At 44.4% G+C, this 125,031-nt stretch overlaps 1 protein-coding gene across 5 annotated transcripts; it reads right to left on the bottom strand.

Moving 5' to 3' along the window:
- Positions 1 to 9,839: 9,839 nt before the first annotated feature.
- TTC1 (tetratricopeptide repeat domain 1) lies at positions 9,840 to 102,199 on the bottom strand. Of its 5 annotated transcripts, none has more exons than XM_025178503.3 (8): positions 101,877 to 102,040; positions 100,619 to 100,945; positions 86,999 to 87,059; positions 85,554 to 85,666; positions 83,879 to 83,915; positions 81,864 to 82,012; positions 63,923 to 63,977; positions 9,840 to 10,060 (listed from the first exon to the last, which is right to left on the bottom strand). In XM_025178503.3, the coding sequence occupies exons 2-8, from the start codon at positions 100,919 to 100,921 to the stop codon at positions 9,960 to 9,962; spliced, it is 819 nt and encodes a 272-aa protein (XP_025034288.3). In that variant the 5' UTR covers positions 100,922 to 100,945; positions 101,877 to 102,040; the 3' UTR covers positions 9,840 to 9,959. The 5 variants fall into 5 exon arrangements, with proteins under 5 accessions (XP_025034288.3, XP_025034289.3, XP_006137214.3 ...); XM_025178504.3 differs by lacking the exon at positions 9,840 to 10,060 and adding an exon at positions 35,342 to 35,870; XM_006137152.5 differs by lacking the exons at positions 9,840 to 10,060; positions 101,877 to 102,040 and adding exons at positions 40,375 to 40,600; positions 102,047 to 102,199.
- Between the last annotated feature and the right edge of the window lie 22,832 nt (positions 102,200 to 125,031).

Genomic DNA, 125,031 nt, shown 5'->3' with positions numbered 1-125,031 from the left:
ACTGTAAATACAGGCTGTTCTGTACTCTTGGTTTTCAGTACATTCACAATCTCCATCTCTATAATTTTAGATTTTTTTTAATGACCTACAAATAACTGATGGCAGGTGCATTTGGTTTTACAGTGGTAATTGGTACATCTTGTGTAATTAGGCTGTGTAACTGGTGGAATCCTAGAATGATAGATGGGATTGCAAGGATCATCTAGTCAATCCTGCCAAGAATCAGGGTTGGTTGTGTCTAAACCATGGAAGACATGGCCATCTAGCCTCCTTTTCAAAACCTCCAGCAAAAGAGCTTCCTCTACCTCTAAGTAGTCTTTACTTTGTCCTACTGCTAGATTTAAGCTAAATCTGCTATGCTGTATTTAAACCCATTGCCTCTTGTCCCGTGACGAGAGAACAACTTTGCTCCATCTTTGTCAGCCTTTCAAGTATTTGAAGAGACCACTATCCTGCCTCCTCCTTCAGTCTCCTCTTTTCCAAAGTAAACACATCCAGTTCCTTCAGCCTTTACTAGTGTGTCTTGCATTCTGTCCCTTTGATCATTTTTGTTGCTGATGTATGGATCCTTTCCAATATCTCCACATCCTTTCTATGCATTGGTGACCAAAACTGGACACAGTACTCCAGCTGAGGCCTAACTAGGTGAAAATGTACTATTTGATAAATTATGAAGGAAAGAATTATGCTGCTGTAAAGGGCAGTGATGATTTGACTAACTCACTGCCATCCTAAGAGAATGCATCATAATCAGTGGATTATGGAGTTGCAGCTCTTCCATTCTTTTTCAGTACATCTGTTTTCTCACTTAAAATAATTTGGGTAGATAATAGGTGGTTGTGAGCCATGAGTGTGGATACAAAACATAACTGTACTTTGAGTAAAGTCCTCTAAAGTTAAGCAAGAAGCATCAGATGTGAAGGGGAGAAAATATAATCCCAATAAATCCCTGTATATACCATTTTCTGAGAGGTTTTAAGTAAAATTATGGTAATTTCTCTAAAGATGAAATCAAATGTGAATATTGTTTGCATTTTTTGTGGAGCAGACTTCCCCAGAAAATTATAAACAAATGTGTAAGAACTACTTTAATTTAATCTCTTTGAGGTATAACTGTCAATACATAAATCAACATTTAAACTGGATCATGAGATTTGCCTCTCCACAGATATTATTTAGAAGACATCACTTGGTGCTTTTTAGCTTCTAATACAGGCAGTCCCCGAGTTACGCGGATCCGACTTACGTTGGATCCGCAGTTACGAACGGGGCACTTCCTCTCCCTGGTCTCGAGCAGACCAGGGAGAGGAAGCAAAGTGGCGGCGGAACGCGCGGCCAGCTGACAGCCCAGACGCGTCTGGGCTGTCAGCTGGCCGCGCGCTCCGCTCTGCTCCCCCCCCCCCTGCAGACCAGGGGGAGCGGAGCGGAGCAGAGCAGAGCAGAGCGGCGCGGCGGAACGCGCAGCCAGCTGACAGCCCAGACGTGTCTGGGCTGTCAGCTGGCCGCGCGTTCTGCCGCTCTGCTCTGCTCTGCTCCGCTCCGCTCCGCTCTGCTCTGCTCCCCCTCCCCCTGGTCTGTAACTTTAAAAAGGAATAGTCCTGTGGTATCTTAGAGACTAACTAAAATATATAGTATGAGTTTTGGTGTGTAAGACCTACTTCAGATGAATTGGAGTGGAAATAACAGAACCCAAGATATACATGATAAAGTGGGTCTTACCCACCAAAGCTCATACTGTGTATTTTTGAAAGTCTCTAAGGGCATGTCAAGTAGGAAATTATTTTGAAATAATTATTTCAAAATAAGTTCCCAAAATAACTATTTCAAAGTAGCGTCCACACTATGGGGAAGCCACAAAATTAGTCTGAGGCAGGCTCCCTCAATATGGATGAGCTACTTTGACTTAGAAGCACTGAGAGTAATTACTTTGAATGATTCTGGGGAGTAGTTATTTTGAAATAGCAGCAGTGAAGCGTCCACACTAATGCTATTTTGAAATAACTATTTCAAAATTAGTTATTCCTTGTGGAAAGCAGGAGTTATTTTTCAATAACCAGCCCATTATTTTGAAATAATGGCTTGGTAATGTGGATGCTCTGCTTGTGTAGATTAGGGCTAAGGTGCCATAGGACTACTTCTTGGAAGGAGTGGTTTCTTTGGAAATAGTTTGTTACATCACCATAAGTGCTACTGTGCACATTGCTGGCAGCAGGAGAGCTTCTCACCAACATAGCTTATACTGCTCTTGGATTTGTTTTTTTTGTTTGTTTGTTTGTTTTTTAATGCCAACAGAAGAACTCCTTTTGACACAAAACATCTTCACCAGATGAACTGCAGCAGTAGCAGTACAGGTGCAATTCTGTATGTGTAGACATGGCCTATGGTAACAAACACCTTATTCATCTATATAGGCTACCCATGTCATTGGTTGGTGTGTGCTGGGGGAGAGATGATACTGCAGGGTTGAAACTTCCCATTCTGTGCAGGTGGAATCTGGATGTTGATTTTTCTCCTTCAACCCCCTAGTCTGAAGATTATGGTCCCTAATGAGCTCTTGGGGTAGCCCAGTTCTTGTAGGTTGATCTAGCTCTTAGGGAGCAAAGTCAAGTCCTGCTCCTGCATTATCAGTAACAGATTCTGCAACTGGAATGTAGTTGGTGACACGTGAACTAAAATCCATCTTACTATCCCACCTTTATTTGCTTTGCAGATGTGTAAAACAGAGAAGACTGATTTATTCTGATACAGCACAAATCTATTGAGTAAGAAGCTGCCATTTTACAGTGGTGCTAGAACAGTTTTTAGGGTGGAGTGCTGAGCCTTCCCTAAGCTCTTTTATCCCTGTCTGTGCCTCTGGCAAGAAGCAGTTGGCAGGACCCTTGCTAATGGGGGCTCCCAGGCAGAGCTTGTGGCTGGGAGTCTGGTGCAGAGCTATGCTAGGCACAATGCCAGGGGGTGCTGCAGCACCTTCCCCACACACCCTACTTCCCACGCTTATGCAATTTTATGTTATACCTTTTTTGACTCTAATCCTACGTCTACACTGCAGGCTTTTGCTGGCACAAAGTATGCTAATGAAGTGCTCATTAGCATTTGTCTCTCTGTCACTTGCATATTTCTGCCAATGCTTTTTGAGCAAAAACAAGCAGTGTAGATGGGCCCATTTTGCACAAAAAACCCACCTTTTGTGCTAGATCCCTTATGCCTCAAAAAAGCAAGCATACAGGATCTTGCGCAAAAGGTTTGGGGTTTTTTTGTGCAGAACAGACCGATCTACACTGCTTGTTTTTGCACAAAAACCTCTTGTGCAAAAAGCATAGGAAGAGGTATGCAAATGACAATGTGACAAATGCTAGTGAGCGCTTCATTAGCATACTTTCTGCTGGCAAAAGCCTGCAGTGTAAACATAGCCTCATTGGGCCTAAAGCTTTTGCTGGGCTCTAGAAAAGATATTTATACTTTATAGCTGGGATTTGATTACGGCCTTTCCACATTTCAAAATTGTAGATGAGTCAGTCATCTTCAGAGGAACTAAACTGAAGGTGTCTAAAGTGTTAGCTTGAGACTAAGCTAAGGGGTAATGATAGCTTTGCTTAGGTATGATCAAACTGCAGCTTCCAAGCCACATTTCACAATTAAAGTGTAGCTCATGAAGCCTGTCATATCCCTCCCACCATTCTCCACATACCACAGTTGGGAATGGGGCGGAAGCATCAAGCCCCAGCAGGTGTCTCCTGTAGGACTGAAGTCCCAAGACCCAGTTACTGCAGAGCAGAAGCCTGGTCAAGCGCGTCCAGCTCTAGAATTTCTGAAGATTATCATATGCAACTCATAAGGTCAATAAATTTGGCCTCTCCTGCAGACTTAGCTGCTTTGTGCTTCTGTCAAAAATTGAAGAAATACTTTTTAAAAACCAGTAGAAAGTAAAGCAGAAACTGTATCTTCAGCTTGTACTGGCATCTATGGCTAAGTCTACACAGCAGCACAATTTTGGATACCAGAGGTATCCCAAAATAGCTGTCCCATATCTTAACAGTGCGCCCGTTATTTCAAAATATAAAGAGCTTGCTATTCCAACATCCCTGTAAACCTCGTTCCACAAGGAGTAAGGGACGTTTTGGAATAGTAGGTTATTTCAAAATTTAGCACTCTGTAGACAGCGTCAAATGACAAAATAAGCTATTTCAAAATTGACTTGAAATAAGTTATGCAATTTGCATAGCTCAAATTACATAGTTTATTTTGAGCTATGGATGCAGTGTGGACGCACCTTATGGGAATAAGCACTTCAAGGAACATTAAATAATATGCAATTCTTTATGCTCTTTTTGAGGCTAAAACTCATTTCAGCATTGATATTAATAAGATAGGACATGTTTTTCTAAAACACCCAGCACTAAAATTAACCTTACGTTTTAATTCATTTTAATCAATGAATGAATACAAACTAGTAACATAATTTGTCTTAGTGATCTCTCTGACTGACTAGGATCCTGGGTTTAATACCTTCCAGAGATTTAGATTTGGTTGGTTTAGAATGTATAACTTTTCAAATAATTACTTTTCACAGGAAGATAAATGTGTGCAGCAATTTTCATTCTTCCAGAGCTAGACCTTTTGCTGATGTATTGAAACAATCTGATCCATCAGGGATATCCATGAAACCTTAATTTACAGGAGACTGGCAAATTAAAGAAAAAAATCATTTTACTGTTTTTATGCACTAAGGAGATTCCTACTTTGTCTCCTGTGGGAAAAGTTATTTTCTCTCCTTTTTTATTAGAAATTATAGGGCATATTTTTGCTTGAGGATTTCTTGGTAGGTTTTGAATTCTAACATCAGAATAGTCTGAAGCATAAACAATTGTAAGGAGAAGATATTTTCCTTCAAATTGATTGGTGGGGTTGATAACTTTCATTTAACTGTGATCGCTGGAACAGGGGAGGAAAGCTTAGTAACCAAGGGCTGAGGAACCTCCCACTTCAGTCCTGTAGTTCTCCACTAAGTCAACAAGAAAACAAGAGAGACAAAACTTGATATGAAAAACTACAGCAATAAAAAGTTTCATGCCATTTTGTACACAAAAAGGAGGGGCAAAGGGCACAAACACATTTACTTTCTTTGGAGGCTACCTTTAAGAATGAAAATAAAAAAGGCTGGGCTAGTGCTTCCTTGTAGGCTGCAATATTATGCTAGTGATATTTCACTAGGATTTTCAAAGATGTTAAAGGGAATTGTGTCTACATCTGGTTAAAATACAATGAAAGTTGGTCATCTAACTTTGACTCCCTGGAAAATCCAGGTTTATATTTTTAATTGTTAGTTAGTTTCAGATGATGTCACAGAGCCAGCTTTACTATGTATTAGAAATTCTTCCTTCCCTGTGTTGTGTATGCCAACTGATGTAAAATAAGAAAAATAATCTGTTGGTTGGTTAGCTGACAATTTAGTTAAAATCACATTTTTTAAGATTGGCTATTGCATTCCTCTCCCCTCCCCCTTACCCCGCCCCAGCCTGAGTCTTTTTTTATAGTACATTAATTGGAGAATAAAGTCTAATTCCAAAAGCTAGTTAAAAGGTACCAGTAGGTGCTTACAAACTAGTAACAGCGATACAGAGTGTACTCCTTCTCCTGGGCTGTGGTTTTATGTGTAGCAAAACTTTATAATTTGATCTCTGGGGATGTTTACACTAGGGATGTTACATTTAGTTTAATCAACTAATCGACTAGTCAATGGATTTTCCATTGATAAGTGGGAGGAGCCACAGGGGGGTTAACTCCTGCCCAGGAGCTAACCCCCTGCCTCTCTGCCTCCTGCTAAAGCGCAGCAGGAGGGACCCAGCATGAGCTGGGACAGCTGATTCCTGGCTTGTGCAGATGCCTCTATCAGAGGTAGCAAGGGGAGGGGAACAGGAGCTGGTGCTGGGGAGAGCAGGCTTAAAAGCCAGTTCCCCCCCCAGCACTGTCTCTGCAAGGGGGGGGCAGGGGATAGCAGGGACCTGGCTGGTGCGCAATGGGGGCGGACCCTGCACGAGTTGGGAATCAGCTGTCCTGGCTTGTGCTGGGTCCCTCCTGCTGCATTTTAGCCTTTTAAATGTATTAAGAGCCTGTCAATTCTTAATACAGCCACTCCCCGAGTTGCGAACGGTCGAGTTACGACCGTTCTCACTTACAACCAAAGCTCCCATGGAACGGTCGTAAAGGCGGTCCCCGAGTTACGAACGTGACCCGCGCTTACGAACAGCGCGGTCGCGTGTAACTCAATGGGGTCCGAGTTCTGAACAGTTTGAGTTACGGACCAAGTGTTGGTCCGTAACTTGTTCGTAACGCGAAGAGTGGCTGTACATTTTAAAGGCTAAAGAGCAGGGGTGGGGGGGGGGACTCAGTGTGAGCCAGGAATCAGCTTCTGATTTTTAAATGTATTATGAGCCGATAAGCTGATAGAGGCAGCAAGGTAGGGAGGGAAGCTTATTGGATAATTGACTAGTTGCTTACATCCCTAGTCTACACGGAGAGCTGTTTCAGAATAACTCTCTTTATTTTGAAATAACAAGGTGAGTGTCCACACTACCAAACCTGGTATTTCAAAATAATGGGATTGTTATTTTGAAATAACTCCTGCTTGTGACGAGGAATAAGCTTATTTCAAAATAACCTGATAGTGTAGGCATAGCCTCCATTCAGAAACAGGCTATTTGGTAATTGTAAGTGCTGTTTTAAATTTTGGGGCTTCCACTTGAGAACCAGGGCTCCTTCCTTTTTTCAGATCCTCCCTCCCTAATGCAGGCTCCTTAGGAGGGATATTGAGGTTTTAACTTGCCTTATTATTCTGAGCTGCTTTTTCTTGTTCTACCTCTTCCCTTTGCGAACTGCCATTGTTTCTGCTACAGCTTGGATGGACAGAATAGTGTGCCCTTGTTGGATCAGGTGGAGTAGTTTACATGATACAATGGTAAAAGTGCAGAAGACCAGTCTATGCTAGTACTGCATCTTGCTTGATAATTATACTAATTTTTCTGGTGTGGACAAGGTTAAAGGCTCTTAAACTTGTTTTTATCTATAGCTCCAATAGTCCACATAAATTGTCCCACTGTACTCTCTAGCCGCCTACATGGCAGTCAAGTGCTCCCCTGTCAGAATGTCTGCTATCAGAAATTCTCAAATCACTGATTATCTGATGCAGTGAACCCCCCAGAATGAAATAACTGATATTACAAACAGCTGCATTCACAGGTCCCATGGCGTTTGACACAGACTTTGTATCAAAACAGGTAGCTTAGAAAAGTAGATGCAACTCTAGTTTTTAGCCATTCTTTGTGCCTTTCATCCCTTACATCAGTAGTCAGCATTTTGCTAACTCTCAAAGGATTCCTCAGCCTAAAAAAATGTTCCTCCCTGGTATGTGTTTTGCAGGACTTGGAAGCAGAGTAGGAAATGTGTGACAGCATATATGTGGTTTCATTTTGTAGGTAGTACATTTTAAAAACTGTTTTTCTACTCAGGCCTTGTCCACAAACAAAAGTACCGATTTAAGTAATTTAGTAAATTGGGGCAGTCCCTCTGACTAGACCGTCTGAAGTCCTTATATCATTTTAATTCCTCAATGTGAGGCGCACACAGACCAATTTAAGAGTACCTCACAAAGTTGCCCTGATTTGACTACAACAGTTTCTTAAATCAGTTTAGTTAAATCATGTTATGTATAGACAGGATCTCAAGAGCTGAATGAAGTTCTTTTTTTTTTTTTTTTTTTTTAACCCCACTCCACTGTTTTCTCTTTAGCAGGAGCTTCTATTAAACCTGTTTGCTGGAGCATAAGGAACTGTTCACTGAGTGATCTAGAAAATGAATGAAGTGATTTTTGATGTTGGTTCTAAGCTATTTTTTCCACTAATGCGGGTGGTAGTGCAACTAATACATCTGTTATGCCCTTCTGATGGCTTTGAATAAGAATTTGAGGCAGCAAGAATAGAAATTTTGCAATTATAAGAACTTATTTTGATATAACTGGTTTGTTAGGAGTGGACTCAGTGAGTCTTTGTACAACATCTGGCACAGTAGTACCCAACTTGATTCTGACCTTTAGTCATTACAGCAATATACATGTTTATTAATAATAATAATAATAATAATAATAATCAGTAATAGCTTTATTAAGCAGAGGTTGATAAAATGCTGATTCAGACCTTTGGCTGGAACAATAATCACTTCATAGAAAACTGAAAAATATTTTCATTAATCACTGGGAGATGCATTGAAAATTCATGAACTCTGCAAATTAGTAAATGAACAAACCCAAGGAAACAGGCACTGTATCACAAAATGTACCTTATTCACTGTCAGTTGCAGTTTAATTTTAATTTTTTTATAGTACATCATGTTACTGTAATATTAATATGGGAGCTCAATACAATCCATACTATTAAATTATTAGTGGGAGTGAAGGGAAACCATAAGTTATTGGGTAAGGTTTTGCACTACAGCCGGTCCCCGACTTACGAACGGGTTACTTACCAAACACTAGGCCATAACTCGATCTGTTCGTAAGTCGGATTACATTCACTTACGTACGGCCGCACTGTTCATAAGTGCAGATTTTGTTCAGAATTCGGGTTCCAGCTGTATAGGAGGTTGGTCATAAATACGAACAGTCGTAAGTCGATGTGTTTGTAACTCAGGGACCAGCTGTATTAAGAAGCATTATTATTATTTCTTGTCTATATGTTTTTCTGGGTTTTCCTTGTCTTTTTTACTAAAGATATTTGCCTGAAATCAGGACCTTTGTTTCCTAAGAGCAACTGCCTGTTTGCTTTTTCGCCATGTGTGATCATAATTTTCGGTCATCTCATATTCATTTCAGCAGATACTGATATCCTAGGCCTCTGGTCTCCAACCTTGTAAAGCACAAGATCACTTTTTGAATGTAAGTGCAATCCAGGATCTAACTCAAACCCAAATACCCTTGCCCCGCCTCCTTCATGCCTCGTCTCTGAGGCCCCGCCCCTGCTCACTTAGTCCTCCCTCCCCCTTTCTCGTTCTTTCACCAGGTAGGGGCAGAGGGTTGGAACACAGGCTGTAGTCTTGGGCTAAGGGATTTGGAGTGGTAGCGGGGCTCTGAGCTAAGCCTGGGGCAGGGAGTTGGGATGTAGGATGGGGTACAGGCTCTGTAAGGGAGTTTGGATCCAGGGGGCTCAGGGCTGGGGCAGGAGCTTGGGGTGTAGGAGGGGGTTCATGACTGGGGCAGGGGTTTGGAGCTGGCTCCAGCTGGACACTGCTTACCTCTGGTGGCTCCTGGGTGGTGGTGCTTTGGGGCTAAGGCAAACTCACCCCTGTCCTGACTCTGCACCACTCAGTGGTGCAGCCAGCAAACTCCATTCCAAGTTCTGTTGTGCCCCCCTTTCATTCTGTGGAGATAGAATATAGGAAGGGAGGGGAGCACCCTGACATCAGTGCTGCCCCCCTTCCCTGCTCTGTGCAGCAAGCAGAGGGCTCCCAGGGTGGGGTAGCTCTAAGGCAAAGGGTGCAGCAGTGGGGGGAGGTGCAGCTGAAGTGCTAGCACTTGATAGCCTCTTGGCCAAACCAGTCAGGATCACCTGTCAGAGGCTCCAAAATCTACCAGTAGAGCCCAATCTACTTTTTGGTGACCACTGTCCTAGGCAGAACATTTTTTACCTCAACTGAAGAATCGTTTGAAGGACCATACACTTGCTTAAAAAAATAAAGATTTTTTACCCCACTCCACTCCACATTTTTATGTAATTGCTCTTAATAAAGAACGAGAAGCAAAGTACAGAAACTGATGACTTTATTTACAATCTGTTGTTTTTAAAAGCAAATTACCACAATTAAGAATGCAAGTTTTGGTGGCTTGTACAAATACAGCGCACAGTATCATGAAGCATTTTTCACTAGGTAAGACACAATCTCAGCTGCCTTCCTTTTTAAAGATAGGATTTTCAAGCTCTGAAAAAGAGTTTAGTGTCCTTTCTGTGGACCTTCTGGCAGGGGAGGTCAGCAGATGCTTTTGTGATGTCCTTTCTTAGGAAGGATGAAAAATCTAGGAGAGTGAGCATGGTGATAGTTAACCACAGATGTACATTAACAGTCACTCTGCCAGTGTGGCAAGTCAGCTGTTTAAATGTCACACTCTGCAATATGGTGAAAACCAAAATAAATGGAGCTGATTAACTTCTGTCTTGCTCCTTATGTTGACTTTTACACCAATTCAAAGTGGCCCAGTCTAAAGGTGGTGCTTTAGGCTCCTTTGACAGCTAAATGACAGCACAAGGTGCAGGTCCACAGTGAAGCAAGCACTGTGACATTCAGTTATTCTAGATAATTATTTCAACTAATAAAATATTTTAAAGGGTCGCATTGTATCTAATGCAAAGTCCTTCTATATGTATGATATATAATTGCTAGAATCTAGTTCTGTTTGCTAAATGTTACTGCTATGGGAAAGACTTGAGCTCTGCAGGCCTAGTCTAGTTTAAGCTCTTAAAAGGTTGATGATGCCTCCTTATTTTCCATTTTATTTCAGTTCTTTTTCCATGCAGTTTCATGCTTTCTGTAAAGCTAAAGAAATCTACTCAGAAGGAATTCAGGAAGATAGGCAAGCCCTCCCCTCTACCCCTGCAAGGAAACCCCAACCATTGTGAATGAATGCTCTGTTTTTGTTAACTTGGCTTTTTCTATCATAGGTCTCAACAAATGGCAGCATATTACATCAGACAGTGAGGAGTCCTGCTGCTTCCTTACAGTATCTGATAGACCACTGTGGATTCAGATTGGGGGCATTGAAGTTAACAGTGAAGTTAGCAGGTCTGTCTGTTTTAAGCCCTGACTAAAGTGATGGGGGTATTATGTCATCAGTTGTCCCCCAAAACAAGTTAGGTTAGAACTGATGAGTTCATCACTTAATTTTCTACTTCCATTTGAACTTGGTGCACCTGTTCCTCATGTACAGACAGTGCATTTCAGCTATTTCCACTGACAGGTACTTGGTGATAAGGTCAATGTGTATTAACTTCAATTTATTCAAGAAAATTTCCTTTTCAGATTGGCTTACAAGATTTGCTTTATACTTAATATGATCATATTGAAATAACAACAGAGCTCTGGTTAAAGTTAAAAATGTTTTTTAACAAAATGAGTACTGTATTTGTCTTTTAAGATGAGGATATTAAACTTTTTCATAGTGTCATCCATATCTTCATAGAGACAGTCTTGTGGACACCAGCTTTCCAATTGTGATTGTGGACCGCGTCTTCCTACCATTGCAGATACATAACTTACTGGTGGCTATCATAGCAATAGCTTACCTGGACAACTAAAATTAGGAAAGTATTCAATGTTGTTGAAGTTACACTTAATGTTATTTAGCAGTTGGAAACGAGGAGAATTAAAACCAATTTGGGATTCGCTGTTCAAAGAACATGTTTGTTACTTAAAAGACTGGCATTTTATTTTGTTCCTAAGGTCTTGATCCAAGAGAGTATCCATATTCAGGATAGCACTTAACTTTAAACATGTGCCTTAATTTGATTGAAGTCAATTAAATTTAAAGCACATGCTGAAAATTAAGCAGATGTTTAAGGGCTTTCCTGACCTGAGGTCCAAATTAGTATTTATTACTTTGGAAGGTATTTATGTTTTATATGCATATTTTTGTAAATTTTTCTGGAAGGTTTTTAACAGCAATGAGTATTTGAGTATCATAAAAGAGTTTATTTTTTATGGTTTATGGACTTGGAGGAATTTGATCCAATATTATTTTATTTTGTTAGACCTAGTAAACCAGATATGGTTTAGAACAACAATGGGTTGTTCTAAAAATAATAAAAAAAATGTGGTCTGCTGTTATAGAACAGCTTGTCTTAAAGGACATAAAGCTAAACTAATGCTTTTTTTGTCACTGAAGATGACACGTAAACTCTGACAAGAGAGGCTGCTTTGAAATGTCCATTTGTAAGCACTCAGGATTTACGAAGGCGCTTCTGTACGCTGACTTTTGCAGTAGCACAAGCTCCATGTATTTTTGATTTAACTCATTCTACTAACTGAAGATTAGGATATTATGAAAATGTCACTTGGGATATTGGGAGGCCAGGTGTTTTAAAAAAAAGGCAACACTGTATACTCATTCGATGCAAAAAAGCTGCATTTAAAGGAAGCATTTGGTCTTAAATTAGAACTGTTACTAAATTTCTGTAGCACTGTTGAAGGTGAGTAGAAAACCGCATGGTTTGTAAATGCCTCTGCCCAATACTTATTTCAAACAACCAAATGTTAGTTTACAGCTTAGAATCCTTGGGCTGAATTCTGCCCTCATTTACTCCCGTGAAAAGCCACGGAAGTTAGTTGACTGAGTGTGAGTGAATTGTTGAAGGGTAAATAAAAACTGAATTTGTAGTACGGCTTATTGGCTGTGCATCTACTGACTTTTAAAATACAGGGTGGTTCTTCTATATGTGCTTGTGCTGCTGGGTTGAGTGGAGGCAATTTAAACACATTGAGAAAAACTGTAATAATCTTACATGTTTGTAGTATTGTTGTCATTTCTGTCAAGAATTTGTTTCTATAATACTTATGGAGGTTTCCATCAGAGAGATTTTCTGAGTGCAGTAATGCTAATTAATACAATGCTTTTCTAATCCTAGGCTGCTTCTACAGGCCTTTTTGCTGCCCTGGGCCTGCCAGCCACGGAAGTGCAAGACCAGTACTGTGGGTTAGGCACCCTGTCATATTTTTGAGATTAGACAGTCTATTTTAACATATTTGGAAAGCAAATGTAAGTTTTTCTTAGTACTTTGTGCACGGTGGTTATCCTAGTAACAATAAATGTCATTTGATTTCAATTGCAAAATACACTTGCAAAAATCAGCACTTGCTCCCTATGTGACAGGGTAAGGTTAGCATCCTTTTCTTTGTAGAAGCTCTGCTTGCTTCATTCATTTATCTCTGAAGGGCATGTGGACTTTTCTTGCAAAGATAGAACAAAGTACCCAAGTGGAGGACATACCTGAAATTAAAACCAATGCAACGGATGTTTGGCCAAAAGGCCAAGATGCAGCAGTTGGATGTATCTGACCTTGGAAACACAAATCTCCTCCCTTCCTCCCTTTTGCACCCAAACGCTCCCAGATTCTCACTCCAGCTCACTTTCTTTTACTGCAGGGCAGAGCTATTTAAATGAGCTATTTTTGAAGCTTTCATGCCGCCATTCCAGCCAACTTTCTAGTCACATTGGACATCTTCACACTGAGAAGTTCCTAAATATACATCTCTTGCCCACTCCTGTGTCACATCATTGCCCTTCTGTTTTCCATCCCTTTCTTCTCATCCCACCCCGTCTGATTTCTCAAGTTCCCCTTCTCCTCTCTTCTCTGAAGTTTCAGCAACAGCCTCAGGTCTTAGGCCACCTTTGGTCTTTTCGGTGAATCTGGACATATTGCTTAAGTCATAGTGTTGGAGGGAATGGAAAATGTATGTCTAATGTCTAAAACAATTCTAGTCTTAGAAAGCTCCAACAGGATTGTAAAAAGAGTCAGCACAATTGGGCAGAGGTTTCGCTGGAACCTCCTTCACTTTCCTAACCCTAATGAAATGGCAAATACACCTATAACACTGAATCTTTGTAATACTGTACTTGTTAGCTACTGGTGATGGTGTTGTAGAAAAACTGTTTATTACTTGGACTGCTCCCATTCAGTTGCCATTTTCATCTGTATCATGGGGCAATTGCTGACCATGAACCAAGTGGTTGCTGAAAGGCACCATTATTCAGTAGTTCTATTTTTGCTGCTCTGTTGCATGCTTTTAGTTCTCTGTAGTCAAATGTTGGCATTGACTTATTTATCAATGAGTTCTACATGGTCCCACAGGCATTGTATATTAATCATTCCCTTTTGATTACCCTTAAGCTTCTCTGACATTTTAAATTAATGCTTGATGTTGAAAGTGTGTGATATTTAAAATGGTCTGGGACGGTGATTTGGGCTTTAACTCCAAACAGAAGAGGAGTCTGTTCACTTGCATATTTTTATAACAATTTTAAGATCTCTTCTCAACTCCTGTTCCCCACTTCTCTTACTGAGGAATGCACAAAATGTAACAGATTAAAAAATAATTGTTCTGACAACTTCAGATTCTGCTTGCCACATATGCAATATCCAGGAAGAAGTTTAACCATTTCCTCTCTTTCTTCCCTTTTCAGCTCAGAGACACTAGGCACCTGCTGTTTTTATGGAACCTCACTACACTGCCATGAGGAACACCAGCTCATCAGGAATGACAAAAATTTGAGACTGAATTGTCATACGTTTCTTCTGAAATCCTCACCAAGGAGTAAAGAGAAGGAAGAGAGTGTGGGGGGTGAAGGTATAACAAACAAAACCACCCCTACCAACCGTACTGGGGCACCTGTATCTATTGTACATTTTCTCTGGAATTTGAAAAGATGTTAGGAAATATTTTATAGAACTTTATTGCAATAAGTGACACATGAGATGGGGAGAGACTATACAAAGTGTATGTGCAAAGAACCACTTGAATTATTAGTATGAAGAATCACTGCAAATATTTTTTTTAACATGAAAGTCTAATCAGTGTTTGACAGGCTCTAGTGATGGAGCCAATTGCCTGGAAAGATGACTAACATTTGAACTTTTGTTTTGATTTTTAATTTTAGCACTGCATTTTCCATTCTACAAGGGTTAGTTACTAGTTAGTCTGGATTTTAGCAAAGCTGCAACCTGTGATCTAAAGCATTTGCTAAACCATCTGTATTACAAAATATGAAGAGTCTTGTTAAATGAGACCAATGTTTCTAAGAGAGGTGATAGCAGTATGACAACAGCAACTCCACGTATTTCTAATATATGGGGAAAATCCTCCCCTGTGAAAATGGTTGTTTTTTACTTATGCTGATGTAACACTATGGGAACTGAGGATTGTATGAAATATTCACCAAGAAGGGATACATCTCTGACAGTATAGCTGTTCTGATTTGCTTGTGATGCTGTAGAATGTACAGGATTCAGGAATGGATACTGAGAAGATAGGATTACAGTAGTTTGCCAGGTCATTGTTTTTCCTCCTTCCAGAACAGACTAGATCTCATGCAGGCAGCTAGCACAACAAGTTTTTCCATTAGTGTTTCTAATGGTAGTTGATTTAATAAAATCACAGAACTGTAGGGCTGGGAGAGTCCAGCCATCTGCTTGATTTGCATTGCATCAACTTGTTTGAATAACAGTACATCAACATTAGAATGTCAAATCTTTTATCTTCTTTCTTCCTTTTTCCAAATGATGTTTAGTGATACAGGCAGTCCCCGACTTACGCGGATCCAACTTATGTCGGATCTGCACTTACGAACAGGGCTTTCTCGCCCCGGAGGTCGAGGTAGCGGATTGCTACCTGCGAGCTCCGGGGCGAGAAAGCCCCGTTCGTAAGCTGCTCCGGAGACCGTCTCCAGCAGACCAGGGGCACCGGGACTGAAGCCGCAGCTGCGGGGGGGTCCCACGCCTCTGAGGCTTTGCCAGAGCAAAGCCTCAGAGGCGCGGCATCCCGCTGCCGCTGCGGCTCTGCTCCCCGTGTCCCTGGTCTGCTGGGGGGGGGGGGGGGGGGGCACAGCTAGTGTGCCCCCCCCAGCAGACCAGGCTTTTGTTTTGGACCCTGGAGCTGAGCAGCTGGGGCGCTGCCGATTGGTCCTGCAGCGCCGCTCTGGGCACTACTGGACCAACCCGGCAGCACCCCAGCTGCTCTGCCCCAGGTCCTGATTCAGCCGCTGCTGGTCAGTTTTAGCAGCTGAATCAGGATGCCTGGGGCAGAGCAGAAGGGGTGCTGCTGGGTTGGTCCAGTAGCGCCGAGGAGCAGTGCTACTGGAGCAACCCAGCAGCACCCCAGCTGCTCTGCCCCAGGCGTCCCCAAGTCAGCCGCTGCTGAAACTGACCAGCGCTGACTACAGGAAGCCCGAGGCAGAGTTGCTCTGCCCCAGGCTTCCTGGAATCAGCCGCTGATCAGTTTCAGCAGCAGCTGACTTGGGGAAGCTTGGGGTTCTTAAGTTGAATCTGTATGTAAGTCAGAACTGGCGGTCAGTTTCATCAGCGGCTGAATCTGGACGCTAGTTCCGACTTACATACAGATTCAACTTAAGAACAAACCTACAGTCCCTATCTTGTACGTAACCCGGGGACTGCCTGTAGTTATTTCAGCTAAAATTAGTGAATGTTGTGCATATTGCTAGAATATAGGCTTCTTAATTTATTTACCACTGATAGTTTTTAACATTGTGTGCACATTTTCTTGTAAAATAAATCATATTTTCTATTGTTGATGATAGAAGGGGATTCACTGGATGCCTGACTTGGGAGAGTAAATATTTATTTTGGAGAAATGAAGATGTGCACATAATCTAAAGATCTAATAAAGTACAAGTTCCAAATGCAAAGGCTTGTACTAAACTCTTTTCCTACTTATTATGGTCTGGTCTCATCAGGGAATGTAAGATATCTTTGTACAGAATATTTGAAGAGAGAGCACCTTTTCCAAGGGGCTCTGGTTTCCAAAGGCACAAATATGGTTTCATTACCTCTGTGCATGGATCATGATTTAAATAGCCTTTAATTTCAAATCATGGTGATTATAGCTGTATAGTTGCCTCCTTTTGCTTTGGTATTTGGTAACAAATCCATATGTTTAGCAGAGTGGGGGAAACAATAAGCCAAATCCAGGAAAGATATATTGATGGCACATACAAAGGCAGTTCTATATTAGAGATGTAGTACCTATATTAGTTTGGTTATTGGTAACTTCATAGTTTATTTATAAACCCAGAAACTGAAACCATAGCACCTATATCTTTCAAAAATAATTTTAGCTGTACATTGTTGCTGTACAGTAAATTTAAATTGTACTACTTTTCATAATAAACTACAGATTTTTTAAAACAGAGTAGTAACTATTGTTCCCTTGCTAATGTAGTCAAAGCAGAGGGCAACAGTCTGGTCCTGCTCCACTGCCCAACATTTGACTAGGCTTTGTTATAAATTAAGGCATCTTAGGCTACGTCTGCACTACAAGCTAGGTGTATGATTCCCAGTTTGCATACATGTCATGCTAATTTTCATTGAGCTTAGCATGAGTATAAATAGCAGTGGAGCTGCAGTAACATGAATAGCAGCTGCAGAGGCTTAGCTTAGTGGGGCCTAGTATGAACCCACCAGTTTCAAGCAGGTTTGACCCATGCTACCACACCTATACTGCTATGTATACTGGTGCAATTAGGTGTAGGCAATTTGGGAATCATACCTCTAGCTCATAGTGTAGATATGGCCTTGAAGAGGATGAGACAGGGTGGAGTGAGTTAATGTGCTAGCCTTTTACCTCTGATTATATTACAGATATAAACCCTGATTATATTACAAATAGATGAGGGTCTCATCCCTCTTGGGGAGTCACTTTTATCCACATGAAAACAAAACATAAAACCACACCAGACAACACAGCACAAAACAGTTTCTGCTCAGGAAAAAGGCCCAGGACAGTAATAGCAGGGTTATTCCAGATGTAGTGGAAGCCAGTAGTGCCTGCCTATATGACATCTGACTCCTAAACTGGTGCTTTTACTGCCTCTCCTTCATGAGCATTAGCACACATCAGTTGGAGTATATAGAACATTTTGTGAGAGAAATGCAGGTCTCTGTGCTGTATAATATGGGTAAATTAAGCAAATAGCTTAAAAATAGAAAAGGTAGCCAGCTATATGTGCACATAAAAATTACTTTGTTTTCATGGGAAGTGGTGCAGCCATTTTATTTGAAACCAGATTTTCATTTGGAAATGAAACTGTCAGGGATATTTTACTGATTGAGAAGTATAGTAATGTATTGCTTTTCACTTTTTGGCTTTAGTTGCTTAATATTTAAGCTTTGCTCCATGCTACCCTTTTTGTCTGCTATTGAATGGTCACTATGCCTCCTTCATTTTGTAGACTTGAATGGGGGGCAGGGAAATGATTCACATTTAAGGTTTGCTCAGAGGTAAATGTTAAGACTGTTGTGTAACATTTATTCAAATAAAGCCTTGATTTTTTTTCAGTACTTATTGAAAGGAAATGTAAAACAACATTTCTATGCTAATTTTCCTTTATTCCAGAGCTCCTAAACCAATAGGTTTTGATTACATCTTATGTCTTTAATTTGGGAAATGTAACAGTGAGGATACTGATTTGCTCTTGAGAATGCATCCTCCAGACTGAATTCCCACTCGACTCACACTGTCTGACCTTGAGTTTGGCCTATAGCAGCTGATGCATGTTAAATCTTCCTTGATCAGGAGGATACTTTCTGCCAGAAATAGTAAAAGCCCCTGTGTAGACAATGAGAAAAGATTGCACCACGAAGAGGCAGAGACAAAGAAAAATTATGACTGGGATCCATGGCTGCAGTTGAGGATCTTGGGGTGCTCAAGATGGAGCTGCACCATGGCTGAGGGGGATTGCTGCAGCAGAGAGTCACAAAGGCTATATATACACCCACTGCATTGGCCACAGCAATAGGGAGTGGCATAAAAGCTCTTTGTCATCCATGAATCCCCCTAGGAGTGGGAATAGTCTGGTGACCAGCAAAAGTGGATTTTCGTGCCACTTCGTGCTGATGGTGTTGCAGAAAGCTGCTGGAATGCAAGAAAGAGCTGAAGTCTTTGAAGAACAAACTCTGCATGCTGCTATTAGCACAAGTAGTCCTCACTAAAGTAGCACTGTAATGAAGATTCATCCATCTGTTGCAGGTAAGGTTAATAGAATCTCTGTTTAGGTAGGAAACTCCCCACGTTGAGTTGTATTATCATATAATTTTCCCTGAAGGAGGTGAATTGGTTATGCCATGATGGGTAATTCACTGATAAAAAGCACAACATTACAGCATGGGGGTCAAAGCAGGATCAAGTTGTTGCACATCTCCACAAATGCCAGAATTTATAGGAGCTCTACTGTCTGGCAAAGTACAAAAATGCTCTCAATTCCTGCAAATTCACTCTTCCATACTTGGGAGAAATTAGCACATCTTTTATTTGTGTTTAGGTTAATCAAATACAAAACAAGCTGTACAATAAGAATTCTATTTGGAAGTGTATATTAAGCATGTTACTGATAAAGCATTTTCCTCTTTCAGTGGTATATAATTTGTCTGATGTGATAGGCCTGCTATGCATATGGTGTAACTGGTTACTTGTTAGTAATAGTCAGATATCTTTTCAAAGTATTAAAACGAACCTGTTGAAGTTAAATGATTGTGCAGAAGCACCCAATCTATTGTGACAGCTACCCTGAATCTATCCTCCATGCTATTCAGACATTTTGGTGCCAGCGTAACTGTGAAATGCATCATATCTTCTCCCTTCCAGTGTCTTGTGTGTAGAGCCTTGTGAGTATACACAATTTTGTATCTGCATCAGCAGAAATGAGCTGTAGATATCCGCATCCACATCTGCGGATATACATGGATAAAAAATAGATTTAAAGGATCCTACTTGTGTGGAGCAGAAATAGAGCATTTCTGTTTTATAAATACTCTATTTTTTACTCTTACTTTGATTACAGGAACTCTCGTTTTTCTTATTTGTTCTTTCGGCAGTATCTGCTATCTTGGTTTTCTCTCTTTAGGCTAATGGTAGAGAGAGGAAATCTGCTAAAATGTAATTGGTCACTAATAATTTCGTAACAGTGGCTTTATAGCACCTCACTGTTGGAATTCTATGCTTATCATCTTCCGCATATCGCCACCAACCTTCTTGTTGAAAACAAAAACAAAGAAGTCATTAAACACCTATCCCATTTCCAAGTTTCCTGTTACTGTTTCTCCCTCTTCATTGAGCAATGAGCCTACCCTGTTCTTGGTCTTCCTCTTGCTTCTAATATATTTGTAGAATGTCTTCTTGTTATCTTTTATGACTCTAGCTAGATTGAGCTTGTTTTGTGCCTTCGCCTTTCTAATCTTGTCCCTACATACTTGTGTCATTCCTTATATTCATCATCCTTGTTTTTTTATTTCCTAACCCAGAGAGACTCAACAAGTCTGTTTCCTATGTCCATCTCAATCTCAGCCCAAGGCTGTGTCTACATTGACACCCTTTTCCGGAAAAGGGATGCTAATGAGACAAGTCGGAATTGCAAATGCCGCGGCGGATTTAAATATCCCCCGCGGCATTTGCATGAACATGGCTGCCGCTTTTTTCCGGCTCGGGGCTTTGCCGGAGAAAAGTGCCAGTCTAGACGGGATCTTTCAGAAAATAAAGCCTTTTCCGGAAGATCCCTTATTCCTCTTAAAATCAGGAATAAGGGATCTTCCGGAAAAGGCTTTATTTTCCAAAAGATCCCGTCTAGACTGGCGCTTTTCTCCAGCAAAGCCCCGAGCCGGAAAAAAGAGGCAGCCATGTTCATGCAAATGCCGCGGGGGATATTTAAATCCCCCGCGGCATTTGCAATTCCGACTTGTCTCATTAGCATCCCTTTTCCGGAAAAGGGTGCCAATGTAGACCCAGCCCATGTGTATACATTTTTAATATATAAAGCAACACCTCCTTTTTTAGCTACCTGTCCTTCCTGAGCAAGCTGTACCCTTCTATACCAACATTCCAGTTGTGTGTATTATCCCACCAAGTCTCTGTGATACCAACTTTGTCATAGTTGTGTTTATTTACTAGCATTTTGAGTTCTTCCTTCTTATTCCCCAGACTTCTTACATTTGTATGCAGACAAGTAAGATATTGATTAGATTTTGCTCCCCCCCCCAGTCTTGTCTCTTCTTTAACTCTGCTATTATAGCCCATACTCCCTCACATTTTTGACTCATCTCCCAGATCTCTGTTTTTCACTTAGCTGTGTGCTTTGGTCACCTGCCCCTGTCAAACCTAGTTTAAAGCCCTCCTCACTAGGTTACCAATTTGTATATAAATACTCTCTCCCCCTTCCTCAATATGTGAATCCCCATCTGTGCTTAGCTATCCTTCCTGAAACAGCATCCCATGATAAAGTCCTGGCGACAGTTAGGCATTCACTCCCAGGACGCATCTGTCTCTGCCTCTACCTTTGATTGGAAGAACTGAAGAGAACACCACTTGCAATCCAAACTCCTTCACCGGTACTCCCAAAGCCCTGAATCATAGAATCATAGAGCTGGAAGAGACCTCAGAAGGTCATCAAGTCCAGCCCCCTGCCCAAGGCAGGACCAATTCCAACTAAATAAACCTAGCCAGGGCTTTGTCAAGCCGAGACTTAAAAACCTCTAGGGATGGAGATTACACCACCTCCCTAAGTAACCCATTCCTGCGCTTCACCACCCTCCTAGTGAAATAGGTTTTCCTAATGTCCAACCTCGATTTCTCCCACAGTAACTTGAGACCATTGCTCCTTGTTCTGCCATCCATCACAGCAGTGAACAGCCTTTCTTCATCCTCTTTGGAACCTCCCTTCAGGAAGTTGAAGGCTGCCATCAAATCCCCCCCTCACTCTTCTCTTCTGCTGACTAAACAAACCCAAATCTCTCAGTCTCTCCTCATAGGTCATGCGCTCCAGCCTGCTAATCATTTTGGTCGCCATCCACTGGACCCTCTCCAATGCGTCCACATTTTTTCTATAGTTGGGGGCCCAGAACTGGACACAATACTCCAGATGTGGCCTCACCCGAGCCAAAAAAGGGGAATAATCACTTCTTCAGATCTGCTGGCAGTGCTCCTCTTAATGCACCCTAATATGCCATTAGCCTTCTTGGCTACAAGGGCACACAGTTAACTCATATCCAGCATCTCATCCACTGTAATCCCCAGGTCTTTTTCTGCAGAACTGCTACTTAGCCATTTGGTCCTCAGTCTGTAACTCTGCTTGGGATTCTTCCATCCCAAGTGCAGGAATCTACACTTGTCCTTGTAGAACCTCATCAAATATTTTTTGGTCCAATCCTCTCATCTGTCTAGGTCTGTCTAGGTCACTCAGGACCTGATCCCTGCACTCCAGAGTATCTACCTCTACCCCTAGCTTAGTGTCATCTGCAAACTTGCTGATGGTGCAATCCATCCCCTCATCGAGATCATTAATAAACATGTTAAACAAAACCAGTCCTAGAACAGATCCTTGCTGTACTCCTCTAGAAACCGACCGCCAACCTGACATCGAGCCATTGATCACGATCCGTTGGGCCCGACAGTCTAGCCAGCTTTCTATCCATCTTACAGTCCATTTATCCAATCCATACTCCCTTAACTTGCAGGCAAGAATATTGTGGGAGACCGTATCAAAAGCTTTGCTAAATTCAAGGTATATCACATCCACTGACTTTCCCATGTCCACAGAGCCAGTTACCTCATCATAGAAGCTAATCAGATTGGTCAGGCACGACTTGCCCTTCGTGTATCCATGTTGACTATTCCTGATCACTTTCCCCTCTTCCAAGTCAAAATGGATTCCTTGAAGATCCCCTCCATGATCTTTTCAGGGACTGAGGTAAGGCTGACTGATCTGTAGTTCCCTGGATTGTCCTCCTTCCCTTTTTTAAAGATGGGCACTACATTTGCCTTTTTTCAATCATCCGGGATCTCTCCTGATCGCCACAAGTTTTCAGAGATAATGGCCAAAGGCTCTGCAATGATGTTGCCAACTCCCTCAGTACCCTCGGATGAATTAAAACTGGACCCATGGATTTGTGTATGTCTAGCTTTTCTAAATAGTTCCTAACTTGTTCTTTCCCCACCAAGGGCTGTCCACCTTCTTCCCCTACTGCATTGTCTAGTGCATTAGTCTGGGAGCTGACCTTGTCCGTAAAGACAGAGGCAAAGGAAACATTGAGTACTTCAGCTTTTCCCACATCATCTGTCACTACGTTACCTCCCTCATCCAGTAAAGGCCCCACACCCTCTCTGATCACCCTCTTATTGCTAACATGCCTGCAGAAACCTTTCTTGTTCCCCTTCACATTCCTTGCTAGCTGGAATTCCAATTGCGCTTTCATCTTCCTGATAACTCCCCTTCATTCTCGAGCAATATATTTATACTCCTCCCTAATCATTTGTCCAAATTTCCACTTCTTGTAATCTTCCTTTTTGTGCTTAAGCTCCCCAAAGATTTCACTGTTAAGCCAATCTGGTCAACTACCATATTTGCTTTTCTTGCTGCGCATCAGGATGGTTTCTTCCTGTGCCTTTAATAAGGCTTCTTCAAAATACTGCTAGCTCTGCTGGACTCCTTTCCCCTTCATGTAAGCATCCCAGGGTATCCGGCGTGTCAGTTCTCTGAGGGAGTCAAGGTCTGCTTTTCTGAAGTCCAGGGTTTGTATTTTACTACTCTCCTTTCTTCCTTTGGTCAGGATCCTGAAATCTACCATCTCATGATCACTGCTTCCCAGGTTGTCACCCACTTCTGCTTCCCCTATTAGTTCCTCCCTGTTTGTGAGCAGCAGGTCAAGCTGCGCATGGCTCCTGGTCGATTCCTTCAGCACTTGTACCAAGAAGTTATCTCCAACATTCCCTGGATTGTCCCTGTACTGCTATATTAGTCTCTCAACAGATTTCAGGGTGATTAAAGTCCCTCATGAGCAAGGCTCGATGATCGCGGTGAAAACCACTTGCCAGCCCTGCACGGCACATGCGCAAGACCCGCACTGCACATGTGCGAACCGCCAGTGAACGGGGCAACCGGCTGAAATCTACTCGCCCCAGATGAGTAGTTAAGCGGATTTGTCGAGCCCTGCTCATGAGAACCAGGGTCTGTGATCTGGAAGCTTCTCTTATTTGTCTGAAGAAAGCCTTGTCTACCTCATCCACCTGATCCCTGTAGTCACTCTTGATCTGCTCATGGTCACACCTTGCAGTAGCATTAGTGCGACATGGATGAGTAGCATGGGGTAGTAGTTAGAGGGCCAGATAATCCTTGACGATCTCTCTGTAATGTCTCGGTTACCAGCCCCTGGCAGGCAGCATACCTCCCGGGATGCATGTCAGGGCAACGATGTCATCTAGATTTCTATTTACTGCTCCCTGCAAGCATCAGGAAGGCAATGCGTGATGAGGGCAGAGTACTGTCTGTGACAGCTGCTTAATTAACTTCAATGATGCAGGAAGATTTTATAAGCACTTGCCAGCTAAGTAGTGGAAAGCCGGTATAATTTCCTTGGAGGGAAATGGATTCCATGAAGCCCAGCCTTCAGTCATGCAGGAGCAGTTACAGAAAGAGAGGGACTATAGTAAAAGTTAGAGAATATTGGACCTCCATACACCCAATTAGAGATCATGTGGTAAAACAACGCAATGCCAGAATTACATTATACAGATCTTCATCCAAATCCTCAGATGCAGCTAAGGAACTCGCAGGAGGAGGAAGAGGTACAAACGTGGCTTTACTTCATTTTTGTGCTCCTTGATCTTGGGCAGGGCTAGATCCCCAGATGTAGGCTAGCAGCAGGCTGGCTCCTGGTGACCCCATGGTGTGGGCAGCCTGGTGACTGAGATATGTTAAAGTTATGTCCATGCCCCCTTTTCCACAGTTGTACTCTTCTGTCCAGCAGCAGGGCATAGTAGCTATTCTCCTGTTCCTTATTTCTGGAGAACTCCCTTTCCTGTGACAGGTGACTGTAGCCTATGGTTGGTTAGGGCAGTTTAGGGCTGCTTTGCAAGGAAGAATTTGGGCCATTGTTTCCAGAAACCATCTTTCTTCCTCCTCAGTGGAGTGGCAGAGAAATACACTTGTTAGCAAATGCTGTGTGTGTGTTTGCAACGGACAATGTCAGTAGAATTACAGGGCAGTGGCAGCAGCCCTGCAAGCTGCTGTGGGCATATCAACAAGCCACCATGACCTTGCATGTTGACTGCCACTCCCTCTTTTTCTTCTTGCTCACTGGTCCTCCCTAAATTAGTTTTCAAATGCATTTGTGAGGCACTTTCTTCCCACTTCCATGCGTAATAACAGCTCTGAAATGGAGTGGACATAGAACGGCAGCATGCTGTATGTTACAAGGAAATGGAACAAATTGATTTCCTCTTTTAGACAGAGCCACTGCTGACTGCATGCCAGTTTACAACTCTTTTCGGTGTGCCTATAACTCCTGTTCCTGTAGCTCAGGGCTTTTGGTCTTTGCTTCTGCCACAGCCTGTCTTGAAACACAGGCAGCAGAAATTGCAAAAGGAGCACTTTGAATTTGTAGCATGGACCACAGATGATGATGGTGATTCTGAAATTAGGATGAATTTTCAAAACCAATGATTCATGGTGGCACTTCTGAAATCTTACATATCACAATGTCTCTGACTCCAGCTGAGGGTTTGATTTTTAAAATGCAGCTGTCTGTGTAATTACTGATACCTCGCTGTGGATGTGCCCACTTTGTGGTAAATGCCAAGGCTCTGAGCTCTAGGCAATGAGCAGGGAAACAGGCAGGGACTGTGTGGAATCCAATGTGTAATTGTAGCCTTGGCCTAGTGACTTTGATATTACCCCAGCAGGCACAATCCTACAGACATAGGAACAAGTTCTGGTCCATAAGCTGCATTAGTGGTGGGAGGGGATGGGATGCTTGTATTAGCTAATTCTGTGAAGTGTTTTGTGCTGGGGTATACATTTGTTTTGTGTAGAATGAACACTGTAGTTATATTGAACTAGCAACCTCCCTTCTGTGGCTAACAACCCATGCTGAGAGAAATGCCAGAATCTAACATTCCCACACATGAAATGTGACTGGCTGAACATTTCTACGCCATGCCTTTAGCCTAAAACAATGGTCTCCAACCTTTTTAACCACAAGATCACTTTTTCAATTTAAGTGCAAGGTAAGATCTGCCTCCAACCCAAATACCCTTGCCCAGTTTCCTTTCCCCGCCTTCTCTGAGACCCAACCCCTGTTCTACCCCTTCTCCGAGGCCTCACCCTGCTCACTCCATCCCCCTTCTTCCCTGAATCTCATTCACTTTCATGAGGCTGGGGTAGGGGGTTGCAGTGGAGTACCCCACAGCCCCCACTCAGGCAGGGGCCTGGCAGCCAACACTAGTTGTGCCCCAAGGATGGAGCTGACTTCTGCATTAGGAAGGAAGGATAAGGGATGCCCTGGTGGCAGTGGTTTCTGGATTGGACTAGGCAATAGTGCATTCCCTTGGGGAGCGTAGATTCAAGTCCTCTCCCTGTCCATCCTGGGAATGACCAGACAGCCGACCCACCAAAGGCAGTGCAGGGTCCTGGAATGGACTAGAGGATACAGTATTCCTGTGGGGGAGCACCGGGTGGCAGATTCAAGTCCCATCCACCCTAGAAGCATCAGGACAGACAACCAACACAGGACAAGGGAACCTCTGAAGGCAGGGAGGCAGTGTGGGTCCTTGAGTGGACTAGGGGATAGAGCAGTTGCCCCAGGGATAGAGCAGCCTCCTGCATTAGAAAAGCAGGCTAAGGAACCCTCAGCAGGTAGGGAGGTGGAGTGGCCTGGAGGAGGGTAGGACTGTGGGCTCAAGTCCTACCCACCCCATGATCAGCTGGACAGCTGACAGCTGCCCCAGGGATGCAGGAGCAGAGCTAAGGCAGGCTTACTCCTGCACCACTCCCCAAAGCAATTGGCATGTACAGCAGTGGCTCCATGTGCTGCCCCTCATATACAGGCTCTGAACCCACAGGCTTCTGCTGGACACAGTTCTCCATTATAGTTTAATGGGAGCTGCAGGACTGGCGTCTGCAGACAAGGACAGGACAGCATATGGAGGTATGGAGGCCCCCTGCTCTGATTTTCTTAGGGACATCCCAGCCACTTTCAGGAGCACAATTGCCATGACAAGTTAGGTGTTTGAGAACTCACTACTCAAAGAATTACATTTAAGCCTAAGAGTAAAATGAAAGTTATGAAATGCACAGACCAGTCACAAACTAAAACTAACCCACTTTGCAAGCAGTAAAAGTAGTAACAACCCCCCATGTACATGCTGGGTCAGGAGATGAGCGGGAAGGACAGAGGGTATGTCTACACTACAAAGTTAATTCGAACTAACAGACGTTAGTTCGAATTAACTTTGATAGGCGCTACACACGCGAACCGCTAGTTCGAACTTAATTCGAACTAGCAGGGCGCTTAATTTGAACTACGTAAACCTCATTCTACGAGGACTAACGCCTAGTTCGAATTAACTAGTTTGAATTAAGGGCTGTGTAGCCACTTAATTCGAACTAGTGGAAGGCTAGCCCTCCCCAGCTTTCCCTGGTGGCCACTCTGGGCACGACCAGGGAAACTCTTCTGTCCCCCTCCCAGCCCCGGAGCACTTAAAGGGGCACGGGCTGGCTACGGTGCCCGTGCCAGGTGCAAGCCTGCCAGCACCCAGCCAGCAGACCCTGCACCTGGCACGGCTTGAGCCAGCCACCTGCTGCCACCCAGCCCTCCACCTCTTCCCAGGACTAGGCTGGCGGCTCCCGGGAGCCTGCCCAGGTCCGCAAGAGGCAGGCGCCCACCTGGTCTAGTGCAGACATCGTGGACCTCATCCATGACCTCTGCACCAGACACAGGAAAGTGGCCATCTAGGGCAGGATAGCTGCCAGCCTGGCCACCCAGGAGCAGGTTTGCATGAAAATCAAGGTGGTCCACTGAGACCTCTGACCCTGAGCCCTGAGCTTAGAATGGCCGTACTGGGTCAGACCAAAGGTCCATCTAGCCCAGTAGCCTGTCTGCCGACAGCGGCCAACACTAGGTACCCTTGAGGGGATGGACCGAAGACAATGACCAAGCCATTTGTCTCATGCCATCCATCTCCAGCCTTCCACAAACAGAGGCCAGGGACACCATTTCTACCCCCTGGCTAATAGCACTCCATGGACCCAACCTCCATGACTTTATTTAACTTCTCTTTAAACTCTGTTCTAGTTCTAGCCTTCACAGCCTCCTGCAGCAAGGAGTTCCACAGGTTGACTATTTGCTTTGTGAAAAAGAACTTTCTGTTACTAGTTTGAAGCCTGCTACCCATTCATTTCATTTGGTGTCCTCTATTCCTTCTATTATGGGAACTAATGAAGAACTTTTCTGTATGCACCCTCTCCACACCACTCATGCTTTTATAGACCTCTATCATATCCCCCCTCAGTCTCCTCTTTTCTAAGCTGAAAAGTCCCAGTCTCTTTAGCCTCTCTTCATATGGGACCTGTTCCAAACCCCTGATCATTTTAGTTGCCCTCCCCTCTCCCACCCTCTCTCTTCCCCTCTCCCACCTCCTTTTCCCAGTCTCCCCCAGTTTTGTTCAATAAAGAGAGTTTCTATTTTTGGAGATGTGTCCTTTATTTTGTACACGAGGAAGGGGGGCTAGGGAGGGGTAAGTGGAAGGAGGTGAGGGAGGAATGGGGTACGAGCCCCTGATGGAGAGGACTGGGCTGGCTCTGCGGGCTCCTCGGGGTGGAAGCTCTCCTGAAGCCCCCGATTGACCCCCTCCCTCCGGATGGCAGCCTGCGGCAAGTGCAGCCAGGCTGATGGCCGAGTGCTGTGATGTGCCCAGTGTGGGTACTCCGGGCAATCCAAACCAGGGCTGCTTTGCAAGTGGGGAGCCCCTGAGAACTGTCTGTCCGGGGTGGGGGTTGGGTCCCTTTAACCGCAGCCCTCGGCTAGCCTGAGACAGCAGCTCCACACTCTAAGTCCTAATCTGATGCCCTGCCGGCACTGCTTCCGGCCATCCTTAACCCCGGTTCAGGGTCCACTCAACGTGGACATGCTAGTTCGAATTAGCAAAACGCTAATTCGAACTAGTTTTTAAGTCTACATGCGCTAATTAAAATTAGCTTAGTTCGAATTAACTAATTCGAACTAAGTTAGTTTGAATTAGTGCTGTAGTGTAGACGTACCCAGAGCGTGTCTGTGAGAATGACTGAGACACAAACACTGTGTGAAAGTGACAGAGATTTGCATTGCCGAGCTCCCTCCATCCCCTTCTCTCTGTGTGGAGACAGGGTAAAGGAGTGGGGAGAGGAGGGACACCCTGATATCAGCGCCTCCCTCGTCTCCCTCCCATAGCCTGCACAGCAATCAAGAGGTTCCCAAAGGGCAGCTCCAAGGTAGAGGGCAGGAGCAGCATGACAGTGGGTGGAGGGGCAACTGAAGTGCCAGCACTTGATAGCTTCCCAGCCAAACCAGTCAGGATCACCTGTCAGAGGCTCCAAGATCTACTGGTAGATCCTGATCTACTGGTTGGTGACCACTGGTCTAAAACATGATGCACTAGAAAATGCTGCACTCAGAAAGCTTTCAGCTAACTAGAATGCAAACCTCCCTTCCTCACCCCCTTGGGTGTGCCTGCCCACCCCTTTTAGTGGACATTTTGCCATTGGGGATCTGTCAACAGACATCTGGGATGCAATAGGCCTAATGATACCCATTTAGAAAGCTGTTCTAGCAGCTTAGGCCAAAGGCCACTGAATTGACTAGAATCTCATCTCTGGTAGGGATGTAATAGTACAACCATTTAAATGGATAACTGATAAGTATGAACTTACTGGTTATCGTAACAGCTACACACTGGCTCCCCGCCATGCTCCCATCCCAGGTTGGTGGCTATAGACCGAGAGCTGGCTTAAAAAAAGGCAGCTTCCAGCGCTCACCAGCTCCCAGAGAGCCAGCTGCCTGCTCGTGCTGTGGGCTCTGCAGTATAAAATTCATATTGCAGAGCCTGCACCACAGCCAGCTCTCTAGGAGCAGGGCCAGCAGCTGGGACTGCACTGGCTGCCGGGAAGCTTTAGACTGAAGAGCCCATGGTGTGAAACCCCTAAGATTTTCAGCGGTTACACGGTTACCTACTTAACAGTTTTTTGACATCCCTAATCCTTGCTTCCCTCTCAGCTGGATGTCAGTCTGAAGCTATTGTGTTACTCTACTAAAGCTGCTGCGGCATGTACCACACCTTTCTACAGCCAAGGTCTAGCTAAAGGACACTTAAATTCTAATAACAGAAGCTGCTTAGAGAGAGACCTTGAACAACCTGTAAACCACTATGGTTAATGCTGGGGGTCCAACAAGACTTCTTGTACTGCAGCTTCCTTCTAATAGTGATTTGTGTTCTTTATCTGCTGTACTTTGGGAACCACATTTATATGGGACTGTTTGTTAGTCAATCCAGTCACCTAAGGAAGGCTGAATGACTCACCCTGATGTAACAAGCAAGTAGTACAACATGAAATCTGTGTTTCTAGTTCTGCATAGACAGGCTACATCTACACTGGCCCCTAATTCTGGAAAAGTCATGCAAAGCAGGTAAGTCAGAATAGGGAAATCCGCAGGGGATTTAAATAAACATGTCCGCCGCTTTTTTTCCGGCTTGGGGAAAAGCCAGAAAAAAGCGTCTAGACTGGCACGATCCTCCGGAATAAAGCCCTTTTCCGGAGGATCTCTTATTCCTACTTGAAAGTATCATTCCTTGAAAGTAGGAATAAGAGATCCTCCGGAAAAGGGCTTTATTCTGGAGGATCACGCCAGTCTAGACGCTTTTTTCCGGCTTTTCCCCAAGCCGGAAAAAAAGCGGCGGACATGTTAATTTAAATCCCGCGGGGGATATTTAAATCCCCTGCGGATTTCCCTATTCTGACTTACCTGCTTTGCATGACTTTTCCGGAATTTGGGGCCAGTGTAGACGTAGCCAAGGAGCCAACTGCTAGAGACAGAAAGAAAACTGGAGTCTGGATTTCCAGTGTTGAGTCACAATTGAACATTGTCACAGATGATTTGGAAAGATTTTGGTGACAAAAACCTCCAAGCATCCACGTTACGTGACAAATACCATGACCACTGAGCATGTGCCACAGCTCATGCAGGACCAAAATGATACTCATTGAGATTGTGCTCCTCAGGATCACAGACACCATAACCAAAAGGGGCCCTGCAATGCCGGGCTCATTTCTTACTTTTGTGTGAGAGGTGGACTACTGCAGCACTCGAGAGAGTTCGGGGCAGTCACATTTTGCAGCCAGTAAATGTACCTCATCTTGCAAGACAGAGGAGTTTGACGAGGGCAGCCCCATTCGATAAAGGGCAAGAGAGGAGGTAAGAATGTCGAATGGCAGAGGGACACCAACACTCTTTGTTTACTAGAACTGTGCATAAGTGAGAGAGACCCTGCTAAATGCACTTCCCCTCCCGCATCTCTTCTCTTTTCCTTTGTCCAGACTCTGGTGGCAAGCAGGGACTAACTAGGTGAAGACTGGAGAAGAGGACTGAGCTTGCAGCCTGGAGCAGGCAAAAGGAGCAAGCAGTGAGACTATTGATCGTGCTGCAATTAAGAATTAGTCATTGGAATGAGCACATTTTGGTAAAGTTTTGTATGGCCTGGTATGAAGCAGTTTGCACAGCTGGCTCCAGCGTGTACAGCAGGCTGAATAAATGGTGCATTTCCCATTGTTGAATGGGATTACAGAGGTTTTTAAAGAATTCACATACACTTGTAAAGCCCCTCCAAAGGTTAATTATTAATTTAGAAAGCCCCATGTGCCTTCCAGTGCAGTATCAGTCCCCAGCCCCACACAGACACGGAGACTGGGGAACGGAGAGTGATCTTCCTCCAGTAACAATTAGAAATGTAACTGCAAGAGTGGACAGGATCCTGAAGTCATCTGGCAAGTTTCCACTGGTGCTGATACACATTAGAACTAACAGTACATCACAATGTAGGATTACACAAATGCTAGAGGACTGAGGGCGTGTCTACATTGGCAAGTTTAGTCAAGGAAAAGTGCCTTTTATCAACAAAACTGCAGGAGGGTTCACACTGCATCATGATTTATGTCATGAAAAACAGCCACTTCCACTGACAAAAAACTTCTAGCTCCAGAAGTTTCTCCACCCTGTGTTATTGACAAACATGCAGTGTGACTACCTGGAGGCATTTTCATCACTGATTCTGGCCTCCAGGAAGTGGTCCACAATTCACAAGCAGCCTCGCTGGTCAGCAGTTTACATTTTGTTACTCTGCAGTCAGGTAACTAGCTACCCTTCCTGCTGCCTCGGAGAAGCTGGGTGCAGTGGGATGGGAGAGGGCAGCGGAGGAGGAGTGGAGCAGGCTGCTGTACCAGCTTTCAGCCAATAGGAAGTGAGAAATTTTGCTGGGGGCAGGGTCAGTGTGTGAAGCCTCTTCCCCCCACCCACGGGCAGCAGAGCTACTTGGAGCAGCAAGCCAGCCTGGGACTGCAGCAGTCAGCCTGTCTCAGGTTCCTGTAAGGATGCTGGCTGGGTGCTGCTTAGGTAAGCACCTCCCAGCCAGAGCCTGGCTCTGGCACCCCACCCCCAAATACCTGCCCCAAGACACCACCCAAACCTTCTGTACCCCTTTGCCCCATCACAACTCCCTTCTATACCCTGCATCGCCTCCTAGAGCCCCTCCTCTAGGCCAGAATCCCCCATAACCCTCCTTGACCCTGCATCCCATTCCCCTGCCCCAGGCCCCCACCCCACCCCCCCGTACCGTTCCCCCCTTCTTCCAGGTCACAACTGTCTCCAAGACGCTGCAGCTCCTCCTACAGCCCTCCCCCAGGCCAGAATCCTCTCCTGCACCCCAGGTTCCTGCCCCATATCACAACTCTCTTTCACCCAAACTCCCTTTCAGACCCCCACACCTCCTCCATAGAAATGCAGCCCTTGACCACTTGCCAAAATCTTGGAGTGACCCCCCCATTAAAAATTATTGCCCACCCCTGAACTAACCGTTATGGCTGCGTCTAGACTGGCATGATTTTGTGCAAAAGCAATTGCTTTTGCGCAAAATCTTGCTGCCTGGCTACACTGGCCGTGAGTATTTGCACAAGAACACTGACTTTGTAATGTATGAAATCAGTGGCTCTTGCGCAACTACTCGATGCTTCCACTCAGGGATAAGCCCTCTCGTGTAAGTATTCTTGCGCAAGAGGGCCAGTGTAGACAGGAACGGTAATTTCTTGCGCAAGAAAGCCCGATGGCTAAAATGGCCATCGGAGCTTTCTTGCGCAAGAGAGCGTCTACACTGGCATGGATGCTGTTGTGCAAAAGCAAATGTTTTGCGCAAAGGCACATGCCAGTATAGACGCTCTCTTGCGCAAATTCTTTTAACTGAAAAAGTTTTCCGTTAAAAGTATTTGCGCAAAATCATGCCGGTCTAGACGCATCCTATGGGTGAGCAGGATGTTGCTGCAGGAATCCTGCAGGTAGAAGCTATTGAAACTTTGGGGGAGAGATTTGTAAATTTTCTGCTTAAGAGACCTTGGCAGAGCAGCTTTGTCCCATTACCCACTGTAGGACACTAGCCTCTGCCACTCAGTCACTTGTGCAGGATTCAAAACAGAACACGGGTGGGCTATATCTAGAGCAGCCACTAGTCTGGAGAACTTGTGCTCTCGGTTTGCTCGCTTACCCTGAGCAGGGAGATGGCTGCCAGGGGGCTGCTTGGCTGGGGAGATGTGGGGCATAACTTTTGTGCTAAAAAGGGAATTTGCTAGTTTCAGCTGCAATTCATGTTGCCCATATGCAAGGATGGCCCATGTGTATAGGCTGACTCGGCCGTCGCCTAGGGCACCGCATTAAACAGGGCGCCCAATGATGATGTCACGCCAGGGGTGCCAATCACGCATTCTGCCGGGGGGTCAGCTGCCGGGAGCCCGCCTTTGCCCATATGCACTGAGGCCACCATGCCTTTTCCTCACTCCCCATGAGTTAGGTGCTTGGCTGGATGCATTCCTGTCAGACCACTGGGACAGCGAGTGCAAATAGAGGGAAAGGGGTTTATAGGAAGTGACATGTTACAATGTAGGGCTCCATGTGAACAGATGCCTTTTTGTGCCCTGTGCTGAGTGTCAGAGTCCTTGGGGGGTCCAAGCGCTTGCAGATGAGGCAACACCCTTGCAGAAATAAGGGAGAATTTGGTTTACAAGGCACTAAATGGGTCATCAAGTAAGTATCTTGCTTGGAAGAGTGCTTGGAAAGAGAATTCAGGCCCCACAAGAAGCACTAGGCCTTGACCAGACAGGCCTCAGGAGGATAGTTACTGTCATGGAGGAAGAAACGGAGATCTTTGGGGCAGCAGCACAGTGAGCTGATGCAGGCTGCCCCCTCCTTGCCAATGGCAGAATCCAAATGCCTCATCTAGCAACCCTCCCCCGCATGGCCTCACATTCCTTGTCCTTCTCTGGGAGTACAAATTACCCAGGCACTCCACCCTTCTCCCCCTGGGGAGTATGGTGCCTGGCCCTGCCCCCACCGGTGGAGTTAGAAGCCTTTGCCAGCCCTTCCATTGCTGGGCGTGAGCGTATGCGCATGGGAAGATACAGTACTTTCAGTGTTAGAACCATTCGACACGTTACTGTTCAACAAGCTCACAGGCCAGTCACCGTGACCCCAGGTGCAGGCTTTAAAGGCATGTTCCTGGCTATGTGCTGCATTGGGAGGGGGGGGGGGAGAAGGAGGACGGAAGCAATTGTTACAGGGATTTACCTCAGTGCCCCTCATTTTAAAGTGCATCCTGATGTGCACAGCAGCTCTGAGCTCCACTGCCAGCTTGAATGTTTGATGCTCTAATTCTGCCGCCAACCACAGTGCCTCAGAGCTCCACCCCAAGCAAACACTTCCCCCCTTTCCACAAACTATACAAGTCAAAAGTAGCCTCTTTAACCATGGGAATATTGTTCTCAGTGAGGTCTGGCCAGCCACAGTGACAACTTCATCCTGCCTTCAATCTCCCCAAGATGCATTCGACTACCATGTGGCAATTTGTATGACTGTCCATGGGCCCCTTATACGGTTTCATGAACCAGGGCTGCAAGGAGTAAGTTGGGTCTTCCACAATCACAACAGGTATTTCTGCAGCCCCTCCCACCCCCCACTGTAATCTAGTGGTCTGGAAAGACAGTCCCCTCCTGAAGCTTTCAGTACAGGCCACCACTCCTGAATCATAGAATCCTAGAACTGGAAGGGACCTCAAGAGGTCATCAAGTCCAGTCCCTGCCCTCACGGCAGGACCAAGCACTGTCTAGACCATCTCTGACAGATGTCTATCCAAACAGCTCTTAGTATTCCGCAACCCCCCATAGCTACTCCTTACAGTGTTTAACCACCCTGGCAGGCAGGAAGTTTTTCCTAAACCTCCCTTGCTGCCGTTTAATGGAGATCTTTACAGACCACCCCACATTGATATCAGTGAAACGCCCCTGGTGATCCACCAACACTTGCAGCAGCATTGAGCAGTATCAATTCCAGTTGATGCACTCAGTGATAAGGTGGGTTAGTGCCAAAATCAGTCTGTATGTTTCATTTATGGCCCCTTCCCAGTTGGGAAATCCCATGTCTGAGTAACCACTAAGTCATGCAAACTTCCCAGAGTCGTGGTCCTCCATAGCAGAATGTGATTTATTGCTCTGCAGACTTGCAATAGTACAGCTCCAAACTCATTTGCAACTCAACGGAAGCAACTAGGAGTTGCCAGCTTCCACACACAGCAATGGCAGCGTGCTTCTCAAGCAAGAGGGCAGATTTCATTCTGGTGTCCCTGTGCTGTGGGTCAGACACTAGCTAAGCACACAGCTGCAGGAAGGTTGCTTTACACATGCTAAAACTCTGAAGCGAGTGAGCTTTATCCCACACCTGTATGACAATGCAATCCCACCAATCTGTGCTTGTTTCTCTAGTCCAGAAGCAACAGTCCACCCTGTAGAGATGCCCGAGTGCCCAAACCAATGACAGGGTGCACATCATCATATACACTGTCAGGCTCCTCCGAGTCTTCTTCCGCTGTCAGTAACTTCAAGCTGATCTCTGCTGCCATGTGTGAGGTCCTCACCACAGTTCACAGAGCATGGGAGAGAAGGGCAGGATCCGTTCTTTCTCCCTGCAAGTTCTGGAGTGCACAGCAGAGAATGGCTGTTGGAAGAAAGGTATGAAAGGATGCCAGAAGCTCCTGAACAAAGCTGGTCCTGATGGGACATTTTGCATGGTCCCAAGATGTCCTGCACTTTTTTCGAGGGCACACAGCTAATGCTAGGTAGTGTTGCCAGACACTGTGGAGCACATCCCCGCAGGGCATTGCTCCCACCATCAAACCATTTTTTTCAAATGCCCAGAATGAGTTTGAGATGCTTCAGTTTATATATTTATAAAAGTCTCCCCCCCCCCCAACATGGGAACAGATGATGCCTGGGGGTGTGAATGTCAGCCCCTTTGTCCTCTGCACTGCTCTACTAGGGCACAGAAGCTGTCACTCTCCTAAGCAAAGTAATCCCTGGGTGTAGAGAAAATCTCCAGGTAGGAAAACCAGTGTAACAGGTTCAGACCTCCCCCCAGACCTTGGCCAACAACTCTTTGGGAATGTTTCAACCAACTTATAGTTAAAAGCAGCCCCTTCAGAGCTCTTCCCCTTTAGCTGCATGTAACAGACACTGGGCAGAGGCTGGAGCTATGTGAGAAATAAAACCCCATTCCATTAGTGCAATTCACAAGTAAGGTCTAAACACAGGGAAAACCTAGCAGTTGTGTTCTGTTTAGTTAAGTGACATTTTAATTATGCAGAAGAACTTAAAAGAATGCATAGGCCTCAATGTGAACCAAGACCTTTTCCTTTGAGGTTAGTCCCCATGGACTTCAGATTCACTGCTGCTGTGAGGCAGTTTTCAACAGATGTGATGTATACACACCAGAACTAGCCCCTGAATCTTGCACGGCAATAGGGCATCTTTTGTGAATAGCAAAGCAAAATCCACATCCTACTGGCCACAAGGAAAACAGCCGCACTTAACTCGTGACAAAAGCTAGGAAATAGTGGTATTTTAATATTCAATATAAGAATATAAGTGTGATTATAATGGATTTGCTGTATAATGATTTACTTATCCCAGGGGTCAGCAATCTTTTCAAACCAAAGAACCAAACTTCATCAAAATTCAGAACAAGTGATCAACAAAGAGCCGCATAAGAATGCCCATTTGCATTAGCAAAAAAATACAACTTGATATTTTAGATAATTGACATGATTAACAATAGCACAAATGAAACCTTGTACTCTCAGACTTTACTTAACGGGACTTCTGCTGCTGCATCGTTTTGCACAGTTATTTGAAGTTTACATCGTAACTGGTCAAATCCAGCTTCATGCAATGCATTCAGGCTGTCTTCTGTCAATCTTATGGCAGGGGGCTGGAGATGTGGGGGTGCAGGAGTCTGGGTTGATATGTATGAGGGGCTTGAGGAAGGTGATTGGGGTGTATGATGGACTCAGGGCACAGGTTTGGGTGTGTGGGGGTGCAGGAGTGTTATAATGATGTAGCCAGATGAGGACTGATCCCCAACTGGGGGCTTGTTGACCAGGCTTCATTTTTAAATAAAGTAAAATATGATGTCCAACACAAAAGGTTTCAATATTGTATTTATGGCAGGTGTGGGGAACATTTTTTGGGTCGGGGCCATTGACCCACAAAAAAAAAAATCAGCCCCATGGGGGGGGGGGGGGGAGAGGACTGAGGTTCAAGGCCTCAGGCCAGATTTACTCTTCTGGAGTTTCAGGGTTAGTGGATTTTGTGGGTTCCCCAGGCTCTGGGTTGAAGCAAAAAAAAATGAGACATTGTGCCGGACAGGGCTCCCAGTGAATGGGATAGGGATGAGAGTAGAGAAACTGGGTGGGAGGTGGTGTGTAGGAGGGGGTGAGGGTGCAAGGTCTGACCAGCAAGCAGGAGTGGGGTCAGGGAGGAAGGAGTGGAGTGTCTGGTGGGGACAGAGGGGATTTTGGACAGAGGGTAGGCTGACTGGCTAGGAGGCTGGGGGCAAGGGTGTCTGACCAGGAGGCGGGGGGATTTTGGACAGAGGGTAGGCTGACTGGCCAGGGGGCCAGTTTTGCAGGGGGCCATAAGGCTGTACTGCCAGCACTGGCTCCCTGCTGGAGGGGAGCAAGGAGGGCTGAGCTGGGGCTCCAGAAGAGCTATATTTGGCTTGCGAACCATATGTTGCCAACCCCTGGCTACAAGTTCTATATGCTTCTATTTCACCCTGTCTCCTATGATTAGATATCTGAAGTGTGCTGTGCCCCTGAAAGCTCATGATACTATCTACATGTTTTGTTAGTCTTTAAAATGCTACTACACTATTTGTTTTTAAAGTTTTTCCTGTTACAGACTAACTCAGCTACCCATCTGAATCTCATGATTAGATATTGTTTACTGTAAGGTCTTGCTTCCTGTTAGTATTACAAATTAAGTTGTAGCCCCTGTCTGCGTAAATTACATTGTGTCTTCTAGTAACTGTGATCCTTATCTGGAATGCTCTGTAAATTGTTTGGGGTAAGTGAAGGAAGTGATCAAGAAGAAGAAACCTTGAAGACAACTAAGAAACATCCATTGTGGCTAAGGCTGAATAAATTAGCAGAACTGATGAACCCTGGAGACAGGCAGACCCCACCCCCACCCCAAGAGCAAGACATAAACAAGAGATAAGATAATGATGGAAAAAACTGACAAATAGCCATCAAAGGAGAACTCTGGAAAACCCAAATTAACATCTTTTAAGGATGAATGATTGCAGCATGACACTGCAAAACCCTTAGGGTGCGTCTACACAGTAGCATTATTTCAGAATAACTGATGTTATTTCAAAACAACAAAATGCAAGCAAGCCATTATTTTGAAATATGTCAAGATAGAGGACTTCTTACTCCAACTTCTGTAACCTTCATTTCATAAGAAAGGAAAGCTGAAGGAAGAGTGTTCTTTCTTCAACTTCCTGCTATGTAGACAGCGCCAAAAGCCAAATTAAGCTATTTCGACTTAAGCTACACAATTGACGTAGCTAAAGTTGCGTATCTTAATTCGACTTTTGCCCTGCTGCGTAGATTTACCCATAGACTCCAATGGGAACTTACATGTATAAAGTGGGGGGATTTTTTGCCATTACAATCTGGGTTCAGTCCAAGCCTCAGAGGAACCTCAACTCCTCACTCAGTCAGTCTTGCCAGCAAGATGGACTTGAGCCATGACATACTGGTAACTATGCACCATCATCAGGGGACTTGCCTTTATGAAGCATATGATAGCTGGTTTGATATTGCATTCTTAATAAGTGTAGTGTCTTGCCTTTTCCCCTAAAAAGATCCCATGTGTGTTTTATAAGCATAACAGAGGGACTGTCTCCCCCTTCTTGCATGTCACTGGAAATAGGGCTCAAGATATGCAAGTAACCTATGGTGACATGAAGCTGAAGTCAAACGTATGCTGCTAACAAGTTCTAGAAACAAGTTAAAGGAGCTATCACTCAGTTATTAATTTAATATTTTAAGTGGTATTTTCAAATCAGTAGTAAATTAGTTCTGGCCTTACTATTATAAAACTGGGTTAAGAGAGACAATTATGCTTAAATACAAGCTAGCTCCCCCTCCAAAAAAATTCCAATTCAAGCCCCACAACATTTGAATAGTCCGTCTGCAGAGATAAAACCTTTCCTAGATTCAGAGACTCCAATACAACTTGAAGACTTTTTGCAATCACTTTAATATCACTGATATTTGCATCTCATTATCTTAGCCCTAAATAGATACCTTGTGAAAGCCACAACATGTACTGAATCTGGGCAGGTGAATTTTAACTTTTACTGTCAAGTAGGATATCACACCAAAAATATTAAGGCAGTTTGCACATAGCTTACAACTAGTCTCTTGAGAGTAACAAGATGAACTAGAGAATTTCTGGTTCCAGAATGCCCAAGAAAAAAATTCAAGTCAAAATTAAAAGTCTATAACAAGACAACGTTAAGATTAAAAGCCTTGCAATTTCTTAAAAATCAGTCTCTTGCAATTTTGCTTTCTTATTTGTAGACTATATTTATATTCATTTAAAAATGCCATCATTGGAACGTCACCTCTCTTGAGAGGTCAAAATACAGGACAAAAATCACAAATCAGCCCACCAGAAACATGAAGCCTTTATTACAATGAAGATAAATTATACCACAAAGGCAGCTTGCTTCCACAGTCACAGCCGACAGGAAGCCACTTACTGGCTGAGCGCAGAGAAACATTTCTGATAGATTCACTAAAAGCATAAGACATCTTGGACACACCTGCAACTTGGGTTACACGCTTGTGAGCATTTTGATCTGACTGAATTGCTTGCTAGACTGATGTTGCTGAGAGTAAATGGGCCAGGGTAACCAACTTTCTTATTAGGAAAGACAAATAACACACTTGGGGGGGGGGGGGGGGGGGGGGGGGGGGGGGGGGGGGGGGGGGGGGGGGGGGGGGGGGGGGGAACTACTCTGGGCATAAAGCTTTCACTGCAAAACAGAAATCAAATGACTTGCTTTTCATCCACATTTTAAACATTTCACATCCATGGAAATGTATATCCCCAATTATTTTCATGTGGATAAAATGATTTTACAAGTTAAATGACTGCTGAGCCCTTTTATTGGTAGTTGCAAGCGTGGTGTCACAAATCTTGAAAGCCAGCTTTTTAATAGGAATAGGCTTAGCTCATATTATCTGTTATTATTGTTTGGATTTTGAACAAAGTTGATGGAGTATGAGCCACTTGAGGAATCCTGTTTGATCTGAAAATTATCTGTTGACAGGCCAAAGGGTCGAAGAACCAAGTTCCCAAGATCTTTCAGCTTACCTGAAATGCAAAATTTAAAAAAAATTAAACATTAACTCCACTGTGTGTGTATATATGTGGACTGAAAGACACTGAATCATCCATGGTTCCACAGGCTGGTTATACCACCTGAGGCAGGTGCTGCAGAAATCTCTGCAGCCTGTTCCAATCCAAGCCCCTGAGACCTATATTTTTTTTCAGTCATTATGATGCAGCCACTGGTCCAGTAGGAACTAAAACCAGACCAGCAAGTCAATTTCATATTGCGTCCCAAATAGCAGATTCTCAGACACTGGAGACATGAGAAGTGCCTATCGGTGGCTGTTTTCTTTTACCAACCACCTACATTTCTTAAAAAACAACAAATGGTCTGGTAGCACTTTATAGACTAACAAAATATGTAGATGGCACAGCAGCCCACGAAAGCTCATAATACCATCTACATGCTTTGTTAGTCTATAAGGTGCTATCAGACCATTTGTTGTTTTTTTCTGTAACAGACTAACTCGGCTACCCCCCCTGAAACTCCTGTTACATTTCTTAAGACAGCAACAGTGTTGGTCTGTCCCCAGCAGCTCCATGTGGCTTTAGCTCTGATAATTACTTCATTTATTGTTCCATTTATAATAATTTTGAAAATTCTCAATTCCCATCTGGTTATTAACTGAAACATCTTCAGTTTAGAAACAGACTACAAAAACATTCATTTAACTTTGTAACTAACCCCAGAGTGCACATAAATTAGTAAAGCTGTGCCAATAGACCCTTCTCAAAAACAGGTTTTGACAATTCTCTCAGCTGGCAAACAGTGCAGTTCCCTTGACTGTATTATGTTACATAGTGTTACTAGAGTTAAATTATCCTTCTGGCCAATTAAGGAGCAGCATTAAAGGACTCTGCAGAGACTTCAATCCAGTCCTATTCTAATAAAGAAATGGGCCAAAATCAGTGACCAATAAGACAATGGGAAACATAATAAAGCTCAGAAGAGTTAATAAGGATCCTCAGATTAAAAAAAAAAACCCAAAAAACAAACAAACAAACAAACAAACAAACAAACAAAAAGGAAGAGCCATAGACTTCAAACTAGGGATGTGAAAGGTTAACCAGTAAGCATCACCCTTAATGAGTGAGGCTTCCCCTCTCCGGTTAACCAGTGCGGACTGGAGCAGCCATGAGCAGGGTCAGACATGGACAGCAGATGCTCCAGGCATGCAGAGCAGCCCCTGTCCGTAGTGGACCTGGGGCAGCACAGGCAGGAGAGCTGGGGGGAGGACGCTGGCAGTTGTTGCAGCCAAGCCATGGGCGGGGGGAGGAAGGAGACCTCCAGCCCAGCTAGGCTGAAGCAGTCTCCCTTGATTGGTTAATCGATTACTGTGAAGTAAACTTCATGTTTAACCAGTTAACCAATTAAACAGGATTTTACATCCCTACTTCAAAACTCACATTTACTCTCTGTGAACCATGATAAATATGTTGTGAGATGAGTATATCCATATGTAATCAATGAATAAAGAAAATGAGCCTGATCTGTACATACAAACGGACGAGCACATGCAGACTGAGAATTTAAGTTACAGTTTATAACAGCTTGCTGACTATGTCTGCAAAAGCCTGGTTCGTATTTGTGCATGTAAGTACAGACAAGTAATTACACTTCCATTTGAAAATAAGGCCCACTGGAGCTAGTTTTAAAAACAGACAAAATTCCCTCCACAAGCTATTGTAACTGCAATGTAAGTAGTGTAACAGGTATTTGGTACCTATGTTAATGAGAACTAGAGGTTTTTCTTACTGATTTAGGCTTAATTTTTCAAGAAATAATGTTCTGATCTCAGATTATTGAAACTCTTAGGCTGTGTCTACACTGGCACCTTTTTCCGGAAATGCTTAAAACGTAACAGTTTTCCGTTATAAGTATTTCCGGAAAAAGAACGTCTACATTGGCAGGATGCTTTTCTGGAAAAGCCCTTTTTCCGGAAAAGCGTCCGTGGCCAATGTAGACACGCTTTTCTGGAAAAAAGCCCCAATCGTCATTTTCGCGATCAGGGCTTTTTTGCGGAAAAGGACTACTGTGCTGTCTACACTGGCCCTTTTCGGAACAGTTTTCCGGAAAAAGGACTTTTGCCCGAGCGGGAGCAGCATAGTTTTTCCGGAAAAGCAGCTGATTTCTTACAGTAAATCGTCACTGCTTTTCCGGAATAAGTGGCCCAGTGTAGACACAGCCTTAGTGTAACTGAAACCTCAGAAGCAAGATGATGAAAGTGTTAAAGGGCTTGATAGTATCTCCTGAAAGTTTTCTTGATAGACAACAGGTAAAATGGGGGGGTGGAGAGGGAGGAAAATAATGAAATTAGACAGAAGGGAATAATACCCAATATTGGCCTAGTAATAGCACACAGAGCCACTGGAGTGACACTGGGACAGCTGCAGGGTCAGCACTAGTCCAGACAGTTGATGCAGAAAGCAGTTTGGCTCTGAAGGAGATAAGAGGGCAAAGTCTATGCTGAATGATGGAGACTACTCCCCAGACAGCAAACAAATTAAGTTTGAAGCCAGCCCTACATTTGAAGTAACAGGCTACTTACCCTCTTTCAAAGGCTTTTCTCTAACTACAGCTAGTCTATCAGCATGGCTTTCCAAATGGAAAATGGACATTTTCAGGAAAAACAATAGTAAGAAATGGAACAAAGAAGTTGGAAAAGAATCAGTACTACTGTTCTTATTCATAACCCTGCATTTAAGAAACCTAAAAATGCTGCCCTTACCTACTGCTTGCCAGGAAGTGCATGGATTCAGACAGCTCATACCAGTCATAAGAAATATTCTGTTTCATGCTATTCAGGTTATTTTCATTCATAAAAAAAATACAGCTCATTACTATGCAGGGCAGTTTCTGAGGTCTAAAAAGCATTAAGATATGGCCAAGTATGGGATCTTGGAGTGTGATACTAGACTACTACAGACACTGTACTTTGCTTTTCTACACCAACTCTCTAGTTTTCCCAAACGCTATATCTACACTGCAAGGTTTTTGCGCAAAAATGGCCGTTTTTGTGCAAAAACCTGCGGCGCATCCACACCTCAAATGTGCTTTTGCGCAAGTAAATCAGCAGTAAAATGGCAGAACAGAGGGCTTTTGCCGGTGTAGGTAAACCTCCTTCTATGAGGCGCTACAGCTATTGCGCAAAAAGGCAAGTGTGGATGCTCCAGAGGGAAAAAGCACAGGTGGTCTGATGGCCATTCTATGAATGGCCATCAGAGCTTTCTTTCGCAAGAGCATCCATGCAGTGTGGATGCTCTCTTGCACAAAAACACATCACTTCTGCAATGCGCTTTGAGGTGTGGACGTGCTCTTGCGCAAGAAGCCTGCAGCGTAGTCATAGCCAAAGAGTATAACCTTCATCGATACCATTTACAAGGTTCCTCCCCCAAAACGTGCAGGACTTTTTCCAACAGTTAGGATGTGGTCATTGAGCCTGTTACAGTGAAGCAACATCACCACAGAGTGCAGAGTTTGGCACTTAATGCATGTAACATTTATCAAATCATCATATTATGGGAGCCTATGACAGTGAACAGTGCTTTGTCTGAGAAATGTTACTTCATCTTTGAATGACCTTGATTTTAACTTTAAATCCCATTCTTGGAAGGTAAACACACATGCTCCACAAATATGTACCTGCAACTCTAACTTCATTGTAACACAGGTGAGTATGTGTGATGGTGGGGCATTAACACATCCTTTGCATCAAGGATATATAAGCTAGTCTGAAACAAACAATTTGCGTTACAATGTGAATAAGCAGTAAAGAGAAAGTTGATAGCACTTTCAGTCAGAGCTCTCAATTGGAGTACAACCCTTGCACACTATTGCTACTGATTTCTTGAAACAAACTACAAAGATCACTAGTATACCTGCCAATGAACTTGGAGTTCTGCAGGAGAGTACTCAGAGTCATTGCTAGCAACTGTTAAGATCTTCTTTCAGTTTCAATGAAAATGCAAGTTACCACCACTGGTCTTGTCACACTAGCACACTACCAATATTTGTCAGCAACCAAAATGTTTTATCACAGTCTGTTTAAGCAGGCTTATATACATAAGTAGAGACTTCTAGATGGATTTTGTTTAACATGCTGCAAGTCAAGAGGTCAGGCCCTGGAGTTTACAAGGATGGGCACCAAAATAAGTGGAGTCTCCATCCCTAGAGGTGTTTAACAAAGGCTTGACAAAGCCCTGGCTGGGTTGATTTAGTTGGGATTGGTCCTGCCTAGAGCAGGGGACTGGACTTGACCTTCTGAGGTTTCTTCCAGAGCTATGGTTCTATGATTCTATGTCTTGCTCACAACACTCCTGTTAATACAACCTAGCATGATTTTTTTTTGCAAGAGTATCACGCTGTTAACTCATATTTAACTTGTGGCCCACTATGACAACTAGATCCCTTTCTGCAGTACCCTTTCTGCAACCTGTATTCCTCTAGTTTATTTATAAAAAGGTCATCCAAGACTGTATCAAATGCTTTACTAAAGTTAGGTATACCACCTCTAACTGCTTCCCTTATCCACAAGGCTTGTTACCCTATCAAAGAAAGCTACCTGGTTGATTTGACATGATTTGTTGGTTTTTTTGTTAAACAAAGCCATGTTGTTAATCACCTTATTATCTTCCAGATGTTTGCAAACAGATTCCTTAATTATTTGCTCATTTATCTTTCCTGACACAGAAGTTAAGTTGACTGGTCTGTAGTTTTCTTCCTAGGTTGTCCTTATTTTTCTTTTTATGCACGGGTGCTATATTTGGCTTTTTCCAGTTTTCAAGAATCTCTCCTGTTTTCCATGACTATTCCTCATACATCTCCTTGAGTATTTTAGAATAAATTTCATCTGGCCCTGGTGACTTGAAGAAATCAAACTTGTTTAAGTAATTTTCAACATACTCTTTTTCTGTTTTAATTTCTGAACCTACTTGTTCTTGCACTGTGATTTCAGAATGGCTATTGTACAAATTCATACTTTATGATGCCAGAAGGGACCATTGTGACCATCTAGCCTGAGTTTCTGTATAACACAGGCCATGGAACTTTCCTGAGTTAATTCCTGTTTGAACTAGAACATTTTTCTCAGAAAAAAAATCCAATTTTTATTTAAAAATGTTAAATTTTTATAACGCATTGTAATTTTTCCAATGGTTAATTTTTCTCATGGTTTAAGAGCTTATTTCAAATCTAAATCTGTCTATCTTCAAAATTTCCAGTCACTGAATCTTGTTACATTTTTGTCTGTTGGAGATGGAAAAGCCCTCTGATAACCAAGTTTTTGTTCTTCACATAGTACCTACATACTATGAACAAGTTGCCCATAATCTTTTTGTTAAGCTAAGCATACTGAGCTCATGGAGTCCATCATCGTAAGGCAAGTTTCCAATCCTTTAGTTTAATTAATCTTGTGACTTCTCGAATGATCACCAATTTATCAATATCCATCCTGAATTGTCAACAACAAATTTGATCCCAATAGTGCAATAGCGATCCCATAAATGCCAAATACAAAGGTATTACAACCTTCCTGCTCCTACTCAATAATCCTCTGTTTATATCATCCAGATCCCCATTACCTAGTTAAATTATTTCACCACCTCTGAAGGACGAAAGTCTCATATTTTGCATTGTGCACAGTGAAAATTATCCATCCGTTATGTAACAGTGCATAGATCTGGACAGGATCAGGGCCCCATTGTATGAGGCATTGTACAAGCATAAGATAGTACAAAGCAGCTCAAACATTAAGTACATTAGATCTCAAAGTGCTTTAAAAAGAAGGGAAGTACCTTTATTTTAAAGATGGCAAAATAGGTGGAAAGAGATGATGCAGCAAGACTGACAGGAGGAAAAGAAAATAAGACTCCTGTCTCCTGAATGCCAATCAAGTGGAACTACAAGGCCTGCTGTATGCTATGACAATTGTTTCAGAAAAAATTTAATTCTACCCACAATAAAGCCAAAATGCAGCACTGTTTCTGCTGTAATTTAATCCATCTCAGGTGGTTTAGGGTTTTAGGGCATGATGAGGAACAGAAAGGAAAGGTAAAGAGTTAGTTCATTGACTATATCTTGGTTTCATGCAGTGGTTGGTTTTTCAGAAATATAGCTGATGAAAATCATCATTACTTATACAACTAGACTCCTGTTTTCCATATAATTCAGATCTCAGTTCAAAGTGCTAATTCACTAGAGCAGGGGTTCCCAAATTTTTTGACATGGGGACCAGTAAATCCATTCACGAGCTTTTGGAGGCCCGGTAACATTCATTTGCATATTTGCATATTCATTAAGCAAATGATAAATATTCAAATAAATTGTTTCTGGTCCTCCCAAAGCCCCCAGTGCCAGCTTTAGCAAAGCTTTTGATACTGTCACCCACAATATTCTTGCCAGCAAGTTAAGGGAATATGGCTTGGATAAATGGATTATAAAATGGATAGAAAGCTAGCTTGACCAGGATTTCCCAAACTTTTTACTTTAGTTGGAACCCAGTTTTTTTCAGAACTGTTTTTTGCAGCCCAAAAATATAAATGCATATAAAAAAAGAATGAAAAAATGAATACATTTTCACTGTTTCACCTGGCTGCATCCTCCGCCCAGCCCAGGCCAGGGCTTGGGGGACCCGGTGCCACACGGGCACTCTGGGAGCCTGGAACATCCGGCTGCACCCTCCGCCCAGCCCGGGCCAGGGCTTGGGGGAGCAGGAGCAGATTGGGAGTAGGGTATCTGGCTAGAAGGGAGGGTGCAAGTAGGGAACTTGGGTAGGAATTGGACCTCCCTGACTGGTCCCAGATGAGGGATTTTTTGGACCAGGGGAGGTCATTTCAGGGTTCCTGGTTCCCCCCCTCCTCCCCACTAGGCTTCTTTTACCTCCCTCCCCTGCAACCCAACTGAGCTGCCCACCCCCGCGGGTTCCCTGCGCCTCCCCCAGAACCATCCCCCACAATCCAAGGGAGTGCAGCACCAATTCCCTGCTGCCCCTCACAGCTCAGCTGAGCTGCCCTTCTGTTCCCTATGCCTTCCCCCATCCACCTCAGCCCAGTTGAGCTCCGCACTGGTTCCCTGCATGCCTTCCCCACAGCACAGCTGAGCCCCGTTTCCCTGCACCTCCCCCCAAGCCCCACAAAACTGCTAAAACCAGCTCTGATTTCCTACCCCTCCCTCCCCTTGAGTCTTCTCCCCGCCCGCAGCCCAGCCCAGCACCCCACACCTCTTCACTCTCGCAGCCCAGCTGAGCTCCACTTCCCTGCACCTCCCCCCAAATCGTGCAGACATGCTAAGCCCAGCACTGATTCCCTGCCTTTCCCTCCCCTTGAGTCCAGCTCTGGGTTCCCCGCCCCTCCCTCCTCCTGCAGCCCAGGTTAGCCCAGCACCCCGCACCTCTCTCCCCACCCACCCGCAGCCCAGCCTGGTGCCCCCCTAGCATGGCCTCCAGGGGCAACTGTCCCCCTGCTCCTCCCTCGCTACGCCTCTGCCAGGAGCCCAGAACATCCAGCTGCATCCTCCGCCCAGTCCAGGGCTTGGGGGACCAGGCAGCCACACTGAGGCCCGGTATTTTTTTCTTGTGGACCGGTACCAGGCTGCGGCCCATAGTTTGGGAAACGCTGCACCAGAGGATATTCCTTAAAGAATCAGTGAATTTAGGCTGATCTTTGGAGGTCAACATCAACATTCTGCAGTCCTGAGAAAACTATACTTGCACAGAAACAATAACAGTGTTATCAGGCTTTCAGCTTATTTTATCCATAAAGACCTGGTCTACACCAGAGTAACTGGTTTCCAGGACAATCATTCCTTTTAATTTTCCATCTTGGTTAATTGAGACAAGAAGGTCAAGTGAATTGGCTAAAGTCACTCAATGAGAGGTTCAGCTAGATTAGCTTCTTGGTACCAGGGCCTTTGCTTTAATCCCACTAATGAATTATTAAGGCAAGTAGTTTATCATTTACATAGCATTCTGAAAGCTTTGTGGTCATAGAGCTTGGAAGTTCTTCATAGTGTCTATGTCATCAGGATAAATAGCTACTATTGTATTTGGAGACAAAGAATTGGTCATTACTTAGTTTCAGTCTTTTGGGTGAGCAGCATCTTTGTCCAGCAGTGGATGAATCTTGGCATAGTTTGGATCTCTGGCACATTCTTGGAGCCAGTTGTAAAACAAATCATCCCAGTCCTGCAGCTGGTTTAGACGCATGCAGATAAGTCCTGTGTCTGGAAACAGTGTAGGGTCTTTTCTAATCACAACTAGTGTGACAGCCTTTTTCCGGTCATATTGATGCCAATAAACAGAAATAACACACAGCATTCTTACATGCAAGCTGAGGCATTTGTTTTGGAAGGCAGATGTTTTATGATGGGGCTTGAAATATCTGATATCTCTCTAGAAATCTGCTCAATTATTTAAGCAGCAGTTGGGGGTTGCAGTCCACATTCTGATTAAGTACTTTTTTAGCCAACCATAGCTGCCAGAGTGGATAAAAATCAATTATTAAAAATCTGATTTTATTTAAATTGGATTTTTTTTAATTTAAAATCAGTTTTGATTTTTTTTAAATAAGTCAATAAAATACTAAATTTCTCATTTAAAAATAACAGCTATAATTAAATCTTATCACAAACATGCCACACATACACTTACAGCCTCATAACATGAACTAATGGCTCTAGTCTGTCCAGCCTAACAACCAGCTCTTTGCTCCTTAAAATTTTCAATTTCTGTTAGTCTGCTGAGAAACATGTGCAAAGACTAGTTAGGATTTTTTTGTTCTGTGCTTATGTGGTGGTGAACCTGGGCCAAGCCCAGCAGAGTTAGTTAAGACACTGTCTATAGACAGAGACACCATATATATAGGAAAGGATAGAGACAGCATAAAAAGGAACACCGGAGTGGACAGGAAAGGAAAAGGGAAGACATTATTCAGCACAAACACAGCTTATTCCCTACACTTTTGCCACAGAAAAACTGGCATGGCTTCTGGGTGTAAAGCAGACCCTATCTGGAAATAATTTGAAGAAATGTGTTCCCTGGGTAAAAAAGGAAAAACGTGTCGAGTATAAGCAGTGGAAGAAGAAAATGCAAGGCCTACCGGCAAGAACCAGATATTATAGGAATAACAGAAACATGGTGGAATACTAGGCATGACTGGAGTACAGGTATTGAAGGGTATGTGTTGTTTAGGAAAGACAGAAATAAGGGTAAATAAGGGACATTGTATATCAAAGATGAGGTAGATTGTAAAGAAATAAAAAGTGATGGAATGGAGAAGACAGAGTCTGTTTGGGCAAAAATCACATTGGGAAAGAAAACTATCAGATTCTCCTCTGGGATAGTGATTGGGGTGTTATAGACCACCAGGATCCAATTTGGATATGGATAGAGACCTCTTTAATGTTTTGAATGAAGTAAATACTCATGGAAACTGCGTAATCATGGGAGATTTCAACTTTCCAGATATAAACTGCAGAACAAGTGCTAGTAATAATAATAGGGCTCAGATTTTCCTAGATGTGATAGCTGATGAATTCCTTCATCAAGTAGTTGCTGAACCAACAAGGGGGGGATGCTATTTTAGATTTGGTTTTGGTGAGTAGCGAGGACCTCATAAATGAAATGGTTGTAGGGGACAACCTTGGCTCGAGTGATCATGAGCTAATTCAGTTCAAATTAAATGGAAGGATAAACAAAAATAAATCCGAGACTAGGGTTTTTGATTTCAAAAGGGCTAACTTTAATAAATTAAGGAAATTGTTAGGGAAGTTGATTGGACTAAAGAAATTATGGATCTTGAGGTGGAGGAGGCCTGGAATTACTTTAAGTTAAAGTTGCAGAAGCCTGTATCCCAAGAAAAGGGAAAAAATTTATAGGCAGGTGTGTTAGACCAAGCTGGATGAGCAAGCATCTCAGAGAGGTGATTAAGAAAAAGCAGAAAGCATATAAGGAGTGGAAAATGGGAGGGATCAGTAAAGAAAGCTACCTTATTGAGGTTAGAGCATGTAGAAACAAAGTGAGAAAGGCTAAAAGTCAGGTAGAGTTGGACCTTGCAAAGGGAATTAAAACCAATAGTAAAAGGTTTTATAGTCATATAAATAGGAAAAAAACAAAAAAAGAAGAAGTAGGACCGCTAATTACTAAGGATGGAGTGGAGGTTAAGGATAATCTAGGAATGGCCCAATATCTAAACAAATACTTTGCTTCAGTCTTTAATGAGGCTAATGAAGAACTTAGGGATAATGGTAACATAACAAATGGGACTAAGGATGTGGAGGTAGATATTACCATATCCGAGGTAAAAGCCAAACTTGAACAGCTTAATGGGAGTAAATCGGGGGGCCCAGAATATTAAAGGAACTGGCACATGAACTTGCAAGTCCATTAGCAAAATTTTTTAATAAATCTCTAAACTCAGGGGTTGTACCATTTGACTGGAGAATTGCTATTATAGTTCCGATTTTTAAGAAAGGGAAAAAAAGCGACCTGGGTAACTATAGGCCTGTTAGTTTGACATCTGTAGTATGCAGACGTCTGTAGATCTTGGAAAAAATTTTGAAGGAGAAAGTAGTTAGAGACATTGAGGCTAATGGCAATTGGGACAAATTACAACATGGTTTTACAAAAGGTAGATCGTGCCAAACCAACCTGATCTCCTTTTTTGAGAAAGTAACAGATTTTTTAGATAAAAGAAATGCAGTGGATCTAATCTACCTCGACTTTAGTAAGGCATTTGATACAGTACCACATGGGGAATTATTGGTTAAATTGGAAAAGATAGGGATTAATATGAAAGTTGAGAGGTGGATAAGCAACTGGTTAAAGGGAAGACTACAGCAGGTCATATTGAAAGGTGAACTGTCGGGTTGGAGGAAGGTTACTAGCGGAGTTCCTCAGGGATCAGTTTTGGGGCCAATTTTATTTAATCTTTTTATCGCTGACCTTAGCGCCAAAAGTGGAAGTGTCCTGATAAAATTTGCGGATGACACAAAGTTGGGAGCTATTGCCTATTCAGAAAAGGATCGGGATATCATACAGGAAGATCTGGATGATCTTGTAAATTCGAGTGATAGCAATAGGATGAAATTTAATAGTGAGAACTGTAAGGTTATGCATTTAGGTATTAATAACAAGAATTTTAGTTATAAGCTGGGGACACATCAGTTGGAAGTAACGGAGGAGGAGAAGGACCTCGGAGTCTTGGTTGATTATAGGATGACTATAAGCCGCCATTGTGACATGGCCGTGAAAAAGGCTAATACGGTCTTGGGATGTATTAGGCGAGGTATTTCCAGTAGGGATAAGTAGGTGTTAGTGCCATTATACAAGGCATTGATGAGACCCCATTTGGAATACTGTGTGCAGTTCTGGTCTCCCATGTTTAAGAAGGATGAATTCAAACTGGAACAGGTACAAAGAAGGGCCACTAGGATGATCCGAGGAATGGAAAACCTGTCTTATGAAAGGAGACTCAAGGAGCTTGGCTTGTTTACCTTAACCAAAAGAAGGCTGGGGGGGACATGATTGCACTCTTTAAATATATTAGAGGGATAAATACTAGGGAGGGAGAGCAATTATTTAAGCTTAATACCAATGTGGACACAAGAACAAATGGATATAAGCTGGCTAGTAGGAAGTTTAGACTTGAGATTAGACGAAGGTTTCTAACCATTAGAGGAGTGAAGTTCTGGAACGGCCTTCCAAGGGAAGTAGTGGGGGCAAAAGATCTATCTGGTTTCAAGATTAAACTAGATGGGTTTATGAAGGGAATGGTTTGATGAGATAACATGATCTTGGTAACTAATTGACCTTTCATTATCAGTGGGAAATAGGTCAATGGAGGGATGATAGGAGTTACTATAGAGAACTTTCTGGGTGTCTGGCTGGTGAGTCTTGCCCACATGCTCAGGGTTTAGCTGATCGCCATATTTGGGGTCAGGAAGGAATTTTCCTCCCGGGTAGATTGGCAGAGGTCCTGGAGGTTTTTCGCCTTCCTCTGTAGCATGGGGTACAGATCACAGCTGGAGGATTCTCTGCATCTTGGGGTCTTCAAAGTATTTGAAGGCTTCAATATCTGAGGTATAGGTGAGAGGATTATTCTAGGAGGGGTGGGTGAGATTCTGTGGCCTGCACTGTGCAGGGGGTCAGACTAGATGATCATAATGGTCCCTTCTGACCTTAAAGTCTATGAGTCTATGAATGAAACATGGTACGGAAAATTGCTTACTACTGGGAGAAAATGATGTGGATGAAAGTGTAGATATATGTCTGGAGAACAATATGGATCAACTTTGCAATGCATTATTCTTCTTCAAGACTCTCTCTATGACTTTTAGTGTGTGATTTGACAAATAAATTCCTAAGCTGTTTGCTATGTTGGATGTTGCTAGGAAAAAAAAAGTTTAGCTTAGCTAATCCTCATTGCTTGTTTAATTAATAGGTTTAGACTGTCACAGAAAGCTGCAGTAACAAAAATGCAGAGTTGCCACGTGTCATTTTCTTATTTTATATTACATAAGATATGATTTATTTTGTAACATCATGGTCAGAGATCATAATGGTGATGCCACAAGTCTATTCCTTATTTTACTTCAGCATAACTCAGCTTTCCAAAAGGAACCTCATCCCATCCTTGTTTTCAAAGGGGGTTACCACAAAATTAATTGCACTCTAAGCACAATCAGTCCTAGCTTTTTTAAATTGAAATCAGATCTGCATAAAAAATGAGTGGGAGCTGGGAACATGAAAGCTAGTTGTAGAAGTTTTAGGACACTGTATGTGTCTGTAAGAGTTAATAACATTTGAAAATTAAAAAAAAAACTTTAAGGGCAGCTGTCAATTTGCAACTCAGGAAACTGCTTCAATCACAAATGTGGAACATTTACATAACATTGAAGATTTAGTTTAATAAAGTACAAGTGCTATTGTGTTTGTGTGTGAGATTTAGTTCTTACCATTCCTAACGTATTGCTGCTGCATCTGCAGCACAGGTAATGAGAATTATGTACTATTTTCTAAATTAATAAAAATCAAATTATCTAAAATAATTGCAAAAAGGACACCTTCTTAGATGTTATAAAATGCTGTGCAGAGTTATAAATTAACATTTTAGTGATCAGATTTGCACCATTGTTTGAAGAAATATGTGAAGTAGTATCAGTGAGAAACTTGATTTAAATCAATCCTACCTTGAGTGCTGCCTCTTCTGTTGCTACTAATTTAAGCCCAAAATGGAGAGAAACAAAGACGTTTTCCAAGAACTCTGTCCCAAACATAGTTCCTTCTACTTACAGGACAAACTCATAATTAGAGGAGGTTTTAAACCCCTCATTTAAAGGAGGTTTTGGAACAAATTGATAAACTTAACAGTAACAAGTCACCAGGACCAGATGGCATTCACCAAAGAGCTCTGAAAGAAATCAAATGTGAAATTGCAGAACTATTCACTGTGGTTTGTCCTTTAAATCATCTTCAGCATGTAATGACTAGTAGACAGCTAATGAGATGCAATATATTTAAAAAGGGCTCTGGAGGTGATCCTGGCAATTACACAGATGAACATAATTTGTTGGGAAAAGTCAGCATGGCTTCTGTAAAGGGAAATCATGCTTTACTAATCTGCTAGAGTTCTAGGGATCAACAAACATGTGGACAAAGGGGATCCAATGGATATAGTATACTTAGATTTCAAGAAAGCCTTTGACAAGGTCTCTCACCAAAAGCTCTTAAGTAAGTTGTCATGGGATAAGAGGGAAGGCCCTTTTATGGACTGATAACTGGTAAAAGACAAGAAACAAAGGGTAGCAATGAATGGTAAATTTTCAGAATGGAGAGAGGTAACTACTGATGTCCCCCAAGGGTCTGTCCTGGGACCCATCCTATTCAACTTATTTATAAATGATCTGGAGAAAGGGGTAAACAGTGAGGTGGCAAAATTTGCAGAGGATACTAAACTGCTCAAGATAGTTAAGATCAAAGCAAACTGTGAAGAACTTCAAAAAGATCTCACCAAACTAAGTGATTATACAACAAAATGGCAAATGAAATTTAAATGTTGATAAATGTAAAGAAATGCACATTGGAAAAAATAATCCCAACTACCCATACAATATGATGGGGATTGATTTAGCTATCACTACTCAAGAGAGAGATCTTGGAGTCACTGTAGATAGTTCTCTGAAAACATCCACTCAATGTGCAGTGGCAGACAGAAAAAGCAAACAATGTTGGGAATCATTAAAAAAAGGATATAAGAGAATATCTTATTGTCTCTACATAAAACCATGGTATGCCCACATCTTGAATACTGCATACAGCTGTGGTTGCCTCATCTCAAAAAAGATGTATTGGCATTGGAAAAGGTTTAGAAAAGGGCAACAAACATGATTAGGGGTTTGGAATGGGTGCCATATGAAGAGAGATTAAAGTTGATTTGGACTTTTCAACTTAGAAAAGAGGAGACTAAGAGGGGATACAACAGAAGTCTATAAAATCATGACTGGTATGGAAAAAGTGAATATGGAAAAGTTATTTACTTGTTCCCATAACGTAAAAACTAGGGGTTACCAAATGAAATAAATATATAGCAGGTTTAAAACCAACAAAACCAAGTTTTTTTTTTCCTCCACACAGCGCATGGTCAGCCTGTGGAACTCCTTGCCAGAGGAGGTTGTGAAGTCCATGACTAACAGGGTTCAAGAAAGAACTAGATAAATTCATGGTGGTTAGGTCTATCAATGGTTATTAGCCAGGATGGGTAGGAATGGTGTCCCCAGCCGCTGACAGAGGATGGGAATGTGTGATGGGAGAGGGATTGTTTTAAGATTCTCTATTTTGTTCACTCCTTCTGGGGCATCTGGCATTGGTCACTGTTGGAAGACAGGATACTGGGCTAGACAGACCTTTGGTCTGAACCAGTATGGATGTTCTTATGTTCAGTGTAGCAGGACACTTGCCCCTCCCCACTTCCAACTTTGGATTATGGTTTGTACTTAAGTCTCTCTCACTCACACAAGTCTCTTAGGCTACGTCTACACTGCAGGCTTTTTGAGCAATAACTGTTTTGCGCAAGAGTTCTTGTGCAAAAGGTCTTCCACAAGAGTGCGTCCACACTGTCATGTGCTTTTGTGCAAGAGTGTCCATGGCAGTGTGGACACTCTCTTGCGCAAAAAAGTGCTGATGGCCATTTTAGCGATAGGGCTTTCTTGCTCAAGAAATTCATGTTGCCTATCTACACTGCCTTCTTGTGGAAGAGCTCTTGTGCAAGAGGGCTTATTCCTCGTGGAGAGAGGAATAACTCTTCCGAAAGAAGCCATGTTTTCTGACACTGTACTGTAAATTTACATGTGCAAGAACGCACATGCAGTGTAGACACTCTGCAAGTTTTTGCACAAGAACACCCGTTCTTGCGCAAAAAGCCTGCAGTGTAGATGTAGCCTTAAAGAACAACTTTGCTTGGAAACACAAGTGACTCAGCAACAAAGGGTTCTTATCTCTTAGCAGTAAATGCTTGTGTGTCCTGGAGCAATGTCAGGTTCTCTCCTTTCCTAGAGTTAGTGTTGCTCACAAGGTCATTTTGATGGATATCAGTCTTGACATTTGAAAAAGCATCACTCACACAATCACCTGTGTCCACTCTACTGTCACCATAAGCATTTATAAATTTTCCACATTAACCTCTTCAATACTGCTGAAATTAACAAATGAGGCCCAGAAGTATATGTAATCTAGTATCATTCAGCTAGATGAAATTTAATTCCCTCTGGCAATCATCAGTAGAGAGATACACAGGATTATACTTTGTTACAGTTTGTTTATAAAAAGGTCTGATATTCATCACTAAAGAGTCTTGTAATTTTTCTAATATGAATGTGCCAGTAGTACCTGTTTTGTTTAGAAATCAAAAAGATAAGCAGAATAGTGCACTAAAGTTTCTCCTGTACTACATAGGGAATATTATATTAAGTGACTGAAAAACCCCCCCAAGGGATATTAACTTGCATGATGAGTTTTCACTCCAGGGCAAACTAGTGCATTTCTAACAACGTAAGTGAACAAGTGAAAAAAAGAGCAAGGCCTCCTCCCCTAATCATGCATTAAAAATGAAGTAAAAAGCAAGATCATAACTGATTTATGTTTCGTTGCCAACTCTTTCACATGACCTCACATTCTCCATACTTGTAGTATCAGCGCTTAGCAGACCAGTCAGAACTTCCTCAGAGATTGCTATCTAGCAGAAAGGAGACATTTTCATTCTCTTAAGCACTAAACCTAATAAACATTTGCTGATCTAAGGTAACTGGCAAAAGAAGAGACGCTGAGGAAAAACTGCGAGAAAGGAGGTCAAGTGCTCTCTTTTAATAGGCTTTCTTATTGATTATTAATGTGATTACGCACTAAATAGGGATGTGAAAGTGTTAATGTGTACATGGTTAATCAAAGAGCCTGGGCTCATCGATTAACATGCATGTGCAGGCCCCTTCTTCCCCACACTCATGCCTCTGTATCAGAAGTAACAGTGTGGGGAGGGGGCAAGGTGGAAGCCAGTATGCTTTTTAGCTGGCTCACCATGTGCACTGGCTGTGGAGGAGCCACCTTCCCCATGCATGTTATATGTTTACCGCCCCCCCGCGCGCCCTCTCCTCTGACCCCGGAGTGCATGTGCGGCGTGCAGAAACGCCGTGCAACAGCTGAGAGGGGAGATGTCCGGGTGTGGCGTGAAGCAGCTGGGGCACGATCACAGATTCCAGCGCTGCAAACTGGAAGGAAGAAGGTAGGGTAGGGTAGGGTAGGGTGGGGGAGGGGGGGAAGAGGGGGAAGGTGTGGGAGAGGAAGGGGCTTGTGCTGAGGTTAAGGGGGCAGGTTAGGAGAAGAAAGGGGAAGGTACTAAGGGACAGGGTGGAGAAGAGACAAATGCCAGGCATAGGGTTGCCAGGTGTCCGGTATTCACTCGGACAGTCTGGTATTTTCACTTCCTGTCCAGTAAAAAAATGCAGAGAATACTGGACACCTGAGATGTCTGGTATCTTCTGACTTTTTCCCCCGGCCAGGAGGGAAAATGCCGGGCACCTGGCAACCCTACAAACACTCAGCGCCGAGCCTCCCTCCCCCCACGGCCCCCAACACCCCCAGCCCCCCGACCCCAGCCCCCATCTTACCTGGTTCCCCAAGGCTGCCAGCACAAAATGGCTGCCAGCCAATAAGACCTAGGGGAAGCAATGCTTCCCCTGGGTCTTAGTGCTCAACCGCTCCCCAGTTCCTATCTCTGCACTCACTCTTAAAGGGGACATGCTGTTTTAATGCTGTTTTATTTAAAAAAAAATGTTGCTGAACAACTTTGGTCCCCTCCCGCCCAGAACAGAATTTTTTCCCAGTGTTTTTTTTTTTGGGGGGGGGGGGGGGGAGGGGGTGTTCCGTATTTTTGTTTCAACCATCTGGCAACCCTAGCCAGGTGGCCAAGTGGAGACTGAGGAAAAGGGCAGGAGGGGAGGTGTCAGTGGGAGGAGGGATGGGGCGATGCTGGGAGAGGAGAGGGTAAGGGCATTGGGAGCTAGAGAGGGGAGGGGGAGGTGCTGGGAGAAGGCTTGAAAGAAGGAGTGGGCATGAGGAAGGTGGGGATGGAGCAAGTCATGTGTGAGGGCACAGGGGCATGAGGGGAACGGGGGCAGAGGGTGGTGAGGGGGTGGGCATCAGGGAAATAGAGGACAAAGGAGGCAGGGGCAGTGAGGGAAGGGGGGGCACCAGGAGGGTGCAGGGGTAAGGGGAGGTGCAGGTGCCAGGGGATTCTGGGGGTGAAGCAGAAGGGCAGATACCTGCATGGGAGGGACCAGCACCAGAGGCAAGAGGCAGGACAGGTGTGTAGAGGAAGGTTTTAGGAGAGGTGAGGAGGAGGGGTATCTCACATGATCAGAGTGCGGCTACTAGAGAGGTGGGCACAGAGGGGAGAGAAGGGCTGGTGGAGGAGGGCAGGTCTCAGGAGGGCTCAGGGCAGTGAGAAGGGCAGGAGTCCAAGACAGGACAGCAGAGGAGGGTGAGGGGTAAGGGGGCAGCAGGCACCAGGGGAGCTGATGGAGCAAGGGGAGGGAGACATGGCAGCAGAGGGAAAGGGTAGAGGTTTATGAGATATTTATTAATAATTTGGGTGCCACAGTGGCACATCCAAACAAGCCACATGAACTCAGTACTGGTGCACAACACAAAATTCATTCTGCTCATGGGAGGAAACTTAGAGGGAACACGCCTCTCTGCTCCTGAGTTAATGTCACTCACGGTGGGTTAAGGCAATTGCAAGATAGTTGCATGAGGGGGATTTGGTGGGGGCCAAACTAATTCCTATTGGTAGGAGGATGGTAGGAAAAGCCCTTAGAGAATGGACTTTACTTCTGGTCATGTGTCCATCAGAGAAAACATTAAGAACATTCCCACTTCGTCACAACAGGTACAACAAAATATAATATAATATATTTGATGCACAATGGAATCCACAATGGGTTTGTTCCATGCTTATGCTACTATGGTGTTTGTGTGGATAACCCAGGAAAAAAGGGTGCAAATAAAAAAAAAGGGTGATATATATATATATATTTCAATATATATTGAATATTCAATATAATATATTGAAGCCGGTGAGTGCTGCTTCTGACTTTCCACTTTTACATCATTTAATAAAATATATATCGGCTTACAGGGCGGGTGGGGGGGGACTAGACCCATTCTGGGCACCACCAAAATTATACAAACCTGCTGCCCCCGTGGATAAGGGTTATCAAATCAAAAGAGAAGCAGCAAATGAAAACACATTAGTCAGTACAGCTGTAGCCATGTCTGTTCTAGTGGTGAGGTAATATCTTTTATTGGACCAACTTCTGTTGGTGAGAGTTTGGCTCTCTCACCAACTGAAGTTGGTGCAATAAAAAGGCATTACCCTAACCCACTTTGTGTCTCTAATATTCATGTCCCGGAAATTTAAGTTAGGAATAAGGTGTTCACAGTGAGGAAGTGAAAAGGAAATCAAAGCTATGCAGATATACTGTATATCTGCAAAGATCTACAAAAGTTAAGCTTTTGCCATATTTGTGAAATTGAAAAATATGCAGAAATTAGTTTCAAGTGACTATTCCCAACCGGCAAGCAGCAGCAGTCACCTGCAGAGACTGATAGATGTAAGCATGAAAATAATTGAATGTAATGAATATAAGTCTTTAAGTATGAAAAGGCTTTTTTAATTGTATCCTTTGGTATATATGGTTGTGACTACTTTCTTCCACTATTTGATCTGAGGAAGTGGGTCTGGCCCACGAAAGCTCATCATCTAATAAACCATCTTGTTAGTCTTTAAAGTGCTACATTGTCCTGCATTTTGCTTCAACTACCCCAGACTAACACGGCTACATTTCTATCACAAGTCTTTAAGTAGTTCTACAATAGTTCAAAGCTTTAAGGAGAAACAGGAATACTTTGAAACTTAAGGGGTCTAACTGATCCCACTTTTATTCTGTCAGTGGTTTATTGTTGCATGCACCAACTCACTCACATGCAGTTCATAAGAAAAATCCAGGTATGAATGTGTACACTGACTTATTACATACACCTGACACTGTGGTTCTGAGCTCCTGACACAGTGCTGTAACACGCTGTAGTAGTGAAAAAAAGAGTAAGCAGGAAACACTACACAGCACTTAGAAATGGAACAACTATATGGAACAAAATTTTGAGGTCTATTTATACCTAGATATAACTTTCAAGATAAGGTGTTAATTTACTGATTTTAATCTATCCTGCGAGACAGAGTATCTTTCTAACTAAGAAGAACAAAAACCTAAGAACTTGGTGTTACTGTTTACTTTATCCAGCCAAAGTGAGAATTCATTATGGTAGATAGATTTCAAGACCAAAGAATGCTGTTAGCTATTCTCCAGTTCCTTGCCTTTGTAGAGGCTTAAGTGCATACTTTGTTTTTACAGGAAAACGGAGGCTGTTAAGTTGCCTGTGTATGGAAGAGATGCACTAAATATATTGCACTCTCTTTGGCAGCCCTTGAGAAGAGGACTGGGCTCTCATCACTAGCATCCAAGGGGACCTACTATGTATTCACTGTATATGTGCTTTTAAGAAAGGTGGTGAAAAAAGTTGAACAAGTAGCTACAAAATATGAGATTTCAATCCCTCTAATGATCAAAATTTAAATTTTTAAAATAACTTTATAAATGTATCAAAGTTCTTTTGTTTTGTTGATGTGTAACGCACATTTAATGGGCAGAGCAAAGAGTCACAAAAAAATTAATTTATGTTTTGGAGAATTGGCTGCGTATAATTTGGCACAGCTCTTAGGAACGGGTGTGTCTTGTAACAAATGAGAGTTTGAGTCTCAAGAGTGCACACAGGAGGAAGAGTCTGCAGGTCCCTCTCCAATTCATACCCTGACTTCAACTAGGTAAATGTTACTACAATTAGTGGGTATCTTGTGTACATATTTTAAGTGTGTGACTATAGCACAGCCTTCACATACTATGCCTCAAGACACCCCTTCCCAAGTGGGGCACAAGGAACTTTACCGTGAAATGACAAAGTTCAGGGGACTAGCTTGGTCACCATCAGTATTTGAAATTGTGTTTTTAATTTTCCTATTGTGCCTCTGCATTACATAGATGCTCCAAACAGAGTACTTTTCATGATACAAACAAGGAGCTCTGTGGCACCCTATTAACAGATTTATTTGGGCATAAGCTTTCATGGGCAAAGACTAATGGGGAACATGATAAAGCTCTATAAAATCATGACTGGTATGGAAAAAGTGAATAAGGAAAAGTTATTTACTTATTTCCATAATAAAAGAACCAGGGGTCACCAAATGAAATTAATAGGCAGCAGGTTTAAAACAAACAAAAGGAAGTTCTTCTTCACTCAGCGCAGTCAACCTGTGAAACTCCTTGCCAGAGGATGCGGTAAAGGCTAGAACTTAACAGGGTTCAAGAAAGACCTAAATAGATTCATGGAAGTTAGGTCCCTAGCCTCTGTTTCTCTGGAGGTGGGGGACAGGGACGGGATCACGTAAGGATTATGTCTACCACATTTGAAAGCCAAATCATACTTGGACAAAATGCATTAAATAATAGTTCTAATTTTTGTGGCCATTTTCTTATTTCTGAACATTGCATGCAAGTGTTCAGACACTGTAATCACAGTGATCCCTCCCTCTGAGGCATCGGGTATTGGCCACTGTTGGCAGACAGGATACTGGGCTAGGTGGACCTTTGATCCGACCCAGTATGGCTGTTCTTATGTTCTTAAATTTGGTGGTCCTAGCTGTTTACATTTAGGAGGAGTTTTTTAACAAATGGACCTGTAGACAGAGACTCACAGACAGATAGACACAAATCTCTAATCATACAAATATAGCTGCTGAAACTGGTGATGTTCTAGAAATCTTTGTTATGTACAACTTCACTTAACCCTACTAGAAACAGAAGTGTATAGAGCAGGAGTAGTTTAAGGATTTAACATTAGCCTCATAGCTCTGCAGAGAAGAGTTCAATTTAAGAGGACACAGACTTCAGCAGAAGCTCTTGAAACAATCCTTTCTCCCTATTTTTTTCAGGTATTACGCAGCTTCACTGTGCAAGACAGATGGAATATTTTTAGCCTGGATCTTACTAGATTAGTCAAAGAATACGGTCAACTAAAAAACGAAAGTCACACATGCGCAAGAACTTCTTGTCACACTGAGAATGACTAACCAATTTGTAAAAAAACTGTTTCTAGATTTTTCAGTTCGTTTTGTGCATTCAACAGCAGTGTATACAGTCAATTTCAGTTTGTGTCTTGTGAGATCACTTGCCCTTTTATGTGTGTATCTTCCAAAGAACAACAAAATGAATGAGAATTTTCAGTAAAGATAAAGATAGTAAAGGCACCAAAAACCACCAGAACAATTCTGGCTTTGGCAAAAATACCTGAAACTGCTACCAACTCAGTTTCAAACTTGCTAGATTTCAATTGCAATAATCTTTAAATACAAGAGAAAATGCAATATTTGGTCTGCTGAAAGTTACGTCCAACATTCAATACTTTTTTTAAAGTATTCTAAGCATCCAATTTTCATGTTTGTTTAGACAGAAAATCAGGCTTCATACAAGAAGATTACTTATGCTTATGTCTACCACATTTGAAAGCAAAACCATACTTGGACAAAATGCATTAAATAATAGTTCTAATTTTTGTGGCCATTTTCTTATTTATGAGCATTGCATGCAAGTGTTCAGACACTGTAATCACAGGGGCATATGTATACTTAAGCGTCTCCTAAATATAATCAGAATAGTAACTTAATCTTTGGCACATATTTGTCTGCAAGGCAGCATGTTCTTGTGGATAAGATATTGGGCTGGAAGTCAGGAGACCATTGCTTTTCCATAGAATTGTTGTGATGTTTTGGATTGCTTCACCTTTCTGCCTCAGTTTTCCCATGTGTAAAATGGGGGGAGAAGGGGAATGATATTTACCCTCCTATTTGAGATCCTCTGAGATCTATGGAAGTGTCATAAATAAAGCCAAGTAAGTAGGTTGACACAAACTGCCTACAAGAAAATATTATCTTTGCCAAATACATTTTTGAAATTCTGCAATTTGACAAAAGTGGAAACATTCCTGCAAAAGATTGAAATGTTTTAAATAATTTGGTTTTTTTGTATGGAAAATATTTAACATATTTTGACTTAGTTAATTTTTAAAATGATACCCTGTTAGAAATCTGGTTGTAAAAATACAGTTTTTTAGGTCTGAAGGGAACAGAAATTTGGTATTTTATTATCCTTCATCCATATGTCTTCAGAGTTTGGTATAAAAGAAAAACTGATTTTCTTTATTCAGAAGAAACTGAATCCTCTTAGAGCAGGACAGGTCAGAAGTGAGCTACATGGGCAGCCAGTCCTACAAGGTGAAAGTCTGCGTGACAGAACTACTGTAGCGTAAGCAAGAAAGTAATTCACTTTTCACAAGTACTAAAAATTTAGATTTTTCTTGATGTGCATCTCTAACATTTAATTCTCTAATGATGTTTACAGCAAGGCAATTTCTATGAGCAAAGTTTTCCATGGCTGGGGAGTAGAGAGAAACCACAAAAGCGAATTTCTCTCCTTCCAACAAACTAGTAAGATTATTTTTTTTTCTTTTAAACAAGCAGTGTTTTGGGAGGCTTACCAACTTTTGTCTATAAAAGACTTTTACTTCGTCATGGTATTTGTTATTTTCTTATTTCTATAACACTCGAGAGAGATTACGGTGCATCAAATTATATATATGAATTACTTACCTAACATTTCTGTTTTTAATTTTTCATTCCGCTCTTCAATCTGTTGAGGTAATCGCTGAAAGAGTATAAGAAGACCAGATTCAGGAGGATGATTTGGCATTCTTGTCAACTAAATGTATACATTTTTTATACATGTAACCAAGACAAACAACCACTGCTTATGATCTAAAAGAAATGCAGATGTAAAATAAGGGCTCTTCCATCATGTGTAGCGGAGCCTAAACTCTGCCCTATTATTAGATATGGGGAAATGCAGTGCTCATTTACAAGTAATTTTGCCCCTCTAAGTTAAGGCAGTCAGATGGTGCTATTTGTTTACTAGTATTTTAATTGAAAAGCAAATAGAATTTTAAAAAAAGACAGAACTGAAATATAGTTTTAGCTACATCTCCAGCATGGCATTTATTAGTCTTGATAAAGAGACTGTAAAAGAAGCAAAACTGCAAGCAGGCACTGTGTTTAAGTTACGAACACAGACTGGGGGGGGGGGGGGGGGGGGAGAAGAAGAGGAAGATAGCTGGGAATCTGGGACATTTGTATATTGTAGAAAATTTCAGATGGTGGTTTTGACAACTGTTCTTTACATTTGCTAAATATGCATCTCAGGATTCAACTTACCATTTGGTAAAGGAAAAAAGAGAAACAGTCTAATGTATATCCACAGAACTCTATCACTGAGATAGATTGTTATAACAAAATTAAAATGTAGTATGGATGACATCCATTCATGGTACATCACATACGTATTCAAAGGAATCTTTCGTGAGATTTTTCTTTGGTGCTCATCAACTTATAACTGAGCATTTGAGGGAGTAATTCTATGCACTGAAGAACTGCAGTCACAGCTCTTAATGCTAGGGGCTCTTCTTGTTGGACACAGACTTGTACAAGAGGAGAGACAAAATTGCTTCAGCAGTACCCAACAGATGCAGTAATAATGATAGCTAATTAAGATAACAGATGAGGAATTCACTCCCCACTTGCTCCTGGAATCTTAGAGATCACCTTTGTACATGTAATTCACTTTTCAGGGGTAAGGATGTTTAATTTAGATTAATCAGCTAATCGAATAGTCAATGTAATTTGCATTGACTATTCGATTAGTCGATAAGGGTGCCTCTGCCTTTGAAATGTATAAGATCCCTGGTTGGCTGTTTGAGTCCCCTGCTGGCCCCAGGCGCCCCACAGCACTTCTGCTTTTGAAATGCATCAAAAGCCCTGCTCTTGCTACATTTCAAAGGCAGAAGTGTAGCCAGTTCCCTGCTGCACCCCTGCCCCTTCTCCCCACAGAAACAGTGCTGGAGGGGCAACACTAGCTTTTAAGCTGGCTCCCATCAGCACCGTATCCTGCTCCACCCCCTTGCTGCAAGTCTCATAGTCGACTAGTGACTCGACTATCTGATGAGAAAGTTATCAGATAGTCAACTAGTCGCTTACATCCCTATTCAGGGGGGATAAGTGAAAACAGCCCCTTCCCTGCAAGTATAACCAGGACCTGAGAGGAAATGAATGAGGTATTCTGAGATAGAGGAATCTCAGTTTCCCCGAAGGCCAGAGAGGGAGGGAGATGTGACAGGGTGCGGTCACAGAAGACCCCTTGGGGAGGCTTCCCAGAATGCTGACAAGGCCATTGCCATTTGCCTTCCTGCTCTCTGGGGCTTCTCACTGCTCTGTCCTGCTGGGCCTGCCCCCTGATCTCCCCCAGCCAAGACAAGAGCTGAGATCACCGCCCACTGAGAAGCAGTACAGACACTGAAGCTCTTCAGGTACTAGGAAAATGCATTTTTGGGTCCAGCTTCCTGGGATACCACTCCCCCAAATGGGGTCACAACCCCAAATTAATTATTTAGGTAAGCCCCCTTTGACAATGAAAGGGGGACTGTACACACTGATTGCTCCCCTAGGTAACAATTACACTGGGCTTGATAGTAAATAAAAGTTATTTTATTAAGTACAAGCAGTAGGATTTAAGTGGTAATAAGTGAGAACAACCAGAGCAAAGTAGATTACAAACTTAAAATAACAGAAAATGCTTAGCTAATTCTAACACTGAAACCTCAGTACAAACTTATTACAAACTCACCCTGAAACTGTTTCTTTTCCAGCTAAACCTTCAAACCAAGGACTCTCTTTCCCTGGGGTCTTTGGTTCATTCCCTTGGATGTGCTGCACCAGTCAGCCAAAGACCAAGACCCTGCTAAGCTTCTCATTATTTTAAGGATTCCCTTTTACATGGGGAAGTTACCTAGCCAGTCCCTCCCAGTTAGGGAGGTCATATGACTTATTAAGACCAAACACTGTTAAGACTTAAATGACAAAAATTATTTGCCCAGACATTGAGGCACCCCAGTACTGGAAACATGCTTGATGGCATTTCTTTGCACATTTAAAACCATAAAGTATTCGATACGTCTTTTACACACAAGAATGATTCACACAGCAAAATAAGATAAACAGAGCCAGTGAATTATGACATGAAGATTGACAGATTACGTGAGGCAATTTGTCCAAAGCATCTTTGAATTATGCATATGTGTGTCCATAAATCCGTTTCATAAAGCATGGAGGAGGAATCCATCACAGGATATAGAGTGCTACATAGTCCTGTATTTTGCTTCAGGATATAGAGTGTTTCAGTTCCCTAGATCAAGGGTGGACAATAATTTTTAATGGGAGCCACTCCAAGATTTTGGCTGCAGTTCTATGTGGGGGAAAGGGTCTGGGATGGAGGTTGGGTGCAGAAGGGAGCATGGGCTAGGGAACTGGGGTGTAGGAAGGGGTGCTGGGTCAGAGAGGGAGTTTGGGTGAAGGAGGGGGGTTTGATCGGGGTCAGGAGCTTGGGAAGTCGTGTCCAAGAGGGGGTAAGCGTGCAGGAGAAGATTCTGGCCAGGGGGAGGGAGTATAAGAGGGGGAGAGAGTTGTGAGCTGGGATGAGGGGGGAAACAGGTACAGAGGGTTTTGGTCATGGCCTGGGGCACGCAGTTGGGTGACAGAGGAGGTGAAGTACCAGAGTCAGGCTCTGGGTGAGAGGCGCTTAACTAGGAGGCTAACAGCCAGCAGCCCTGCAGGAACCTAAGGCAGGCTCTCTTTCGCTCTCTCTGCTGAAGTCTCAGTCGGCTTGCTGCTTTGCATAGGTCTCCTCTGGGCATGGGGGAGGGGCGGGCAGGGGAGGGGCTTCATACACTGCCCCTGCTCCCAGCAAAATTTCTCCGCTCCTATTGGCAGGAAACTGGCCAATGGGAGCTGAGAGATTTTGCTAGGGGGCAGGAGCAGCATGCTTTGACCCCCTCAGAGAACTCTAGTAGATTAGTAAGGCATGATTTCCTTTTACAGAAACCATGTTGACTTTTCCCCAAATTACGTTAATCTATGTGTCTGATCATTTTATTCTTTACTATAGTTTCAAATAAGTTACCCAGAACAGATCAGTAAGTCTAATGTCAGTAATTGCCAGGATCACGTCTAGGGCCCTTTTAAAATATTGGCCTCACATTAGATATCTTGTAGTCATTAGGTATAGAAGCTGATTTAAAGGATAAAGTACAAACCAGAGCTAATAGTTCCGCAATTTTACATTTGAGTTCTTTCAGAACTCTTTGGTGAATGTCAACTGGGCCCAGAGACTTGTTACTGTTAAGTTTGTCAATTTGTTCCAAAACTTCCTGTAATTACACTTCAATTTGTCACCTAAAAAACGACCTAGGTTTGGAAATCTCCCTAACATCCTGTGGAGAAAGCTTCTTTTAAGATTTCTTTGTGGACTACAGCAGGCTGATAAAGATGTGAGATATAAAGACATTACAAATGTGAGTATTTGTTGTTCCATTTTTATTTGGTTCACTTTTAAAAGTACGTCTGAGAATTCTAGGTGTCTTCACTATCCTTTGTTAGCAACTTGGCAGGTATAGGAGGTAAAGATGCCTCTTTGGGTTTCTACCATTACGGCACATTTTGACAACAAATGGAGGATTTTGCTGTGCCAGTGCTTCAATAGTGATTGGAGGCACTTGACAGGAGGCCCGGATATGCTGGCTGCTGTGACCCTGAATGGCTGTAAACAGAGATACGCCAATTGTTGATCTTGAGGCTGTGAGAACTGCCTTGGCTGGCACCTATATTGATACGAACACACACTCATCCGGGGGGAGGAATCTCCCGCCCAGTAAAGAATGCCCAGTACTTACAATTTAGTTCTCTCTCTTGCAAGTGTAAATTAAGTTGAAACTCCCTTGTAAGAGCTGGCGTCACAAAGACGGACCAACACAATTTGGCATCTTAGATAAGAAAGAGGATACGGGCCCTTATGGGTATAAAAGTAGGTCTAGCAGCACACTTACTCTGAGCGTCCATCTACCATCTATCTGCTGGTCGGGTTAGGTGATTGGCCTCCCGAGGTTCCATGGGGACACCCACCTCGTATTCGTCTTTCCTAGGAATTGAGGGACCGGCCCTGGCCTGATACGCTGGCGTTGAGAGGCACAGAAGGGGGTAAAAATTGTACCTGGATGTGTCCTTTGTCTTAAGTGTACACATAGATTTAGAGCTCTTTAAAGATTAAGCTGTCACTTGGTACCATTATTTCTATTTTCTATCTTTATTTTCTTTGTAACCATTTTTAAGATCTATATTTGCAAGTAGTTAAGAAATAGAGCAATAGCCATTGTAACCATATGATTTATAAGCATTTTTTTTAAATAAACCTGTAACTGTTTAAGCTTTAACCTGACTCCTTCAGTTGCTGTAACAGAACCAAGCACAATTTAAAAGAACTCCAGCCAGTCATAGGGAGCAGATACAGGCAGAACTGGGCATTTGGATCGTGTCGCTTCCAGAGGACAGATCCATGGGGCATCTCTCAGCGTTCCCTATGCTGCCCGCTGCAAAGGGATCCTGTATCCTAGCAGTCAAAGTCTGAGATGTAATAAGCGCTCTCTGTAAACTCTGGGGCATCTATCAGCCTGTTGGCTGCCCGCCGCGAAGGGACCATGGTCCTAGCGGTCAAAGAAACGGACGTTAAACTTCTCGGGGCGCCCGTCAGCTTCCCTAGGCTGCCCACTGTGATGGGACCTTGTGTCCCAGCAGTTGAAGACTCGGGTGTAACACACACACACACACACACACACACACACACACACGCACTGCCCTGACCATCGGCTGACACCTTGGTAGAAGGAAGTCTGATACTGACAGTGGAGAAGGCTGGGTGTGCTGCAGAATCATGTCATCACACCCCTTGGATTTTGGTGGTGCTGGACAATTCCAGGTACTGCGAGATGGTACCTACTTCACAGGATTAGACAGAGCTGGTTCCAGATGCCCTTTTGCTGTCAGTTGAGAAGCCATGACAGATGCCAGTTTCGTCGGTACCGAAAGTTTTGATACCGACGGCACAGACAGAGTCTTCTTGTGCTTAGACACAGAGACCATAGCATAGGGCATACATCCTTAGATGAACTTGCTCCTCGGAGCTTGTCCTTAGAAGACTTCTCCAGTACCTGCATGTCCCCTGAAGCTGAAGCCCTAGATGAAGAGGGCTTATGCTAAGTGGGTTGGAGGTGGAGAGTGCTTCCCCTCTGTGATCCTTTTGGTGGGTTCATAGCTCGGTGTCATGCCTCGGTCTGACACTGCAGTTGGAGAAGTACGGGGCGGTGATGTAGTGGATTGTGGTTCCGATACCAGCCTCTCGGTCTATTCCATTGACAGGAGCTTGAGCTGGAGCTCTCTCACCTTAAGTGACCTGGTAGAGAGCTTTTTACAGTGGTGGCATGATTTGGGCGAGTGCTCTTTGCCCAGGCATTGGGTATATCCATCCAATATTGGGATGACATCCTGCAGGTCAGGCATCTCTTAAAGCCTGGTGAACCTGGCATGCCCAACACTAAGTCTATGCTACAACTAACCAACAATGAAGAAGAACAAAAGGACATTTTTCTTTAAATTAACAACTAACTAATAATGGGGGAGAAGCGTGAATAACTACCTAAAGCACTTAACACTACACTATACTGAGAACAATCTATGAATATATCTAAAGTATCACAGAGCGCTGCTCAGTTCTGACCAAACCTGGAGCAGTTGAGAAGGAACTGAGGTGACGGTTGATGCTGCATGCATGTTGACTCATTTGCTGGGGCACGAGTGGTGCCGCACATGCGTACTGGCACCCTGCTGCCAAAAAATTCTGATTAAAAGTGAAACACCAGGAGTGGAGCGCCTACAGGAACACTCCTCAAAGAAGAACCTAATCTTCCCCTTGCCCGTGATCATGATTACCCCTGAACTAGTTATTTCTGCTGAAGTGAATAGCAGTGAAAGACACAATGTTAACATTAAAGTGGTCATTACTAGGATTCAGAATCAACATCCCACTGAGATAAAGAAGGTAGCTCACATGCATCCAAGCTATGGTTTCAGGATGTCTACTCACAGACTCAGGAACACTGGAACAAATTGGGTCACATACAGAACAAGGAAGAGTGAGAATATTCAAAGACACACTAATTCTATGAAAACTGACAGCAGCACTGAGTACATATTAAATGCATTTTGAACTACTCTACATGTATCAATGCTGTGACTTTGGAAAAAAGCCACCTTTATGGCAAGGATTATGTATGAACAGGGATGGAGAGTGAGCAAGATTCATCATCTCTGTACTCTCACTAAGGTCTTTCTTTTTAGTTGTTTCTAACTGGTACTCAGTAAATTGGCCTGCTTAAATATTAAACTGGCCCCATTTTAAAAAATACTTTCAAAAAGTGAAAATACTTCCCTACTCCAAACTGATTTTCAACTGACCAATAGCAATCAGGACCAATAGCTTCTACACTGCAATTGCTACATGCTTCTTTACCAAGAGGGCAGCTCTCATTTGGGTGCCCTTGTGCCACAGTTCAGAGGCCAGCTCAGTGCACAGCTCCAGGAAGGGTGCTTTGTGCATCCTAAATTTCTGTAGCAAAATGTGATCCCACCACTCAGTGCTAGTTTCCCTAGTCCAAAAGCAACAGTATACTCTGTACAGATGTTCCATGACAGACAAATGCAACGTCAGGTTACGGTGAATGACATGGATTCTTCATCCGCCATCATTAACTTCAACAGTCACTCTGCTGCAATGCATGATATCCTCATGACACTGAACACAACAAAAGCAAGAAGCGTGGGGTCTATGGCTCTCTCACAGCAGATGCAGCAAGGTCTGGCAGTTTCACAAATGGCACAAAAGGGGCCAGAAGCTCTTGGGAAACTGATCAATGCCCAACTGGACATTTTCTGCATTCCCAAGATGAGCTGCATTCTGATCCGCACTCCCACAATGCTTAGTAAAATAAGGTGTCACCTGACATTGTGGTATATATTGCTCTTTATCAACAGAGAGGCCAAAAAGTAACCATGATGCCAACAGACGGAGACAGTGTAAACACATTTTGGCAACTTTCTTTTTGGCAACTTATGTTAACATTAATTTCATTGCCGAAACTTTGCTGTATAGACATACCATTACTAGAAAAACTAGGGAGGACTAAAGAGTGCTGCTACAAAAGAGAACACACTTCTGGGAGAAATATGAAGAGGGGATTATTTGTACATAAAACACTTATTTCAAAATGCTTTATTTTGCATTACATCTGTCAGGAGTAATTAAAATGTGTTTGGTTTTAGTGTTGAAATACTAATGCTGTACTCTGGAAATTCCCAGTGAAGCTTGTAAGGGCTGAGGCACAGAAATCCTGTGCACCAATTTTTTTTTATTTAAAAAAAGTAATTTAACGGGATTATTAAATGCACCAAAATACTTCAAGTATACAAAAGAGATAGGCTCTAAAAGCAAATCTATTACAGATATTTTGATGCTATTTTAACAAGAAAATGAAGCTACACTGAGTTTGTTTTGTTTTTTCTTAAATCAAGTCCAGAAACACCGCTTACAGCCTCTACATACTACAGCTAGGTTAAGATATAGTTAACCCTAGACAGAATACTGTCTCTCTAAATCACATTTTCATTGTAAAATTTAGTCCATCTCCCTTTCAGATGAGAGAGCAGAGAAGTTATTCCATAATTAGTGGCCAGGCAGCGGACTTTATGCAAAAATGAGTATTTGGATTTAAACGACTCCCATCATAAAGATTGCCTCTGCCTGGAAACATGACCCAGAGAAATTATCCTTTTTTGTAGTTAGGAAGTAGAAAGATTAAATGATGCTTACATTTAAAAATAAGGATAATGCCTACTGACTACAACAGAAATTAAAGAAACTCGGACCGGGTCTACCCTATAAACTTATGTTGCCATAACTACATCATACACTGGTGTGGAAAATAGAATTGATGTAAACAGCTGTAATAGGCTTCTCCTGTCGACAGTGATCACTGAGGTAGGGATATTAAATTTAGATTAATTGGCTAATCGAATAGTTGATGCAATTTGATGTTGCTACACTTCAAAGGCGAAAGTGCCACAGAGCCTGGGGCCAGCGGGGGACTCAAGCAGTCACCCTGCTGTCCCCAGGCTGCATGCGGCGCTGCTGCTTTGAAATGGCATGAGAAGCCCAGCGTCAAGCTCCATGTGGCATTTCAAAGTGGCAGTGCCACATGGAGCCCAGGGACTGCGCGGGAATCCTAAGCTGACCCTGGCCTGCATGCAGCATTTCACAGTGGCAGACTGCGGCGCTGCCGCTTTGAAATGCTGCATACAGCCCAGGCCAGCAAGGCAGGACATCCCTATAATGAGGGATCCCTACATCTTTAGTCAGTCTATGTCTACACTAGCACTGGGTTTTTTTGGTAAAACTTGTTGGCCAGCAGTTTTTTGTTTAAAACATGCACTCGTACACATCCTGATAAACATAAGTTTCAACTTATTCAAAAATGCCAGTGTGGACAGTGATATGTTAGTGAGAGATGCTACGGCTGTTCTTTGGGGGTGGTTAAATTACTCTGAAAGAGCTCACTTCCATTTGCATCATTTAATCTCTCTACTTCCTAACTACAAAAATAAGGATAACTGTCCAATATTTAAAGAACTTTTGAAAGCTACACTTAAAAAATATTACTATGTCCCTCCCTAACTAGTACAAGTTGTGAGTGTCATGTTGTACAGCTCTATCAGCATTAGGTAAATTTTCACTGGAAAAGGTCTTTTGTGATTCTGAAACTTATATTAGATTACTTTGCAGACAGTACATCAATTATCAGAGCCAATGTCTATAGCCTAGTTTACATTTAAAAGTTTTGCTGGCATAGTTATGTTGATTCGGGAGTTTTATGGTTATCTAATGTCACAGACAGCTGAATAGTCCCAGTGTAAATGCAGTGATACCAAAGAGCAGACTGCTTTTGGTAGCATAGCTTATTTCATTCAGGAAACTGGTTTTAGCAATATCAGCAAAAGAACTTTTTTACTAGTATATATTGCATCACCACTAGCTGTCAAATAAGCCGACTTTTTCTAATATGGACAAGATATATATGACCATTTAAATAAGAATTTTCAACCACTCAAAAAGCCTTCTTTTTTGATAACACTGTTAAATTCAGTACAGGCAGTCCCCGGGTTGCATGGATCCGACTTACATCGGATCCCTACTTACAAACGGGGTGAGGCAACCCCGCACTAGCTGCTTCCCCCCCAGCAGACCAGGGAGACGCGGAGCGGCTTTTCTCAGCAGACACCTCAGCTTGAGAATAAAGGACTGAGGGAAGTGAGGTGTGGGAGAATAAAACTGAGCTCTGGAGAAATGTTTGGCTAGAGTTTCCCCTACAATATGTACCAGTTCCGACTTACATACAAATTCAACTTAAGAACAAACCTACAGTCCCTATCTTGTACGTAACCCGGGGACTGCCTGTATTAATAATGGCTGTGGCTGGTCTGTGGAACACTTGGGGTGGTCTGTTGACACCTGCCTAGTCATATGGCTCGTCTGCTTTCCTCTGAGAAGCTGCATCTTGAGTAAAGGAATGTTTTTGACATAGTCTCTCTCACAGGGAAATGCAGCCTAGATGAAATTATCATCAATGTGGGTGCACAATTTTTTGAAAGCTTGTACTCAAAGAGTTTGCTGTTAAACCGTGTGGGCGTATCTAGTGGAGTTGCATACTGGTCACTCAGGTCTAGGTCATTAATGACTCAGATAATGGAGAGAGGAGTGCGTTTATAAAGTTTGTAGATAATACCAAGATGGGTGAAGTTTCAGGCACTTTGAAGGAATGGACTAGAATTCAAAATGACCTAGACAAATTGGAGAATTTGTCCGAAATAAACATGAAATTGAATAGACAAATGCAAGATACTTCACTAAGGAATGAAAAACCAAATGCAAAACTACAAAATGGGGCATCATTGGCTAGATAGTAAAACTCTCAAAAAGGATCTGGGGATTATAGAGCATTGCTAAGCCATGGTCTATATTAGGGCATTATTTTGAAATCTGTACTCCTGCTTTCCTCAAGGAATAATGCTAATTTTGAAATAGTTATTTCGAAACAGCGTTAGCATGGATGCTCCAGTGCTGCTGAAATAACTACTCCCCAGAGTAATTCGAACTAATTACTCCCCAGAGCTTCCTGGGGCTCTGTGTGAAGGCAGCGCGTACCCATTAATGGAGCCTGCATTGGACTAATTTTGAGGCATCCGGGGATACATTTAGATTTTGTAAAATTGGGAGTTAAATTGAATTTAGTTATTTCAAAATAATTTCCTAGTGTAGCCATGCGCAAAGTGAATATGAGTCAGCAATGTGTAGCAGCTGCAAAAGGCTAATATTCTGGAATGTATTTAAGAGGACCATGACACATAATACACAGGAGGAAATTGCCCTACTCTACTTAGTACCGGTCAAGCCTCCGCTGGACTACTGTGTCCAATTCTTGGTGACATACTTTAGGAAAGATGCGGACAAACTAGAGACAGCTCTGAGGAGAGCAACCAAAATTATAAAAGGTTTAGGAAAGCTAATCTATGAGGAAAGGTTAATAAAGTTGGGCATGTTTAGTCTTGAAGAAAAAAAAAGCAGGCTGGGGCTTAATCATAGTTTCAAATATGTTAAAATCTGTTATGAACAGGACTGTGATCAAGTGTTGTCCATGCCCACTGAATGCTGGACTGAAATAATAGGTTTAATCTGTAGCAAAGAAAATCTAGGTTAGAAAGTTTTTTCTAACATTTATCTATAAGGATAGTTACGCTCTGGAATAGGCTGCCAGATTGACTGTCACCAGAATTTTTAACTAAATTATTAGATTAAGTAGTCATGGCTTCAGCAAAAAGGAAACCATAAACAAGTATAATATTAATTATGTATTTATTTCTAGAACATCATAGCCCCAGAACATGTTACACATGAAAATAACACACGACAAGCTTGTAATTCTCAACACTGTTGTTAAGAGATGTGCTTAGGAAGGTATTCTGCCATCATAAAGACATAGGAAACTTAGATTAGCATTAATAGAGATTATATATATATATATATATATATATATATACACATACACACACACACACACACACACACACACACACACACACCCCTGTAGCAGAAGAGTCCAATTTAATTACCCAGTCCCCCCAAAAGTAGTTTCAGGCCAACATTCTTCTCTGGGTGTTTCCATTGCTATTCCTATAGCAGCACAATGGATTTTTAACAGAAAATATATTTTTTTTAAAGTTACACAGTGCAGAATTAGAACACTGATAAAGTAATTTTTAAAAGGTTTTTTTTTTTTTACATCGAATCAAACAATAAACCTCAAATTGCTTGCATCTCCAAATGTTGGGTATTGCTGCTCTCTGATCATGTGAGAAGGATTAGGGAAATGGAAGTGTGAAAGAATAAGCCTTCTAACAATACAGCTAACTGGGTGGTGATTTAAAAACTGCTTAAACTTTAACCTTCCCCCATGTAAATGTGTTACTGCTGAAAATTTCAACATTTATCTGTACACATTTTAACATCCCTACTATCTACCAGATCAAACTGCCTCCCATGTACAGTTTTAGAACTAAAGATGGACACAAAGCTATACCAATTCATATGAAGTGATCTTCTCCATAACAGGGAGTTAGCATTTTTTATTCAAAACTAGGATTTAAATGTTCAAAATTTTGGGTACTTGTAGGTAATTCAAGCCAGTGATTATTGAAGACCCCTTATGAGCCCTACTGTCCCTTCTCATGTGGCCTTGAAGAGAACTTCAGAAGAATGAACTAAACTTCCCCCTGAAGCGCCAGTATGTAATGTAGTGCTGGATCCACACATTACAGTAATAATCTTCGTACAAAGTAAAAGAATCGTTTGAAAGCTAATAATTTGCTGGCCAATAATTAGGGCCTTTCTAAATTCACTGCCTTCAAAAATGTGTCATGGACCATAAAATCTGGTCTAGTGTGTGCTTTTACTCTACACTATATACAGGGAAGATCAGTATTTCCCAAATTGAAGGTCCTGACCCAAAAGGAAGTTGCAAGGTTATTTTAGAGTAGGGATGTTAAGGATTAGTCAACTACCCGATAAGCAAATACTTATAGGATAGTTGACAGGATAGTCAACTCCTCCCTCTCCTTGCTGCCTCTATCAAATAGAGGGAAGAAGGGGGTACTTCAAAGCAGCAGTGCCACATGGAGCCCAGGGTCCTAGGCTCCATGTGGCACTGCTGCTTTGAAATGCCACAGTGACGTTTCAAAGGGGCAGTGCCACACAGATGATCCTGGGCTCTGTACGGTGCTGCCCCTTTGAAATGCTGCAGCAGCATTACAAAGGGGCAGTGTCGCCCTATTGACTAATCGAATAGTCAATGCAAAAATGCATCAGCTATTCAATTATTGAATTACATGATACTTAACATCCTTAATTTAGAGTGCTTGCTGTATTGCCACCTTTACTTCTGCGCTGACTTCAAAGTTAGGCAACCAGAAAGCAACAGCTGTTGGCCAAGTGCCCAGCTCTGAAGGCAGCAGCAGTGCAGAAGCAAGGGTTGCAATACCATACCCTACCACCTTTACTTCTTGTACTGCTTCTGGAAGCAGCTTTGCTGTTTATTTGGGGTCGGGAAGGAATTTCCCTCCAGGGTAGATTGGCAGAGGCCCTGGAGGTTTAATATAGTGGTAGAATTCATGTAGCCATATTATATGTAAAGTTATGAATTCTCTCTGAATGATGCTGATGGCACATGCTCAAATCTAGGTAACCTCAATTAGAACTGGTCACTCAGGTCTCAAAGAATAGTGATAGAAATGTAGCCGTGTTAGTCTGGTGTAGCTGAAACAAAATACAGGAATGTGTTTACCTCAATTTACATACAAGGTGTCAAATCCTCAGATGGGAGGGAGGGAGCAAGACAGGAGATAAGGAAAAGCCAAGTTTCAGCAAACAAGCAAAAGGAAACAGCATGAAACATTGTTCACCACCAGTCATGTTGCTTTCTTAACTGTTTTAATAATAAATGTTGCTTTGAGGGGAAACTTTCTGGAAAACACATCTTACAGGGGAACTGGACTGTAAAAGTGAAGGGTTACAAACACCCCAACTTCTCTCCCCTTCATCTCTCTCTTTTACCTCAAAGAGACAAAAGAAAACAGGCTGCTGGATCTTGGGAGTAGATTCCAACCTAAATCTTATTCAGCAATGCTACCAGAAATCTGAGGTAAGAATTTCACTTTGAACCAATAGTTATAGAAATGTAGCTGTGTTAGTCTGGTGTAGCTGAAGCAAAATACAGGACTATGTAGCACTTTAAAGATTAACAAGATGGTTTATTAGACGATGAGCTTTCGTGGGCCAGACCCACTTCCTCAGATCAAATAGTGGAAGAAAATAGCGTAGTTTGTTAAGTTTAGAAAGCATTTTATCTGCATTTCTCTTGCAATCATTTCTAACTTCAATACCTCAATATGTGTTCACACTTAAAATCTCTTGCCTTATAGTTAAATAAACATGTTTTATTCTTTAATCAAAATTAATCCAGTGTTGTCAACAGTATGGATAACTCCATTTAAAATGGTAAATTGTTGTATCTTGATTCCTTTACAAGGGCAACAAGATGTAATATCTGAACTGCTAAGGAGTGGGCAGGACAGCGCTCCACACACATTTTGGGGGGAAATGACCAGGAAGCTGTGTATTGAGGTCACCCAGCAAGTGATAAACAAGGCTGGTGAAAGTCAGAGTGTGATTGGTGTGTGCGGACAGGCTGCTGTGGTCAGAACTGCTGGACCAGGACTGGAGCTGTACACAGACATGCAAGGTGTGACCTGCATGCTGGTAGGCTGCTTGCTAGCAACCCAAGTAAGAAGATGCAGTGCTTTGCTACTGAAGGCCCCTGAACTTGCACAACAGAGGTGACAGTCCTTCCCTGGTCTGGCCTGTTCCACTGTATGTCACACAGTGGAAAACACAAGCAGCTTCTGAGAGGAGCAGACAGAGTACCTCTCCCTTCCTGCCTTCCCAGAGCATGTACAGAATGTTTCTAATCTATCAAATCCTCCACCACTTTTCACACTAATAATTAAAGTGCTAATTACCATCATAAAAGCTCTTCCTGCTGGTATTTCACACAAACAACTGCTTAAATCATGGAATCAATGGTCCATGGCAGTGACTTTAAATACCCATCAACTAGGGACTGTTTACAGGTCAGATCTGGGTTTCAGATAGTTTTAAGAGTTTAATTTTATTCTTCCAAGCTATACAGTCCAAAACGAACATTTCAACTACATATTTACACGTACGGATATGACAAAAATGTCTTCCAAGTTACCTTCAATTGGACAACAATTTGTAACATTAACTGAAGAGGACATGGGATAGGTGTACACTTAGGTGTGGAGTGTAAGTGCACACCTCATTTTGCTCACTAATGAAGAAAGCAGCTAAATCAGGAGACGCTTCTGTTTATGACCACAAGATTACATTCTATTAAAATGAGGGGACATACAAATAGCAAATTTAAACTCTTACTAGTAAAAATTCAGGATTTGAGTGAGTAGTTGACTACCCAATAAGACTAGGCTTATCAGGTAGTTAAGCGGACTACTCGCATTCCTCCCCTCTCCCACTGCCTCTGTATCAGAGGCTTAAAAGCCGGTTCCTCCCAGCACCGTTTATGTGGTGCTGCCTGCTGTGTCTAATGGGGGCGAAGGGGGGAGAAGAGCAGAGACTGTTCCGGCAGTAGCCCCTGTCTACAGGGCATCCCAGCTCTCTGCTGGGACCCCCCGCAGACAAGGGCTGCTGCCATGAAGCAGCCCGCGTTTGTGACGGCCCAGGCTGGCCACAAGCAGAGGCTATTCCAGCAGCAGCTCCTGGACGCAGGGGTACCCAGCTCCCTGCTGGGACCCACCATGGACAGGTGCTGCTAGACCCAGCACGAGCCAGGACTGATCAAGCCTGACTTAGTGCTGGGTCCAGGAGCTACTCCGGCTGCAGCTCTGCATTTTAAAATGTAGTAAATGGTGTCTTCAAAATTACATAATCAAGGTAAAACTGAAATTATTTTGAATTCCACTTATGTCCATCTCTCTCTCTCTCACACACGACAACTATCTTGTAGAAATATTTGGACAAAGAATCACCTTTCAGAAAAATAATAGCAGTTTAATAATACCTAGGTCTTATAATATAATGTTTATTAATTCCAGACCACTGAAGAATAGCAAAAGCAGTGTTACTGTGTGCCTTTTTTCCCCCTGATAATTTCTCCCACCCCAGATGCCCTTGCATATTACTTCTGCAAGAGTGCAGAGGTGGCGTGAGATGCGATTTCTTGGGTTTGGGGCTCAAGTACATGGTACACAAAACATGTACTCTGCTCCAAAATACTTGCTAGGAGCATAAATAAGCATAACTACAGTTAGAATGTGACTCAAGATTTGGTAACTATTTATTCTACAGAGGATACACTGAAGGGAATCAGATCACAGAAGCATACATGAAGATTCACTTTCAGTTTTATTTTTGACAATTAACATCAGCCTCAATGTTATCCTGCCATGGTTCCTCACAGAAACATTATAAATCACTGCTCATCTTAAGAAAAGAATAAAAATAATCAAAAAGGACAAAGATAACAACTGATGATAGCTGTGGTGACTATAGTGACTATGCTATAGGGAACTAGTCACACTCAACTGACCAAATAGCCACATGTGGCTAGTGTGTTGGACACCACAGGACTATAGAATATGAATAAGTTAGGTGGGGTAGCTGTTTAACAAGTGGGGTATTGTACAGTAAACTTCCTATAATCTGGCAACTTTAGGACCCAGGGGATGCCGGATTATCAGATATGCCGGACTATCAGAAGGGGGGGCTATGAGAGGTCTGGGGTGGATGCCACTCCAGACCCCTCATAGTCCCCCCTTCCGATAGTTCGGCTCCGCCCCAGGCGTCCGCGATTCAGCTGCTGCTGGTCAGTTTCAGCAGCGGCTGAATCGGGGACGCCTGCGGCAGAGAGGCTGGGATGCTGCTGGATTGGTCCGAGCAACCCGGTGCTCTGCCCCAGGCGTTCCCAAGTCAGCCGCTGCTGAAACTGATCAGCGGCTGACTCCAGGAAGCCCGGGGCAGAGCTGCTCTGCCCCGGGGTTCCTGGAATCAGCCGCTGGTCAGTTTCAGCAGCAGCTGAATCAGGGATGCCTGGGGCAGAGCAGCTGAGGTGCTGCCCGGTTGGTCCTGTAATGCCGCCCCTCGGCGCTGCGGGACCAACCCGGCAGCACTCCAGCTGCTCTGCCCCAGGTGTCCCCAAGAGCAGCTGGGGTGCTGCTGGGTTGGTCTCACAGCCCCGAGGGGCAGCGCTACAGGACCAACCCGGCAACACCCCAGCTGCTCTGCCCCCCGGCTTCCCTGATTCAGCTGTTGGTCAGTTTCAGCAGCGGCTGAATCGAGGAAGCCGGGCACAGAGCAGCTCCAATTGTCCGGATGCCTGGAGCACTTCCAGGTTCCCGATGGTGCCGGACCATCAGGAGTGCCGGAGCATTGGATGCTGGACCAATGGAGTTTTACTGTATATTGGCCAAACTGGACAGTCTCTATGGGAAAGAATTAACGGACAAATCAGTTATTCAAAAAGGCAATAATACACAAAAACCTGTTGGAGAACACTTTAATATTCCTGGACACTCATTAATTGATCTCCAAAGTCGCCTTTTTGTTTCAAACCAATACCACAAGCCAAATACACAAAGAAGGATTAGAACTTAATTCACAAGTTTAATTCTTATGCAAATGGGCTGAATTGGGATATAGAGTGGCTCACACACTATCTTCCACCTTTTAATGACTTATCCAATCAACGGTGGTGCTAATAGTTCTTAAGAGCCTCTTGTAACTGTCTCTTTCTTCTTGCCCTCTCCTTTTTCCTCCCTTGCCTTCCCTTATTTATCCTTGGATCTGGACTTATTACACTCTGGTCATCTGAAGAAGTGGGTTTTGCCCACGAAAGTTCATGATACTATCTGCATGTTTTGTTAGTCTTTAAGGTGCTACTGGACTATTTGTTATTTTTTAAGTTTTTCCTATTACAGACTAACTTGGCTACCCCTCTGAACCATTTATAAAGGTTAGCATAGTATGGAACTATTTAAGTAGATATAAATTGTAACAAATGTATGTTTTTTATATAATGTCATGGAAGGGGGTAGAAGGAAGGCATGAAAAGAAAGAATGAGTGAAACCCAACATTTTCAGAGTTACAAAGACAAAATTTAGTTGCAACGTTACTACAGATCAATTAATGTCAACATGATGTAAGTGAATAGTTTATACCTTGAGTGAAAAAGGATAAATATCTGGCTATCATGAATATAACATGATCTGAGAATTAAGCCTACGTGCATCACTAGTGAGAATTAAGTTAATCTCAACGAGTGAAGCAGCTTGCTAAAGTAGAATCACTACATTGCATATGTAAATGTTATGATCAATCTTAAGTATGGTGTAAATACTTACCATGCAAGCTTCTCTTGCGTGATGCACTGATGGATCCTTTTCTAGGACTGTTTTATAATCCTCCAGGGCTTCATCTAGTTTTTCTGTTTTTTCATACAGTTCTGCTCTCCTCAGCAGAGCCCTGATATAGTTAGGATCTAGTTCAATCGCTGGAAAATTAAAACAGAGTGATATGTTTTATGGAGTACTTCTATACTCCCTCAAATCAATGATCAAGTAAATACATAAAAACATCAACCATTAACTTCAAGATTTAGCATGCAGTTTTTATTTTTATTTATTAAAATCAAGTGTAGCACCAGTTTAATTTGAGATATTCTTATAGGGGGACTATTTACTACATTTGTAAGGGAAAGAATCAAAGAGGATTCTTTGCATCTGCATTGTCTATACTGGAAGTTTAATTCACACTGTTTTTGCATACTAACTGGAGAATATTAGACAGTATGCAATAATTGCATACATATGGTCAACTTCTCAGATTCATGGAAGCATGGATTTTATGCAAAGTAAGTGCGCAGAATTCTGAGCAGGTATCCCTTGGTACTCATTTCTGTGCTTTATGCATTCTGGAACTTCTCACTGCACTTATGGGATACACAGTAGAAGTCAGCTGGAAGGGACCTGGACTTGGGGTACTCTTTACATTATATATAATAATTATTCTGGAAACTTCAAATATATTGGCTTTGTAATATATTTTTCAGAGTACCATAAACACATGATCTGGAAGATAAAAGGATATCAGTTTTAGACAGAGAGAAGCCCTGAAGATGGAATTTTCTTCATCTAGTGGTATAAGTCAAATGTAACTCCACTGAAGTGTTTCTGAATCTACACTGATAACACACTAAATCTGGCTCAATTCCTATAAATGAATGGTTAGACTAACTCTAGAAACTACCAAAGAAACACTGATTCAATTTGTGCTTTTCCATCTCCTTATTCTCTTGACAGCCATGACTATGATTACAGGGGAAGCTGGGACTGAATGTTAAACAGTTTGCTTCTGTACAACAGTAACCTGCTAATAAGCATTCCCTCAAGACATTTCTCCACCCAGTTTTCAACACAGAAACAAGCAATGAAAAGCCAGGAAAAAAAATGTAATGCAAGCAATGCAGCCCAAAATATTCTCGTAAAACATAGCTGGTTTCTTCTTTTCAGTGGGACAAGGACAATGCTGCAGTCAGCAAGATGTAGAATGGTGTGAACTGCATTGCTATGCTCTAGGTGTTGCATTGCAGTTTGAGAGCCAATCCCCTAGAGACTGTCTAATGATGGTAAAGTTTAAATCTTGTAATATTACACAACTGATTGATTTCCTTTCATCCAATACAGAATTAGCCAAAGCATTAAAAAAAAAAAATGAAGAAAGCTAAGTGGTACAAATATACTTGTAACACTTATAAAAATGATTATTGTATAAGCATTCAGCCACTGAATTTGTTCTCTGATTGGTAAGACTGGACTTTTCTCTCAGCTGTCATAAAGAGACACACATCCAAGATCAGTCATCTGGGAATTTACATGTGGGTGGATGCAATAGCACACAGCTGAACAGATTTCATCAAGAGGTACCCCGATAAAACTAGGCCACACAAGAGAGCATGAGCTCAGCAATAATGTAAAAGACTTAGACAAAGGGATTTGGTAATGCCTTAATTCTAAGGGACCACATAATTCCTTGCACTTCAAGGTTAAAACTCCTAAGATTTAAAGATCTGGGTTGTGCTTACGAGAGTAGGTGAAGAAAAAAGGGCAGCTTCTAGTATAAAGATTTTGCTACTATCACACTGCAAACACTATTGTTATTTGCAATGGAGAAAGGATATTTCAGACAGTAAAAGCCTGACTTGTAAAGTTAATCTAAGATTCCTGCTCCTTTCACCATCACCTTCCTTGGAGTTATTTTAAAAAATGCTGCATTATGCAGCCCTACTGACTAGCATGATTTCTGAACCAGTGACACTGCACAAGAGCAGCATGTTCAGAATCAGGAAAAAGGATCGTACCTTTACTGCAGTCTGTCAGGGCAGCTTCTGTCTTGTCCTAAAACCAAATCAATAATGTTAATTTTGTTTACTTAATTTCTAGTGATATAACTGAATACATACTTGTAAGTGCCAGCAGGGACTCTATACATTTAGAGAGAGTAGGATACCCATTAAAACCCTTAGACTTCTCTAGCGTAAAGCTAATACCATACAAGACAGAAAGATACCAGCTTTCTGTGACAGCAGCTAGTGTCAGAGTCATCCTGTGATGTTGAGTCATGTGACTGCATACTCATCTAATTTGCACTCAGCAGCAGCTCCCACAAAGCAGTGTGTAAAAGGCTGAAACACTCTTGCAGGCCTCTATTCAACTGAAGTGTCTACTGCACTTCTCCCCACAACTGGGATCTGGTCCAGCTGCTTGGAGGGTTGAGCTGAAAGGAGAGGCCCACACTTCCCCCATACCATACTCCCAACTCAATCCCTTGCTATCTTCATTCATATACAATGATCTCCCAAAAGCAATGCAGGAGACATCTTCAAGTGAAAAGGACTATATTTTAGTGAACATTTGCTTTGCCTTAACCTGCAATGAGATATGAGAGGGTATGCAATAATGGAAGTAACAGAGACTGAGAATGAGATACAATGCAAGAGAGGATGGCTGCTCAGTGTTTTTTTCCCCCTAAGGCACCAGCTGGTCTTTCAAGAAATGTCTGATTAAAATACCTGGTGAATAAACATATCTATAGTAGGCAGAACTTAAAAAAATTACTGACCATAAGCTATTGTGCAGGTCCTTTAAAACAAGGATACTTCACATCTCTAGGCTTAGCCTAACCAAAAGCTGTAATTCTATAAGGAGTTGACACTAATTCTCTATATCCAACTAACTCTTTCCCCGATATACTTTGGCAGTTACTGGTTTAGATCCCCAGTGATGTGAATTATTAACATCTGGATTTTGAGGATATTTTTCTGTTTATATGCTCTGATAACATTCATGCTGGAGAGGATATTGCAGCAGTTGCTTAGAGAATCTCATTTCACAGAAGTAGTCTTGGTGGTTCTATTGAGCAAAACCATTCTGCTAACTTTCTGGCACTTACTATCAGCTATACGACAGAATAATCTTAATATTAGAAACTGTCACAATGTTTTCTATCCCCAAGTCTGTCCCTGTGTGGTGAACAGTCAGGCAAGTTCTCTCTCTGGTATTGTAAACAACTGATGGGGACGAGGAGAAGGAGGGAAAAATGTGTCTCTATTTAGAATACATTTAAAAAGTAACAGAAGGAGATATTGCTTTCTACTATTAAATTCTTGATTCCACTTCTTTAGCAGCCAGTTTATTAAGCAACATACCTATGGCTTGTATAGAAACGGTGTAGAAAATGTGTATGCTTTTCTATGACGCCTTAAACTAGGGATGTTAACTGATATTTAATTGAACAGTCAATGAATCTCATGAATTCTTATCAGTTACTCAACTATTCTATAGTCGCCAGAGTTGACACCGGCAGCGAGTGCGCTGCGGCCCCACTCCTGAGGAGCCCCTTGCCACTCTGCACTGCTGCCTCTGTATCAATTCAATCTGTACTGACTTCCCGAGTCTTTTCATGTAGCTTGTTGTAAAACTAGGCAAGCTTATTCACTGAGTCTTATTTTCAAAATACTTGGAAAGTACATTCACCTGTTTCATTCTTGCAGCAGCTCTGTTTGAAAACAAAACAGACCTGTCTTTCTGGTAGCAGGCTGGGCAAACTTGTACAGCTTTTGTATAGGAGTCTTCTGCTTCCCCATATTCTGAAGATTGAAGAGAGAAAAAAAAACAAAAAAAAACCATGTTCATTTAATTTGCTGGTAGAATTAGTGAGTGACATATAGCTTAACATCTCTGGAAAAACATTCCTCAATATCTGAAGCAACACCAGTTTTATACTAAAAGCAAGACTCTGTTGCTCTCAGAAAAAGTGTCTTGCTAAATTAATATATGTACCGATGGCAATAGTTTTGTCATTTTAAACCAGCAACTATTACCTAGTTAAAATGCCAAAACCTTGTCCCAATGCTATTATTTCTAGTCTTGTGCCACTTCCAAACTTTATATTTCTCTTTTTAACTTCAAAGAAAATGTAATCTCAACATAAAAACATTTTTTCTTTAAATGAAGCCTCCCCATTACTGATTTAAAAGTCACATGACATCTAGGCTGTGAGAGGTGCTGATAAGCAACTTGATATGATGAGAGATGCTAAACCTATTTAAAGAACAGTTCTTCTCTAGCTAATGCCTTGAAGACACACCTGTACCCAAGCTTAACAGAGCAAGGGGCAAGTGAAGGAAGAAGATGCTTGTTATAAATAACTGTTTACTTTTTGAAAAGTTAAGGACACAGAAGAGTAGTTTTTTTCTCCTCTCCTGTACCTTCCAGCAATACATTTTCCTTACCTATTATGTCACAAAATTTCTATCCTCCAGAATAGAAAGTTTTCTCTAGTGAGCTATGCTGGAAGCAAGCAACCATATCATTCAGCGATGGGCAACTACGTTACTGAGAGGGCCACATGAGTGCCACTGTCATCGCAATTAGACGCAAGATTGAATGCAGAGGGAGCACACGGCTCTCTCAGTCAATGTTGTGTGCAATCAGTATGCATCATTTCACATGCCCTTGCTTTACATACGTGTCATTTTAGTATTTTTTCCTACCAGTGTTACTATGTACACGGAAACCAGCAAATTCTGGCAACCTTGCGCATGGGCAATGGTAAGCCAAATGTCTCGCGGGCCACACATAGAACCCCAAAGGGCCACACACAGCCCACCATTAATCTAATTGTTGGCAAGTATCCATTTCCCTGGGATCATTTCTCTAAGTAAATTTATACTTGCGTTTGGTGTGCATTCCACTAAGTACTTTTTAGTCTCTAGTGTCTATGCTGATGGTTTTGACGGAGGGGAAACGAGATTCAGGGATGGTGAAGTATGTGTATATATAAAAATAAATACACACACAAACACACACACACACACACACACAGAGCCCCACACCTTTGTGCTTACCACAATATCTAACTGCGGACTTAAGTAATCATTAATTTCAGAATTTATTTTGTTAAAAGAACATTAACCCACCTCCTTCCTTAAACTGCTTGTTTCCTTTTTCCTTTAATGTTGTGCTCTCCTTCCTTCTTTTCTGCAAAAGATCAGAGAACTACACAGTGTCTCTCAGTATTTAACAGAAATGAATAAGTAGGTCAGCTGCAGTTCTGTATTACTACGAAATGAAGTCAAATGAAATGAAATCAAATAAGAGTGAAAAGTAACCAGGGAGAATCGGACAGCTACAAAGGTGTTTTTCCTGTATCCTGTTAATTTACTATACAGGCAGTCCCCGGGTTACATGGATCCGACTTACATCGGATCCCTACTTACAAACGGGGTGAGGCAACCCCGCACTAGCTGCTTCCCCCCAGCAGACCAGGGAGACGCGAAGCTAGCGCCCCACCCAGCAGACCAGGGAGATGGGGAGCGGCTTTTCTCAGCAGACACCTCAGCTTGAGAATAAAGGACTGAGGGAAGTGAGGTGTGGGAGAATAAAACTGAGCTTTGGAGAAATGTTTGGCTAGAGTGTCCCCTACAATATGTACCAGTTCCGACTTACATACAAATTCAACTTAAGAACAAACCTACAGTCCCTATCTTGTACGTAACCCAGGGACTACCTGTATATATGTTGGCTGTATTGTCACACTGAATAGGGGCATAAAAGGCTACGATATATAAACTAAAATATATACAAAGAACATTTGAAAAATATGTTTATAAAAGTCTGCATTTTGGTATTTACTATTTGCTGCTTCTTTGGGGGCAACAGTATTTTCAGTGCCATTTAATTTCATTCCATTCAAACTGGTGCATAAGACATGCCTAGACAGCAAAATCCTGTAAGTTATAGTTTGAGACATCTTGCCCAGGAAATTTATAATCAGATGGCTGTGAAGCCTGACGAGGAGGGTCCAATATCAAATGCATGCAGAAAGTGCATTTAAAATGTAGCAGAGATAACAGATTAGTCCAAATGTGATACTGTTGTCATGGAATAGATTTATTATGAAAAAGATTCTTTTCTTATGAGCAACTAAATGCTGAAAAACATGTCATTGATACAATTAAAGGCATTTCTTGTCCTAGTAAGCCTACCTTCTCCTTGTTGTATCTCAGTGGTCCCCAACGTTTTGGGACTGCCGGGCGCCTGGGGGCGGGGCCGCTCATGCACTGCGCGTACGGGGGCGGGGTCGCTCACAGGCCACGTGACTGGGGGCGGGGCCAAGCATGCGCCACATGCCCGAGGTCGGCACCGGCTGCCCAGGTTCCACGGGGCCGGCAAAGGCACGTGCGGTGCCCCCGGGGCCGGGGCCAAGGGTTGGCACGGGTGCACCCGGGGCCAGCCATGCACCCGGGGCTGGCACCTGCAGCATGCCTGGGGGCGGGGTCAGCCCAGATTGCTCCGCGGGCGCACGTAAAGGGCCCGGCGGGCGCCATGGCGCCCGCGGGCACTGGGTTGGGGACCACGGTTGTATCTCTTAGCACTGCTCAAGAGGACTAAACAACCATCAAACTCAAAAGCTGGGAGAAGTTTCCAGTAGATGGTGAAAATGGCAGGTGTTTTCAACCATGAATATTTTTACAGCACTGTTGACATACGTGATTGGCATGAATGCCTTTATCTATCATTGCAAATACAAAAGGATGCAACCAAACCATCTCCAAATGATCACTAAGAAATACTTCACACACAAATATAGCTCATGGAAACAAAAAACAAAATATCATAAGGTAAGGATACAAGACAACTGAGATTCAAGAGACAAAGTGCAGCTCCTTATAATCTGAGGCAAGCGATCATTTTGACCACTGATTTCTCATTCTCACGTGCATGCACACACAAATACACATAGAGTGCTCAAATTGAAAGCTTATAAACTACAACTCATTGAGTGATTTAAAAGCCAATACTGGAGAAAGGAGTAGTTTCCTTCCTTGCAGATTGTGTAAATCGAGGATTAATATATTATCAATATACTGCAGTACATATCCTTGGAAACAGCTAAATATAGTAGTTAGTGTAGAAAGCTGCATCGTTTCACAGCTGTGCCAAGAAGCAGACTCAAACCCAATAGAAAGAGAGGGGCTCTTTCTACTATCTGCTTTCCCTTGGAAAACAGTTCTCAACCACCAACACTCCAATGATAATCCAAAAGCCACACCAGTTTTCACAGAGCAGACTTAGGGGAACACCATACAGTTTTCAAATCACAAATAAGTTCACACTCATCAATGATGCGTGCTCCCCAATGTTCTACTTTGCCATTTACAAGCCCTGTGCACAGTGAGATACTAAAAGTACTGCTCATCATCCAATCACCTGCATTATCTTTCAAAGGTCCATACTGGAGAAATGCCAGGTATGCACAAGGTCTTGTGCAGCACTCAAGCATGAATGCAAGGTGAACAATTGGGCACTTAAAGTAAGTTGGCACATAACTGTATACAGTAAATCCTTTTCTACTTCAGGACTCGGCTGGCCTATTTAGACAACTACTTCTGAAGGCTGAATCCTGTCGGAAGGGAATGCTAAAGGAACAGCAGCATATGCAAGGTCTTTTCCTGATGTATGGATGCTGAATAGAAGAGAAAGATATATTCTCTACTGTTCATGCTTCTCACAGAGATTTTACAAAAGTCAACAAAGTGCAGGTTGAACTTCTCTAGTTCGGCCAACACTTCCACTACTTACTGGGCTCTTAGAACATAATATAGTGGTAAATTAGAACTAAATAACAGCACAGAACACAGAGTCAGGACTGGTGGCTGTAAACAAACTTTATGGAACAGCAGGAAACTTGGCCATACCCATGGTAAGCGGACATCCAGCTAACTATAATCATGCTGGACCATGGATGTTGCCAGACCATAGACTGCCGGACTAGAGAGGTTAAACCTGTAGTCAGGAATCAGTATATAATAAGCCAACAATATTTGGCTCTAAACTTCACAATTAGAAGGCAATGACCATGCTGGAAAACATGAAGCTGTATGCTTCCTGCTTTTTAAACTGTGCTTCCCGCTCAGATGAGTAACAACTGCAAAGTGACTAGTCATCACATCAAAACTGTTTTGAGTCCCATCAATTTTCTTTCCTTGTAAAGGGAAAAAATTGGTAGTGACTTGTCCTTGGGACACATTTTGCAGAACGTCATCCCACTGCCTTATTTTCAGAGTAAGACTCTAGCAGTTTCAGGGTAGCTTGCTTGCCTGTTCTTCAATCTGTAACAGAAGTGGGTCAGAATGGACTTTCAGAATGCTCTATTTGGGGAAGGGTGGGAAACAGAAGGAGAAAAAAAACCATATCATGACACCTTGTTTTTTCTGAGAGTTTATTAATATGATCACTAAATCAGGTATAACTGTTCTGACTTGCACTCTATTAAGTTATTCATAAAAGAGTAATCCAAAGAAAGCCTATGAACAGGGAAATTTATGAACCATATCAAATTAATTGGACTTCTCAACTTAGAAAAGAGGTGACTAAGAAGGGATATCACAGAAGCCTATAAAATCATGACTGGTGTGGAAAAAGTAAATAAGAAAAAGTTATTTACTTGTTCCTATAAGATAAGAACTAAGGGTCACCAAATGAAATTAATAGGTAACAGGTTTAAAACAAACAAAAGGAAGTTTTTCTTCAAGAAGTGCACAGTCATCCCGTGGAACTCCTTTCCAGAGGATGTTGTGAAGACTAGGACTTTAACAGGGTTCATAAAAGAGCTAGATACATTCATGGAGGTTAGGTCCATCAATGGCTATTAGCCAGAATGGGTAGGAGTGGTGTCCCTAACCTCTGTCTGGAAATGGATGATAAGAGAGGGATCACATGATGATTACCTGTTGTTTTTACTCCCTCTGGGAGTGGCATTGGCCACTGTCGACAGACAGAATACTGGGTTAGATGGACCTTTGGTCTGACCCAGTATGGTCATTCTTATGGTTTTATGTTCTAATATACCAGTGACAGGAATTTATTTTTTTGGATTCATGAACTGAGATTTAAAAGAATAAAAGCCATTAAGGATATTAAGTTACTTCTTACAAACTAATCAACTGATCCTTATGTTATGATCAAAGAAAGCCTCTCACTAAGAAAACTGAAATGGGAACTGAAAAGTAGTTATTATGGTTCAAGTTTTAAAGGCATTAGAATCACAGTCTAAACCGGTGTGGGAATCGGCAAAAGGGAGACTGAAAATTAAGACTGATCCAGAGAAATGGGAAAAAGGTAACTAGGTTTCCTGACAAAAAGAGTATAAAGTCCAAGGGAAAGGCCATCAAAGTAAAGTTGTATGAACTTCACTATTGTTTTTAAACAAAAAACAGATAGATATGCAAAGTAAGCAAGTTTGCTGTTGAAAGAAAACAACTGATGCTTCTTTAATCTATAGGGGTCAGATTTACAGCATGAGAAGCTAAATCCCTACATTTATCCTTCAACTGTCACAGTTAGTAGGCACCTGCCTTGCCAAATTACAATACTCCCCACTCAGCAATACTCTACTTCTTTCACTGAATTCCCTTTGTTTTTTCTTACATATTTTATTGGAGGGATTGCTTTCTCCTTGCTAGTGTACTATACTTGGATCCATTTTTGACAAAGGCACAAAAAGAGCATGTGTTCTGCCTCTCCTCGCTTAGAGGCTATTTATACAATATGAAAATACATCTTTGGGTCTAACGCACTCTCTGGTAAGAACATGAAGAAGTAAATTGCTAACACAGAATGAGATTCTATCAGCAAAGGATATATAAAATACATAGTTTCTCAGCCTCAAATTCTATTTCCTGATTATAAATCAGTATTTAGCAGCTGTCTGCTTCCACCTGCAGTCTTATAAAGTCATTGCTGTGTCATATCCAAGCATCTGAATTTCACCATAGATGTATGGTACACAGGTCAATCACAAGGCTTACTGCAGTTATCAGCAGTGTTCCCTCTAAGATTTTCCATCCATGAGTGAAGCAAGTTTTGTCTTGTGCGCCAATACTGATGTCATGTGAGCTTGTTTGGATGTGTGCCATCGTGGCACCCATCAGTTACTAACAATACATATATTGTTACTGCTAGCTGTGTAACAGGGCAGAAGAAGGGGCAAGAGCTAATGTATCGCACAGTAACTGCCAGCAGTTGCGGTGGCAGCCCCGTCCCTGACTCCACCTAGCACACGGCCCCAGCCATGGGAGCAGCCAACTCACCTTCTGGGTCCAGAATGTTTTGTGCATGACCTTAGAGGGAACACTGGTTATCAGTAATAAGACTTGTTAGAAAATTCTTGAGGCATGGATCTTCTGTTTATTAACAGAATAAATATATTAAGTATCTTTTTCACTGCTCATCTCCTGGATATACTGCTTACAGTCCAGGAATGAGTGGATGAGCTCAGTTCTCCATGCCCATTAAATCCTTGGGTTCTCTGACAAACAATAGGCATGCCTGTTAACGTGAAATGTAGGGGTGATGAAGCAAACCTTCAGACCGGTAAAGAAGACTTTCAAAAAGGAAGCATAATAGCCATTTCACAGCAGCATACAAAAGCTATATAATCTGTATCTTACATCTGTATGCTAAGATTTTCAACTTATTAGCAATCATACTTTCCAGAGAAGTGAAAAGAAACCCCCCTGAAAAATAAGACTAAATAAATCAACTAATCACGCTGGAAAAAAAAAAAAAAAAAAAAAACCTAAGTAGTGACAATAACTTATGAGTGGTGCGTTAATGACTTGGCACTAACAAAATAGGTATTCAATTTACATTTCTTCATCATACATATGAAGCCACATTTATAAACAAAACAAAAAAACCATGCAATTAAATGCCCTATTTTAATTTACAAAATCATGTATTTCATCTTCTGCCTTCCCAAGCCCTGTCTGCCACACTCGAGGATAGACCTTCTAAAAAACCCAAAGGTTATTTCCTTGATTGGAGCACCTGGGCTAATATATCTCCAGCACTGATCTTGGCAAGGGGCTGGCTTTTCTAAGACACATTTAGGCAGGAATACACTAGAGGATAAGTTAGAATTAAGATGTAACAAAATACAGGACTATGCAGCACTTTCAAGACTAACAAGATGGTTTATTAGGTGATGAGCTTTCGTGGGCCAGACCCACTTCCTCAGATCAAATTGCGGAAGAAAATTCCACAATTTGATCTGAGGAAGCGGGTCTGGCCCATGAAAGCTCATCACCTAATAAACCCGTGGTCCCCAACACGGTGCCCGCCAGGTGCTTGGGGCTGGCCTGGCCCCGGGCACATGGCGCACGGTGAGCACCGGCCCCGGGACGCTTGCGGGGGGGGGAGGGGGAAGGAGCGCCGGCCCCGGGCGCGCAGCCCTTGGAGGGGGCACCGCCCTGGGCACATGGCTATGGGGGGGGCCGCCCCCAGGCGCACAAGTGTCCCCGCCCCCTGGCGCCTGGCGGGCGAACGGCCACACCCCCTGGTGCCCGACAACCTCAAAAGGTTGGGGACCACTGTAATAAACCATCTTGTTAGTCTTGAAAGTGCTGCATAGTCCTGTCTTTTGTTTCAGCAAGACCAGACTAACATGGCTACATCTCTATTAGAATTAAGATGTGCAACTCCTGCTATATTAATTGTGTAGCAGGAGTGGAGTACCTTAATCAGAACTTTGGCACCATCCCCACAGCGGGAGGTCAAGAGGAGAAACACTCACATCAACTTCCCTATTTCTTGTGAGAATTAAGGAGTACCAGCATCACTGAGGGCACCCTCAGCATTCAATTTAGCAGGTCCTTACTAGACCCGCTAAATCGAACACCAGAAGATCGACTTCTGGAGCGGCAATCCCCAATATAGATGTTGCTTTAGGTACCTAATTGCCTCGTCCAGTGAAAGCTTAAAGCTGTGTTATTCGACACTCACGAGAAACAGGGTTGTCAGTTAATTGAATGTGCCATACAACAAAGCTTATTGTTCTCCCTCTGCCCCCTACTGGTGGATCTGGCTCCCAGCAGCTCAAGGCAGGCGGAGGGGAAAAAAGGTCAGCATCAGCGGTCAGAAGCCCCGCAACAGCCTGCTGACAGGTGAGAGTCAAGCGTGAGTGCCTGAAGATGCAGCAGTATTGTGGCTGGGGGCAATGCCAGTTAAAGTCCCAGATAACAAAGTTATCGTGATTTCATTTAAACTCATGGCTGTCATAAACAAAGCAAATAAGTGGCGGTTTTTATGGCATGTTGGAGGTGGGAAGGCCTCAGAAAGAAAACAATTGAGAACCCCTGCTCTGAAGAATTTATTCAGAGAGACCAATAACAAAGATAGCACAGCACTGCACATGAGTGTACATGCAAACTTCTCTCATGTTACAGCTGCAAAAAGAGGTATAGGTCCCTATCATTTGAGGAAAAAAGATTCTTCACTAAGCTATCTCCTTTGTGAGCCTGCTGCTTGACAGCAACTATGCTTACTGGGTAATAATTAACTACTATCAGGGAGCAGCCACCCCACACTCATGACCCGCCGTGAGTGGAGAGCTGCTCCAGCACCACCAGGCCCTGCACGTGAAGTGGCTGGCTCCCAGGCCTGAAAGGGGCCAGGAGCCAGCAACCACTTAACATTTAACCAGATAACTAATTAAACTGGATTTTACATCCCTGGAGAGCAATACTACTCACAAGTACTAGATTACCCTTTCACCAAGTTTCTCAAATACTACAAAAACGTGTTTAGATAATTTTTTTCCCCAGAAACCTGTGGTGCAGTAATTTGATTTCTTCCAGCTACCTCTGTGGTCTTACACAAGAGATTTAAAGACAGATATTGCAACCATTACTTATGCATAGTAGTACTCACTTATGTCATTTGTAGCACCCCTTTAAGGGACACACTGAACTCTACAGCTGGCAGCCTGGCTGTAATCACAGAAGACTATTCAAACAAGAACTAAGTAACAGAGAGCAATGCAGGTATGCTAGGAAGAAGCTCCCTGGGAGAAGCATAAAAGAACAGAGGATAGTCTGACCATCCTCAGAGACTGTGTTTGAGGGCATTAAGTTTGGGAGCTCTGAAATAGCCCTGAAGCAGGATCCTCAGGTGCGGTCCTTATTAACTGTAGAGATGTAAGAAGTTAACTGGTTACCAGGTGAGCAAGCAGCTTACTGGCTTACTTACAAAGTAACCAGTTAACCAGCCTGGTCAGCTGGATCCCGCCTGCAGCTGCAGTGGAGCCAGCTAAAGCAATCTCTCTCCCTTCCACAGCCAGACCAGAGCACACAGCAGGGCCGGAGCAGCTCCCAACCCCAAGGCTGTAGCAGGGCCAGAGCGCGCGGCGAGTCTGGGGCAACAGCGGAGGCCAGAGCAGCCCTCCCTGTTCAGCCGCAGCAGGGCAGGGCCTGGACCAACTACTACTGCCCATGGCTGGAACAGTCCCTCACCTGTGGGCATGGCTGTGCCATGGCCGTAGCAGCCCCCTGCTACTGCCTGCAGCTGAGGCAGTCCCCTGCCACTGCCTGGAGCCACATTAATAAGGAGCAATCAGTTAATTAGGGATGTTAATTAAAGGGCACATACTACTTTGTTAGTTTGTGTTGGATTCTACTTGCCCAGATCTGTTAAAGTTAATTTAATGATGCTCAATCAGGAACAAGAAGGCAGGTCTGACCCATGCTATCACACTGGCCACAAGGTGGCATAGGGAATTTTGAAAAACTATTTAAGGGCTATCAGAATTATAAAGTTCATACATGCAGTAACCCATTGTTTCAAATACCTGTTAAGAATAAAGTAATAATCTGGGTTTGAAGAATTTACCAACAATTTACAAGACTAAGCCCACTAGTCAGAAAAAACACAGATGAAAATGGGGAAAGGGTGCAGGGACTTATACCTGAATATTGGTCACGGGCCCTGCTTTTTCTTTCCATTCCAGAGGCTAGGTCTAGACTTCAGGCTTCTTTCGGAAGAACTTTTTTCTGGAAGAGATCTTCCGAAAAAACTTCTTCTGAAAGAGAGTGTCCACATACAAAGCACATTGAAAAAGCGATCTGCTTTTTCAAAAGATAGCATCCATTCACTGTGGACGCTATGCGACATTTAAGCTGTGATTATTATGGATGGAGTGGACACCAGGGCACCTGTGCTTCCTTCCTTCCTCTTCTCCAAAAGAACTCCCACTTCCCCGTCCACACACGCCTTTTTCCAAAAGAGCTCTTTCAGAAAAAGGCTTCTTCCTCATACAAAGAGGATTACCAAAGCCGGAAAAAAAAAACCCTCTGTTCTTTTGATGTACTTTCAGAAGAACACAATTGCAGTTTGGATGTAACACAGACTCTGTAGTGTAGCCATACCCAGAGCCCCCTAGCTGTTAGAAAAAGTAAGGGTCTCAGATACTCTTAGCATCACTGAGAATCTATTAGTGGCTGTCAGGAAAAAAGAATTCTCTAGAGACTTGTTGATTTAGGCCTTCCTTCTTGGGAATAACTATAGCATATATCTCTACAGCATAGCTCTACCAAACAGAAGCTGCACTACAAGGGAGGTGATTCTTATGATCACTGAAATCTGAACAGCATCAATAAAACTGATTAGAATCTTGTTAATTTCATGCTGCTGCTGAGCATAGCGGAACTACAGCTTACAGGGTTTCTAATAAGTTTGAATTTGCAGAAGCTTTGTCTTAGGCCTCCACGCTTACCAGGGATCATTTTCCACTCATTGCTAATATAAGAAGGGTTTGAGAAATCCATGTAACTACCAAGAACAATATTTTGTTACAGAAATTAAAGTCATAATTTAAAACTGTTTTCACAGAGTTTCTCTATAGAATATTAAAAAAGTTAGTGCCAGTAATGCCAAGCTTGCAATTATGGTGCCAGCATATTACATGTTCCTTCTACTTCATTAATTAAAGCTGGAAGACTAAACAATGCTAGATAAAGTCTCAATCTTTCAGCATTATACCTGTATAACAAAAGAAAGATTATGGTAGAAGCTGTCTCCACTCATACCTCTCTTCAAGGAATCTTTCTAGCTTTTAAAGACATACAGTAACTCCTCACTTAATGTTTTAGTTATGTTCCTGAAAGATTATGTTAATTGAACCCAGTTTTTTCATAAGAATTAAAGAAAAGAAAAAGGGGGATTAAGTCCGAAGGAAATTTTTTTTGCCAAACAAAAGGCATTATATACATAAACAGCATGGCTCCTTCTACACTGGCATGATTTTCTGGAAATGTTTTTAATGGAAAAGTTTCCGTTAAAAGCATTTTCGGAAAAGTGCATCTAGATTAGCAGGACGCTTTTCCGCAAAAGCACTTTTTGCGGAAAAGCATCCGTGGCCAATCTAGACGCGCTTTTCCGCAAAAAAGCCCTGATCACCATTTTTGCGATTGGGGCCTTTTTGCGGAAAAGAAATCTCTGCTGTCTACACTGGCCCTTTTGTGCAAAAGTCTTCCGGAAAAAGACTTTTGCCCGAATGGGAGCAGCATAGTATTTCCGCAAAAGCACTGACAATCTTACATGAGCTTTTGCGGAAATTCAAGCGGCCAGTGTAGACAGCTGGCAAGTTTTTCCCGCAAAAGCAGATGATTTTGTGGAAAAACTTGCCAGTCTAGACACAGCCCACAAGTATAAACAATTTAATGCAAGTTTTAAACAAAAAATATTGCAGGGCTGTGCTCCTCCCTGCTCTGTGCATGTAGGGGCAGAGATGCAGCTCATTAGTAGGTGGAACGTGGATATCCAGCTGAGGATGCTGTCCCAGGAAGGAACTTGGCCCATGAAAATTTCATAGCACCTGAACAGCCAAACACCACTGTGGGACCCTAGGAAAAGCAGCATGGAAGAGAAGGGAAGAGGTCAAAGTGCCCTACTCCTGCTGCAACTGCAGGCAGTTCTTGGGGTTGGATACAGCCAGCTGAGCCTAATGGATGACCCTGGTACCTCCTCTAAGAAAGGTGCTATGCCTTACTCCAGGGGCGGGGAACCTCAGGCCCGGATGTGGCCCTTGGCTTGCCTAGAACCAGCCCCTGACACTCAGGGCCACCCTCAGCGTTTGGGAACCTGCGTAGGTGCTCCAGTCACTCCATGGCACTGAAGCACACAAAATCTACTAGGCTGGGTCTCCCTAGGCTCTGGTATGCAAGGGGAATGTGGGGAGTGTCTTTGAGGGCCATAGCAAGGGTTTTTTTCCCCACTTCTCACTTGTGTGCAGCCCACAACTGATTTTTCTCTGGGTCAGCAGCCCCTGACTCAGAAAAGGATCCCCATCCCTGGACAGGGGAAATGCCTTCCCTGCTACGCCTCCAGCAATCACCTAGGTGTTCTGTACACAGGCTGCCCGGGGAAAGAGAACTATCCCACCCCGCAGTAGGTTGGAGCCAGGTCAGAAGTGCCTCTTTATGGCCGCTACAGCTGCAATGGGCACAACTGGGGAAGGGCTGCCTGTCCCCTGGGTGGGACAGGTTCAGGTTTGTCTACCCCCAGCACTCCCCAGCTAGAGTGAAGAGTATCACTAACAGTGCCCTTTCCCCGGCTCCTTGATGAAAGGGTACAGCCAGCAGAGTTCCCATATGAATCGGGGGGGGGGGGGGGGCGCTTCAGTTTGCATCCTCCCTTTCCTACAGGGCACATGGTGGGTGGAATGCTCACGGCTAGAGCAGTCCTGGATGAGGGGAAGGGGTACCCCCAGCCAGCCCTGATTTTGTCTCTTTTCTGTATGGTTTTATAAGAAACAGTCCCATTCCAGGCACATGACATTGTCCTGGCACAATCAAACCCTTACCTTGCTTTAAATTATGATAAGAGGAAGCAGTGTATCAAATTTGGGGGTCCTAGCTCTCACTGCTTAGGAATTCTTCAACAAACAGACTCAGAGATGGACAGGTAGGCAGATATTTCTAAATACATAGATAAATAAGAACATAAGAATGCCCATCAGACCAAAGGTCCATCTAGCCCTCGTGTCCAGTTTTTCGACAGTGGCCAATGCCAAGTGCAGGGACATAACATCTAAACAACACAAATTGGGAGGACGTTAAATGAAGAGTCACTAGTATTTTGCACTACTGTAGCACCTTTTGTTAGACAATGTCAAAGTAGATGGCAAATAATAACATTCCCAATGCTCATTCTAGAGATGGAAAAAATGGAAACAAGAAGGGTAAAGTGATTTGCCCAAATCTGGAGAGGAAATCATTTGAGGAACTCCTGAATCCCAACCCTGTTCTCCAGCCACTAGACTTAGCTTCTTCCTACTGGTTAATTTCTATTATTCATTTTTTACTAGAAATTAGGTATTCATTATAGGAACTTTCAAACAGCCTTCAAACTATATTATTAAATTATTTGTACTGTGCCTGGAAGCCTAATAATCAAATTGGATTCCGACCCCTACCACTGTGCTAGGCATTAAAAAAACAAGAATGAGAGTAAAAAATATATCACCATTGTCTCCATCAGAGGTGGGCAAAATACAACTCACTGGCTGCATCTGGCCCACTCAGCTGATTAGCAGGCAGTATATGTTCAGCTGCCCCTCCCTGCATTTTGCTCAGTCCTGTAGCTGAGCTGCTCCCAAGATCCTCCTGCTAGCTGTGCAGAGAAGGAAAAAGAGGAGTGTTGAAGTCAGGGTTTCCCCTGCCTCTGTACCCCATCTCTGCAAAGCAGGGTTTGGGGAGAGGGAAACACACTCCAGTCTGAAGTATGACGAGTGACTGAGAAGCATGTCTGTCTTAAGAGGCAGTGCTCTGTTCCTAAGATTTCTCCACCAGCCAGGTCTCTCTGGGCACATCTACACAGCAGGGCTAAAGCCGAAATATGATACGCTACTTAAGCTACACAACTGACCATCGCTCAAGATGAAATAGTGCCAAAAAGTGAAATAAGCTATCTACACAGCAGGAAGTCTGAGAAAGAGCACTCTTCCTCTGACTTCCCTTACTCCTTGTAAAATAAGAGTTACAGGAGTTGGAACAAGAAGTCCTCCAGCTCACCATTATGTCAAAATAACTGCTTGCAGTGTAGATGCAAACTATGTTATTTCGGAATAATGTCAGTTATTCTGAAATAACGCTGTTGTGTAGATGTACCCACTCACACACAAATACACTCTTTCCATCCCCCAATATTAGGGATGTTAAATTGCAGTTATCTGACTAATCAATTTGTACTGATTACACGATTAGCCAATAAGCACCATTCTGCAGAGCCACAGTGGGGGTAATCATGCTATTTTTTTTTTTTGCAGTGTTTCTTTCTACCCAGTCAGTGATTAGAGAATAGTCTTAAACAGCAAAAACAGTGAAACTGCTGTCAAATATACAAAGTAAAATGAAAAAGCAAAACAGTCTTGTAGTTATAATGGGCTTAGTTATTACTTATAGCAAAAAAAGATTAAAAAAATTCACACAGAAAGCAGAAGCAAAATGAAGGACAATGTAGCACTTAAAAAAAAAAGCACACAGAAAGCATTTTTTTTTCAGCTGACATTGTCCCTTTAGGGTATTCTTCATAATACAAAAAAAGTTAAGTGAATTAACTTGCCAGTTTCTTTTTAAAAGCATTAAAAGTAGCATTCATAAATTTAATTTGCACATTGAATTAAATGTAAAAAAAGAGAAAATGTTTAGAATTTTAAAAATTGTTAATACATTAAAACAGATAATCTCAAAAAAGGTTACCTGTTTTTCTTCCTCTGGCATGTTTTTTTCCAGTTCTAATAAGTATTCTTCATCTAAATCTGCATGCTTCTCCTGTTCCATATCTGATTCCTTTACCTCAAAGGAGTCCTTACAGTCATGAAAGCACTCCTCTGCTGCTCCAGCCTCTTTGGCAGAAGAATGCCTGTCTCCCTGGTCCAGGCTTCTTTGAAAATGTCCATCTTTGAAACCAACTGTCAAAGGACTGGTGCTCTCTGATGATTTCTGATCAGAAAGCTTTAAGCCACGGAGCAATTCTTCAGGTGGACTGGATTCTTCATTCATTTTGGGATCTCATAAAGGATTAAGCTTTTGAAAATAAAGGAGAAATAATAATCCTCAGTACGTAGAGTACACATTTTCAAAGTACTTCATGAATTACAGTTTACCCTTACACTGCCCATCTCTTGGGTACGTACAGACAAAGAACTGATACATAGCACTGAAATTACTATCACTTGCCCAAAGCAATCCTGTCAACACTTATACACTGAACAACTTTGCTTACAACAGTGCCACTTGCCTCTACTCCCATAGTTAAATTTGTGCATGGGCGGTAAGTGCTCACCACAGTGGGCCCTAGCTCATCACTGCATTGTGACAACTCCCTTGCATACGCAGCAGTTACTCACGCCTCCTCTCTCTCTTCATCACCATCCCTGGATGCCTACCGACCCTGCAGACAGGATCATCACGCCTCACCCAAGCCAGGCTTCCCTACCCATTCTCACACAGATCCACTGATGCAGCAGCCCCACACTTACCCCTGCTCCCAAGCCCCAAACACCCCCACATCAGCATGCCTCTGACCTGCCATCCCCCACAGCCCCTACATCAATTTCCTTCCCAGTCGCCCTCCACTTTCTCCAGGCAATCCCAGAACAGCATTGACCACGCTCCTCATCCTTGGGCCCCTCAGTCACCCCAGATCAGCACCCCCCCCACACACACACTTGCCAATACCCCCGACAGCCAGGCACCCCAGATCAGCACCCCCCACACACACACACTTGCCAATACCCCCGACAGCCAGGCACCCCAGATCAGCACCCCCCCCACACACACACTTGCCAATACCCCCGACAGCCAGGCACCCCAGATCAGCACCCCCCACACACACACACTTGCCAATACCCCCGACAGCCAGGCACCCCAGATCAGCACCCCCCCCACACACACACACACACTTGCCAATACCCCCGACAGCCAGGCACCCCAGATCAGCAGCCCCAACACTTGCCCCAAGTCCAGGTCCCCCGCCCCATGAGCTCAGTCCCCAGGAACGCTGCGAGGTGATGCGGGCAGCGCCCCGTGCCCATACAGCTGGCAGGGAGGGGTACCCCCAGCACAAACCGGCTTCGCTACAACCCCTACTGCCGAGTTCGACTGACGTCCCCTCTAATCACTGACCCTCCGCGCCCATCACTTCCTGCCGCGCCCGGCCAATAGATGTTCACGGGCGGGGCGGGGCTTGCTGGGACGGAAGTCCTGTGACGATACCTGTGACCTAACAATTACTTCCGTGGCAGGGAGGAAGGAGTAAGCGGGAGGGGCTCTTGCTGTCTGAAAGCGGACGAGGAAGAGGCGTAGGGGCCCGTGACGTCACCCAATGTAGCCATCCCAGTTGAGCGCGACTGGGAATTTCCGTCCGGAACGTGTCAGGGCCGCCATCTCGGATTCGCACAGGTGGCGGCCATCTTGTGTTACGGCAAACCGCGTGTTGGCGCGAAGGGCGTGTGCGGTGGTCACGAGTCTCTCTCGTGCCCGCCTGCCTTTGCTGCCACGATCCAACTGCGGGACTCGTGGCCTGCTCTGGCAACCCCCAGCCTTCGCAAAAAGGCACAACACGCCCCTAGCTCTAGCGACCGCCCAGTGTTAATTCACCTCAGGGCTAGTGTACGTGTCTTTGGGAGGCCCTCAGGGCAAGCGCAAACTTCTGCAGAACCACGTGGCCAGGGAGCGCACTTCTCCGAAAACTAACTGCCTCAGAGCTGCAGCTTTCCAGCACTGACCCTCGCGAGCAGTTAACCCCTGGGGTTGCCAGATGGTTTTAAAAAAACGGACAAGAATGTTTCAAGGAAAAATAAAAGCCAACCGGGGAAAATTTGTGGAGGGAGAAGAAGGGGAAAAAAAAACCTGTGTGGCGGTGCTGTCCCTTGGAAACACTGCCTCAGTGTTTCAAAGTGGCAGCACCACACAGACGATGCCTGGATCCAGCGCATCATTTCCCCGGAACCCGGGATCACCTAGGGAGTCTCTAGCTGCCTCCAGGTTCTGGGAAATGCTGTGCGGAACTATGGTCAGCTCAGGACTCCTAGGCTCCATGTGGCATTTCAAATTGGCAGCGGGGCATGGAGTCCGGGGTCAGCGGGGGACTCTCTGTGCTGTACTGCCACTTTGCAATACACAAGAGCTGCCCCCTGGGGACTCTTGTACATTTCAAAGCTGGCATACTGCCTGCAGCCTGGAGTCAGCTGGACTTCCTGCTGGCCCCAGGCTGCACCTGGCATTTCACATTCCTGCTGGGGCACTTGTACATTTCAAAGGAGGAAGTGCCTATTGACTAATTGAGTAGTCGATGGAAATTCTATCAACTAGTAAAATAACCAATAGTTAACATCTCTAGGACAAATGATGAAAAACAGGATCAAGGGGTGCAGGTCAAAGGTTTAAAACAAGGGAGCAGATGGGGACACTGAGCAGAGAACTTCAGACAGTGCCCACTGCTCTTTGAAGCTGTCCAAGGAAACAGTAGACGCCGCCCAGAGGAACTCTACCTGGATTCGTGAAACTAGGGAGGAACAGAAGGAGGTCCCACAGTTGCAGAGCACCCCCGCATCCAACATTCTCCTCCTGGTATTATATATAACAGATTTTGCCAGAGGCAAGAGTAGGTTGCTGAGAAGGTCTTGTGACTTTGTGGGGCCATGGATGGGGAGTACGTGAATAAAAAGGTGAGGGGAAAAGTGTAGCCAGAACCTCAGCAAGAGGTCTTGAAGGAGCCAAAAGAGGGGCTGCAACCTGATGCATTCCAGATATGCATGTGCCAGGTTTTCCCTCACACCTCAAACGTGGCAGGCATCTGGGTTGGGGGTGAACTGTGCCAGGTGCACGCCCGTGCTCACAGCTTCAAGGAGAAGCCGCCAACTGATGACTCAGTTGGGCTGTGGGATTAAGGTGGAATAAACATTGGCCCATCTAGGTTCCTCACCCTCAACAAATCTTAGATAGTCCATCCATATGGTGTCGGGGTGGGACACGAGGGTAAGAAAATGTAACGTGTGGATCACAAGCATGTACAGGTGGTCTCTGGGCGCAGTTCAGAAATAGACTGGTTGCAGATCCTGTAGCTGGCTGGGGATCCAAGGATGGCAAGGTTGGGGTGGGGGGGACACGTAACAGGGACCCGAGAAAAAGGGAGGACGTTTTTGCAGTGAGGGGGGCAGGGCGTACTCTCTCACAGGGCTTGCTGCAGAAAATCGAGAATGGGCTGCAACAAGGTCACCTTCACTTGAATCATGGGCAGGGGGGTTTAAAGGGTGGAAAGCTCCATGCACCAAGCGAGCACACGGGGATCCTCCCAATCCCCCCTGTCGTAGTCCAAGAGATCTCCGACTTTGGTGGTTTCTGCCAGAATCAACCTCAGGTGCACCGAGGGAGACTCCACCACCTGAACGCACAAGGCTGGATTGTGAAGCACAGGCTCCACGAGGAGGTCTGATCCCTCGGTGGCCACAATGAACCTGGTCGCTGCACACAGCTTCCAGGTCTGAACGAGTTCCTGGTAGAACTCTGGTAGCTCTGAGAGGTCTCCCCTGCAGAGACCCAGCGCAGTCCTGGCCAGAAGAACTCCAAGGCTATCCTCTAGAGCCGGGCCAGGCTCAGGGTGTTGAGCCAGTGTCAGAATATGGACAGGACTAGTTGGTTCAGCACCAGCACCTACCCCTGCAGGGAGAGACACTGGAGCAGTCCTGTCCATCTCCACAGCCACTCAGCCACCCTGGCCTCCAAACCCTGCCAGTTCTCCTGCGGGGAGAGATGTGTGGCGGATAGAAAAATGCCAAGATAAAGCAGTGGACCCACGCTCCATCTGACGACCTGAAGCATGGGTGGGAGGGAGCCTGCCTGCCACCCATCCCCAACCATTAGGCCAGAGCTCTTGACCCAGTTGACCTGGACGGGGGAGGCCACCAAGTAGACAGCTTGGCAGGACTCCACCTGCACCAGGTCGCCCAGGTCCTAGACCATAAGGAGTACATCATGGGCATACGCTGACAGGATGAGCCGCAGCTCTAACTCTCGGAGCACCAACCCCGTCAACCTGTGGTGGAGGAGTCAGAGGAAGGGCTTGATCGCCATAGTGTACAGCTGGCCCAACACCGGATACCCCTGGCATACTCCCCACCCGAAGCTGACCGGCTCGGTCATGGTCCAGTTGAGCCTGACCAAACACTGCAAGGAGGCGAACAGCACTGGAGAAAGCCCACAAAAGAGGGAAAGGCTGTCAGTCATCCCTGCACACACATTCCCTGAGGCCGTGCCCTCCTCTGTGAGCGGCGACCAGAACAGTCTGCGACCCACAGAAGGGGGATGTCCTGGGTGCAAGGCCATGTATAGGTTCCATAGCATGCCCTGTCTCACAGGGGCCTCGATGTGCCCAAAGGACCATGCTGCCCAATTTCACACCCTCTCCCCCACACACACACCACAGACAGGCAGGCAAGGGAAGTGTCCGTCCATAGTGGGATCCCCTCATGGGATGCAGAGGAGCCGGGAGCAGCCTGGCCCTCCCTGGGGTCTGCACACATAGCTGTGGCTCGCTGTGCTGTCTGTGGGAGTGACAACTGCCTTGCACGTGCAGGCATGCCTGTGTGTTTTGTGCAGCACTCCTGGGTGTGTTTGGGGTCGTGCCTGCATCCTTGTGGCTAGCCTGCTTCCAACCGGGAGCACCCTCTCTCTCCCCGGGGAGCAGGACGTGTGTGCCCTCCCCTGAGCCTGATATCAGGATCCCAGACGTGTTCAGGGACTGCCTGTTGTGTCTGCGTGCCACACTCTCCCGCTGCATGTGGTTGCACGTGCACAGACTGCAACACCATGTGCAGCCCGAGCAACACTCGCCCCCTGCTCCCTGTGTGCCCGCCTCCTCCACCCTGTGTGTGTGTGACAGCTCACCTGAAGATCCCTCCCAGACATCCAAGGAGGCCTGGAAGACGTCCTGGCTGACAGTGACCAGCTTGAGGGACAGGGTCACAATCTCTGATTCCTGCTCCTCTTCCTCTGGCTGGGGCTGGCCCTGGCCCTCCAGCTCGTCCTCAGGGGCGACCTCTGGGCAGATGACAACTGGGGTTTCCTGCCCTGAGCCCACCATGCTGGGTGGGGAAGCTGTTTCTCCATGCCCTAAGACGTGGTGGAGGTCAGTATAGTAGGGGCAGGTGTGGGGTCTTGCCCCTGAGCACGCACTGCACTTAGTGGCCCTCACATACCCTGACAGAGCTCCTTCACCTCGCTCCGGACCTGCTCCATGGTGCAGGCAGGGTGACCTCACTCCATCAGAGATACGGCCATCATTGAAAAAATCTCGGCGTTCTGCCGCTTGGCTCAGGGATCTTGGAGCGACTCTTCCTCGCCCCACAATTTGAGGAGGGTTGCTATCTCAGGCCCGGATCAAGTGGAAGCATTGGTTCCCCTGGGGGGGATCCTGGGACCTCTGCGGCTGCTCCCTGGAAGGTCATGGGGAGCCTCAGGGGGTTTCCGGATCTGTCATGTGTGGCAATCCAGTGGCAAGAGAGAACCGCACAGTAAGGGACCTGCTCTCTGGCTGGCTTCCTGCCACAAGGCTTTTCCAGGGTGCCTGCAGCTTTAAGGGGGGCCACCAGACAGGAACTATAGAGTTCTGATTACCTTGGACGGAGTGGCCACCAAGGCACCTTTTTTTTTCCTGGAGGCCAATTCTTGCTCAAAAACTCCTGTTGCCCATCCACACACACCATTTTGCACAAGAACTCTTGCACAAAAAGGAGTTATTCCTTGTAGAATGAGGAATACCTACACTGGAAAAAACCCTCTGTTCTTTTATTTTACTTGCGCAAAAACATGCTTTTTGTGTGTATTGTAAGATCTATCTCTGGGACCACAGGGTGGTAGACTCAAGCACTCCCCAGCCCCCACTCAGGCAGTGCCCTGGCAGCCAACACCAGTTGCTCCAGGGATGGGAGCTGATGCCTGCATTAGAAAGACAGGAGCTAAGGGACACCTGAAGGTAGTGATGGGGGTTCTGGAGTGGCTTAGAGTATGATCGATAGGATACTTGCTGGGGGAGCTCAGGGTGGTTGGTTCCAGTCCTGTCCTCCACCTTGGGAGAAATCAGACATCCAACATGGGATAAGGGACCCCCCCCCCCCCCCCAAGGTAGGGAGGTGGTGTGGGTCCTTGAGTGAACTAGGGGATACAGCATTTGCTGGGGGGCAGCCAATACCAATTGTCCCAGGGATGGAGCTGGCTCCAGCATTAGGAAGGCAGGATAAGGGACACCCCAGCAGTGGGGTGGGTTCTGGAGTGGATTAGGTGATAGGGCACTTATTTGGAGAACACAGGGTGGTGGGCTCATTCACTCAGTAACACTTTGCAAACCACATCTGCCCTGTTTCTTTTAAGATACTTTCTCTGATGCAACCTCTTTAACATAGTCTGTGGCAGGGCCATCAAGATCTCTGCTGTTCAATACAATGCACAAAAAGTAGTCTGTTACAATTTGGATTCAATCTTAACGTTTCACTGACAACCCCTTTTTCAACATTTCTTCTTACTTTCCCATTGACCAGTTGCAAGGAGTTCATCTCTGCTCTCAGGATGAGAGAGGGGGTGGGGATGGTCGGTGTGGTGCCTGTGAATATAGACAAAAGAAATTCCAGCCAGGGCTGGAAAATCCCTTTACAGGAAGTGATGTCACACTTCTCAAAAGGGATATCACCTTGGCAGACATTTCCCTGCTCAGGGCAAGCAAGAAAACCAGGGCACAACTTCTCCAGGCTTGTGGCTTTCACCCTGCTTAGTATGCAGCTCACCTATGTTCCGCTTTAGTTCCTGCATAAGGGATTGATGAATGATACGGGCTAGTGTCCTACAACAGGGGTCTTGAGGCTCCCACAGTTCTTGTGCTCCTGTTTTGTGTATGCATGTGGCATGTAATCACAGACCCCCTAACCTTAGCCCAGCTCCTCTGCCATCCCTAAACAAGTCAGCACCTCTGAAGCCCCCTCTGTAGGATCCTAAATTCTTCTCCTCCAACCTCCTCCAAACTGTGAATCTGCATCAGTACTTCAGGGGCCACTGTCACCATGTGCAAGAATGCCACAGGAGAGACAAGCATTGCCCATCAGTGTATTTTTGGATCTTCTCACAATTGTTCATATCAGAGATACAGATCATGTTCACTTTTTCCTGTTTCCACTCTTCATTTCTGTCTTTTGTGTTGCCATGTAGCTATGACAGTGGAGATGTTTGGTAAATACCAACATTGCTTGGGAATATGATTATCAGGAATATACCAGCTACACAGAGACTGCATTGCAGTGATGTTTTGCACGACATACTTTGTACCACACAGCCTGATCCAAAATCTACTGAAATTAGGAGGAATCATTTCAGTAGTTTCATCAGACTTTAGATTGGGCCAGGAATGGGCAGTAATTTTTTATGGAAGGCCACTCTCAGAATTTGGAAAGGGGTTGAAGGTCTCACTCTTCCATGATATGAATGGAGGAGGCGCGTGGGTCAGGGATGGAGCTTGGGTGAAGAAGGGAGCTTGGGGTAAGGGATTGGCATGCAGGAGGAAGTGTGGGGCCCGGGAGGGAGTTTGGGTGAAGGAGGAGGTTGTGATCTGGGGCACTGGACTGGTGTGTAGGGGTTTGGTTTGTGATTTAGAGCAGGAGATTTGGGTGTAGGGTTTTGGATTATGACCTAGTGCAAGAGATTGGGGTGCCTGATCTGGGAGGGGACCTGGGCTCAGGTGGGGAGCAGAGGGTTTGGGTTATGTGAAGTACAGGAGCAGGAGTGGGGGGCAGAGGGTTGTGAAAGGGAGGGGCCAGGGTGCCAGAGGCAGGCTCTGGGCAGGAGACTTACCTGAGTGACTCCTGGTCATCACCCCAGCACATTTCTCAGGCAGGCACTTGCTCCACCCCGCACAGACTGAAGGGCCATGTGTGTGTGAATAACTATGAGCTAGAGGGGAGGGGACATGATGTTTCGTATGCTGCCTGTTATTCAAACACGCAGCTCCCACTGCCCAGTTTCTGGCTAGAAATCGGCCAATGGGATTGTGCTGGGGGGGAGGGGCAATGACTGAAGCCTCACCCCCCCCACCCCCTTCCGGGCTCTCAGTTTTGAAAGAGAAATGGACCAGCAGTTGCTTTTCTGAGCAGTATGGAGGTGGGGCGAGGCAAGAAATGAGATTGCCTGCTGTGTCTGCAAGCTGGATCTGGCCCGTGGGCCATATTTTGCCCAGGCCTGGATTTGGCTCTTAGACAGCAGTGAAGTGGATAAAAATAACTAGAATTGCCTGCAATTTACTAGGTCGGTCAATATGTCTAGTAGTTTGAGTCATTAGCCAGGAATAGAAACCCAGCATCAGAACCAGAGTCAAAGGCCAGATACAGAGCCAAGGCTCAGAATAGCGATCAGGAGTGAGAACCCAGAGTCAGAACTAGATTACCTGGAGGAGATCTGGGAATAAACAGATACAGGAGCTTTCACATACATGGACAGCTCACAGACCACTGCTGATGCTTGGGTTAAGAGCTCAGTTAATGCAATGGGGCTTCAGATGGGGGTCAGGTTGATGTGATCATTAAGCTGCTAGGAGACTGTGCACATTCAGCTACAGGGCCTTATTCTTGACAATGGACAGCATTTCTCTCAGTTTTGTTTTGCATCAGCACCCCTGTGTTTTAAACAAACCCAATATTTCCAAGCATAATTTTACCAACTTATTGAGTTTCATCAGTTTTCAATGAATATTCTGGCTGGATCCACATTCACCTAAAAGTCCATAAATGTTGGTGACCTTTTCCCCTGGCAAGGTCCAATGAAAGACAAAATCAAGCAAGTGTCAGATTTTCTAGTGAGCCTTTTGTATAGGTGTACCAGTCTTGCTTGACGGTACCTTCCGCCCCTCCCCCCCGGAGGGGGTGGGTAGCCTTATCGACGCTCGTGTGCCCTTGTCACGGGGCGTCGAGGTGTTCTCCCAGCTGCAGCTTTTCCCACGACCGTGGGGTGGGGAAAGGCGGGCCCGGGCCCACCCTCACTCACGGGCCCCAGCCCAGGGCCCTAAGGACGCGGAACTGTCTAGCTCCGGTCCAGCTGACGGGGCGTCCTGCTGTAACTCATCAGCCCACCAGCCCTACTGGGCTCTGCCCAGGGCTGCTTCCTTTCCCCACCCCTGGCTCTCCCACGCCGGGAGGTTTACCTTTCCTTTGGCCAACAGGCTGCCGGCACTGCTTTACCCCTGACCAAGGGGTTGGTTGTGCCTGCCTGTTGGGGGCTTCCCCCAGCCCCGTGGGTGCTGACTCGCGGTGCTGCCCCTCGGCTTCCCCGCCGGCTACCCATCCTCTACCCCCCTCCTCTCCAGCCATGGCGGCAGCGTTTTAAACGTCCTGCCGCTTACGACCTCCCTGACGTCATTGGCCTGGGCAGGGGCGGGGCCGGCTGGCTCCGCCGCGGGTTGTCGGCTGCCGGAGGCTCTCCGGGCAGGGGAACTCCCCCGCACTAGCCGTGCTTCCATTGCCGCGCTTCCATTGCCGCGCTCCGGAAGCGAGCCGGCGCCTCAGCTGGCTCCCTCAGCCCCGGCGCGGCATGCGAACACGCCGCGCAGCGTCAGGCTGCCTCCCCCCGGGTGCCGAGCAACATCTGCTCGGTGGGATTCGCGGTGCGGGGCGATGCTGCCCCGTCACAATAGGTCTAGCTAAAAACAAACAAATAAACCAAAAAGCAGCTTCACTGGGTCAAGTAGGCAAGTCAGAATCAAATCTGATTGGGTTGCCACAGAGAGGATCATAACTAAGAAAAAACAGTACTATTAAAAGCACATGGGAGATAAACTTCATCAATATTTATAGGGGAATTTCCCCTAGGACTGTCTGAGAGGAGGCATGTCAGATTTCCCTTTCCATTTTCAGAAGCTACTACAGTAAAGGTCCGATAACTTGGCACCTTTAGAACCCAGGGGATGCCAGATTATCAGATATGCTGGACTATCGGAAGGGGGGGCTACGAGGGGTCTGGGCTGGGGTGGGGGAAATGAGGGGGCGGCGCTGCAGGACCAATCTAGCAGCACCCCAGCTACTCTGCCCCGGGCGTCCCCAAGTCAGCTGCTGCTGAAACTGACCAGAGGCTGACTCCGGGAAGCCTGGGGCAGAGCAGCTGGGGTGCTCTGCCCTGGGCTTCCTGGAGTCAGCCGCTGGGCTGTTTCAGCAGCGGCTGACTTGGGGCGCCCAAGGCAGAGCAGCTGGGACGCTGCCGGGTTGGTCCCGCAGCGCCGAGGACAGCGCTATGGGACCAACCCAGCACCCCAGCTACTCTGCCCTGGGCGCCCCAAGTCAGCCGCTGCTGAAACTGACCAGCGGCTGACTCGGGGAAGCCCAGGGCAGAGCAGCTCCAATTGTCCGGCTGCCTGGAGCACTTCCGGGTTCCAGGTGGTGCCGGACTAGTAGGAGTGCCAGACCACTGGATACCAGACACCTGGGGTGCATCTAGACTGGCAAGATTTTGCGCAAAAGTGCCTGCTTTTGCACAAAAACTTGCCAGCTGTCTATACTGGCCGCTTGAATTTGCGCAAGAGCACTGAATTTGTAATGTACAAAATCAGTGCTTCTTGTGCAAATACTTTCATGCTCCCACTCAAGGATAAGCCCTCTTGAGCAAGAATACTTGCGCAAGAGGGCCAGTGTAGACAGGCACCTAAATTTTTTGTGCAAGAAAGCCCGATGGCTAAAATTTTCTTGCACAAAAGCTCATCTAGATTGGCATGGATGCTTTTGCGCAAAAGCACTTTTTGTGCAAAAACATCCTTGCCAATCTAGATGCTCTTTTGCAGAAATACTTTTAATGGAAAATCTTTTCCGTTAAAAGTATTTCCACAAAATCATGCCAGTCTAGACGCAGCCCTGGAGTTTTACTGTAGCTTCCACTGTTAAAACATCATTGAGCCTAATTAGGACTCTACCACATTTATGGTGATTTTGGGCAATTTCACAGTCACAGGATTTTAAAAATAGTAATGTTTATGATTTAATCTATTTAAATCTGAAATTGCATGGTGTTGTAAGGGTCCTGACCAAAAAAGGAGTGGGGGAGGGGGGAAGAGGTGCCTGCATAGTTATTATAAGAGGGCCTGTGATCCTACTACTTTTACTTCTGTGCTGCAGCAGGCAGTGATGCTGCTGTCAGAGCTGGGCAGCTGGAGAGTGGTGGCTGCCAGACAGAAGCCCTCGTCTTAAGACAGAGACACAGTAAGCAGCAGTGTAGAATTAAGGATTGCCACTCTTCTGCACTGCTGCCTGCAAAGCTGGGCCCTCAGTCATCAGCCACTTCTCTCTGGCACTTAGCCCTGAAGGTAGCAGCACAGATGTAAGCATAGCAATACCGTGATGCTCCTTGAGCTCCTTTTTGTGTCAGGACCCCCAATTTGAGAAACACTGGTCTCCCCTGTGAAAGCTGTATAATATAAAGGCACACAAAAGGCCAGATTTCACAGTCCATGACACATTTTGAATTTGGTAGGGCCCTAAGCATAATCATCCCTGAAAAAAATCCACTGACTTTAGGGGAAGAGACAGTACTCAGTTGTCATTCTCTTGAATGGAATTACATCAGAGTTATCTAGCTACCCCCAAGACCTTCATTATGGACCTGATCACAGGAGGGACTAAATCTTCTGAAAGAGGCTTTTCCAACATTTGGCCCATCTACTTGGAGCCAAATGTTGGAAAAAAACCCCGCTTTCAGAACATCCCTTCTTCCTTGTAGAATGAGGTTTAAAAGGATGCTGAAAAAACACGTCTGCTCTCCAAATTTTTTTTTCAGAAAAGCAGACGTGTTCCTTGGATGTGGCAGAGCTCTGAAGTGTAAATATAGCCTAAGTTTCAAGTAAATCTTTCCATTGACTTCAATAGGCTTTAACTAGGCCTGATAGGACTACAAATATTGGCACTTTCCAGAAGTACTCTCCACTCCACAGGTTCAAATCCAACATGAGGATTTGGGAACTAGAGTCATCTGGTGTGATCTCTGAAGTAGAATATAAATGCTGAATTACTTCTAAACAGAAACTTTCAAAAATTAAGTTTAGTATAAGACAGGAATGGGTAATCATTTTTGATGGTGGGCACTCCAAGAATTTGGTAAGGGGTCAAGGGCTGCACTGTTCCATGATATTAAATAAGGAGGTGTAGGGTCTGGGATGGAGGTTGGGTGCTGAAGGGAGCTCAGGGTCGGAGTTTTGGGTGCAGGGTTCGGGAGAGCTTATAGGTGCAGGAAAGGTTTCTGACCTCGAGGAGGGATGTGGGAGGGGGTGTAGGGGCTAGACAGGGATTGTAACCTGTGTAAAAGGGGGTGCAGAACAGAGGTGCCATTTCAGATTTTGGTAGAGGGGGGCTGCTTTAGCCATGATTCCATTCCAGAAGCTACTTAGGCATCTGCAAATTCCTGGGTTTGCACAGGTGATAACTTATAAATTAATAGACAGGATCAGTGTTCCTAATTCTTATATAAAGAAAAAAATATAACAAATACCAATTCAAGTCATATTTTGTTAATTTAGAAATAGAATCAGAATACTAGAATTGTAAGGGACAATCCCCTGCCCTCACAGCAGTATCAAGCACCATCTAGATCATCCTTGACAGATGTCTGTCCAACCTGCTCTTAAATATCTCCAGTGATGGAGATTGCACAACCTCTCTAGGCAATTTATTTTGACCCTATCCTCCAAAGCAGTTGCTACCCCTCCCAGGTTGCTATTATCTGCAAACTTAATACTCGTACTCTCTATGCCGTCATCTAAATAGTTGATGAAGATATATTGAACAGAACCAGTCCCAAAACAGACCCCTGTGGAACCCCACTTTTTATGCCCTTTCAGCATTATTGTGAACTGTTAATAACTACTCTCTGAGGGTACGTCTACACTACAGCGCTAGTTCGAACTAACTTAGTTCGAATTAGTTAATTCGAACTAAGCTAATTCGAACTAACGCGTCTAGAACTAAAAACTAGTTCGAATTAGCGTTTTGCTAATTCGAACTAGCAAGTCCACATTGAGTGGACTCTGAACAGGGCTTAAGGATGGCCGGAAGCAGTGCCGGCAGGGCATAAGAGGAGGACTTAGAGCATGGAGATGCTGTCTCAGGCTAGCCGAGGGCTGCGCTTAAAGGGTCCCGACCCCCACCCCGGACACACAGTTCTAAGGGGTGCCCCGCTTGCAAAGAAGTTCTGGCTTGGAGTGCCCGGAGTACCCATACTGGGCACATCACACCACTCGGCCATCAGCCCGGCTGCACTTGCCGCAGGCTGCCATCTGGGGAGAGGGGGCAATTGGGGGGCTGCAGGAGAGCTTCCACCCCCAGAAGTCCGCAGAGCCAGCCCAGTCATCCCCATCGGGGGCTCGTACCCCATTCCTCCCTCACCTCCTTCCACTTACTCTTCCCTAGCCCCCCTTCTTATTGATGTACAAAATAAAGATAACGTTTCTTCCAACATTGACTCTGTCTTTATTGAAAAAAACTGGGGGAGACTGGGAAAAGGAGGTGGGAGAGGGGAAGAGAAAGGCTGGGAGAAGGGAGGGCAACTAACATGATCAGGGGTTGGGAACAGGTCCCAGATGAAGAAAGGCTACAAAGACTGGGACTGTTCAGCTTAGAAAAGAGGAGACGGAGGGGGGACAGGATAGAGGTCTCTAAAAGCAGGGGTTGGGTGGAGAGGGTGCATTCAGAAAAGTTCTTCCTGAGTTCCCATAAAGAAGGACTAGAGGACACCAAAGGAAAGGAATGGGTAGCAGGCTTGACACTAGTAAGAAAAAGTTGTTCACAAAGCAAATAGTTAACCTGCGGAACTCCTTGCTGCAGGAGGCTGTGAAGGCTACAACTAGAACAGAGTTTAAAGGGAAGTGAGATCAAGTCATGGAGGTTGGGTCCATGGAGTGGTATTAGCCAGAGGGTAGGAGTGGTGTCCCTGCCCAAAGTTTGTGGAAGGCTGGAGAGGGATGGCACGAGACAAATGGCTTGGTCACTGTCTTCGGTCCATCCCCTCCAGGGTCCCTAGGGTTGGCCGCTGTCGGCAGACAGGCTACTGGGCTAGATGGACCTTTGGTCTGACCCAGGACGGCCATTGTAAGCTCAGGGCTCAGGGTCGGGGGTCTCAGTGGACCCCCTTGATTTTCATGCACACCTGCTCCTGGGTGGCCAGGCTGGCAGCTCTCCTGCCCTAGCCGGCCACTTTCCTGTGCCTAGTGCGGAGATCATGGACGAGGTCCACGATGTCCGCACTAGCCCAGAAAGGTGCCCGCCTCTTGCGGTCCAGGGCAAGCTCCCGGGAGCCGCCAGCCTGGTCCCGGCAAGAGGGGGTGGGCTGGGGGGCATCGGGTGGGTGGCTCTGTGCCGTGCCAGGTGCAGGGTCTGCTAGCTGGGTGCTGGCAGGCTTGCACCTGGCACGGGCACCGTAGCCAGCCCGTGCCCCTTTAAGGGGTCCGGGGCCGGGAGGGGGGCAATAGAGTTTCCCTGGTGTTGGCCAGAGTGGCCACCAGGGAAACCTGGGGAGGGCTAGCCTCCCACTAGTTCGAACTAAAGGGCTACACAGCCCTTAGTTCGAACTAGCTAGTTCGAACTAGGCTTAATCCTCGTAAAATGAGGTTTACCTAGTTCGAACTAAGCGCTCCGTTAGTTCGAATTAAGTTCGAACTAACGGAGCGCTAGTGTTGCACCTAGGAAAGTTAGTTCGAACTAACGTCCGTTAGTTCGAACTAACTTTGTAGTGTAGACATACCCAGAGAATGGTAATCCCGCCAGTTATGCATCCACCTTATAGTAGCGCCATCCAGGTTGTATTTCCCTAGTTTATTGATAAGAAGGTCATGCAAGACCGTGTCAAATGCTTTACTAAAGTCTAGGTATACCACGTACACCAGTTAAGAACAATCAAAAAATTATATAACAATTTAGAATAATCAACAGCAAAATATTTCCAATCCCAAATCTTGAGGTGTCAGTTTGGGAGCCTTTACACGTTTGATACTTTGTATACTTTCTTTAGTAGAGATAAATAAAATCTGCTTTAAATCTGCTTGGCCTTGCAATTATTGCTATTTGGTCCAAATTGTGAAGAAGAGAATGAGAGAGTTATTTTTTTCCAGGAATGTTTAAAAGTAAATCCATTACTTTAGCTCATATCCAGAGTGTTGTTTGTTTTTCAGTTATGGTTATCACTGTGGTCTCATCTGGGCTCGGAAAAATCAGCAAAAATACAATCGCAAGCTTTATACTGAATCAATAGTCCACAGTCACTTAAACAAAAAAAAGAAACTCAAAGGCAGCCCAAATTAATTTAAATAATTACCAGACTGGTCTATACCTTTAAAAAGAACCTCTATTAAGATTATAATTCAGGCTGGCTACGTTTGCACTATATGCTACTTGTGCAAGAAGCCTTTTGCGCAAAAACTTTTTGAGCAAGAGCACATCCACACCTCAAAGCACATCACAAAAGCAATGTGCTTTTGCCCAAGAGAGCATCTATATTGCATGGATGCTCTTGCACAAGAAAGCTCTGATTGCCATTTACAGAATGGCCATCAGCGCACCTGTGCTTTTTCCACTCTTGCCTTTTTGCGCAAAAGGGAGCTATGCTTCATAAAAGGAAGTTTACCTATGGCAGAAAAAGCCCTCTATTCTGCTGTGTTACTCTTGATTTCCTTGAGCAAAAGCGCATTTGGGGTGTGGACGCTCCACGGGTTTTTGTGCAAAAACTATTGTTTTTGCGCAAAAACCTTGCAGTGTAGACATAGCTGCTATGTCTAGACTATAGGCTTCTATTGGAAGAGATGTTCTAAAAAAATTTCTTCTGAAAGAGAGCATCCACACTGCAAAAGTGTATCAAAAAAGCAATCTGCTCTTTTGAAAGAGAGCATCCAAACTGAATCAATGCTCTCTCGTATATAAGCGGTGATTACTATGGACGGAATGGCCACCAGAGCATTTGTGCTTTTTCCTCTTCTTCTGAAAGAACTCCTTCTTCCCCATCCACACACGCCTTTTTGTGAAAAAGCCTTTCTCAAAAAGGCTTCTTCCTTGTAGAATGAGGATTACCAATGCCAGAAAACACCCTCTGTTCTTTCAATTTTCGTGTGGAAGAATTCAATTGCAGAGTGGACATTCCTCAAGTTTTGTTGGAAAAATGGCTGTTTTTCTGACAAAACTCTGTAGAATAGACATACCCTAAATGATGGATAGTAGCAGCATAGATCTATAGCGAACACATTTTGTCATCCAGATCTTGGCTTGGGTTTATTTATGTGCACTGAATGGTTCATGTAAATAATTATGAATAAATACAAATGTTTGGAAGGACATTCCTAGTGTGTTGCTGTAAGGATTTGAGAGTATAAACACCACCTTCCTGACATTCACTGAAGGTAAGTACATGAGACTCTGCCACTCTCAGAAATATTAAAGATTAAGTAAGCTGGAGCTAAAATGACTTATCAGTTGGAAGAGAAGGACATACAGCACAGCAGTTACACAGCTATAAAATGTCCAACAGCTTAGGGCAACATTTATTTGTATCTGCACATGTAAAATATGAGCAGCTCTTTAAAAGGTGTTCTGGGAAAAAGCCCTAGAATTAACAAGTGCAACTGCCACCCTGCTGAGGAACCAACATTTGTGTGTAACAGCCTGTAAGGCCCTACCTGGTAACCTGACCCAAAGCTCATTGTAGTCAAAGGAAAGGCTCTCATAGACAAGTGGGACTAAATGGAAGAATAGTTGGCCTCCCCGAGGTACTGCAATCTGTCGTGAGAATCACAGTTCCGATGATGAATACCCAAGGGGGGAAGGACAGAACCAGGTGGACAGTTTTATCAAATAAAAAATATTTATTTATGACAGTGGTGAATTTATAGTATTTAGTCTAAGATTTTTAATAGACCGTGTTAATAATGAATTTACAGTATTTATTATATTTATTCTATGATTTCTAGTTAAACGTGTCAGAGATATAAGGATGGGAACGGCAAGGGGAATAGTCTCTAATCTTAAAATATCCAGCTGCTCTAATTAAATAACAGTGATAACTACAAACTCTATGTACTACCCAAAAACAACTACAACACTAAGCTTATACAACAAGAAAAAAATCAAATCATACATACCAACTTACACAGCACACGGAACATTTCACAGATATCGGTTCGGTTGCGAAGGCCTTGGTTACACCCGAGAGTCGGGGGAGGTGGGTGGTCGGTTGATCAGGGCGGCAGCGCTTTGAAGTATACGAGAAGGCACACGCACGGTGGTACGTGTGTTGCGAAGACCTCCTAGGGTATGTCTACACTAGAAAGTTAGTTCGAACTAACGGACGTTAGTTCGAACTAACTTTCCTATGCGCTACACTAGCGCTCCGCTAGTTCGAATTTGAATCGAACTAGCGGAGCGCTTAGTTCGAACTAGGTAAACCTCATTTTACGAGGACTAACGCCTAGTTCGAACTAGCTAGTTCGAACTAAGGGCTGTGTAGCCCTTTAGTTCGAACTAGTGGGAGGCTAGCCCTCCCCAGGTTTCCCTGGTGGCCACTCTGGCCAACACCAGGGAAACTCTATGCCCCCCTCCCGGCCCCGGACCCCTTAAAGGGGCACGGGCTGGCTACGGTGCCCGTGCCAGGTGCAAGCCTGCCAGCACCCAGCTAGCAGACCCTGCACCTGGCACGGCACAGAGCCACCCACCCGATGCCCCCCAGCCCACCCCCTCTTGCCGGGACCAGGCTGGCGGCTCCCGGGAGCTTGCCCTGGACCGCAAAAGGCGGGCACCTTCCTGGGCTAGTGCGGACATCGTGGACCTTGTCCACGATCTCCGCACTAGGCACAGGAAAGTGGCCGTCTAGGGCAGGAGAGCTGCCAGCCTGGCCACCCAGGACCAGGTGTGCATGAAAATCAAGGGGGTCCACTGAGACCCCCGACACTGAGCCCTGAGCTTACAATGGCCGTCCTGGGTCAGACCAAAGGTCCATCTAGCCCAGTAGCCTGTCTGCCCACAGCGGCCAACCCTAGGGACCCTGGAGGGGATGGACCGAAGACAATGACCAAGCCATTTGTCTCGTGCCATCCCTCTCCAGCCTTCCACAAACTTTGGGCAGGGACACCACTCCTACCCTCTGGCTAATAGGACTCCATGGACCCAACCTCCATGACTTGATCTCACTTCCCTTTAAACTCTGTTCTAGTTGTAGCCTTCACAGCCTCCTGCAGCAAGGAGTTCCACAGGTTAACTATTTGCTTTGTCAAGAACAACTTTCTCTTACTAGTTTCAAGCCTGCTACCCATTCCTTTCCTTTGGTGTCCTCTAGTCCTTCTTTATGGGATCTCAGGAAGAACTTTTCTGAATGCACCCTCTCCACCCAACCCCTGCTTTTACAGACTTCTGTCCTGTCCCCCCTCCGTCTCCTCTTTTCTAAGCTGAACAGTCCCAGTCTCTGTAGCCTCTCTTCATCTGGGACCTGTTCCCAACCCCTGATCATGTTAGTTGCCCTCCCCTCTCCCAGCCTTTCTCTTCCCCTCTCCCACCTCCTTTTCCCAGTCTCCCCCAGTTTTTTTCAATAAAGACAGAGTCAATGTTGGAAGAAACGTTATCTTTATTTTGTACATCAATAAGAAGGGGGGCTAGGGAAGGGCAAGTGGAAGGAGGTGAGGGAGGAATGGGGTACGAGCCCCCGATGGGGAGGACTGGGCTGGCTCTGCGGGCTTCTGGGGGTGGAAGCTCTCCTGCAGCCCCCCAATTACTCCCTCTCCCCAGATGGCAGCCTGCGGCAAGTGCAGCCGGGCTGATGGCCGAGTGGTGTGATGTGCCCAGTGTGGGCACTCAGGGCACTCCAAGCCAGAACTTCTTTGCAAGCGGGGCACCCCTTAGAACTGTGTGTCCGGGGTGGGGGTCGGGACCCTTTAAGCGCAGCCCTCGGCTAGCCTGAGACAGTATCTCCATGCTCTAAGTCCTCCTTTTATGCCCTGCCGGCACTGCTTCCAGCCATCCTTAAGCCCTGTTCAGAGTCCACTCAATGTGGACTTACTAGTTCGAACTAGCAAAACGCTAGTTCGAACTAGTTTTTAGTTCTAGATGCGTTAGTTCGAACTAGCTTAGTTCGAATTAACTAATTCGAACTAAGTTAGTTCGAACTAGCGCTGTAGTGTAGACGTACCCCTAGAGCGAACTGTGCGATGGGTATTTATCCCCAAATCTGCACATCGCTTTCCCGCGCTTGCATATTACCATATATGGCCCAATGGTCACCAAGTGGGGGGGGGGGGTCAGTGTCCCAGGGGAAAGGCAGAAACTGTGCAGGTTTCATGCGACCAGGTAAGCCCCGCAGTTCTCACGCCAAGGTGATGGGTGGGAGAGTCTGAGGCTATTTTCCCCTTTTCACACCTTCCCTTTTTCTAAAGGCAATGGTATGCAGGAAGGGTGCGGCCGGTTTCTCTCAAGGAGTACTGCAGCCCACTATAGCAAGAATGGCCTGGCCAAACTTTTTTACTGGGGGAGCAGTTTCTTTTCTCTAACATGCCCCCGTGGCCATGGCCGCGTCTGGGAAGACCTAGACCTCCACCTCCTCATCCGTCTCCGCTTCCTCAAAGGCAAGCAGCCCCTCTTGTTCGGGCGTGGCGATAGGTAGGGTGGAGATGGGGTTCGTGAAGTTTTTTACGATGCTGCAAACCAAGCACAGCACAAAGCTAACAGCCAGCAATATGACACAAAGGGACCAGAAAAACTGTCTTAATCCCCCAAGGCCAAATATGGAAGGGACCCAGCCGAATATGTTCTCCCACCAAGAAACAGACTCTCTGGCCTTCTTAGCAACCTCCTCGATATCATCAATAATCTGTGTTACATTTTGCTCAATAGATTTAATTTCCACACAACATTTACCTGCAAACTGAGGGCAGCTGTTGCCTAACCAACGACAAAACCCAGATTCCTTTAACAACCAATAATCTAAAGCTAAACGGTTTTGCACTACATACACGCGCACTTCTTCTACCTTTTGATTAATAAGAAGTAAGGCAGTAGCAGTCTTATTGCCAAGTCTTTCAATGCTAATGCCAAGGGCTCAAACTTCCTCTTGCAAAATCAAATTACCTACGGGGTTAAATGTGACCACAGCCTGTGCGGTTTTACTAAACCAGCCCTCAATTGACTTCCAAATGTCCCAAGATCCACGTTTTTGTCGATGGGTGAAGCGGGGATGTTCGTCTCTCGCGTAGGAGTAGATGCCTCCTCCCTCAATTTGGACGTAGCCAAGGGTATAGCATCCTATGGCGTGTGCAGGAAGGGTGGCGTGGGCTTGGTTGTCGCAAATCCAGAAGTGTCCAGGGCATTAAGCTTTGAAAAAGTCGGTGTGTTTGGCTTTTGGTGGTCCATTAGAAAGGTAGTGAGGTCATACTCGTTGTCCTCATTACCCCAATACCAGGGAATGGGAACCGGGTCGCCGTTTTCGTGGCCGTTGGTTTCCGTACGAATACAAGAAATAGACAGGTTAACAAGTTCCCTAAATATGGCGTTAGAGGAGATAAAGGGATATGCCCATGAGGCGTTCTCCTCAGGGGAAATAAGGGCAATGGAAGTAAGGTTGGGTGGGAAAATGTGGTCCGGGACATTAACAAACTGAGAGGTGACGTTACTGCCGGAGCTGTTAAATAGTCCATACGGACTAAGGACCCTTGACTGATTACCAACAAAAACAGGCTGGTGCTTAGGATCTTCGGGGCAACGAAATGAAGCTACCACTGGGGGAGGGAATTCCCAACAGAACGTGCCTGGTGGGGCTAAGGTGGGGTGAATCGAGAGAGTGGTAAGGCTGGGAGCCCGGGAAATAGGGCGCAGCTGTCGGTGCACATTCAAGCCCCAGTCGTTCCCGTTAAGCGGGTCCGACATATTTAGGAAAATGGGCCGGACTAAAAACGGTGCATCAGCGGCTGAGAGTATGGGGTGGGTGCAGACGATGCAATCGGTGAGGTTGCTGATGACCACATATGCAGTGGCCCAAAGCTCCACGGTGTTGGTGACACTTTTCTGGCCCTCTCCGGATGGTAGGGTTGCGAACAGCATCTACGATAAAACACATGGTGGCTCAGTTACCGCGGAACTGGCCCAAGTCAGTTAGTTGCGTCTGCTTAACCAGTTATGGTGGGCCAGCAGGTGGCGCCCAGAGTCACTAACCAGCACCCAATACGTATTGGGGTACTTGGCGGGACCCTGGATGAGAGCTGCTGTGGATGCCGTTTCCCATCGTGGGCAGGGATGCAGACCCATACTGGGTCATCTGCTTTGAATTGGGGTGTCCATGGCCCTTGAGGCTGGGCCTTAAGGTAAAAGCAGCGCCGATAACGCTGACGGGCCATGGTAAGTAAGGGTTCCCAAAATTCTGGGTCTTTCTGGGGGGTCCCAGCCCCAGTGGCTAGCATGTAAACATACTTGGAATCAACGCCCATAATGAGGGGCTCGGTAGGGGGGTGGGTCTTAATGGCATGGTTGATTCCGATTGCGAATGCCTCGGCTTCTGCCTTTTGTGCTCCCGTGCCAGGGGCTAGGGCCCTTACTTCCAGGTGTTCGCATTTGGTGCAATACATGCCAGCCTTGTCTGAGCCTTTTGTACTGCCATCGGTTAGAAGTCAGGGGTCACCCAAAATGCCAATAAAGGCGGGTCTGTTTTGATCATCATGGGCTTGACACAAGTCATCGTGGTGATTCCAGTAGCTCCAGCAGTACCTGGCTCGGCACCAAAGGTCAGACCACGTTTTATCCGTGCCCCCGAAATCACAAGGGGGTACATCATCTAACCATTGGAGGGCTAACAACCCAGAGGCCTGCAGGATTCCCCAACAACTCCTCGCCCAGGGTTCTGCATATTTGAGGGCAAGCAGCAGTTTTCCATGGGGACCATACCGGTGTTCTGGCCCTTGGATACGGTGCTTTTCTTGGTAAACTACCGCATCCTCCTGGCAGACCTCTAGAATGAAGTGACTATTTGTCCAATTGACTGCTACCGACAATTGCACCTCCGGGTCATAACGACTTAGGGGAGATGGGGTTTCCATGGCCCGCGCTAACACCTGCAGAGCCTGACGGTGCTCCTCGCTCCAGGAAAAGGGAGTGCGTTTTTGGACTAGCAGCTGTAGCGTGTCTAGGGCTGAATTGTATTTTGGACTCACAAAGCGGCGGTAGTAATTAAGCACCCCCAACAGTGCTTGTAACTCGCGCTTGTTTTGGGGTGGGTTAAGGGTCCACTTCCTGAGGGGTGACTCATTATCCAATTTGGGGGAAATTGTCTGGGGGGAGATCGTGATGCCTAGAAAGGTAAATGTGGTCACTACATCCCTTTGGCTTTTTCCCTCATTCACAACCCACCCATCGTGCTGTAGGGCATCTCATACAGCGATAAGGGTGACCTGTGTGGTGTCTTTTGCACTGCCGATAACCAAAATGTCATCGACATAGCTGAGAATGCGTGAACCCTTGTGGAGGGTGATCTTGTCGAGAGTGCACTGTAGGTGCGCACTACAGAAAGCGGGTGAGTTTCTGTACCCTTGGGGGCAAACTAGCCAATTAAACATGCGGCCCTCGAAAGAAAAATTAAGTACCACCTTTTCATCTACCATAGGGACCTGGTAGAACATGTCTTTCAGGTCCAGTGTAGCCCCCCACGCAAACATGTCAGAGATATAAGGATGGGAACAGCAAGGGGAATAGTCTCTAATCTTAAAATATCCAGCTACACTAATTAAATAAAAGTGATAACTACAAACTCTATGAACTTCCCAAAAACAACTACAACACTAAGCTTATACAACAAGAAAAAAATCAAATCATACATACCAACTTACACAGCACACGGAACATTTCACAGATATCGGTTCGGTTGCGAAGGCCTTGGTTACGCCCGAGAGTCGGGGGAGGTGGGTGGTCAGTTGATCAAGCCGGCAGCGCTTTGAAGTATACGAGAAGGCACACGCACGGTGGTACGTGTGTTGCGAAGACTTCCTAGAGCGAACTGCGCGATGGGTATTTATCCCCAAATCTGCACATTGCTTTCCCGCGCTTGTGTATTACCATATATGGCCCAATGGTCACCAAGTGGGGGGGGGGGTCTGTGTCCCAGGGGTAGGGCCGAAACTGTGCGACCAGGTAAGCCCTGCAGTTCTCATGCCAAGGTGACGGGTGGGACAGTCTGAGGCTATTTTCCCCTTTTCACACCTTCCCTTTTTCTAAAGGCAATGGTATGCAGGAAGGGTGCGGCCGGTTTCTCTCAAGGAGTACTGCAGCCCACTATAGCAAGAGCGGCCTGGCCAAACCTTTTTATTGGGGGAGCAGTTTCTTTTCTCTAACACAGTCCTCCATAATTGGAGAGCTGGGAAAAAATGGGTAAGTCTTAAGTGTAATACAAGCAATGTTTGTGGTGTGACACCTCATGTTTTGTTTCTTGATATCAGGGAAAGCATCCAGGTGGTCATTTTTTAGCTCTGCTGCTCTTGCAGTGAAACACTGAGTCATACAAATCTAGGCTAACTTGAATGCACATGGGACAGCAGACCCTTCCTCTGCCTGAGCAGCTCTGTGTCTACTGGACTCAAGAGGGGCTTGTTCCTTCCAGCCTTTGTAACATTTCCTGTGAAAATGAGTGCAGATCATGATGAAATCTGCAGCCATCATCTTCTGAGTTTCCTTCCCCACTGACCACTCCCTCAGCCTGCTTGCTTCAATGATTTTGAAAAAAGTGCCACAGAAGCTACCAACCCTGTTATTGGATTTTCCAGATACACCTCTGCATTTTCCTTGGTAGAGTAGTAGAGTAAAGAATAGCCAGCCGGAATAGTGATGGTTAGGCGAGCCAGATCTTGCTCACAGACTGTATTTTACCTGCCACCGGTATAAGACCTCAGCAAGTTTACCTTAAAACTAAGTGATTAAGATTCCACTTGAGGAGTCTGGTAGTGCCAGTGATGAATATGGGTATGAAACAGAGTCTGAAATAGACAGCAGCTAGCTGACTACAGCATTGCTTGTTAGATTGCCAGCCAACAGAATGCCCAAGGCTGACTCTTCCTCCCTTCCCCTTTATGAAAGAAAAGTGGATTCAGCATTCTACAC

The sequence above is a fragment of the Pelodiscus sinensis genome, chromosome 16 (assembly GCF_052426305.1).
Source record: "Pelodiscus sinensis isolate ZL-2025 chromosome 16, ASM5242630v1, whole genome shotgun sequence".
Classification (NCBI taxonomy): Eukaryota; Metazoa; Chordata; order Testudines; family Trionychidae; genus Pelodiscus; species Pelodiscus sinensis.
This window is presented reverse-complemented; position numbering and strand designations above follow the sequence as displayed.

Bases quoted from the DNA above. Each gene is read 5' to 3' on its own strand.
- TTC1 (XM_006137152.5), bottom strand. From the start codon at position 100,921: ATGAATGAAGAATCCAGTCCACCTGAAGAATTGCTCCGTGGCTTAAAG. The intron at 83,916-85,553 runs GTGAATGTACTT...ATTTGGTTTTAG, and splicing joins CTGCTGCAAGAATGAAACAG to GACAAGACAGAAGCTGCCCT. The intron at 82,013-83,878 runs GTACGATCCTTT...TTAATTTTCCAG, and splicing joins CCTGACAGACTGCAGTAAAG to CGATTGAACTAGATCCTAAC.